This window comes from Phyllobates terribilis, unplaced genomic scaffold, assembly GCF_046119375.1.
Source record: "Phyllobates terribilis strain yellow unplaced genomic scaffold, ASM4611937v1 Scaffold_8__6_contigs__length_399053987, whole genome shotgun sequence".
Classification (NCBI taxonomy): Eukaryota; Metazoa; Chordata; class Amphibia; order Anura; family Dendrobatidae; genus Phyllobates; species Phyllobates terribilis.
Window position 1 is genome coordinate 70,709,789 of NW_027362768.1, and position 144,179 is coordinate 70,853,967.

A 144,179-nucleotide genomic window follows, 5' to 3' on the forward strand; every position below is an offset into this window, starting at 1 on the left:
CGATCTTCTGTAAAAAAAAATAAAAATAAAAAACAACCATATCCTTCACCTGTCCGCCGTCCCGACGTAATCCAGATGGTCCCTCGCCGATCCGGGTCACTTCTACAGCAGTGACATCAGCATTCACTGATGTCACTGCTGTAGAAGACAGCAACGTACACTGAATCACTCCTGTCAATGTACATTGCTCTGCTACAGGAGTTAGGTCACTTGGGTTCATCAGCTGAAGATCAGCTGATCAGCCCCGCTGACCTCAGCATCAGTGGTACATGGGAACATTCTTGAGAATGTTCCCACGCAGCACCGGTGCCTTAAAGTGAGGTCCTGGAGCTCTCAGCTGATCTTCAGCTGAGAGCTCACATGACCTCAGGTCCTGGCAGCGCAGCGATGTACACTGCCGGGCTGATCACATCGCTGGGAACATCGCGAGGACCAGGAGAACACTGGGGGGTGCTGGATAGGTGAGCATAGGTGTTCTTTTTATTTTTTTACACAGCACGCAGCCCAGGCTCGGCTGAGGACACTATTACTCCCCTCAGCCGCGCCGCTCTCGCTGTCATCAGCGTGAGCGGCGGTCAGATGATGGGAGTAGTAGTTTTCCCCAGCCGACCCGGGTACCACCCTATGTGCGTTTCTGCAGCGTTTCCCGCCCATTGACTTTAACTGAACCGAAGCAAATCGGCAGGTATAAATATTATACCTGCGGATTTGCTGCGGTTCAATTAACAGAAACGCTGAATAGAAAGGACATGCTGCGTTTTTAAACGCAATGACAATCCTGAGCGGAAATTTCCTCATCATGTGCACAGATTGCCATTGCATTAGCTGGCAGACCAATTACCAAGCATTTTTGATGCATTTCTGCATGGAAAAACAGCTGCGAAAATGCATCAAAAACGCTACATATGCACTTAACCTAAACCAGTCTTCCTGTCTGAACTAGTACCTGTGATCCTGAACCCGTCCACTCTAAACCAGCCGTCCTGTCTGAAACAGTACCTGTGATTCTGAACCCGCAGAACCCATCTAGTCTGAACCAGCACCAGTATCTTTTCGGCCAGTGATTCTGCTCCTGTCCTGCCTGACTGTCACGGGTGTGTTAGCGGTGACAGTCGCCCTGCAGTATGTTGCAGGAGATCTCTACAATTGGCATTACAGACATCTTCTTAGAGGCTGGCTTCTCTAGGACCCAGCGGTTACCTCCCTCTGGCTAATTAGTTCCCTGGCCTGGGTGTATAAATACCTGGTGTGTCTGAGAGGCACGTGCCGGCGATATTCATTACTACTTGTGAGGCTTTAGCAAGAGCAGTACTTCATCCTCTCTGGAGCTTGAGGCTGGGTACGCATTTGTCTGGAGTCGTCTAAAGCTAAGCAATTCCCCCTGTTTGTCTACCCTTGTTGTCTATAGAGTTTAGTGGAGATCGACTAGTGCTCATCTCCTTCCTTCCCTAGCCTTAGCCATACGCCAGGGAAAGTCAGGGCGAGGTACGCGTGAGGCGATTGATGAAGAGCCAATATAGGGACGGTAGTTGAGACAGGGTGACACTAGGCCAGACTAGGAGGTCTCCACTCCCCCCTTTCCCTAGTGTCTGGGCTCCCTTTCCCTCTTCCCTCTGTGTTGCACTAAGTCTTTCCCACACCTTGCGTGACACTGACACTACAAGTCTGTACCTGCATTCCTGATCCTTGGGGTCAGCTGCTGCAGTACCGGGGGTTTCCTTGGAGTGGTAACTTGTGGCTACCTGCAACTCAAGCCTAACCTCACCATCAGAGGCTCTAGTAAAGACCAGGTAGCCACTTAGGGTAAGCCTGGTCTGTGGTGCAGTGGGTCCACACCCACCAGTGTTACACATATTGTGTATAGTGGGATATGGGGACTGAAAATCGGGACAGACTGGCGGGGCAGTGTCAGGGGCAGTGTGAAGATAGGGAAAGCATGAGGGGAAACAGTGGAGAGGTATGCACAAAGTATGGAAAGTCTGCTATGTTATAATTCATAAAGGCAGACAGTGTGGAGGTTGTAATTTATAAGGATTGATGGGGGCCCGGCATCGCACTTTCAACTGTATCGGCATCCTGGTTGCTGATACAGTTGAAAGCAAGGATGGAAGAAGGAGCCGTCAGCTTCCTCCTGTATCATTTTGCCCGCTCTGCAGAGCTGTGCAAAGCGTTCTCAACACACACTGTGGAAACTGGAGTAGCGGAGGAACAAGGAGAGGTGAATATATGTATATTTTTATATCAATGGGGGCCATTATACTGTTTGGGGAACTGTGTGGGGGACGTAAAACAGTTTGCGGAGCTATCTGGAGGCCGATATACAGTTTGCACGGATATGTGGGGGACCATTATACAGTTTGCAGGGTTATGTGGGGGCCATTATGCAGTTTGCAGGTCTATGTGAGGTCCAATATACTGTTTGGACGGCTATGTGGAGGCCATTATACAGTTTTCAGGACTTTGTGGGGGACATTATACTATTTGAAGGGCTATCGAGGGCCATTATACAGTTTGGAGGGCTATGGCCATTATACAGTCTGGAAGTCTGTGTGGGGGCCATTATATAGTTTACAGGGCTGTGTGGGGGTATTATACTGGTTGCAGGGGTATTTGAGGGCCATTATACAGTTTTCAGGACAATGTGGTGGCCATTATACTACTTTGAGGACTATCTGGGGGGCCATTATACAGTTTGGAGGACTGTGTGGGGGCCATTATACAATCTGGAGGACTGTGTGGGGGCCATTATACTATTTTAAGGGCTATGTGAGGGCCATTAGTCAGTTTGCAGGGCTATTTTGGGGCCATTATACAGTCTGCAGGACTATGTGGTGGCTATTATACAGTTTATAGGGCTGTGTGGGGGTATAATACTGTTTTCAGGTTTATTTGAGGGCCATTATACAGTTTGCAGGACAATGTGGTAGCCATTATACTATTTGGAGGGCTATCTGGAGGGCCATTATACAGTTTTCAGGGCTATGTGGGGGGCCATTATACAGTTTGCAGAGCTGTGTAGGGTTCATTATACAGTTTGGATGGCTATTTGAGGGTCATTATACAGTTTGCAGGACTATGTGGGGGCCATAGGTGCCTTCGGGATAGACGGGTGCGACCTCCTTCTCCGGGGTCTTCTTGGTGGGGTTGTGTACCTTTGCCAAGGGAGCGGTCTGAGAGTGAACCAGTACTGGGGGAGGTGGAGGAAACTATGCAGTTAGAGGATGTCTCTACATCATACATCTCCCCGGAGATTCGCAAGAAAAAAGGCGTATGTTTTTTTTGTGGGAAAAAGGGACACTTTGTTGGGACCTGTCCTTCAATTCCTAAACAAAAAGAGACTCGATTAACTCTCGGTACTCTGGAGTTGGATAAACAAGGGGTGCATTTGTGGCCAAACTGCAGTTCCCGCTTTGTCCTGATTGCAGAGGTGGTGCTAGAGAGCAAAATCGAAAAAAAATTCTGTGTTTGTTGACAGTGGAGCCGGGGTCAGCATGGTTGATGCTGAGTTTGGGAAAACTCATGGTCTCGCTTGCTGTACTTTAGCTGAACCTGTTTCCATCTTTGCCATTGACTCGGCGCCACTTGCACAGAAAGCATTTACTTAGATTGTACATAATGTGAAACTGAAGGTGGGGTCAGTTCATTGTGAAATCATTCCTTGCTATGTTTTTGGAGAATCTCCCTACTCCAATTGTTTTAGGTATCCTCTGGCTTGTTAAACATAATCCATTGGTGGATTGGCAAACCGGGGATTATTGATTGGGGAGATTACTGCCATGAGAACTGTCTGAATGTTTCCATTGCTGCTGTCTCTGCGGAGATACTGCCTGCTTTTCTGTCTGGTTTTGAGGACGTTTTTTCTGAGAAGGGGTGTCAGGATTTGTCTCCTCATCATGCTTATGACTGTCCTATTAACCTGACCCCTGGAGCTAAACTACCCAAATCCAGACTGTATAATCTTTCTGGCCCTAAGAGACAAGCCATGAGGGATTTCATTGCGGAAAGTCTGGAGAAGGGACATATCAGACCCTCATCTTCGCCCGTGGCGGCAGGGTTCTTCTTTGTGAAAAAAAAAGATGGCGGTCTACGTCCCTAAAGTCTTCTCCAAGTTGGATTTAAGAAGAGCCTACAATCTGGTTAGAATCAGAGAAGGGGACAAATGGAAGACAGCGTTCAATACCCCAGAAGGTCATTTCGATAGTCTGGTTATGCCTTTTGGCTTGACCAATGCACCTGCGGTATTCCAGCATTTCATAAATTATATTTTTCATCATTTGGTGGGGAGGTTTGTGGTGGTCTATCAGGAAGATATTTTGGTTTATTCACCTGATTTTGTTAAGCAGGTGTTCCAGATATTAAGGTATAACAAACTCTATGCCAAACTAGAGAAATGTGTTTTCGCTGTTCAGCAGGTGAAGTTTTTGGAGTACTTGTGGTCATCTTCAGGTTTTCGGATAGATCCGGAGAAGATCCGTGCAGTCCTTGACTGGGAACGTCCCGAGAACCTGAAGGCCCTACAACGTTTTCTGGGCTTTACTAATTTTTACAGGAAATTCATCCAAAATTACTCTGTGTAGTGAAACCCCTTACTGACATGACTAAGAAGGGGTCTGATTTTTCCAAATGGTCGGAGGCTTCCCTACAGGCTTTTTCTTCCTTAAAGAATCAATTTGCCACTGCACTTATACTCAGTCAACCCGATGTTTCTCAACCCTTTATTGTTGATGTCGATGATTCGGATGTCGGGGTTGTGGCTGTGCTGTCTCAGAGTTCGTCCCCTGGTAAATGGCGTCCATGCGCCTTCTTTTCTAAAAAATTGTCTTCGGCTGAGAGAAATTATGACGGGGTAATAGGGAACTTTTGGCGATCAAATTGGCGTTCGAGGAATAGCGACACTGGTTGGAAGGGGCTGTCCATTCTATTACTGTTATTACTGACCATAAGAACCTGTCATATCTCCAGTCAGCTAAACGTCTCAACCCTAGGCAAGCCAGATGGTCCCTGTTTTTTACTAGGTTAAATTTTGTTGTCACTTTTCGTCCAGGGGTTAAAAACATCAAGGCTGATGCTTGGTCCCGGAGCTTCCCTGGTGGTGGTGACCATGAGAACCTTGCCCCGATATTACAGAAAGGGGTAGTTATTTCGTCTCTTTTTCCTGAACTGGAGGGGGAGGTGCTGGAGGCTCAGGGGGACCTGAAGGCCCTACAACGTTTTCTGGGCTTTACTAATTTTTACAGGAAATTCATCCAAAATTACTCTGTTGTAGGGAAACCCCTTACTGACATGACTAAGAAGGGGTCTGATTTTTCCAAATGGTCGGAGGCTTCCCTCCAAGCTTTTTCTTCCTTAAAGAATCACTTTGCCACTGCACTTATACTCAGTCAACCCGATGTTTTTCAACCCTTTATTGTTGAGGTTGATGCTTCGGATGTCGGGGTTGTGGCTGTGTTGCCTCAGAGTTCGTCCCCTGGTAAATGGCGTCCATGCGCCTTCTTTTCTAAAAAATAGTTTTCGGCTGAGAGAAATTATGACGGGGTAATAGGGAACTTTTGGCGATCAAATTGGCGTTCGAGGAATAGCGACACTGGTTGGAGGGGGCTGTCCATCCTATTACTGTTATTACTGACCATAAGAACCTGTCATATCTCCAGTCAGCTAAAAGTCTCAACCATAGGCAAACCAGATGTTCCCTGTTTTTTACTAGGTTCAATTTTGTTGTCACTTTTCGTCCAGGGGTCAAAAACGTCAAGGCTGATGTTTTGTCCCAGAACTTCCCTGGTGGTGGTGACCATGAGAACCCTGCCCCGATATTATAGAAAGGGGTAGTTATTTCGGCTCTTGTTCCTGAACTGGAGGGGGAGGTGCTGCAGGCTCAGGGGGACTCCCCTGCCTCCTGCCCTTCAGGAAAGTTATTTGTACCACCTGATCTGCGCCGTAAAGTAATCAAGGAACATCGTAACTCTGTGCTTGCTGGGCATCCAGGTGGTAAGGCAACCGTGGACCTCCTCTCTCGTCGTTTTTGGTGGCCGGGGTTGCATTGGGATGTAATTGAACACATAGCTGCTTGTAGTATTTGCGCACGTTCTAAGGTTTTGCACATCCATCTGGTACTCTTCTTCCGCTACCTATCCCTAGCAGGCCATGGACACACTTGTCCATGGATTTTATTACTGACCTACCGATTTCTGCAGGCAAAACAGTGGTTTTGGTAGTAGTAGATAGGTTCAATAAAATGGTTCACTTTGTCGCTTTACCTGCACTTCCCAATGCTAAAACACTTGCCCAGGTGTTCATAAATGAGATTGTGAAGCTTCATGGGGTTCCCTCCGATGTGGTGTCTGATTGGGGACCCAGTTTGTTTCCAAATTCTGGAAGGTATTCTGTTGTCGACTGGGGGTGCAGCTGTCCTTTTCCCCTGCCTTCCACCCTCAGTCGAATGGTCAGAACAAGCGTGTCAATCAGAACTTGGAGACATACCTCAGGTGTTTCGTCTCCGAAAATCAGGATTGGGCATCCTACTTACCGCTGGCAGAATTTTTCATCAATAATCATCGTCAAGAATCCACTGGCAGGTCATCATTCTTCGGTCCATATGGTTATCATCCACAGTTTGGTACCTTCAGTGGGGGTGGAGCTTCAGGAGTTCCTGAGGAGGAATGGTTTGCTTTGTCGCTCTCCTCTGTATGGCAGGGTGTTCTGTGTAATTTAAAGACCATGGGTGACAGGTATAAACGTATGGCTGACAGAAAACGCTTGCCAGGTCCGGACCTGAATGTGAATGACTTTATGTGGTTATCTACCAAGAATATATGATTGAAAGTTCCTTCATGGAAGCTGGGACCTAGGTTTATTGGTCCCTACAAAATAACTGCCGCCATTAACCCAGCAGCGTTTCGTCTTGAACTTCCTCAGGCCCTTAAGGTCCATAATGTGTTTCACAGGTCCTTACTCAAAAGGTACGTAGAACCTCTTGAGCCCTCACCTCTACCACCGCCCCCAGTAATGTTTGATGGCAACCTGGAGTTCGAGATTTTGAGGATTGTAGATTCTTGTCTCCAACGTCGTTCTCTACAATACTTGGTGCACTGGAAAGGCTATGGTCCAGAAGAGAGGATGTGGGTTTCAGCGTCAGAGGTAAACGCTCCCAGATTGGTTCGCTCTTTTCACACTTTTCCTGAGAAACCCGGTCCTGAGGCCACTCGTAGAGGTGGGGGGGGTACTGTCACGGGTGTGTCAGAGGTGGCAGACAGTCGTCCTGCAGTGGTTGGCAGGAGATCTCCACGTTTGGCAATGCAGACAGCTGCCTAGATAGGAGGCTGTCTTTAGGATCCAGCAACTACCTCTCTCTGGCCTGGGTGTATATATACCTGATCTCTCCAGGTGGGCGTCGCCGGTTATACTCATTTCTACTTGGAACTTGGCTGAAGCAGCATTATGTCCTCTCTGGAGTCTTGAAGCCGTGTGCCCTGTTGGAGTTTCTTCTAAAGCCAAGTTCTTATTCCCCTGTGCTGTCTTCCCCTTTTGTCTTTAGAGTGCTAGCGGAGGTTGGCTAGTGCTCATCTCCTTCCACCCCCAGCTACAGCCTTATGCCAGGGATAGTAGGGTGAGGCACATGATCGGTGACAGCTGCGGAGGCTGTATAGGGACATTAGAGAGAGACAGGGTGACGCTAGTCCAGATTAGGAGGTCACCTCTTCCCCCTTTCCCTAGTGTCTGGGCTCCCTTTCCCCTCTGTGTTGCACTCACACCTGGCGTGACTCTCTGTGTTGCACTCACTATGTGGGGGACATTATACTATTTGAAAGGCTATTGGGGGGCATTGTACAGTTTGGGGGGCTATGTGGGGGCCATTATACAGTCTGGAGGGCTGTGTGGAGGCTATTATATAGTTTGCAGGGCTGTATGGGGGTATAATACTGTTTGCAGGGGTATTTGAGGGCCATTATACAGTTTGCAGGACAATGTGCTGGCCATTATACTATTTGGAGGGCTATGTGGGGGGTCATTATACAGTTTGCAGGGCTGTGTAGTGTCCATTGCACAGTTTGGGTGGCTATTTGAGGGCCATTATACAGTTTGCAGGACTATGTGAGTGCCATTATACTGTTTGCAGGGCTATCTGAGGGGTCATTATACTGTTTGGAGGGCTAGTAGGGCCCATTATACTGTGTGATGGCCATTACATAATGTGGAGGATTGTGTTGGGGGCATCATACTATGTGGAGGAGTGTAAGGGCCTTAATACTGTATGGAGGGCCTTTATACTATATGGAGGGCTGTGTCTGGGCCATCGTACAGTGTTGAGGTCACTGTGGGGGTATCATACTTTGTGGTAGGGGGGTAATGTAGGATCATCAAACTGTGTGTGGAGGGTACTGTGTAGGAATTCACTGTAGTTACATTATACTGTGCTTGAGGGGCACTTTTGTTGGCATCATACTGTATGGTGGCCGTGAAATAGGTATCTTAATGAGTGGGAAGAACACTAAGGGGCTTCAGTAGGCGGAAAATTAGTTTATAAGGGCTTCAAACTTGTGGTATGCTCTTCTGTGACCCCGCCAAATATTAATTTTTTTGTAGGGGCCCAGTTAGGACGCCTGCTAAGGAGTCCAATGATTTCTATGTACACTACTGTTCAAAAGTTTGGAGTCACCCAGACAATTTTGTGTTTTCCATGAAAACTCATACTTTTATTTATCAAATGAGTTGCAAAATGATTAGAAAATATAGTCCAGACATTGACAAGGTTAGAAATAATGATTTTTATTAGAAAGAATAATTTTCTCCTTCAAACTTTGCTGCAAAGGGAGCATTCTTTGATGAAAGCAATTACAGCATTGCAGACCTTTGGCATTCTAGCTGTTAATTTGCTGAGGCAATCTTGAGAAATTTCACCCCATGCTTCCTGAAGCCTCTCCCACAAGTTGGATTGGCTTGATGGACACTTTTTGTACCATACGGTCAAGCTGCTCCCACAACAGCTCAATGGGTTTGAGATCTGGTGACTGCGCTGGCCACTCCGTTACAGATAGAATACCAGCTGCCTGCTTCTTCCCTAAATAGTTCATGCATAATTTGGAGGTGTGCTTTGGGTCATTGTCCTGTTGTAGGATGAAATTGGCTCCAATCAAGCGCTGTCCACAGGGTATGGCATGGCGTTGCAAAATGGAGTGATAGCTTTCCTTATTCCAAATTCCATTTACCTTGTACTTTACTAGCACCAAAGCAACCCCAGACCATCACATTACCTACACCATGCTTGACAGATGGCGTCAGGCACTCTTCCAGCATCTTTTCAGTTGTTCTGCGTCTCACAAATGTTCTTCTGTGTGATCCAAACACCTCAAACTTTGAATCGTCTGTCCATCAAACTTTTTTACAATCTTCCTCTGTCCAATGTCTGTGTTCTTTTGCCCATATTAATCTGTTCCTTTTATTAGCCAGCCTCAGATATGGCTTTTTCTTTGCCACTTTGCCCTGAAGGCCAGCATCCAGGAGTCGTCTCTTCACTGTAGACGTTGACACTGGCGTTTTGCGTGTACTATTTAATGAAGCTGCCAGTTGAGGAGCTGTGAGGCATCGATTTCTCAAACCAGAGACTCTAATGTCCTTGTCTTGCTGCTCAGTTGTGCAGCGGGGCCTCCCACTTCTCTTTCTACTCTGGTTAGAGCCTGTTTGTGCTCTCCTCTGAAGGGAGTAGTACACACCGTTGTAGGAAATCTTCAGTTTCTTGGCAACTTCTCGCATGGAATAGCCTTCATTTCTAAGATCAAGAATAGGCTGTCGAGTCTCACATGAAAGTTCTCTTTTTCTCGCCATTTTGAGAGTTTCATAGAACAAACAAATGTAATGCTCCAGATTCTCAACTAGCTCAAAGGAAGGTCAATTTTATATCTTCTTAAATCAGCCAAACCATTTTCAGCTGGGCTAACATACTTGTGCAAGGGTTTTCTATACATCCATTAGCCTTCTTACACAGTTAGCAAACACAATGTACCATTAAAACACTGGAGTGGTGGTTGTTGGAAATAGGCCTCTATACACCTATGTAGATATTGCAATACAAACAAGACGTTTGCATCTAGAATAGTCATTTACCACATGAACAATGTATAGAGTGTATTTCTGATTCGTTTAATGTTAGCTTCATTGAAAAAAAAAAATGTGCTTTTCTTTAAAAAATAATGACATTTCTAAATGTCCCCAAACTTTTGAACGGTAGTGTGTGTCACTAACTGAATGTACACTTGTGCCTGCGTCTGATCAGCACTGTGGTTCCTGATTGGTCGCAGTCTGATGATGGCTGGTGACTCTCTGGATCTCTGTACTGGGAGCTGTAGATCTATGTGACACCAATGTCCAGTGTTGGTCGCTGTGCTAAGCTTGGTGCTGTATTCCTGTACTGATGGTGCTGGAATGTAGTCACAGCCATGTGTTTTTCCACTTCGATCACCGACATATGACCTCTGAATCGCCGTTCTATCCAGTTTAATATTTGCACCTTTAAGCAGGAGCCCCGTCACTGACGTGTAGAAAGTAGCAGTAGCTTCAGATTGTGGCTATCGGGGCGAGACGTCAGACACCTGATCCCCAGACACCAGGCGCAGCCAGTCACCTGCCTCCACTGCACTGAAACGGCTTCCGGCCCCCACAGCAGCACGTAGCGCGCAGACCTGGATGGGGCGTGACCGAGTCTCTGCCACCTAATATATCTCCTCCTCCTGACCGCTTAGGCATAACGCAGGGCTCGCAGGCAGAGTGGTGGTCGTAGTGAGGGCTGAAGTGGAAGGTAAGGGGCGGACTGCGGACTCTGCGCCGCTCCGCAGTCTGTGGCCGCATCGCCGGCATTGGCGCCGAGCTGCTGCTTCTCGCCTCTATTTCCTGCTCCCTGTGACCTTCACTTCACTGGAAAAGTCATGTGCGCTCGCACTACTGGGCCTGGCAGGGCTGGTACAGGGCCCTCGCACTTCGGGGGGTCTGGCAGGGCTGGTACAGGGTCCTCGCACTTTGGGGGGTCTGGCAGGGCTGGTACAGGGTCCTCGCACTTCGGGGGGTCTGGCAGGGCTGGTACAGGGCCCTCGCTATAGCAGTCACCGGCAGATCATGGGTTCAGGATTCCCCTTGTGCAATGCTATGGAAACCCAGTGAAAACATGATCTGTTGGGGGCTCCTGCGGACTAGAGGTGGGGAACACTGCTTATAGGATGGGACTAGGCAGGACTTACTATAGGGATCTGCAGAGGTCACCATAGTCTTAAAGTGGTTTTTTTTTTCCCAAGGGCTTGAGTGTGATCTAAAAAACAGTCCTTCCCAATGGTCCAACTTCCAATTTTGAACTAGTTTCCTAACATATATACGTATGTTATCTGACTAGTATTTACCTACTTGTCGCTTTGATTAGATTTTAAATGGAATCTGTCAGCCCCTGGGAGATATCAGACCTCTACTATGGGCATACAGGTGACAGAAAAGTAAATCTATACATACCTGTATGGCCCATGGTAGAGGTCTGATTGCAGAGAAATGTAGTTTTATCTTTTTGGTTTTCAACAAGCTTGGCGTCCAGGGGACAACAAGTAATGCCAGCCTATCTGATTATTATTCCCCTAAATCGCCGCCTATCAGCCTAGTTGCCATCATACAAACCTGGCCAGGAGGAAAGAAAGTGCGGTTTATAAGAGCCACGCTTTGCGCATGTGCCGGGAGGTGAGGAAGGAAAGCGGACGTCACAGTGCCCTGTGATGTGCGGGGGAGGGAAAATGGTAACTAGGCTGATAGGCAGAGATTTAGGGGAATAATAATCAGATAGGCTGGCATTGCTTGGCGTCCCCTGGACGCCAAGCTTGTTGAAAACCAAAAAGATAAAACTACATTTCTCTGCAATCAGACCTCTACCATGGGCCAAACAGGTATGTATACATTTACTTTTCTACACCTGTATGCCCAGAGTAGCGTCTGATATCTCCCATGGGGTGACAGCTTTCCTTTAAGTCTGGGGTAGCCTCTAGGTTTGCACTTACTTAATCTGATTGCTGTTCGGTTAGGTGGGGACATTGTACAATGGAATACTGATTCATGAAATTTATATTTATCTGTTTTCATCCCAGACTACAACTTCTCTATATTGATTTACCAGTGACTTGTCTTTTGCAGTAGATCCCCTTTTTTTTTTCTTGCTTTTTATGCATTTTTTTTTTTTTTTTTTTTTTTTTTTTTTTTTTTTTTTTTTTAGTTTGAATACCTGTTGAGTAAAAATGTCTTATTTTAAAGATAATATCTATTATGCATTATGGGTGTATTCCTTGACTTTGCTTTATTGATACCCCCATAGCCTAGATAGATTTGTAGGACCTATCAGACTTGTGCATGACTGCGATTTACATGCATGTAGTCATGTGCTGACTAGACAATTGCGGCCTCAGGAGGCCGAACACTTCTCTTTGGAATGTGGCCGGAAGTATGCAAATCCCATACGTGAAGTCACATGACCACCTGGCACCGGTATATCCTCACAGTACTGGTGCGGGTGTTGTGAGGATTCACAAGTCTGCAGTCGTGTAGAGTGATTTTAACCCTTAAGTCATGGCCCCACCGTCGGTATTCCCCACTATCAGTATTCGGTCAGTATTTTTTTTTTTTTCTCAGGAGTGGGAGCCAAAAGGTATAATAGAAACAAGTCACCCATTCTGCCCTTATCACTTACTCCTGGTTTTGGCTCCCACTCCTGAGAAAAAATACTGATAGTGGGGCTGTGTCCTAAAGCTGGACAACCCCTTTATCTAACCATAGAACCTAAAGAGATTATGTGGGATGCTTATTTAAAAAAACATAAGAGCAGGTAGCGCTTTCAAACGAAATGGATCGTCCATTACATGACTGTTAAATCATGTACATTATTCAAGTGACAGCTGCAGACAATCACTTAGCAGTCAGGTATCATGCATTTAACCTCGTCACTAAAGCTAATGATTGGCTGCAGCCAATGCAGTTAATATTTATTACTGCAGGACTATCGGGGACCTTTTGGATTGATGGAGGATTTAACGGTTAAATGTTATAAAGCAGATGGGCCATCAATATCAGATCGATGGGGGATGACTTCATCTGCCGCTGGAAGTACAATGTATAGAGCTGCAACACGGCTCCATACTGTGTGGTGGCTGTTCTAGGGTACTGCAGCTTGAGAACAGCCACAGCAAAGGCTTATCACCTATGGAAACAAAGGGATAAGGAAGTAAAAATGTCTACTCTTTGCAGAAGAGAAATTGTCCTTGGTGCCACCTTCTGGTGACTTCCTTAGATGTCAAAGTTCAACCACTAGGTAACTAGAAGGAATATAGAACGCACATAGGGTCTTATCCGAGATAAAAGGAATATATGTGAAAGATAAATCAAATTCACTCACCTATTAGGGTTGTGTAAGACACAACCACTGTACTTAGCATTGGCTGCTGCAAACCCCAAAGCAATGATCCTTTGTTGGGTGAAGAGAATGGGGCATCACACTGCGCTGCTCGCCTGTCAGAATTATGTACCAGAGGAATCCAAGTCGATGTAATGATAAAATAGACTTTGTTTCTATGCGTTTCGTGGTGATCACACCACTTCGTCAGGACAGTCTATAGGACTGAGGAAGTGGTGTGATCACCACGAAACGCGTAGAAACAAAGTCTATTTTATCATTACATCGACTTGGATTCCTCTGGTACATAATTCTGACAGGCGAGCAGCGCAGTCTGATGCCCCATTCTCTTCACTCAACAAAGGATCAAAGTTCAACCACTAAAACATGACTTTGGTTTTCAGGCAAGTGTTATCTTATACTTTTAACCATAATAAAAATGTGACTGCATCTGAACCATTAATATGGAAAATGAGTGCACAATCCTTGTACGCTCAGTCAGTTGTGCCCCACAATTAACATGTTAATCACCCAGTGTATCCTGCCCCTAACGCTCTGATCTCCCTAGCAGCTCTCCGCTGGGAGAAGCCTCCTATCATCACTGTTCAGATAGTTTGTGCTTTGTTACTGATGATGTACATACAGTCCTGCTCATTGTTACTGGCACCCATGAAGTTTTAAATACATAATGTGGAATATCTCCTGAAAAAAAAAATGAATTAAGTGAAAGTTTTTTTTGTATACAGCACTCGTGTTAAATACAAAAGAGCAAATGCTAAACAATAATTTTAAAACCAAAAACAATGGGAGGGAAAAATATGAAAACCTAAAACTTGCTTTGACACCCTTTACACTAATTTTAGTTTGGAAACATTTTGACTCGCCTGTGGTAAGTCACAAGAGATTCACCTGTGTTTAATTGTTGGTGCCCACGTGACATGAATTGGCCAATAAATAGACTTCAGTGGTTTAAAAAGCTACATGGTATGCCTTGTTCCTTTGTCACAATAGTTAAGGCAAATGAGCTGTCAGCTAGTGGCAGTTCTGATGCCTCAAACACAAGACTTCCAAAGGGTATAAGGTACCAAAGTGTTTGGAGATGACCCCAGATTCAACAGTGCACACAATGTTAAGAAGTTTGAGAGGCATGGAACCTTCAAGAACCTCCCTGGACATGAGGAGGAGGGGGGGGGGGGGGGATCGACAAGATGCCTCTCTTCGAAGGTTGGTGTGAGGGTGTAAACACCACATCAAACATCCAAAGATTTGAAGGCCAACCTGGAACCATCTGGGGTCATGGTTTCAACAAGTACCGTATACTGCACACTAAACTAAGCAGAACTTTTTGGGCGAGGGCCAAGGAAGAAACCATTGCTGAAGAAAAGACCTAAAAAGGAATGACTAATCTTTGCAGATGAAACAAAAGTATAGCTTTTTGACAATGCAAAGCAACAGTTTGTTTACAAATGGTGCAATGAAGCTTGTAAGGAAAAGAACACCTTACCAACAGTTAAGCATGGTGGAGGATCCGGAATGCTGTGGGGTTACTTAGCTGCATCTGGTACTGGAGGCCTTGACCGTTTCACAGGAATCATGAAATCAGAGAACTATCAAGAGATTTTAGAGCAACATGTTCTATCCAGTGTAAGGAAACTTGGAAACATGGGTCCTCCAGCAAGACAATGACCCAAAGCACACAGGAATGGTTGAAAAAGAAAATTGGACTGTTTTAAAATGGCCAGCAATGATTTCTGACCTCAATCTTTTGGGGTGAGCTGAAATCTGCCATTTGGGAAAGAACCCTGCAAACATTCAAGAGCTTGAACAAACTCCAAGGGAAGAGTGGGAGAAAATTCCAGCTGAAAACTGCAAAAAGCTCATGGATGGCTACAAGAAACATCTGGACGCTGTTAGCAATACCGAAGGGTGTGCAACCAAGTACTAACCTCTTCATGACCTGGCGATTTTAAATTTATTGCTCCCCTTTCTTCCCATAGCCATATACTTAAACCCTCTACCCCCGAGGGTGGTTGCATGTTAATGACCAGTCCAATTTTTACAATTCTGACCACTGTCACTTTGAGGTAATAACTCTGGAACGCTTCAACGGATCCCCTTGATTCTGAGATTGTGTGTGGGGGTTTTTTTTTTTTTTTTTTTTTTTTTTTTTTGTGACAATTGTACTTCATGAAAGTGGTAAAATTTCTTCGATATCACTTGTGTTTATTTGTGGTTTAAAAAAATAAAAAAAAGTTTTGCAATTTTCATGGCCTTAAATCAGAAAGATGTCACATAAAATAGTTAATAAATAACACTTCCCACATGTGTACTTTAAATCAGCACAATTTTGGAATGAAAATAAATTTTATATATATGTTTAGGAAGTTTAAAAGTTGACCAGCGATTACTCAATTTACAAAACTTTTTTTTTTTTTTTTTAAGGGACCACATCACATTTCAAGTGACTAAGGGGTCTTTATGACAGAATATACCCAAAAGTGACACCATTCTTAAAACTGCACCCCCTCAAGGTGCTCAACCACATTCAAGAAGTTTATTCACTCTTCAGGTGCTTCACAGGAATTTTTGGAAAGTGGAAGAAAAAAATAAACATTTTAACTTTTTTCACAACACTGTTACTTTAGACCCCAATTTTCTTATTTTTGCAGGGGTAACAGGAAAAAATGGACCCCAAAATTTGTTGTGCAATTTCTCCTGAGCACGTCGATATCCCATATGTGGGGGGGGAAACCACTGTTTGGGCGCACGGCAGGGTTTGGAAGGGAAAGGGCGCCAATTGACTTTTTGAGTGTAAGGCTATGTGCCCACAATGCAGAAATGCTCAGGATTTTTACCTGAGCGTTTCTGCATCTCCCTGGCAGAAAAAAACGCATGCGGATTGTACATGCCAGGGACATGCGGAAATGGAGCGTTATTCTCTGACATTTTAAGCATGCGGATTGACAAGTGCTTTCCAAGGAATTAGCATCACTTGGAAACTGCTTGTGACAACTAGGTCACACTATATAAATCCATGCAAACTGCATGGATTTATGTAGTGTGACCCGAGAGAGTGGTGTAAAAAAAAAAAAAAAAAAAAAACGTATTCATAACTGTAAGAGGAGAAAATGGACCCCAAAAACTATTGTTCAATTTCTTGAGTACGCTGATACCACATGTATATGTAGGGAAAATACACTATTTGGGTGCACAACAGGGTTCAGAAGTGAAGCAGCACTGTGGCTTTTTGATCGTAAAATTGGCTGGAATTGAGAGTGGACACCATGTTGCGTTTAGAGAGCCCCCGATGCGCCTCCCCCTTTCTTCCCCCTACAAGTGACACCATTTTGGGAACTAGACTCCTTAAAGGATTTTATCAAGGGGTAGAGTGAACATTTTGAACCCGGAAGTACATCACAGAATTTGATAAGATTAGGTCATCATCATATTGAATAAGTTGTCATTAGTCTTGAGCGCAAGTGCTCGCTACTTGAGTTTGCATTGGGTACTCAGGTATGCATCATATATCGCAGGTGCTCAAGTGACCTGCTCGAGACCCCCACCCCGCATGTTTCACGGTTGTTGGACACCCAAAACAAAACATGCGTGGATCGCTTGCGTATGGCAGGCAAACCATATTTGGTGGAGAATCGAGCATGTCTCTCGAGCACCCGCGATACTCGCTGCATACCTAAGTGCCCAATGCAAACTCAAGTAGCTTGCACTCAACACTAGTCCCCATATCGTCATTGTTTTTTTTTTTTTCTTTACTTTTGAAAAAAAACCAACCATAACCCTAGCACGATCCTAACCCTAGAGTTTATTTACGCCTTTCCTCGTGCGGTATAGGTGATTAGATGACTTAATTCTTCGGGTCGGTGCGATTACAGCGATACTAGATTTATATCGGGTTTTTATGATTGACAGCTGTCCCACACTAAGACACTTTTTTTGTAAAGACCAGTTTTTGCATCGCCATATTTTGAGCTATACCCCCCCCCCCCCTTTACACTTTGTCCTATGTGACTTTCACTTTTTACATTATGATCTCCTGTATAGCAAATGCAACAGCATCCCTGTGCTATCCAGGCTGTCAGAGCTGCACAGGGAGAAGATACTTTGATCGTGCACTGTGCATGATCAAAGTATCTTCCTGCTGTCTGGAGCGCCGACATCCGGGTCACATGACAACCGTGCGACGCTGGAGAGGAGGTGAGTATTGGCGCTTACCACCTCTTGCCACCAGAATGCTGCGATCGACTTCAGTTGCAGCATTTTGGGATTTAATGTGCGGGACCGCTCTCAGCACATAGCACTGGGTGTCACCTGTGACAATCAGCTGACACCTGGTGGCGATTGCTCCCGCACAGCCTGTGTGCGGACGAAATCGCGAGGGCATACTAATGCTTATCTGGCCCAGGGCACAGATACGTCTTGGGCCAGAAAAGAGTTTAAAAAAAAAAAAATCCTGAGGATGTAACTTGTACATTTCCATTTATTTCTGAAGCTATTGAACAGTCGAAGAAGAGGGGAGGGGGATGAAGGGGTGCCAATAATGTCGAGCAGTACTGTAGACCATTTGTCTTCATCGAAGTTTTCCTTTGAAAGCGAATTGAAAATAAGAGAAGTGTCAAGCATTTTACATGCCCTGCGATGCATATCTATATAGCCACATGGCTTAAATACTACTTACCCTATTTTTTGGACTATAAGACGCACTTTTTTCCACAATTTTGAAGGTGTGTGTGTGTTTTGGGGGGGCGGTGCATCTTATAGTCCGATGCACATAAATACTGTGGGGGTTGTGGTAAGCGGCGGGGCACAAGATGCAGCAGCCGCCTGCTGCAGCCTACACTTAATAGGCGGCACACTGCCTGCAGCGTAGCTCCTGGTATGTATGGCACCCCTCTTCCTGGTATGTATGGCACCCCCTAATCCCTGTCACGCTGCACAGAAGGAAAAAACAAAGCAATTCAGTCCCGGCGTGGGTAGCAGTGACTATTCCGGCACAGAGTGAGACACCATGCTGGAGGGGAGTATAAATTGTTTTATTTTTTTTTTCTGTGCAACGCGACAGGGAGCAGGGGGTGCCATACATACCAGGAAGATGGATGAGAGGGGCCATACATACAGGCATGAGAGGAGCCATACATACGTATGTGTGTGTTGGGTGGGGGGGGGGTGATACATACCAGGTAGAGGGATAAGGGCCACGTATAAGAGGAAGGAGGGGGGCCATGTATACCAGGATGGGGGATATTAACAGAATTGGGGGACAATAGCCCTATAACAGTGTCAGCAGCGGACCCCCCCCCCCCCTCCCCCTTTAATAGGGTATCATGACCACATTTTTGGCTTATGGTCTGTTGCATCTTACAGTCCGAAAAATACGGTAATCCCTTTTTGACCAGTAACAGTTTTCAGAAAGGATGATGTGCATTGTGTAATTTCACAACCCCAGAAAGCTTCTTTTTCAGCTCTATTCTGATATTTGGGGGTTGCTATATCGTTGCACCCATGACTATATATTTATTAGGTAAACATGACTGTTCTTCTTTGAAAGAAAGCAGTTGTTGAAATCTGGTTTAACATGTTATATTCCATTGTTTGTTTTGTCTTACAGACTCAGAATGGTTGTCCTTTCCAAAGAACATGGCTATGTGCTCCTGACCGGTGCAGCCAGTTTTGTAATGGTTGCTCACCTTGCAATAAATGTTTCTAAAGCCCGCAAGAAGTATAAAGTAGAGGTGAGAGCAAGCTTCACATCATGAATTAACTTTTTTTTTTTTTTTTTCACGCATGGCAGCACCACATGAGAGGGGATCCCAGCTTCAAGGACAGGAAACCTACAGAATGAAGGGGTGGCGCTTCTCAACCACCTCAGTTGGTTTCCTGTCCTTGCGGGGGGAACCTTATTAAAACGGCGGCAGAAGAAAGAAGAGAAGATTATTTCTAGACCTGGGCCAGTTGGTTTCAAACAGGGCACAGTCTCTACTGTGGATGGCGCCAGGGACCTGGAAGTGCCACGGTGGGTCCAAGGGGACTTGTTCAGTCGGACGTGCGTGAGCAGCAGCCATGCCATTGCCTTATGGTGGCCGTGCATCCCGGTTGCGCAGGACGCTATCCAGGAAGATGCTCCCTAAGATGCATACCGGTGAAAAAGAAGTAGCGGAGACCCATGTCTTCTAGCAGGTTTCTGGCTACTGTCTTGTACCAGGCTGCGCATATGCAGGGTGCGCTGGAACTGGTGCGCCCTGATGAGCATGCCAGAGGTCCGGAGGAGGCGTCCATGAACTATAGCTGGTCCCCCGTTTTAAATGGGGGTCTAACCACAGTAAGAGCTCTTTTGCTCCAGCTCTCCTTCCCGTGTATGAGGGAGGAACAGTAGTGGGCAGTCGCTTAAGCCTCCAGAGAGGAGCAGTCTTTTTTGACTTGGTCCAGTCTCTGAATCCAGTACCCTTAAGTAAACAGCTGGTGGGGAGTGAACTTCGTGAATGTTCACCTTGTTTATGGGGGCCCTTTACTTGTTACTAGGAAATGCCTAAGGAAGTTGGCACAGAACTTAAAAAAAAAATGGGTGAATGTGAGCTCTGCAAGACCTCATCTGGGCCAAGGGCCTTGTGCTTAAATTTGGCTTCAGGACAGATGCTGGACCTCTAGGCTAAGGTTAAAAACACGTCTGGGCCGCACAGAGCCTCCTCATCGGGCTTCAGAGTTTAACATTTGCTGAGCAGGTAGATGCTCATTTTTGTGGTAAAGTAACACCCAGAGGTTTTTACTGTTGTCCTCCAGTCTGTATACTCCATCCATGGGACAGCACATGGTATTAATACAGCATATGGTCTCTGTGAAGGTCTGCTATCCAGCTGCGTCTCATCAGTTTGCTCCTTCGGGTGCTGCTAGTCTGGCAATTGAGATTTGCCACTCAAAGTGAAGATTTATCCTTAAAGCGCACCTGTCAGCAGGATTGTGCTCAGTAGACAACATACACTTTCAGGTGGGCAACATTACACTGATTAAAATGATACCTTTGTTGATTAGATCTGTCCTGTGGGTCTTGTGTAATATTTACTTTCAGTTTGGAGATGATATGCTTGTGCTTTGTGGGGTGGGCTCTGCTTACATATTCATCTTATATGCTCTTATGACAGCTTATTGTGCCTTCACTGACCTGCCTCCTATTTTACCCAGCCCCGCACTACTAGATGCATTATGTGAAACAGGAGGCAGGTCAGTGAACGATCAGTGAGCTGTCTTAAGAGCATACAGATGAATATGTAAGCAGAGCAACAGAGGCCGTCCCGGAGCACGAGCATATCATTATCTCCAAACAAAGTAAAGATTACACAACAACCACAGAACTGATTTTGTCAACTAAGGTATCATTTTAATCAGTGTAATGTCACCCACCTGAAAGTGTATGTAGTTTACTGAGCACAATCCTGCTGACTGGCGCTTTAAGGGTTCTATCACACGTCAGTATCTCTGGTACGAGTGGTGAAGGTTTCCACATGTACCGGAGACATTGACCCACACAGACTCATTAAAATCAATGGGTCGGTGTGTTTTCATGGACCATGTGTCCGTGTGCTCCACACGATGACATGTCTGTTGTTTTTTTTTTTTTACGGACACATGGTCTGCAAAACGTACCACACGGATGACATCCGTGTGTCACGTACCAGCGCCTGGGAATCAGTGTACAGTTAGCACTGTTTTCAAGCGCTGGGGCTGAACGCTGCCCTCATTATGATTTCTGCTGGGTCTGCAATCAGCACCAGCAGGGATGATTATGAGGGTAGCAGTAGTTTGCTCCATCAGTGTTCACCTGTGAAGGGAAAAAAAAAAAATCCATATACTCACCTACCCGGAGATGTCCCCCGCTGATGCCGAGGAACAGGAGAGAATGGGCCGCTCCGGAGCTGCGTTCAGTGAGTGACAGGACACCACTCCTGAGCAGAGCTCCGGGGCCGCTTGCGAGCGGCTCATTCTCCCCGGCTCCTCTGTGTCAGCGGTCATATGGATTACAGTGGGGAACATCTCTGGACAGGTGAGTGTTTTTTTATATTTATATACTGGGGGACACTACGGGAGCAGACTACCACTACCTTCACCATTGTCCCTGTTAGTGCTGATTGCAGAGAACCATGATGAGTGCAGTGTTCAGCACCGGCGCTTGGGAAGAGTGTTAACTGTAGCGCTGATTCCCAGGCGCCGGTACGTGCGATCCTGATTCGGCACATGGGTGCAACACTTAAAACACACTGGACACTGTCTCCAGTACTGTTTTTTCCAGTACCAGAAATATACAGATGTGTGAAACCAGCCTAATTCAGATTGATTACTCTTTTAAATGAAAATCTGAGTTTGGTGTCCTTGCCTCATGGCGTCTCATAGTGACTCATTGCACTTCAGTGCCTGTTAGTACCTCATAGGGCTTCATAATTCCTCATTGTAAAGGTACCGGTTGCACAACTAGTCTGTCTGACAGAACAAAGCTCAGGGACTGTTAACTGTGCAGGGGAAAAATATCCTAGCCGCTATTTGAGACAGAGGGTGGCAGTATTCCTGGCTGATGCTGAACTGACTCGATGGAATGCATGTTGGATGATATCTTGGGAAAGGCAGGTGACAATAAGAGAACTTCCTTAGTTTTGCAGGTTAATAATAAACCTTGTAGGGTTTCACTCTCAAAGGTAGGAGGCGTCGCGTAGTCCTCATACAGCAATTGCGATTTTGGTCCAAACAAATGCAGGTTTATTGCTTTCTACAGGTTGCACAGAAGTCATAAACATAGTATTTCTGGCCTTGTCCAAGCGCTGACTAAATGGGACGGACCCGGGCTACTCGTATACAGCTGAGCTAACCCAGCTTGATCAAACAAAACAGCATTTTATCCAGGGCAACCACTGGTTACTTGCAGACTCATCTCAAGTGGAGTCTGGCCTGACTCGGTTTAGCTTTAAGACAGTCTGCTCTTCTTCCCAGCAGTCTTACTAACGTGAATGCCTAGCCTGCTCTGGAGCATAGGTCTCCAGGTGCCCTAATCAAGACCTTATCAACTATTTAACACAGCCCTACCTGGGTTTGCTACAACCCAAATGGGTCTGTACAGATTCCTGAGTTAGATCATTTAAAATTGACTCTATAAGATCTGCTATTAAATCTTCAGTTCCAGATTGCTATATAGTAGTCCAGGAGTTAAAGGAGGTATACAATCTGATTCCAATTCACATGAAACATCAAATTTTCTGAGGATAGTTCTTGGCATAAAATGAGACTTTAGGCTTTCAGTTCGTGTCCTTCCCTTCAAATGTTAATGGGCCTTAAGGCTTTAGGGAGACTTGTACAACTCCTGGCAAAAATTATGGAATCACCGGGGTCGGAGGATGTTCATTCAGTTGAAGAAAAAAAAAAAAAAAAAAAAAAAGCAGATCACGGACATGGCACCAAACTAAAGTCATTTCAAATGGCCATTCTATGGCATTAAGAAACACTAAAAGAAATCAAGAAAAAAAAAGTGGTACTCTGTAAGGGTAATTTTTTTTTTTTTTTTTTTTTAAAAAGACCAAGCAGAGGGAAAAATTATGGAATCATGAAAAACAAACACACAAAAGAACACTCCAATACATCACTAGTATTTCGTTGCAGTCTCTGAGGCATGGACTTAATGAGTGACAAACAGTACTCTTCATCAATCTGGCTCCAACTTTCTCTGATTGCTGTTGCCAGATCAGCTTTGCATGTTGGAGCCTTGTCATGGACCATTTTCTTCAACTTCCACCAAAGATTTTCAATTGGATTGAGATCTGGACTATTTGCAGGCCATGACATTGACCTTATGTGTCTTCTTTCAAGGAATGTTTTCAGTGTTTGCTCTATGGCAGGATGCATTATCATCTCGAAAAATGTCATCCCCAAATGTCCTTTCAATTGATGGGATAAGAAAACTGTCCAAAATATCAATGTAAATTTGGGCATTTATTGAAGATGTAATGACAGCCATCTCCCCAGTGCCTTTACCTGACATGCAGCCCCATATCATCAATGAATGTGAAAATTTGCATGTTCTCCTCATGCAGTCATCTTTATAAATCTCATTGGAAAGGCACCAAGCAAAAGTTCCAGCATCATCAACTTGCCCAATGCAGATTCACGATTCATCACTGAATATGACTTTCATCCAGTCATCCACAGTCCACGATTGCTTTTCCTTAGCCCATTGTAACCTTCTTTTCTGTAGGTGTTAATGATGGCTTTTTTTTAGCTTTTCTGTATGTAAATCCCATTTCCTTTAGGCGGTTTCTTACAGTTTGGTCACAGACATTGACTCCAGTTTCCTCCCATTCGTTCCTCATTTGTTTTGTTGTGCATTTCCTGTTTTGGAGACCTATTGCTTTAAGTTTCTGGTCGTGACGCTTTGATGTCTTCCTTGGTCTACCAGTATGTTTGCCTTTAACAACCTTCCCATGTTGTTTGTATTTGGTCCAGATTTTAGACACAGCTGACTGTGAACAACCAACATCTTTTGCAACACTGCGTGATGATTTACCTTCTTTTAAAAGTTTGATAATCCTCTCCTTTGTTTCAATTGACATCTCTCGTGTTGGAGCCATGATTCATGTCAGTCCACTTGGTGCAACAGCTCTCCAAGGTGTGATCACTCCTTTTTAGATGCAGACTAACGAGCAGATCTAATTTGATGCAGGTGTTAGTTTTGGAAATGAAAATTTACAGGGTGATTCCATAATTTTTTCCCTCTGCTTGGTCTGAAAAAAAATACCCTTACTGAGTACCACATTTTTAATCTTGATTTCTTTTAGTGTTTCTTAAAGCCATAAAGTTGCCATTTGAAATGACTTTAGTTTTGTGCCATGTCTGTGATCTGCTTTTTTTTTCAACATTAAACAACTGAATGAACATCCTCTGAGCCCGGTGATTACAGAATTTTTGCCAGGGGTTGTAGTAGTTAGGACTAGTGTTGAGCGATACCTTCCGAGATCGGATTGGATCGGACCGATACCCAAAAAGTATCGGATACAGCCAATTCCGATACCGGAAACCAATGCAAGTCAATGGGACAGAAATATCGGAATGAAAATAAACTTTGTTTCCTTGTAGGTTAATTCTACATGAAGGAAAACTACTAAGCATAATGTAGAATGTGTTGGGGGAGGTGGGGGAGACAATAAAGGCATAGAGGTTTAGCCCAATCAAATGGAATAGCAGGAATTAATAATTTTTTTAAGACTTTCTGAGTTACGGAAATATTGACTATGTTAAGTATTTTTATATTTTGTCAGATTTGTTTCACTACTTCCATGCTCTTCATCTTCTTTTTTACTTCTCCCACACTTTCTCCTTCATCGTCCTCAGCATCAGCATCTTTTTCAGAAACTTCTTCACCCACCTTCTTCTTCTTCTTCACCTTCGTATTCTGTTTTTTACATTCTTCATATTCTTCTTCATCATATTCTTATTTATGACAGGCATTCCTGTAGTTATCTATAAAAGTTTGAACATTACACCTTTTCGTTCTACCTGTCACAAAAGATTTACAACAGGATTTGTCCGCGTTCAGTTTGGCCTGCAGCAGCAGGTCTTTTCCAGGGGCACCACAAGGAGGAACGGACTCACCCCCATACACTGCTTAGTCATCTTCTGCTTATAATTTAGATATTCTCTTTTGCTCTGATTTTTAGTCTTATGCTTAATGTTCTTCTGCTTTTTGTTCTGCAGCTTCTTGTACTTCTGCTTCTTGGTTTTCTGTCTCTTGTTCTTCTGTATCTTGGTGCTTGTCTTCTCTTCTTTGTCCTCTGGGTCATCTTCTTCGGGGCCTCGTCAGGGAGATCCAGAGATTACCAAGAACCATTTCAAAAAGCTTGAACTTGGAAATGTAGCAGAAGGTACAAGAAGGCTGAGGAACTGACGAGAACCAGCTGATGGTACTGGAACCCGGATGGGTAGCAGACGGTACAAGAGCCAATGGAACTACCGAGGACCAGCTGACAGTACTGGAACTCGGTTACTAAGCAGCAGGTACCTGTGCCAGAAAGCACTACCAAGGACCAGCAGACGTTGGTGGAACTTGGATACCGAGAAGGAGGCACCTAATCCAAAGGCACTGCCGAGAACCAGCTGATGGTACTGGAACTCGGATGGGTAGCAGAAGGTACCCATGAAAAAAAAAGTTGCAAGGCCGCGAGCTGGCCGCAGTTACCAAAACCCACAGTCCTACAGGGGGTGCTTGTCCTATTGGCACTATGGAACCAGCCTTCATTGCCAGATCCCACATAGGAGTCACCTAAAATGCAGGCACCATAGAGTCAGCTAACCCGACCGCAACACGACAGGACAATGCATTGGAGGCAAAGTGACGTTGACACTACCCGGAAACAGCTGGCGTGCTGGAACCAGGCTGGGCAGGAGGGAGTACCCGTGCCAAAGACACTGCTGGGAAACAGCTGGCGGTGCTGGAACCCAGGGTAAATACTGAAAAAAGAGTGGAGCCAGAGGCGTAATTGGAGCAACTTTAAAATCTGTAGTACAGTGGATGTGGACAAAGCAGGAGAATTTGCCGGACACACAGCTGGGGATCAGCTGATGTTACTGAACCCCCAATAACACGGCAGCAAGTGTTGACTGTGCAGACAGCACTTCTGAGCAGCAACTGGCGGTGTTGGAGCTCAGGGATTACAGTTCAGGTGGTAGAAACATGAACACAACAGGAGACCTGGATACTGTTGCCAACCAATTACTTATTCTGGAAGAGGACTGGCAAATTCATGCGAGATCCAGGCCTTGTTCATTTTCAGAAAAGTAAGCCGGTCAACATTATCTGAGGATAGTCGCATGCGACAGTCTGTTAGTTCACCACCTGCGGCACTAAAGACGCGTTCCGATAATACACTAGCAGCAGGGCAAGCTAGCACCTCCAATGCATACTGGCTAAGCTCTGGCCATGTATCCAGCTTACAGACCCAAAACTTGAAGGGAGAAGAGCCATCTGGGAGTACACTGAGAGGGCAAGACATGTAGTCTGTCACCATCTGACAGAAACGTTGCCTCCTGCTAACTGGAGCCGTCTGTGATGGTGTAGACATTTGTGGCGGCGGGGACACAAAACTTTGCCACATTTGGGCCATACTGGTCTTGCCTTGTGCTGAGGCGCTGCTTCTGCTCCCTCTTTGTGCAGAGCTTCCTCCACTGCCTCGACGCACTGAGCTGCTTTGTAAAGCACTAGCAGCACTGCTCTCGGTTGGAATGCAGAACATGATGGAATGCACCAGTGCGTCTTGGTACTCCCGCATTTTACGCTCCTGGTTCAACGGTGTTATGAGGCTTTGTAAGTTGTCCCGGTAGCGAGGATCTAGGAGGGTGGACACCCAATAATCAGCCGTGTTGAGAATGTGGGCGATGCGGCGGTCGTTTCTCAGGCACTGCAGCATGAAATCAACCATGTGCTGCAGACTGCCAACTGGCCAAGAAACGCTGTCCCCTGCTTGAGGTGTGATCTCTGCCTGCTCTGCATCACCCCACCCTCGCTCTAGATACTGACTACTAGAGCATTGTGTTCCTCCCTCCTCTGGACAGATGTCTTCCTCATCCATTGACTCCTCCTCATCCTCCTCACAAAGTGTCCCGTGCCTAGGCCTTTGTGAGGAACCACGTTGCGCAGACTGTAGAGAAGCAGATGGCATTTGTGACTCCTCATCCTCCACCTCTTCCAAAACCTCATCCCTTAGTGCTTGCAGTGTTTTTTCAAGCAGGCCGATAAGGGGGATAGTCATGCTGACTAGTGCATCATCTGCACTCGCCATCCACGTGGAATAATCGAAGGCATGCAAAACGTGGCAAATGTCCTTCATAGAGGCCCACTCAGTGGTGGTAAAGTGTGAACGGCGCGCACTGCTACTTGTTTGCGCCTGCTGCAGCTGGTACTCCATTACTGTTGCCTGCTGCTCACACAACATCTCCAGCATATGTAACGTTGAATTCCACCTGGTGGGTAGGTCGCATATGATGCGATGTTCCGGAAGACGTAATCGGCGCTGCAATGCGCGATCTTGCGTTGCTAGAACGCTGCAAGTGAGCGCACTCTATGCAGACCTTGTGAAGCAGTGCATCAAGATCCGGATAGTCCCTCAAAAAACTCTGCACGACCAAGTTGAGCACATGTGCCAGACATGGGATGTGAGTGAGGTTGCCTAGGCCCAGAGCTGCCACCAGATTTCGGCCATTGTCACACACTACCATGCCTGGCTGGAGATTCGCTGGCACAAACCACACGTCGCTCTGCTGCTTGATGGCATTCCAGAGCTCCTGCGCTGTGTGGCTTCGATTCCCCAAAGAAATTAATTTTAATACGGCCTGTTGACGTTTGGCCACGACTGTGCTCATATTGGTCATCATAACAGGTAACCGTTCACGGGTCGATGTGGAGGTAGACCGTGACGGCTCCTGCAGCGCTGATTCAGAGGAATGAGGAGGAGTCAGTGTACAGACTGGATTCCTGCAATCCTTGGAGTTGGCAGAACACGTACAGCGCCACTCTCAAGATCTGTACCCGGCTCCACAATATTTACCCAATGGGCAGTGAGGGAAAGGTATCGTCCCTGTCCATTCTTACTGGTCCACGCATCGGTGGTCAGGTGGACCTTGCTACTGACGGCGTTTTTTTTAGCGCATGTTTAATTTTTCCCTCCACATGCTGTTGCAGGGCAGGGACAGCTTGCCTGCTGAAATAAAAGCGGCTGGGCACGTTGTATTGTGGGACTGCCAATGCCATAAAGTTACGGAAGGTGTCAGTCTCCACCAGCCTGAATGATAGCATTTCAAGGGCCAGTAGTTTAGCAATGCCAGCATTCAGAGCCTGTGCTCGGGGGTGGTTTGCTGAGTATGGGCGCCTTTTCTCCCATGCCTGTGCTAACAATGGCTGTAGACTGGCCTGGGAGTGTGAGGATGACTGGGAAAGTGGTGCTGTGGGTGGAATTACACTGTCTCTGTACAACAGTGCCAGAGGTTCTTCCATGGCGATCCAGTGAGGAAGCCAAACCAGCTGTGTGTGAGCTGGAGGAAGAGGCTACAACACGAGCTGAAGAGGTGGTAGGTGGCGCTGTAGGTTGGCCTAGGTCTTCAGTGTGTTTTTGTAACTCCACCATGTGCTTGGTCCGCACATGTTTCCACATATTTGTGGTATTGAGGTTGCTGACACTTTTCCCTCTTTTCACCTTCTGATTACACAGCTTGCATTTGACAAAGCAAATGTCATCTGCACTGTGTCAAAAAAGGACCAGGCACTGCAAGTCTTGGGAGCGCCCGCTTTGGGTTTTGGAAGAGCCATGCTCCTAATGGGTGCCGAAGTGGAGGCTACAGGCAACCAAGTCTGCCCCCTCCCTCTCCCTCCTTTTTGGGCCATTCGGGGAATCTCTTCCTCAGAGCTGCTCCCACCACCTTCCTGTCCCTCACGCCATGATGGGTCAAGGACCTCATCATCTACACCACCCTCTTCAAACAACTGCTTCTCCTGGGTAGTCTCGACAGCACAGTACGCACCAGAAAGTGGCACCTGAGTCTCATCATCAGATGCGTACTGAGGTGTGCTGCTGACCATAGGCACTGGCCCACCCGCCTCTTCAGATTCAGAGAGACAAAACGGTTGCGCATCACTGCATACTACCTCTTCTTCAAATTCTCGAATTCTGCTTGGCTGGCCCCCTCTTTCCAAGCCAAGAGATTCAGAGAACAGAAGTAGAGATGGCTCCTGTCCAGGGCTCTCTGACTGCCTGGGCAATTTGGCAGGTGGTGAAGAGACAGATGGGTGCTCTTCAGTGCTCAGGACCTGAGAGGATCTGGAACTAATTGAAGTCGATGCATTAGCCATCCATCCGACAACGGCTTCAATTTGGTCCTCCCGCAGCAGTGGGGTACTGCTAGATCCTACAAAGCTGCGCATAAAGGACTGTTCCCTGGTAAAAGTGGGGGATGCTGAGTCACTGGTGCACGCAGCAGGCACAGAATCCCCACGTCCTCTCCCTGCAGGCACAGAATCCTCACGTCCTCTCCCTGCAGAAACTCCACGCCCACGACCACATGCCTTACTCCCTGCCTTCTTCATCTTGGTAGACTGATAAAGATAGGCAGAAAAGTACTAAAGGCTTAGTGTGCTTATTCCTGAACAGCTGCTAACAGGTATAAGAAACACTAATTTTATAAAGTGTGGACTAGACTTTAATATGAGCTAATGTGGCCTACACAACTGTAAAGTGGAGTGTTTGGTGAACTTTGTTTTTTTTTTTGTCACAAAAAGACACTGGATGTGCCCAAAGATGTAATACCGATAGTACCACAAACTTTTGGTAGCTATTACAATGTAGGAAGGTAACCTACAATGCAATAGATGAGGCTACAAAAAATAGGCTAATACTAATCTGGCTGGGGCTGCAGGGCACAAGGCTGCAGAAAGGCTCCTCTAACTACTCCTATATAGTGCGTTTGGAACCAATGTAGCTGAATACGGATGGAACCACCACACTAATAGGAGAAATCAGGAAAAATTATGAATTGGCAAAAAAGGACAATGTATGAGGCAGTGACGCACGCTGAGCGCACTACAACCAGACGTGGCTGAAGCACACACTACAGGGTGAGCTGCACTCACACACAAAGAACTTGCAGACAGCGTTGAACAGCACAGAGAACTGTGCACTAGCGCTGCAAGGCACAGCGATTTATAAAGTAGCTTGGGTAAAGCAGAATAGACCAAATAGGTAGCTAAAACTGTCCCTCAGAACAACAGCGTCCTATCCCTAACTGAATTCACAGCAGAGTGAGCTCAAAATGGCGGCGGCTTTTATAGTGCATCATGACATCATTTCAGCAGTCAATCACAGCCATGCCATTAGTTAACATGCCTAACAGGATGTGCCCACACTTCTTAGGATCCTCATTAGCTGAATAAAATGAAAATGGCTCATTGCATTATGGGAACTTCCGATTCCGGTATACGATATTGTAAAAGTATCGGAATTCTGATACTGCGAATATCGGCCGATACCCGATATTTCAGTATCGGAATGCTCAACACTAGTTAGGACAATTCTCATATTGAAGGAAGAGGCATTGGCAGTAGCTTACTTCAACTATTTCGGGATTATGGGCAGATCCATCAAGCACTGCAGAACTCGCTGGCCAGTGAGTCCAAGGTGTAGTCTCCCAAGGTAGAATAAGGATTCCTGCTACATGTCAAAATTAATTAGCAGTCTGGCCACAACTCTAAAGAAGGCAATATTGCTGTTAATTACTCTAATCTCCAACATTCCAGTAGTAGCATGGTCACACACACACACACACACACACACACGCACACACGCGCAAACACATGGGGGTGTGTGTAAGTAAAGATCCGGTGAAGCTTTAGGCAATATTTAAAGAATCTCCATCTATACATGGTCACCATGTAAAGCGTTTTGTCATACAACAGAGTATATTTAGCTTACATAAACAATTATGGGGGAACTCTGCCAAGATCCCTAATGACACTGTCTAATCATTTCAGATGGCAGAGTTTCACCTTTTATCTTAACGCACCTCATAAAGAGAATTGCAAGTGGACCTTTTGAACTGTGTTCAACCTGCATGGAATTTGAAAGTGAGCTTTGGATCTTGGCGCATTTCTAGTCCAAAGATGGCACACTGGGATCGGAATCCAGTTCTTGCAGCTCTAATAAGTCTTCACCTGAACCCATGGATTCAAGGTCTTCACATTGAAAACTATTATCCCGGTGGCCCTAACTTCAGCATGGTAAGTTAGTGACATTCAAGCTTTGTCAGTTAATCCTCTGTTTACACAGATCCTAGAAGATAGGGTAGTTCCAGAACTACCCTATCTTTCCAAGATGGCTTCCAACTTCCATAGAAGTCAGGAGATTGTGCACTCTTCTTTCTTTGCTAATCTGGGGAATCCAAGGCAGAACAATAAGAAAGCAGATGTCCCCTTCAAGCAATATGTAAGGTTGCAATTCAATCTTCACCTTGCACCTTCTATAGACACTATAGGCTTGATCTGGGATATTTTGCTGTCCTTTCCTTTAGGAAAAGGGTTCTACAGGATGTGGTCCCATCCTAACTCTAAAGTTTCTCTGTAAATCTATCTTGTGGTGTTGTCATGGGTGATGGGAAAACACTAAATTACTTACCGGTAATGTGATTTTCCTGAGCCCGTGACAGCACCCTTATATTCCCTCCCGTCTCTGGTAAAAGCACATCACTTCATTTCCTTCATGGTGTTTGATTCACGTGGTATGTAGAAGGAAAAATCATGGGTTATATAACTATTAAGTAGTGTCCTCTCATGCTCTGTAAACAGCTGAGGTGGTGGAGAGGCGCTGCCCTCTTTATTCTGTAGGTTTCCTGTCCTTGAAGGGCGGATCCCCTCTCTCATGTGCTGTCATGGGCTCAGGAAAATCACCTTACCGGTAAGTAATTTAGTGTATTTCAGGCTGCGCATGTATGTGTTTTAAAGAGATTCAAAGACCCTTTTAAAAGTATTTGTAAGAAAGTGACCGAAGTATTCCAGTGGATAGGTGGTAATTTATGTAGATTAATCTGTCACCAGAATTTTTTTTTTTTTTTTTTTTCTACTACTTTGAGAGCAGCATAATGAAGGAAAAGGGACCCTAATTCCAATGATGTATCACAATTGCTGCAACCAGTAAACTATCAGAGTTCTTAGATGTAGCAGAACTCCAAACACTAACCCTGTTCGCACCAGGCTCTCTATGTAAATAGTCTATTGACCGTGAGCTGCTTATCATAGGACACTGAATGATTGCACTAGCAGGCGCATGAGCTCCAGGTCACTCAGATTAAAATCCTAGTTAAAAAAAAAAAAAAAAACAAAAAAACACATTCTAAGTAAACGGCACACATCTTGATAAGTGATACATTGATGAATTCTGTGTCTTAAGCCACGATCGCACATTCAGTATTTGTAAATCAAAATCAAGAGTGGTACACTCAGAGGAAAGAATAATAGAAACAAGTGCACCACTTCTGTATTTCTCCCTCCCTCCTTGTTTTGGCTTGCAAATGCTATTGTAAAATACGGAATGTGGGAACTTGTGGGCCTAAGCCTCTATCTCCTGCTGTCCTTTGGATTTCATGTGAATAACCTTCTGGCAGTATTCCTTTTAAGGGAAAGTTCTTGGCACTGGAGGCGCTTAATAGCTGATGCTGGGCCCAGTGTTGCATTCAAGATGCATTTTAATGTGTACTAAAAAAAAAAAAACCCCTTTTGACTTTTGTGACCGGTGTCTTTATCACTTCAAAGGCACTCGGGGTCATCCTGATTAGAAACTGTTTGGACACCACTAACTTTATACTCCGCTAGCCCCTACATCAGTGGGTATGCCTTTAGTGCTCATGAAAACTTTTCCTCATCCTGTGATTCATTATCATCTAACCGGCAAAAGCTAATTGGAACACATGGCGGCATCCCCCAATCTGCACGTTACTGACATCCAGATTTTTCCGGAACCAGAAATGTCCTTGTTGCAAATTGTGCCGCATAAGGATCACGCGTATCGGAGCCTGTGAAACAGCGGTACAGTTAGCTTTGTTCCCAAGCACCGTGTGCTGAACACTGCCCTCATTGTCCCCTGCTTGCGCTGTGATCAGCGTGAGCAAGGGACAATGATGAGAGTAGTATTCTGCTCCCACTGTGTCCTGGTGTAAGAATAAAATCAAATCCTTATCACCTGTCCAAAGATTCCCCCTGCTGAAACCCATCTGACCGCTCACGCAGGGGAGAATGACTCGCCACAGCGAGAGGTTTCCTGTTACTCACTTAGCTCAGCGTAGGTCCCGGGCCCACTCCCTGCAGCGAGTCCTGCTCCTCAGCATGAGCAGTCAGATGGGTTACAGTTGGGGACATCTTTGGGCAGAAGGATTTTATTTTTACACCAGGACACGGTGGGAGCAGACTACTCTCAACATTGTCCTTTGCTCACACTGATCACAGCGCAAGCAGGGGACAATGATGTGGGCAGCACCCAGCGCTAATTACCGCTGTGTCCCAGGCGCTGGTACTTGTCACACTGACACACAGATGTCATCCGTATGCCATCACTGTGCATATGTGCAGAATGTTTTGCAGCCTGTGCTGCGAAGGAAGGGGGGGCCGACATGTCAGCATGTTTTGCTCATGGAGACAGTGACATATGCACAGACCCATTCATGTGTGTGTCATTGTCTCCCGTATGTGTGAAAACGGACACCACACATACTCAAAACACTGTCTGAAAGGTGCCTTAGGACTCTTTGCAAATTGTCTCTTCAAAGAGGAAGAGTACTAGAACTCTAGTGCCACCTACAGGAAGTAGCAATCCTAAAAGTCAATAGTGAGCCTTACCACATGACTCAGGATGAAATGCTAATACCCGAAACTCAAATTGCAGACACTGTTTCGGGATACTGCCCCTCATTAGTGCAAAGTGTGAGTTCAGGTTTGGCTGGATGAGAGGCGTCAGACCAGTATCTAGGGGTAATATTTCTCCTTCTGGAGAGTGATATGTAAAGCACGTCAGATGGCTTTCACACGTCAGTATCTCAGGTACCAGTGGTGACCATTTCCACACGTACCGGAGACACTGACAAATGAATGGGTCTGTGCACATCTCAGTGTGACACGTACCGGCGCCTGTGAATCAGCGCTACAGTTAGCGCTGTTCCCAATCGCCGGTGCTGAACGCTGCCCTCATCATGCGATCAGCACCAGCAGGGGCATCAGCCGCCACTGGGAGAATGAGCAGTGTCCTGTCACTCACTGCACATACTGTAAAATACTTAAACTACTTAGTTCATTTTTATTTTATTTTTTTCTCTTTAAAGTACACTCTGCACCCCATCTTGACTGAAAGGAACAGAAATGTAGAAGTGTTTGCAAATTAAAAAAGAAACTGAATTATCACATGGTCAAAAGTATTCAGACACTCATATTTAAGTCACATGCTGAATCTTTTCTAACAAAACTGTCACTCTGCTCAGCTCACCCCACCCCCTCCCTGCTCAAACATGATGGCTTGCAGATTGACTTCATTTTATGGTGCAAGGTTCTATTTAACCCCTTAGCAACATATGATGTACAATTACATAATTTATCATGTCCCTGACTCCGATGTGGGCTTGCTCTGAGCCTGCATCTTGCCCCGCTCATGATGGCTGATTTAATCAGCTATCATGTACCATTAACAGCTGCAGGTGGAGCAGAGATCTACCTGTGGCTGTTAACCTGAGAAGTCTCGCAATGAATCTCTGACTGCACCACTTTAATATATGCTGGTGTGACGCCTTTTCTCGGAAGCCCTTTTCTTTACCCTGGGAGATGGGGGGACTCTGAGTCGGGTCCTGTGATGGAGAGATGGGGTGCAGCCGTGGCCCGGACCCGACCCGTGCTCAGTGCCGTCACAATTAAAAGGATGGTGTGGGCTTATCCGGGGTTGAGTGGCTGGTTACAACTACGCCACCTGTGGCACCTGGTGAATGCCACAAGCGCTGCTGCAGTCCGCTGAGGCCTGGTGTTAGGGCAGCCATTGTTACTACTCCCCACAGGCGGAGCAGGGCCTCAGGGCAGAGAGACGGGATGGAGGGGGTAGTAGTAGAGGAGAACGGGCGTCGTGCAGTGTAGCGCAGAATAAAGAGTCTGGAGGCCATAGGGGTGAACTTCCAAGGCTTTACTCACATTAGAGATGGCAGAAGGAAGACTACTCCCTGCTCCCCGCAGAGTTCTGCGGCCACCAGGGACGGGTGTCCGACAACCTCCGTGTAAGTCCAGCGTTCAATCAGGACCCCGCACCAGAGTGTTCCTTTACTACAGACTGTGTGTGTGGACCGGGTCTCCGCTCCTTCCGATACCCGATGGGATCCTCAGGGCCTACCGGGCTTTCCCAACCAGGACATGGAGTAGCAGTGTCGGGGGCCCGTACCCCTCTTGCAGCTGGACTCCCTCTGAATATATCAGGTGGTGAGGACAGGTGCCTTACGCTGCTCCGTCTGCATCCTCCCCCGGGATCCATTTGCTGTGGAGCTACACTCCTAAGCTCCGGGCCTTCTTGGTCGTGGTCCTTGACCGGGTTGAGACATTCCTTGTCTACAGCCTGACCCAAGGCCAAGGTTCGAGGGCTGTGTCCCCATCCGCTGCCGGTCCACACAGGATTCACGTTCAGGGAGGGAGATCACAGTACTTCACAGCTCCAAAGACAGTCAAAGAACCCAGAACCAAAATGGCTTTTTATCAAATAGGAAATTTAAAGTGTCACTAAAATGTGAGTCCTCCACCCTCACCCACTAACTGGTTCCCCTAATTCTTGGTTCCCCAGTCTCCCTGTAACCAGGGTGGTGGCACCTAGTGCATTCTAGCCCCTTCTGGTGGAGAAATGTGGTGTTGGATGTAAAGGTTGGGACCCAACCATCACACTGTTCTTACCTCAGAGGAGGAACACTACACTCCATTGAAGTGCAGCATCCCTGTAGCGGTCGAACCCTCAGGGGCGCCACACCGGCAAGGAGGCGTGCCATTCCAATCCCCCACTGGGGCTTCTGTGATGTGATCAGAGTGCCATTGGGTTTAAATGACAGCCAGGGGTCTGTTGGAGACCCCCATCCACCTGTGCCTGTCATTATGATCTTCCTGTGAAAGCCAGCAGGTGGCTGACTTTCATAGGAGATCGTGATTTACTGCTATGTATAGCACAAACAGACTATTGCATCTTCAAATCTCCTAAGGAGACTGCAATTTCAATGCACTTGGAATTGTTTGTTTTTTTTTTTTTTTTTTTTTTTTTTTTTTTTTCCCCCTGCTTACCAGTGCATCACATGGTAAAATGATAAAATTAATGTTATTCAAAAGTATATTCACAAGCACTCGTGACTATGGGGACAGAAAAATAAGTTATGGCTCTTGGAAGAAAGGGTGGGGGTGGGGTGGCCATGGCGTGAAAGGGTTAACACATCATGCGCTTGTACTATACGTGTGGATGGTTTGAAGTGATTGACACCACATTCAAGACCATTACCATTTTGACTTCTTAGAATTATAATGTAAAGAGGTTTGTTAGTCAGCACCTGCTTATGTTATTATAAATGATCTGGTACACAGCTACAGTACAGACCAAAAGTTTAAATGGGAAGGTGTGTCCAAACTTTTGGTCTGTACTGTACATAAACTACTTAAAATCTGGTGATCTTCTCTAATAATAAATGAATAACTGTCACTCTTGTGGTTCATTCTTTTTTACATTTGTTCTTCCCCCAGTATCCCAGCCTCTATAGTGATGACCCTGAAAATGGAAAACTTTTCAACTGCATTCAGCGGGCTCATCAAAACACGTAAGTAACTTTTTAATTATCCCATAATTTACCAGAGGGAGACATTCTTCGAAGATGGGGCCTGAGAGGAGCACATGTTTTAAAAACAGTGCCGGGTTACTACCTGTGCATGCACGGGGCCGGCTGCTTCCTGGGCAGAGTTGTTAAAAGTGCAGTAATAATAAAAACACCCCAGGCAGCCATGGCTTCCTCCCACACCTAACATAAAGGGAGCAGAAGGTGTGGGTCCCTGGGCAGGTGAAGGTGTGCAATGGAGAATCCAAGCGTACTTGGTGAAGGAGATGATCCGAAACCTGCTCCTGGTGCTGTATTACCAGGGCCTAGGATGGGGTGAGTGTTTTCTGCACACATACCTACTGATTGGTGTTATTGCCTATTTTAGGCTAGACCCAGGAAAGCAGTGACCAACACAAAGAATGTGACTTGTGCAGGGAAGCATTGGCAAAATTTTGCACTAAAAAACGTTACCATTCCTGTATAGATAAAACGGTGATGGAGGAACTGCTGTCAATATTTCAGGAACTGTAAACCTTAATCTAAGACTAGGTTATAAGCACATTAAAAAGGGAAATTCGGTACACCGTCTGAGATTAGCTCAGATGAGGAGGAATCGGGAGAATTAATTGACTGGCAGTTCAGAACTGTCATCGTCTGGTGGGGAATATGGCCAACCATGTTTTCCGGTGGAAGAAACAGCAGAAGTACTAAAAATCATCAGGTCCACTATGGGGGTAGAGACCCCTAAAGAGCGTAGATCTGTGCAAGATTCCATGTTTAGTAACCTAGAGGAGTGCAAACAGTTATTTCCGGTCCATAAAAATGTTCTTTCTTAGATTAAAAAAACAAAATGGTAAAAGCTGGTTAAAAAGGTGCAGTTCCTAATACTCTTAACCCCTTAAGGACGGAGCCAAATATGTCCTTAATGACCGGGACAAACTTGACAGTAGTCAGAATTGTAACTTTATGAGGTAATAACTCTGGAACTCTTCAACGGATCGCCCTGATTCTGAGGTTGTTTTTTTTAGTGACATATTGTACTTCATGATAGTGGTAAAATTTTCTTTGATATGACTTGCATTTACTTAAGAAGAAGGAAAAAAAAAAGTGGAAATTTAGCATACATTTTTCAATTTTCATGCCCTTAAATAAGAGCTATATCACACAACATAGTTAATAAATAACATTTCCCACATGTCTACTTTACATCAGCACAGTTTTGGAACCAAATTTTTTTTTAGGAAGTTATAAGGGTTAAAAGTTGACCATTTTTTCCAAGAAAATGTACAAAACTTTTTTATTTTTAGGGATCTCTTTTGAAGTGACTTTGAGGGGCCTTTATGACAGGAAATACCCAAAAGTGACACCATTCTAAAAGCTACACCCCCTCAAGGTGCTCAAAACCACATTCAAGAACTTTAACCCTTCAGGTGCTTCACAGGAACTGAAGCAACTTAGAAGGAAAAAAAAATGAACATTTAACTTTTTTTTCTCAATGTTTACTTCAGACAAAAAATTTTTATTTTCACAAGGGTAACGAGAGAAAATGGACCCTAAAATTTGTTGTGCAATTTCTCTTGAGCACGCAGATACACCCCGTATGTGGGGGAAAACCACTGTGTGTGTGTGTGTGTGTGTGTGTGTGTGTGTGTGTGTGTACGGCAGGGTTCGGAAGGGAAGGAGCACCATTTGAGTTTTTCCTTTTTTTTTAATGTAATATTTGCTTTAATAATTAGCGGACGTCATGTCGCGTTTTGGGAGCCCCTGACGTGCCTAAGCAGTGGAAACCCCCCCCCCCCCCCCCCCTACAAGTGACACCATTTTGGAAACTTGACCCCTCAGGGAACTTATCTAGATGTGTGGTGAGCACTCTGAACCCCCAGGTGCTTCATAGAAGTTTATAACCTAGAGCCGTGAAATTGAGAAATAAATTTTTACTTTTTCCTCACAAAAATGTACTTTTAGCCCCAAATTTTTTTTATTTTCACAAGAGTAACAGGAGAAAATGGACCCCAAAATCTGTTGTGCAAATGCTAGAGAGTACAGACATGCCCTATATGTAGGGGAAAACTATTGTTTGGGCGCAGGGATTGGAAAGGAATGAGTGACTTTTGGAACACAGATTTTGATGGAATGGTCTGCGGGTGTCATGTCGCGTTTAGAGTGCCTAAAGTGGAAAACCCCGACAAGTGACCCCATTTTTGGAAACTACACCCCCTCAAGGATTTTATCCAGGGGTATAGTGAGCATTTTGAACCCACAGGTACTACACAGAATTTAATAACATTAGGTCATCATACTGAGAATTTTTTTTTTTTTTTTTTTTTTCTCAAATGTAGTTTTAGCTTCAAATTTGTAACTTGCCATGGATAGTAGAAAAAAACAGACCCCTTAATTTGTTATGCTATTTCTCTCGAATGCGATGATGCCCCATATGTCATCAAAAATTACTGTTAGGCCACACATCAGGACTTATAAGGAAGGAGCATTATTTGGCTTTTGGAGCATAGATTTTGGTAGGATAGTTTTTTGGGTGAGGGGTGCCAGAACATCAGAAAAACCTCAGAAGTGACCCCCCCCCCCCCTATTGTATAAATTGCACATCTCAATGAATTGATCTACTGCTGCAGTGACTATGTAACATGCACACCATACTTTATTCTGGAGCACTTCAAATATGCCAGTTTAGTGCCCATACATTCTACTCCCATAAAGTGTAGTGCCCCCATATATTTCTCCTGGTGACACACGCCTCATAATTAAGTTCTCTCCCCGCTACAATAATGCCAAACATGTGGCCGCTTACTGCTGGTTAGGCACAGTGTAGCTCAGAAGGAGGGGGCATTTGGATTTGGGAGTGCAGAATTCACTGGATTTTATTTGAGGGGGCGGGAACAATGTCACTTTTCCAGAGTCTTTGTTTTACCAGTAATGTGGGACCCCCTATAGTCCCAGTGACAGGGGGCTGGTTTTGTGCAATAAATTAGGGGTTTATTCGTAACATTTTGGGGTACATAATTTTTTCTTGATTCCAGAATAAGACTGGATCCGCAGTCTACGCTGAGCACTTTTGTCTGAATAGCATTTTTGTGGGATTTACACGGAAACCCAGACGCAACACCCAACGGAACCACCCACCAAAGAGGGAGATGGAGACACTTTGGAGTCCGTTTGAAATCTGCTTCGGTGGTCTCCATCTTTTTGGGCGCACATGGATCTGTGGTCGTCCACACTTGTGCGCTAAAAAACAACAACCCTAAAATGATGGGACACCGCCAGAACAGAGACCAGTCCAAAGGGACTCCATTGGCCTCAAGTGAGTGGCTCAATCTGGGTTTTTTGTCTGAATTGCGTTTCCAGTGAATTTACACGGAAACTCCCAACGTGAGCACTCAGCGGAGAGTGCAGGATAAATGTGAGCTGAGCCTAAGGCTATGTGCCCACGATGCTGAATTTCTGCATCTCCCTGGCAGAAAAAAAAGCATGCAGATTGTGCATGCGTTTTTCCTGCCAAATACATGCTTACTTGAAGCGTTATTCACATGCGTTTACGCATGCGGATTGACAAGCGCTTTCCAGGCGATTTTTAGCATCACTTGGAAAGTGCTTGACAACTAGGTTCACACTATATAAATCCATGCAAACATGACCAAAAGAATGTTTAAAAAAAAAAAAAAAAAAAAAAAAAACCCTATGCTTGCCTTCCGATGGCCCAGGGTGTGTAGCTGCGCTCGTTCCTGGCTGCCGGGATATCGCGTGACACTGCACTGAAGGGCCTGCGGTCACATGACTGTGACGTCACCGAAGGTCCTTCAGTCCTGCCCGCAAGCACAGGGAAGGATACCGGGGGCCATCGGAAGGTGAATATAATCTTTATTTTTTTTTTATTTATTTTTTTTTTTTACAGTGGTACGCAGATCTGGAGGAGTCTCCTCTCCTCCAGACTTGGGTACCATCCGCACATTGAAACGCATATAATCCGTGAGTACAAATGTACTGACATGGATTATATGCGTCTCAATGCAAGTCAATGGCGGCGATTACGCTGCGCTTCCGCAAACTTAATGAACATGCTGCGGATTTTTGAGCACGGCATAAACGCTGCGGAAAAAAACGCAGCATGGGCATTGACAGTGCGGCTTGTCATTGGGGACCATGGGGGGCGGATTACCAAGCGTTTTTGAAGCGTTTACGCTGCGAAAATTCCGCAGCATAAACGCTTGAAAAACGCATAGTGGGCACACAGCCTTATTCCAATTATTTCTTCATTCTGCCTCCCAAAAAAAAGACAGCAGTACCAGAATAGTTCTTATTTTTATTTTTTCACGGTATAAGTGATAAGGCAGATTTATTATTCGGGTCGGTGTGATTACAGCGATACCAGATTTATATGGTGTGGTTTTTTTTTTTAGGTTTTGCTGCCATCACAGTAAAAAAAATTTATAGAAATTTAGCTACAACTTTTTTTTTGGGGGGGGGGCATATAGTAATCACTTTTTATTCAGATTTTCAGACACAGAATGAACAAAAAACAGCAATTCAGTTATTGTTTCTATTTTATGTTCCGTTCACCATGCGGTAAAAGTGAGATTGATCTTGTTTGTCGGGTCTGTACAATTACAGCGATACCAGACTGTGTATTACACAGGGTTTGGCCATTTATATGGATACACCTAAATAAAATGGGAATGGTTGGTGATAATGGGAGAGGGGAAACTTTTCCAGATGGGTTGAGACCATGGCGGCCATTTTGGATTCAACTTTATTTTTTTCAATGGGAAGAGGGTCATGTGACACATCATACTTATTGAGAATTTCATAAGAAAAACAATGGTGTGCTTGGTTTTAACGTAGCTTTCTTTCAAGAGTTATTTACAAGTTTATGACCACTTATAAAATGTGTTCAAAGTGCTGCCCATTGTGTTGGATTGTCAATGCAACCCTCTTCTCCCACTCTTGACACACTGATGGCAACACCGCAGAAGAAATGCTAGCACAGGCTTCCAGTATCCGTTATTTCAGATGCTGCACATCTCGTATCTTCAAAGTAAAGACAATTGCCTTCAGATGACCCAGAAAGATAAAAGCCTAAGGGGATCAGATCGGGAGACCTTGGTGGCCATGAAATTGCTACATGATGATGTGTTGCCGGCATGGATTTATGACTTGGTCACAATATAATGGTTTAAAAAAAAAAAAAAATTATACTCGCTCACCTTCTGTTGGCCCCCGGTCTCCTGTGCGGTGCGTCCTGGCTCGCGATGGTGTAAAAGGACCTTCCATGACTTCATTTAGTCATGTGACAGGTCACACGACCGTTGAGTATAATTTTTTTTTTTTAAACAGGTACTATGGTACCCGGGTCTGGATGAGTCTCCTAGTCGCCAGACCCGGGTACCATCCGCACATTGAATCTCTTAATATCCGCAAGTGCATATGTAGTCATGCGGATATTATGAGATTCAATGACCGCAATTACGCCGCGTATCAGCAAAAATAATGGACATGCTGCAGATTTTTCCCGCAGCGGAAATTTCTGCAGCATGTGCACAGCACATGCGGATTATCATTGGGGACCATGGGGCAGATATTACCAAGCGTTTAAGTGTTTTTGCTGCGGAAATTCCGCAGCAAAAATGCTTAACCGTATAGTGGGCACGCTGCCTTGTGCACTGAAGATGGCACATTCCCTGAGTTTTTCCAAGAAGATGGTGTACCACCACATTATGGGTGTCAGGTCCGAGCATATTGCTCAAAAAAATAAAGGGAACACTTTAACAACACAATGTGACTCCAAGCCAATAACACTACCTGTCCAGTTATGAAGCAACACTGATTGTGAATCAATTTCTCCTGCTGTTGTGCAAATGGAACAGACAACGGGTAGAAATGATAGGCAATTAGCAAGATACCCCCTATAAAGGAGTGGTTCTGCAGGTGGTGACCACAGACCATTTCTCTGTTCTCATCCTTTTTGGCTGTTTTGTTACCTTTTCATTTTGCCATTGCTCTCACCCCTAGAGGTACAGTAGCATGAGGCGGTGTCTACAGTACAACCCACAGAAGTTGCTCCGGTAGTGAGGTTCATCCAGGATGGCACATCAGCACGAGCTGTGGCAAGAAGGGTAGCGGTGTCTGTCAGCTGAGTGTCCAGAGAACCAGAGAATGGGGCAAATAGCAGGAGATGTGGAGGGAGCCATAGGAGGGCAACAACCCAGCAGCAGGACCATTATCTCTTCCTTTGTGCAAGGAGGAACAGGAGGAGCACTGCCAGAGCCCTGCAAAATGACCTCCAGCAGGCCACAAATGTGCATGTCTTCACAAACTGTTAGAAACCGACTCCATGAGGGTGTTATGAGGGCCAGACGTCCACAGATGGGGGTTGTGCTCACAGCCCAACACTGTGCAGGACGCTTGGCATCTGCCACAGAACACCAGGATTGACAAAGTCTCCACTGGCGCCCTGTGCTGTTCACAGATGAAAGCAGGTTCACACTGAGCTCATGTGACAGTCTGGAGACGCCGTGGAGAGCGATCTGCTGCCTGCAACATCCTTCAGTATGACAGGTTTGGCAGTGGGTCAGTAATGGTGTGGGGTGGCATTTCTTTGGAGGGCCGCAGAGCCCTCCATGTGCTCGCCAGAGGTAGCCTGACTGCCATTAGGTACCGAGAGGAGATCCTCAGACCCCTTGAGACCATATGCTGGTGCGTTTGGCCCTGGGTTCCTCCTAATGCAAGACAATGCCAGACCTCATGTGGCTGGAGAGTCAGCAGTTCCTGTAAGATGAAGGCATTGAAGCTATGGACTGGCCCGTCCGTTCTCCAGACCTGAATCCGATTGAGCACATCTGGGACATCATGTCTCGCTCCATCCACCAACATCACGTTGCACCACAGACTGTCCAGGAGTTGGCGGATGCTTTAGTCCAGGTCTGGTCGGAGATCCCACAGGAGACCATCTGTAACTTCATCAGCAGCATGCCCAGGCGTTGTAGGGAGGTCATACAGGCACGTGGAGGCCACACGCAATACTGAGCCTCATTTTGACTTGTTTTAAGGACATTACATCAAAGTTGGATCAGCCTGTAGTGGGTTTTTCCACTTTAATTTTGAGGGTGACTCCAAATCCAGGCCTGCATTGGTTAATTAATAAATTTGATTTCCATTGACTATTTTTGTGTGATTTTATAATTATTTATATTAGAATATAAATTTTTTTTTTACATACGACTTTTTGATCAGCCTTTTGTGAGTCAGTATGATAGTGTAATTTTGGGCGTTTTTATTTTTACAGCATTCGCCAAATGGCCTAAACGTGGCAGTTTTATAGAGCGGGTTGTTCCGGATGCGGTGATACCAATTGTGTACGTTTTTTTTCGCTTTATCAGAAATGCAGTGAAAGTTTAGTGATGTGTTCAGTTCTTATGTGGGGTTTTTTTTTGTTTTTTTTTACCAAGTCCCACTGTGGAAAAAAGTTTTTATTTTGATTGCTGGTCTCATACTCTGCAGTACTCGTGTACTGCAGTGTATGAGACCTGTCAGTGAGTCACTGACTCTGCCTGTGAGATCCAGCTTATTGGTGCATCTCACAGGCCACCGTACCCTAGGATCATCACATGATCTCAGGGTACCATGGTAACTATCGGGACTTGCGATTCTCATCGCGAGGGTCCGTGGCTACTAAGGGGGTCTTTGAGACCCCCTGGTAAGCACTTGCATACCACTGTCACGATTGACAGCGGTACTTAAGAGGTTAATCTGCCCCGATTGGCATCGAGACCAGCTGGGGCCAATACTGCAGAGTGTCAACTGTCACACATAGCTGACACCCACAGGAATCGCGGCCGGGCAGCGCTATTCTCTTATTCCACAGCGACGCATTTTCACGGTGATGTGGAAGAAGTACCCTTAAAGAGTGGTGGTGGGACTAGTAGTAGTAAACCATGGATACAGGTTCTTGGGAGTCAGTGTACAGTTAGCGCTGTTCCCAAGCGCCAGGTGCTGAATGCTGTCCTTATCATAGTCCCTTGCTGGAGCTGCAATCAGCACCAGCAGGGACATTGGTGAGAGTAGTGTTTGCTCTCGCAGTGTTCACCTGTAAAAATAAGAATAACACTGCGGTCAATTGTTAGACAAACAGGTATTAGTCAGAGTGCCGGAGCTAGAGAAGGTTTTTATCAGCAATTTATTTCTAATTAAAAAAACAGACTATTTCTACAGAACCATAATAAATCTAAAATCCATGTGTTAGAAAAGAGACTAAGACCGACAGTGAAGCTTCTGTACCCCTTCTGTTCCATGGCAGTAATAGACTTTAATACGCGCCTTTTTTTTTTTTTCACATCCCAATCCACCAAAAAATGTCTCAGGGTGGCAGGGGTAGCACTGCTGCAGCAAGGCATGTTCTCTGAAAGCCGGAGGAGTGTCAGCTCCAGTAAGGGGGGAAATAGGAGAGCAGGGCAGGCCAGGCAGGTGCTGGTAGTGGGGGACTCAATTATTAGGGGAACAGATAGGGCAATCTGTCACAAAGACGGGGATCGTCGAACAGTGTGCTGACTACCTGGCACTCGAGTCCAGCACATCGCTGATCGGGTTGACAGATTACTGGGAGGGGCTTGTACTGCCTGTGCCACGCCAGAGAGGCAACGGGAGATTAGGGAGATAAATAAGTGGCTCGGGAATTGGTGTAGGAAGGAGGGGTTTGGGTTCCTGGATAACTGGGCCGACTTCTCAATTGGCTACAGGTTCTACACTAGGGATGGGCTGCACCTCAATGGGGAGGGTGCAGCTTTTCTGGGGGAGAAAATGGCTAGAAGGTTGAAGGAGTGTTTTTAAACTAGGGATTGGGGGAGGGGGGGTATTAGGGCAGATAGTGACCTGGGTACAAATAAAGAAATAGGGGGTGGGGTTAGAACAGTCAATATAGTAATAAGGAATAGAGGTACAGAGAGATACATAAAATGCATGTACACAAATGCTAGAAGCCTCACCAACAAAATGGAGGAATTTAGAATTAATTTTGTTGGAATTTAATTATGACATGGTGGGGATATCTGAAACATGGCTGGACGAGAGCCATGACTGGGCAGTTAATTTACAGGGATATAGTCTGTTCAGAAATGACCATACTAACAAGCGAGGGGGGGGGGGGGTGTTTATGTAAAATCATCCTTAAAACCCATCTTGTGGGAGAATATATGTGAATCTAATGAAAATGTAGAGTCCCTGTGGGTGGAGATAAGGGGAGGGGGAAAAAATAATAAATTACTGATAGGGGTTTGTTATAAGTCTCCAAAAGTAATGGAAGCAGTAGAGAATATCTTCATGAAGCAGCGACTCCAGGAGAAGTCATTATTATGGGGGACTTCAACTACCCTGAAATTGGGGAACAGGAACTTGTAGTTCAAGCAAAGGTAATAGGTTTTTGACAACTGAGAGACTATTACCTTTCACAACTGGTTCAGGACCCAACAATAAGAGGGGCACTGCTAGACCTAATATTAACCAACAGGCCCGACCGCATATCAAATATACGAGTTGGGGGTCACTTGGGTAATAGTGATCACAAAATAATAAGCTTTCATGTATCATATCCTTTAATAAGATGTGTAGTAGAGGGGTTACAAGGACACTAAACTTCAGGAAGGCAAGTTTCCAACAGTTGAGAGATGATCTTAGTGCAATAAACTGGTACGATATCCTGAGACCTAAAACTACACAAAGCAAATGGGAGACATTTTATTAGCATTCTGAATAGGATCTGTGCACAATATATACCCTATGGGAATAAACATGCTAGAAATAGGAGGAAACCACTATGGCTGAATAGAGCTGTAAGGGGCGCAATAAGTGATGAAAAAGCATTTAGAGAACTAAAGCAAGAAGGTAGTGATGAGGCCTTAAATGCAGAAAATTTAAATAAATTCTGTAAAAACCAAATCAAGGCAGCAAAGATTGAGACAGACTCCTTGCCAGATAACGTAAAAAAATAATCCCAAAATATTCTTTAACTACATAAATGGTAAGAAACTAAAAAATGATAGTGTTGGCACCCTTAAAAATAGTATGGGTGAAATGGAGGATGAGGAAAAAGCCAATATGCTAAGTGGTGGTTTTTTTTTTTTTTCAACAGTATTTACACAATCGCATGACAGAAAACATGATCAGTAATAACAAAAATTCTCCATTAAATGTCACTTGCTTAACCCAGCAGGAAGTACGGTGGAGTCTAAAAATCATTTAAAGTTGACAAATCCCCGGGCCCTGATGGGATACACCCGCGAGTACTGCAGGAATTAAGTAAACTAATAGATAGACCATGATTTGTAATCTTTAAAGATTCCATAATAACAGGGTCTGTACCACAGGACTGGCGTATAGCAAATGTGGTGCCAATATTCAAAAAGGGGACAAAAACCGAACTTGGAAATTTATAGGCCAGTAAGCTTAACCTCTACTGTGGGTAAAATCCTGGAGGGTTTCCTAAGAGATGCTATACTAGAGTATCTGAAGAAGAATAACCTCATGACCAAATATCAACATGGGTTTACGAGGGACCGTTCCTGTCAAACTAATTTGATCAGCTTTTATGAGGAGGCAAGTTCCGGACTGGACCAAGGAAATGCAGTGGATGTTGTGTATATGGACTTTTCAAAAGCTTTTGATACGGTTCCACACAAAAGGTTGGTGCATAAAATGAGAACAATGGGGATAGGGGAAAATATATGTATGTGGGTTAAGAACTGGCTCAATGATAGGAAACAAAGGGTGATTATTAATGGAAAACACTAAGACTGGGTCTCGGTTAACAGTGGGGTACCACAGGGGTCAGTATTGGGCCCCCTTCTTTTTAACATATTTATTAATGACCTTGTAGGGGGCATACAGAGTAATATTTCAATATTTGCAGATGACCCTAAACTCTGCAGGGTAATCAATACAGAGGAAGACCATTTTATATTACAGGAGGATCTATGTAAACTAGAAGCTTGGGCTGATAAATGGCAAATGAGCTTTAATGGGGATACATGTAAGGTAATGCACTTGGGCAGAGGAAATAAAATGAATAATTATATGCTTAATTGTAAAACACTAGGCAAAACTGTAACTGAAAAAGACCTGGGTGTATTGGTGGACAGCGAGCTCTCGTTTAGTGGCCAGTGTCAGGCAGCTACTGTAAAGGCAAATAAAATAATGGGATGCATTAAAAGAGGCATAGATGCTCATGAGGAGAACATAATTTTACCTCTATACAAGTCATTAGTGCGACCACACTTAGAATACTGTGTACAGTTCTGCTCTCCGGTGTATAAAAGACATGGCTGAACTATAGCGGGTACAGAGAAGAGCGACCAAGGTTATTACACTTGGGGTTATTTACTGTGGAAAAACGAAGGCTTAGGGCTGATCTTATTACTATGTACAAGTATATGAGGGGACAGTACAAAGACCTTTCTACTGATCTTTTTACTCTGAGGCCTGAGACGGGGACAAGGGGGCATCTTCTACGTCTGGAGGAAAGAAGGTTTAATCATAATCACAGAAGGGGATTCTTTACTGTAAGAGCAGTAAGACTATGGAACTCTCTGCCGCATGATGTTGTAATGAGTGATTCACTACTAAAATTTAAGAAGGGCATGGATGCTTTTCTTAAAGTATAATATTACAGGTTATAAATACTAGATTCCTTGATGGGGCGTTGATCCAGGGAACTAGTCTGATTGTCGTATGGAGTCAGGAAGGAATCCCCCCTCCCAATGTGGAGCTTAGTGTTTGCCACATCATTTTTTTTTTTTTTTTTTTTTTTTTTTTTTTTTTTTTTTTTTTTTTTGCCGTCCTCTGGATCAACGTGTTAGGCTATGGGTTGAGCTAGATGGACTTCGTTTTTAAGGTTGAAGGAAGACTGTTATTATGTTTGCATCGCCATATTTAGAGGGCTATAATTTTTCCATATTTCAGCCGACAGCTATGTGACTGCTTTTTTGAGTGACTATTTGATGTTTTTATTGGTACTGTTTTCGGGAAATTACATTTTTTTGATCGCTTTCTATTCAGATTTTTGGGAGACAGAATGAACAAAAACCAACAATTCTAGGTTTTGTTTTGTTTTTTTTTTTGTTACTTGTGTGGTAAAATTGATAAGGCAGCTTTATTCTTCGGGTCAGTACGTTTACAGCGGTACCACATTTATGTAATTTTTGTTATTGTGCTTTTACAATTTTTTTTTTTCTGTAAAAGTTTATCATTGCATTACTTTATTCTGAGTGCTGTAACTTTTTAATTTTTTAGCTGATGGGGCTGTATTGCGGCTTGATTTTTGCGGGATAAGATGACTTTTTCAGCGGTACCATTTTTATTTACATCCGTCTTTGATCGCGTTTTTTCCAGCGGTACGATAAGTCAGTTTCGTGTGGTGTGTGTGTGTTTTTTTTTTTTTTTTTTTTTTTTTTTTTTTTTTTTTTTTTTTTACTCTTCACTGAAAGGGTTAAATAGTGACACGTTTATAGATTGGGTTGTTCCGGACGCGGCGATACCAAATATGTGTACTTTTTTTGTTTTATTTAATATTTTGTTTTATTTTTTACCAAATAAAATCTGTATTTATTAGTGTAATATATATATATTTTTTTAGATTTTTACTTTTTTTTTTTTTTTTCTTTTCTCCCTTTGTCCCACTATGGGACTTTCACTTTTTTCATAGGTATAATGTACTGCAATGCACTAGCATTCCAGTACATTATACCTATAGTGAAAGCTCCTGAGACCATGCTGTGCATTGGTCTCAGGGAGCTTTCCGTAGCTTGGTGACCCGGGGGTTGTCATTACTACCCCAGGCCACCATGGCAATGGTCGGGCCCCGTGATGACGTCACGGGGGCGCCGACCTGAAGGCAGAAGGAGCTCCCAGCCCTCTGCCTGTCTCCTGAATGCTGCGATCGCACTGGCAAAAAATGCTGCAGAAACGCTTAAACGCATGGTAGAAGGCCTGCCATGTTCCCCAATGATGATCCGCATGTGCTGTGCAAATGCTGCAGAAATTTCCGCTGCGGATTATCATTGCGAAAAAAAACGCAGCACTACCAATTATTTTTGTGGAAGTGCTGCGTTTTCGCCACCATTGACTTGCATTAGATCGCATGGATTACGCATCACTGTATATGTACATGCGCATTCCATGCGTGCTAATGTGCGGATGGTAGCAAGGTCTAGAGGAGAGGAGACTCTCCTCCGGACCTGGGTACCATAGAAAACTGAAAAAAAAAAAAAGAATAAAAAATAAATATATACTTACCTTCTGGCGGCCCCCGCTGCACTCATCCTTTCATGCTAGCAGTTCGCGATGTACTGAAGGACCTGAGCTGACGTCAGTCATGTGACGGGTCACGCGACGCTCACGTTGGCAGGTCCTTCAGTGTACCGCTGCTGGCAAGGGAGAACGGAGGGACACAAGACAGCGCGGGCCATCGGAAGGTATGTATATATATATTATTTTTTTTTTTTTTTTTTACATTCTCTCGAGTCACACTATATAAATCCATGCCGGTTGCATGGATTTATATAGTGTGACCAAGTTGACAAGCTCTTTCCAAATGATGCTAAAATCGCTTGGAAAGCGCTTGACAACCCGCATGCGGAAATGCATGTGAAGAACGCTTCACATCCGCATGTCCCTGGCAGGAAAAACGCATGTACAATCCGCATGTACAATCCGCATGCGTTTTTTTCTGCCTGGGAGATGCAGAAACGCTCAGGAAAAAATCCTGAGCATTTCTGCATCGTGGGCACATGGCCTTAAGGCGTGAAGTACGACCTCCTGATGGTGCTATCATGATAGACTTCTGGAATACCTATTACCGGTAGGACTACTGCCTACTTTTTTGCAGTTTCTCCCCATTTGGAATATTTTTCTAGTACACTATATCATAAAATGAATGGTGTCATTTCAAAAGTACAACTCTTCCTGCAAAAAAGCTAGCCCTCATACTACTATATTGACGGAAAAATCAAAGGGTTATTGCTTGTGGAAGAAGAGGAGGAAAAAACAAAAGTATGTAAAATTGGAAAGTCATGAAGGGGTTAAAGTGACACTGGTCAGAATTGTAACGTTTTGCCTGGTCAGGAAGGTGAAAAAAGGCTTGGTGGTGAAGGGGTTAAGGATATTTGGCACCATAGTCCTAGTTGTTGTTTTGCGTAACTCAGAAGCTGCCCAAAATTTTGTGACTTAAGGTGTTTTGCCAGCTTTGCCAAAATGTATGGTGCATGGATCAGCACCCCCCCCCCCCCATCTAATTCCTGATGAAAATTTGCACTAATTTTATAGTGTACATTTTTGCCAGAACTGTACTCTAGTCACTGAAAGAGGCACACTGGACCACTTGTAGGATGTGCCTAATTTGTGAATAGTGGCATATACAACATCGGTTTTAATGAATCTGCTTCATTGTTTGCCATAGGCTTTCCATTTGACGATGAATTAATGGCTGCTGTGGGTAAGGCACATAATCTTAGAAGGGAGGGATGTTTAGAGCGGATCTTCATCTTTATTTCCCTCCAGAATATTACTGTTCTTTCATTCTTGCGTGCTGAATATCCGACTATCATCTAAAGCTTATATTCATTTATGCCAACACAACTTGAAGGAAACCTACCACCAGAAATAACGCTGTTAATAGTGTTATGCTGCCCAGCACCTGCACGTAGCTGAATGCAGCGGTGAGGAAATGAACTTTATTCTTCCTGGCAGAATTTGGCTTGCTGTGGAGGGGGGGGGGGGGTGGTCAGTAACAGGTCTTCATATTGACTCAATTTCTCAAAGACTAAAATGTATCTTGTATGTAATTCTGACTATTTTTGTTCTGTAGTCTGGAATCATATCCCCCTTTTCTGTTTTTCCTTGCTGCTGGAGGACTTACACATCCGGTAAGTGAATATTGTGTATATTTTATCTGGTGACTACTGAATAAGCCTGGGTGCAGAGCGTCAATGACCTCGCGTAATAGTTTTGGTTTATAGGATTGTAATCCTCATTGTTTGTCTGTTTACACATTGTACACTAGGAAGTATGTAACCTAGATATAAAACCTATATGCAGGGTTTACAAAAAATTGACACTTGACACTTAACAATAACAATTAACACTTGACATTTGGAGCAAACACTCCAAACGTCTTGGGAGAAAATGAAGTATGAGAATTGTCACCACTAGGGTGCCCATATCTACTGATATTTTGGCTTCTATATCAACCCTAAACAATAGATTCTTGTTGGTGGCTGCACATTTACCGAATTAGATCATGGCAGCGCTGGAACTCTTTTGAAAACCGCTGAGTTCTGAACGATGTAGAATAAATAAAATTTAAATAAATAACCAGTCTTTTTTTACTTGCTTATATAGCGCCAGTAATTCCACATCACTGTGATAGTCTAAATTCCCTAGGAGTTTGAAAGAAAACTAGGGTGAACATGGGGAGAACATACAAACTCCTTGCAGATGTTCTCCTTGGTGGGATTGGATCCCAAGACCATAGTGCCCGTCGCCTTGACTAGACCTCCACCATTAACCCTGTATACAAAGAGAAACTACCGTATATACTAGAGTATAAGCCGAGGCACCTGATTTTGCCGCAAAAAAATGGGAAAACTTACTGAGTGGAGTATAAGCCCAGGGTGGGAATGCAGCAGCTACTGGTAAATTTTCCCAATCCTGGTATGCATGGACCCCCTTCTACTCGCCTTCCTTCCCTCTGCTCCAGCGCTGCATCCTGTGCTGCCAGCAGCTGATCTCCGCATCTGAGCAGCGCATAACATCACTGCCATGCGCCCTCAGACGCTCAGGTGAGCTGCGGGGATATTCACTCCTCTCCACGCTGGGACTATAGGCGTGGAGAGGAGTGAATATTAATTTTCTTTAATAGCACGCAGTGTCAACAGCTCCTGCTGCGGCTCAGCGATTCTGTGTCCCTGCTACTAAAGTGAAAGAATATTCACTTTTCACCATGCCCATAGAGGCATTCTCTTTAGCAGTGGGCACACATGGTAGCTGCCAGCAGCTGTCTACTGGCTGTGCACCGCACCTCCATAACCCCCTTCCCCCACAACCTTAAACAATCAGAATGTAAGTATAAGCCGAGGGGGGCTTTCAGCATAAAAGAAATGTGCTGAGAGTCTGCTTATATACGGCATTTAAGTGTTCAATTTAGGATAACTTGATCACTATTTAGTAACCCCTCAAGCACCTCAAACCACTAGAGATATTAGGCATTTATCACTAAAACACTCTAGACTGGGGATATTGCAAACTTTTAAGTGTTAAACTAAACCTCCATAGATGGATCTACACTTCCACTGAAAGGGTGCCCTTTTTGGTCTTGTCAGGTTAATGAGGAGCCGATTAATTTTTGATGGATCACACCAAGTTTGCAGTCTACGTCTGTTGTGTTCACAGGATAAACCAAAAACATTAAACACAAAACATGAACAATGAAGTACACAGTTTTGTTTGTGTGTATGTATAATATATTATATAAAATTACTGTAATTTCTTGTATTAGCTTTTCACACTTCATATATTTTCTTTCTACATCTATGTAGCGTGCTGCTAGTTTGCTTGGCGTTGCTTGGATTGTTGGCCGAGAGCTGTATGCTGCAGGATACTCAACAGGAGGTAAGAACAAAATGCTTTATTCAATCACCTTACCTTCTGATTTGTTGAGTGTGAATACAATCCTAAACCTTTTATAAAAAAATACTCCTTATTGATAGGGGTTTATGGTGAAAGATACAATATAACATGTAGTTTACTCATCAAAACTGCTGCTCATTCTGGTTTAGCTGCTGAGTGGTCCTAATGTGACTGCTTTCTTTGTATGGACATGCGAGACTGTCAAAACAGAACATGCAGATTTGTGGGAAGAGATTCATTATACCTTGCATTTTAAAGAACGCAACAACGAAAAGGACGATCACTGGCAACAATGTATTTTTTCTCAAACAGATTATTCTTTATCAATTAATAGGAAAACAGAGCGCAAGTAGTTATGCATACATAGGATGCACTAAAATGGAGCAGCAGATTCTTAAAATGTCCATAATATAGATTTATTTTTTTATATTATGCATGTTTTTCTCCAATACTTAAGAAAATGTCTTTTTATATAGTGTATGTAAACTTCTGGTTTCAACTACACAGCTCAAAAAAAATAAAGGGAACACTTAAACAGAATATAACTCCAAGTAAATCAAACTTCTGTGAAATCAAACTATCCACTTAGGAAGCAACACTGACAATCAATTTCACATGCTGTTGTGCAAATGGAATAGACATAGATGGAAATTATTGGCAATTATCAAGACATCCTCAAAGGAGTGGTTCTGCTGGTGGGAACCACAGACCACATCTCAGTACCAATGCTTTCTGGCTGATGTTTTGGTCCCTTTTGAATGTTGGTTGTGCTTTCACACTTGTGGTAGCATGAGACGGAATCTACAACCCACAGAAGTTGCTCAGGTAGTGCAGCTCATCCAGGATGGCACATCAATGCGAGCTGTGGCAAGAAGGTTTGCTGTGTCTGTCAGCGTAGTGTCCAGAGGCTGGAGGTGCTACCAGGAGACAGGCCAGTACACCAGAAGACGTGGAGGGGGCCGTAGGAGGGCAACAACCCAGCAGCAGGACCGCTACCTCCGCCTTTGTGCAAGGAGAAACAGGAGGAGCACTGCTAGAGCCCTGCAAAATGACCTCCAGCAGGCCACAAATGTGCATGTGTCTGCACAAACCGTTAGAAACCGACTGAGGGTGGTATGAGGGCCCGACGTCCACAGATGGGGGTTGTGCTCACAACCCAACACCATGCAGGACGCTTGGCAATTTTCCACAGAACACCAGGATTGGCAAAGTTGCCACTGGTGCGCTGTACTCTTAACAGATAAAGGTTCACACTGAGCACATGTGACAGTCTGGAGACGCCGTGGAGAGCGATCTGCTGCCTGCAATATCCTTCAGCATGACCGGTTTGGCAGTGGGTCAGTAATGGTGTGGGGTGGCGTTTCTTTGGAGGGCCGCACAGCCCTCCATGTGCTCGCCAGAGGTAGCCTGACTAACATTAGGTACCGAGATGAGATCCTCAGACCATATGCTGGTGCGGTTGGCCCTGGGTTCCTCCTAATGCAGGACAATGCCAGACCTCATGTGGCTGGAGTGTTAGCAGTTCCTGCAAGATGAAGGCATTGAAGCTATGGACTGGCCCGCCCGTCCCCCAGACCTGAATCCGATTGAGCACATCTGGGACATCATGTCTCGCTCCATCCACCAACGTCGCGTTGCAGCACAGACTGTCCAGGAGTTGACGGATGCTTTAGTCCAGGTCTCGGAGGAGATCCCACAGGAGACCATCCGCAACCTCATCAGGAGCATGCCCAGGCGTTGTAGGGAGGTCATATAGGCACGTGGAGGCCACACACAATACTGAGCCTTATTTTGACTTGTTTTAAGGACATTACATCAAAGTTGGATCAGCCTGTAGTGTGTTTTTCCACTTTAATTTTGGGGGTGACTCCAAATCCAGGCTTCCATTGGTTAATAAATTTGATTTCCATTCATTTTTGTGTGATTTTGTTGTCAGCACATTCAACTTTGTACAGAACAAAGTATTCAATGAGAATATTTCATTCAGATCTAGGATGTGTTATTTGAGTGTTTCCTTTATTTATTTGATATATATCAGGCAGAAGGCCGGTAAAACCTAGGATTTACTGGTCAATCTGGACATTTACCGAGGCCGTCTGTAAAAGCTCAAAATGAAAAGTAAAATTGGATTTTTACCTGTGAAGTCTTGGTAAATCTTAACATTTCTCAACAGCGTTGGTAAGTCAGATGTATTCCATATAAGCGAACGATTTTGGACTTTTACCTGGGCGAATTGGTAAATCTTTACATTTACCAGCATGTGTTGGTAAAAGTAACTTTGAGTCACAGAATTCTGACTCTTACCAGCAGATGATGGTGGTAAAAGTTAACTAAACGCAATTTCCGACTCTGATGAAGACCTTAATCGTTAGAAATATTTTTATTCTTCAAAATGCAAATGAACAAATACGAATAGGAAAATGCAAATAGAAAACATTTATGTAGGAAAATACTTCTCAAAAAATGTCAAATTAACGCAACTTCTAAACTATGTAATTCTGTAATTGTGACTAGGGATAAGCGGATAGATCCGTCCAGACCCGTTATCCGAGCGGATAACGGGCTGTACGGATACGGATAATCCTGATATCTGTCGGATATATCCGTGCCTTCCGATAATGCATGTTTCATGCGTCATCGGAAGGCATGGATGGTGCGAGTGTGCAGGCCAGACAGGTATAAAGCTAAATTGCTACTTACCGGAGGTTTCCCAGGTCTCGTCGTCCGCGTTCTCCTTCCGGGTCACATGACTGCATACGTCACCACGCATGCATAAGTCATGTGACACAACTCGTGTCACATGACTTATGCACCTGTCACTTTCATGGTGACGTATGCAGTCATGTGACCTGGAAGAAGGAGGATGCGGCCGGCCGACGAGACCTGGGAAGCCTCTGGTAGCTTGCGGTAAGTAGTGATCTTTAAGTGGCGGAGAAGGGGGGGGTCCGGCCAGAGGGCGGGATGACCCTAGTGGGCAGGGAGTTCCTACTGCAGTGACGCAGCGAGGATCTCCTCGCTCAGGTATGCCCCGGCCGAATCCCCACCATCACTGGTGACGGCAGGGATGCCCGTCGGATCACTAGATTCCTCTTGCAAACCAACAAACATTTTTTCAAGATCTTCTTCTGAAGAGAGATTTCTGATCCCATCACTAGGAATTTTGGAGGTAGCTAGACCCATCTGCATTGGTACTCCAAACATGGCTTCATAGGGCGAGCATTTTATTCCCTCATGGTATGCTCTATTTTTCATTGCTTGTACAAAGCGAAGGCCCTCAGACCACTTGGGTGTCTTATTTGTTTCCATCCACGTTGACAACATGTTTTCAATGTCTTGATTTGCTCTTTCCACGGAGCCTTGGGACTGGCTGTGTCTTGGTTTACCATGCAATATTTTCATATCGGGCCACATCGCGCACACACTCTGTATGTATGACCTTGTTACAAAATTCCCTCCCATTATCAGAATGCAGAATACACGGGACACCAAAAGTGGAAAAAATGTCTAGGAGGTGGTACACAACCTCTTCTGCTCTTTTAGTGCATGTAGAAGAACAAATTTAGTGACTTGGTCTTGATAGAAGAATATGAACTTGAAATCATTATCACAATTGGATTGCATGTCAATGAGATTGACTTGAGCACGAGAATTCATTTCACGGTGTAGGATGGGTTTCACAACAAGGATTTTTTTGGTAATCTTCTGTTTTTTCTGGCATGGCTGGCAGAGTCACAGATAAATAACTATTGACTCCATTGTGACATTTTTGAACTTACGGTTCACCTCCTTTGGGATCCTGGTCCGCCTTCCGTGGCCGGTACTGATGTGGGCATTATGAATGACACTAAAGAGTTCGGCACACCGAACGTAATGCAACACGTTGTCTTTTTCACACGAGATTGGTGCAATTAACTTTTCATCACTTCCGACGGTCATGATGTCGTACCTCTCCAAACACCTGTAGTGAATACTCTGTTTAGGTACCGCCACCTTAGCCTCCTTCACTTCTTTCAATATATTCTTGTATTTATCGTCCGTGAGATAAAAATTATTCTCGCTTTTTCTCCACCACTTCATGCTAGTGCCTGTGCAGCTTTGACAGGCAGTCGGCTATGCAGCTTTGAGCAGTATGTGCAGCTTGCAAAACACTCAGGCAGTCGTCCAGCATGAGGACACAAACAGGAAGTACGCCCATTTACCCACACTGCTTGGCAAGAATCCCATGTTCTTTTGTAATAGGGTTACTCAGCATTGTGTGAAAGACTGTACAACAGCATCATCTACTGGTCTAACACTGCCATTGATGAGTTAGTGATTTTCTTCAGGCAGTGATTGGGCAGCAATCTTAAGAAGAGAACCCCAGGAAACTGGGACTTGAGGCAGGAGCTATTTTAGGGAGAGTGAGAGGACTGGTGCTGTGCTGACTAGACTAGCCCAGACAGGGCTGTTGCGCTGTTTCCTTCCAGCCTTTTCTCGGAATGCGCTGTCTTCCGATTCCCCTGATCAGAGACTACGGTGCTCGGGTGGAACAGAGTTCATGGCACCCAGCAACTCCGGCTTAGAGCTTATCTGCATAGCTTCTGGTTCTACCACATTGGCGCGGCAAAGGTAAATCGTGTGAGCGGTGTTGGCATCCACCTTGCAAGGGGCCCTTGGAAAGACTTTGGACTCTGCGCTCTACAGGAAGCTAAGTACAGGACAATTAACACTAGAACTACTGATGGAGTCATTTTGACTCCTTTCGTTTTTTATTTCTCTTCTGTGACTACATTTTTCAGAATTCCGGCTTGAAACTCTGTGACTTTTCCTCAAATATGATGTGAAAAAAGATTTTGTGAGAATAAATAATTTTGGTGAAAAATTTGCGCTTTTTTTCAAAATTTACCAAGAACTACTGAAGGGAGTCATTTTGACTCCCTACTATATTTTGAGGTCCTTTTGTCACTAAATGTTGCTATAAAGTTTTGTGCATAATTTTTTCACTCTGTCTTATTTACCCTGATGTTCATATAGATGTAGTTCAATTTACATGTCAACTTTTCACATTTTCCTTGTGTTTTACCTGCTTGTATTACTGTGTAATGCTGAACAAACTCTATCTGATGAGGAGCTAGATGCATTCATTGCGATATTCTATGCTCGTGGAATATCTGGCACGAACCGTCACTCAATTAGCAGTATTTGGTGTAATGACTGGGGAATACCGTTTTGCAAAGCGACAATGTCTAGGGACCGCTTTGTTGAAATTATGAGGTTTCTCAGATTTGATGAGAAATCTACTCGATCGGAGAGACTGCAAACGGACAAGTTTGCTCTATTTTCTACTGTGTGGGACAGGTTTATTGAAAATTGTATTGCGTGTTACAAACCTGGCCCATACATAATGGTGGATGAGCAACTTTTCCCAAGCAAAACTAGGTGTCCATTCACACAGTACATGCCTTCCAAACCAGATAAATATGGCCACAAATATTGGCTAGCTGTTGATAAGAGGAGCAAATATCTGGCAAATGGCTTCCCTTATCTAGGCAAAGATGACACACGCCGTGCTGAGGACCGTTTAGCTGACCATGTGGTAATGAAGTTATTGGACCCGTTTTTGAAAAAAGGTCGCAATGTTACAACCGATAATTATTTTACTTCAGTAAAATTAGCTAAACAGCTAAAAAGCAAAGGAACAACCATCGTGGGAACACTGAACAAAATAAGGCGAGAAGTGCCTAAAGAAATAAAATCCATGAAAGAGGAATTGTACAACACTAAAGTGTTTAGAAATTAAGACAATTTTACACTTACAGTATATCAAGGAAAGCCCAACAAAAATGTTGTCATTTTGAGTTCCGTCCATCCAGATGTTGTTGCGTCTGATTCCGCTAAAAAAACTCCAGAAACGGTAAAGTTTTACAATGAAACAAAATATGGAGTAGATGTAGTGGATCAGATGGCACGAAAATATACCACACGAACATGCACAAGGAGATGGCCTGTTCATGCATTTGAAAATGCCTTAGACTTTGCGGGTATAAATGCATGGATAATATTCAAGGAGATTACCCACCAAAAAATGTCACGCAAGGCATTTTTGCAAACGCTTGTGAGAGAGTTGAGTGGTCCTTATGTCACAGATAGGGAAAAGGGTTCCACGTCCCAAGTTTCTACATGCTCAGGAGTGATGGTTCAAACAAAATTTTGCCAGATCAAAGAAAAGTGCAAGAAAAATAGATCTGTCGGAAATTGTAAGACTTGTGGTAAGTCTTTGTGTGGGCAATGTACTGCCATAAATCAAAGGCAATGCCTAAAATGCGAAACACCAAATGTTTAGAAGGTGAATTCTGCGCCATATTTTCATTTTTATGCTCCTCCACCTACATTTTCTCTGCTTTTTGTTCTTCAGTTGTTGTTTATATGTGTGCACTTGAATAAAAAAAAATGTTTGAAAAACGTCTATTATAATTATTATTTTCTGTAGAAAAACAAGAAAAGCAGAAAAAAAAAATCAAAAGCATTACTGTTGGATCTCACAATAATAATACATTACAAAAAAATATAATTATTAATAAATAACCACAAATGAAACTCTAAAAATAAACGAAAACAAACAAGGAGTCAAAATGACTCCTTTCAGTAGTTCTAGGCGGGGTCACGAGTCCAGTAGTCCTAGTGTTAATACACTACTACACCGGCAGCGTGTGTACTTGTAACTTTTTGTGAGGGTGCTGCGGAACACTGATGCCCTAAGATTCATAGGACGTTCTCTTTTGCATATTTTAGTGTGGGGTTAGTGGTTGTATGTTAGCGGGAAGTGGGCACTTTTTGTATGATCGGAACAATAATCATAGGATAGTCAGGATTGACATCTTTGTATATATAGAACGTACATACGTTACAGGGTAGCAGATTTTGTTCATTGTTATTACCATATTTTCCCCATTTACTCTTATTACATTTATAAAAACTTTGAACACTGTCCTCCATTTCCTCGCCGTATCTGCCTAATCCGACACCTTTCCCGCGGTGGCTTACACTTTTTATTATACCCTTCTCAGCTACATTTACCAACTGCGCTTGGTTGAAGTCAGATGTTCCATCTTCACACCTGATATTTCTGACTTTTACCACGCTCGACGGTAAATGTTAACATTTACCAAGACTTCACAGGTAAAAGTCCAATTTTACTTTTTCATTTTGAGCTTTTACCGACGGCCTCGGTAAATGTCCAAATTGACCGGTAAATCCTAGGTTTTACCGGCCTTCTGACTTTTACAGTAATGTGTGTGTGTGTGTGTGTGTGTGTGTGTGTGAAACCAGAAGTATACATACACTATATAAAGACACATTTCATGTCAAATATTGAGAAAAACATGTATATCAGAATAAACCTTTCCTGTTTTAGGTTGATTAGGATTACCATAATTTTAAATATTTTCCAAATGCCAGAATAATATGAGAGAGACTATGTTTTAAGGCATTTTCATTACTTTCTGCAAAGTCAAAAGTTTACATACACTAAGATTGCTATGCTTTTAAACAGTTCTGGACTGCCCATATGATGATGATCATGTCATGTGTTTGGAAGCTTCTGATCTTTTTTTTTTTTTTTTTTGCTAACCGCTGAGTTAATTAGAGACGCCTGTGGATCTATTTAAATGCACACCTGACACACTGCTTCTTTGTGTAGCATCCTGGGAAAGTCTAAAGAAATCAGCCAAGATATCAGAAAGAGAATTGTGGCCTTGGGCAAGTCTGGCTCATTTTTGGGTACAATTTCAAGATACCTGAAGGTGCTTCATTAATCTGTACAAATAATTATACGCAAGTACAAACAAGATTGGAATGTCCAGCCATCCTATCGCTCAGGAAGGAGACTGGTTCTGTGTTCCAGAGATAAACGTGCTTTGGTCAAATATGTGCAGATCAACCTAAGGACAAAAGCAAAAGACCTTGTGAAAATGATGGCGGAAGCTGGTAATATTGTCAATATCCATAGTGAAACTGTTTCAACATGGGCTGAAGACGCCATTACTCCAAAGGAAACCAAGCCAGATTAATGTTTTGAAATGCACAGAGGAGCAAAGATCTTAATTTTTGGAGACATGTCCTGTGGTCTGATGCCACTAAAATTTAACTTTTGGGGCATAATGACCATGGTTACGTTTGGAGGAAAAAGGGAGAAGCTTGAAAGCCTAAGAACACCATCCCAACTGTGAATCACGGGGGTGGCAGCATCATGTTGGGTTGTTTTGCTGCAGGAGGGGCTGGTGCACTTTCCAAAATAGATGGCATCATGAGAAAATAAGATTGTGGCAATACTGGAGCAACATCTCAAGACATCAGCCAGGAAGTTAAAGCTTGGGTGGAAATTGGTCTTCCAAATGGACAATGACCTGAAGCATACTGCCAAAATGGTAACAAAGCGTCTTAAGGATAACAAAGTCAGTATTTTGGAGTGGCCATCGCAAAGCCCTGATTTCAACCCTATTGAAAATTTATGGGCAAAGCTGAAAAGGCATGTTCGAGCAAGGTGACCTACAAACCTGGATCAGTTGCACCAGTTTTGTCAGGAGGAATGGGCCCAAATTTCGACCAACTATTGTGAGAACATATAAAATATCACACTAAAAATTATGTTAATCCTAATTGACCTAAAACAGGAGAGGTTTATTCTGATTTCATGTCAGGTATTGAGAAAAAGATGCATTTGTGTCTTTTTATATAGTGTATGTAAACTTCTGGTTTCAACTGTGTATATGTCTGTCATGTCTCGTCATGTCTGTCATGTCTATCCACATCACCCCTGTCCAATAGTTTATGACATTCCCCAAAAGTAGTCATGGCCCAGTAGGCATAATAATATGGGATAATATCATACACTAGTAGAGTCACATTAACATATGTAACACAACAGTGTCATGTCTTGCCAACAAAATGAATGCCAGGAGTGTAAGGGGGAGAGTGAAGCTCCACTGGTAGCGCGTCCGCTCTGACGTGTTTCGGGTCCACCTTCATCACTGGGCATACAAGGAGAATGGTGCTGGGGTTTAAAAAGGGCACCAGATGACACCATAGCTCAGAAATGATGCATGCCTCACCAGGGCAGCCGCGATGCCGCCGGCGTCCACGTGTGATGAATGACGTCTGGAACACGTGAAACCCATGTGACCTGACGTAAGACGCCACATTGAGATACCGAAAGCAGGCAGGGACATAGCACGCATGCGTACAGGGCCACAATGGAAGTAACCAAAGTTCCACTAAAGTGTGTGTGATATATAATATATAAATATTATATTATATTATTATATTATATTATATACTTTTTAATCCTATCCCCAATAAACACTATGGTAGAAAATGCATATCAAATTATTTTATAATACGGACATTGTATGATCGTTACATGACAACAAGCACATAACTACAATATGAAAATACACAATATTTCAGATGTATACATATAGCACACATATTCAAACCATGAATGTCAATATATAAATGACTAGCTATTGAACCTGTTCTACGCCCGGGTGTTGAGAATTTTTATTGGCATATGGTCTCCCATGCTGGTATTTGTGCTGCGCGCCCCCCCCCAATCCTGTACTGGTATGCATGGCACCCCTCATCCCCCAATCCTGGTATGTATGGTACACCTCATCCTAGTATGCATGGTACCCCTCATCCCTATTCGGGTATGTATGGTACCCCTCATCCTGGTATACATGGCATCCAAATTCTGGTATGTATGGCACCCAATCCCTTATCCTGTTATGCATGGCCCCCTCATCCCTATCTTGGTGTGCATGGCACTCCTCATCCCCCAATCCCAGTATGCATGGCACCCCATCCCTCATCCTGGTATGCATGGTACCCCTCATACCAATTCTGGTATGTATGGCCGCCTCATCCCCCAAATCCTGGTATGCATGGCACCCCATCCCTCATCCTGGTATGCATGGCACCCGTCATCACTATTATGGTATGTATGGTATTTCTCATCCTGGTATGCATGGCACCCCATCTCATCCCTATTCTGGTATGCATGGCACCCTTCACCCCCAATCCTTGTATTCATTGAGTAGAACCCCCCCCCCTTTTGAGCTAGTACAGCCATGAGTATTTTGGGGAATGACGCAACAAGTTTTCCACACCTGGATTTGGGGATCCTCTGTCATTCTTACTTGCAAATCCTCTCCAGTTCCGTCAGGTTGGATGGTGAACGTTGGTGGACAGCCATTTTCAGGTCTCTATAGAGATGCTCAATTGGGTTTAGGTCAGGGCTCTGGCTGGGCCAGTCAAGAATGGTCACAGAGTTGTTCTGAAGCCACTCCTTTGTTATTTTAGCTGTGTGCTTAGGGTCATTGTCTTGTTGGAAGGTGAACCTTTGGCCAAGTCTGAGGTCCAGAGCACTCTGGAAAGGTTTTCATCCAGGATATCTCTGTACTTGGCCGCATTCATGTTTCCTTCGATTGCAACCAGTCGTCCTGTCCCTGCAGCTGAAAAACACCCCCATAGCATGATGCTGCCAGCACCATGTTTCACTGTTGGGATTGTATTGGGCAGGTGATGAGCAGTGCCTGGTTTTCTCCACACACACTGCTTACAATTATCACCAAAAAGTTCTATCTTCATCTCATTAGACCAGAGAATCTTACTTCTCATAGTCTGGGAGTCCTTCATGTGTTTTTGAGCAAACTCAATGCGGCTTTCATATGTCTTGCACTGAGGAGGGCTGCATCTCTGGAGCTCAGTCACAGTGATCTCGGGGTTCTTTACCTCTCACCAAGGCTCTTCTCCCACAATTGCTCAGTTTGGCTGGACGGCCAGGTCTAGGAAGACTTCTGGTGGTCCAAAACGTCTTCCATTTAAGGATTATGGAGGACACTGTGCTCTTAAACCTTGAGTAATGCAGAAATTCTTTTATAACCTTGACCAGATCTGTGCCTTTCCACAAGTCTCTGAGCTCCTTGGGCAGTTCCTTTTTGAGCTCATGATTCTCAATTGGTCTGACATGCACTGTGAGCTGTGAGGTCTTGTATAGACAGGTGTGTGCCTTTCCAAATCAAGTTTCAGTATCAGTTTAATTAAACACAGCTGTGCCTCCCTCAACTGGGGTAACTGTGAAAGTTAGTAACGCATCTCACTTGTTCGTTCATGCTCCCATTACTCCTAGACCCATATAAGAAATTAGGTCGAGATTAATGTTTCGCTTGATTCTATGCTCTTATATGGTACATCGATGATATACACCTGATCTGGCAGGGATAAGTATCATTAGGAGGGACAGTGCAAATTGCATACAGACGGATATATTCTGTAAACCAACTTCTACCAACATTCTGCTGCATGCCTCTTCGTCACATCCCAAACATATGATTCAATCAGTACCACGGTACAATTCTTACGATGTGGAGAATTTGTTCCACAGATCGGGGATTTGAAGGAGAGATTTTATGATCGTGGCTAGTCGCCAGATGGTGAAGAGCATATAATCAAGTGAAACATTCATCTCAACCTAATTTCTTAAATGGATTTGGGGGTAATGGGAACATAAATGAACAAGTCAGATACATTACTAACTTTTAAAGTTTCCCCAGTTGAAGGCATTGGCCAAATCTTGGCATATTTTGAAAGACTATCTCGTTATCTCTAGATTCATATCTGATGAGTCCTCTATTACCATCCGGAGATTGAAAATTTTACGTGACCATTTGGTACATTGGTGTACCTGTGGCTACATTCTTGGATGTAGTAACTAGGAAGTGTGTATGTGTTCCGTGTGGTTAAAGCATAGCATGTCCCAATGTGGATCATAGTGATACGTTTCAAAATTCTAATGGGTCTAGGACCTACAGCATTGGGAAGTCTATCACTTGTACCACAAAAAAGTAATCTCTTACGCCACTTGCCCATGCCGACTTATTTGTGGGCTTATCCACTCGCCAACTTAAGGTGCGAATTTGTGAACATGTGCTTGGCATCAATGCAGCATCTGCCCACATGGACACATCCACACTTAAGACCATACTACATCACTTTAAATTACACCATAATTGTGACAGCTCTCTCCTTAGAGTTGGGGGCATAACTATCGCTACTAACATTCAGGGTGGTAGAATAAGCCATAAATTGGCACAGTTGGAATCCCGTTGCATACCTAATACCCTACATCCGAATGGATTAAACAAAAGTATAAGAATACCAAGCTTTTTGTGATCACCCACCGCTGCCATGTTGGGTCTTATCTGCTTGCATATGTGCTGATGGTTGTGGCATGGTTTCTAGTGATGTTTATATACATTTTTAACTCCCTTTTTTTACCTTTAGGCTTCCAGTATTAACATTATATTCCAATGGATTAATTGAAGCAACCATAGTCCATTCTTGATTGCTAGTGATGCAGCAGCCCTATATATATATATATATATTATAATATATATGTGGTCACAGCCTATTTCTAATTTTATTATGTAAATTAACACTATTTGTGTTGATCTATTTGGAATCTGGGATTTGGATATTTGTCAATATAGGTAAATGTGGGGGAATCTATAATATAACGCTACAAGCTTCTTTCTGTCTGAAGCCTTTATCAACTGCGCAAGCGTGACACGCCTGCGCAGTCTGGCTCCAGACAGAAGAACGCATGGAACAGTTACAGGTAAGAGGAGTGTGTATGGCTCCGGAGATAGCGGTATGCGTAGACACTGAACGCATACCATGATCTCCGGCGCCCTACTTGCATACTTAACTGACCAGGAGGAGCATTGCCGTGGCGCCTCTCTTCTCGCCGGAGTGAAGGCATCGGAATCGGCGCATGCGCATAGCACTATCCGGCGCCATTTTACCGAAGACACATTTGCAGTGCTTCTTCAGCAAAATGGCGCCGACAGCGCGGTATGGGCATGCGCGTACTTGGGGCGGCTCACTGCTCCCCCCGGCCTCCAGCAGAATAGGACACAGCGGTGCTGGAGCACAGAAGAAAGGTGAGTTGAAGTGTGTGTGTGTGTGTGTGTGTGTGTGTGTGTGTGGTGTGTGTTGTGTTTTTTTTTTTTTTTTTTTTGTGTGTGCAGCATGAAAGGGATGAGGAGGGGGCACACATACCAGGTTTGAGGGGTGCCATGCTTACCCGGATTGGGGGGTGAGGGGCTCTCCATACTGTCGCGTTTGGAGAGCCCCGGAGGTGCCTAAACAGTGTAAACTGCCCACAAATGACCCCATTTTTGGAAACTACCGTATTTTTGGACAATAAGACCCTGGGGGTCCTGAGCGCACAGACTGCCGACCGTTAATATATCGCCGGTGCTGCACAAAGCCCTGCAGGCGCCAACCTCAATCTGCGGTCGTGAAGCGGTTAAAATAAACATTTTTATAAGTGGTCTGTGGCATAGCTTTTTCTAATGGAATATGTAGCTATTGGATTCAGCAGTAGTTAGAAAATAAGCAGTGTTTTGTGGTATGGATTTTTATGAATAAGTCGGCACTTTGAGCAACTTTGTTTTTATAGATTGGAAAACATGGCAATGTTCATCAGACAATTAGTTTAGCAACCAAATATCTGCTATTTATGGTTTATTGCCTCCTGTATGGGCAGGTGCCTGAACTGAATATTGTCCCTGTAGTGGTGTTAGGTGACTTTGTACAATATTGTATACTTTTTTTTTTTATTATTATTATTATTATTATTATTATTATTATTATTATTATTATTATTATTATTATTATTATTATTATTATTAAAGTATTCTAAACAAACTTTGAATTATTTTTTTCCTTTTTCTCTTAGATCCAAGAAAACGTTCCAGAGGAGCCCTCGGTTCTTTTGCTCTTTTAGGTCTCTTTGGCACTACTGTTTGCTCTGCATTCAAGCTGCTCGGCTGGTCCCTTCACCCAAAAACCTGGTGCTGAACTGCTGACAAAAGGTTAAACAGAGGACCTGTAAAACGTGTATCAAACCCTGGTTCACCCCAATTGGACCATGAGTGGTGGATTGGGCCTATGTGTATTTTTTGAATTATAGACATTGTATAAATAAAAATATGAATATAAATTTCTGAGTTTTGGCGTTTCTTGTTTGAAAATCACTCCATTAATAAAAAAATAAATAAGGTGTGCTTGGTCAAACTTTGTTCAGTGTTTTGGTTATCAGGATTTCTTGTATGGCCATGAAAATTAAAATTTGCAAAGCTTCTCTTGCCTATTACACTGATAAACACATAGATGCTATGTGTGCACTGTGACCCTTGCAGCCCCCAAAAAATCACCCCATATAAGTCTGTTTGTGAGTTAGATCAAAACTGACGTCTAAGGCTGGAGTCACACTAGCGTATAAAAATCAGTCCAATGTTGATTCAGAAAAAGACAAGTGTCATACGAGTACAATGTGTGTTTTTGTTTGTTTTTTTTTACTTTAAGAAGGGTAACAGGAGAAAATGGACCCCAAAGTTTGTTGTGCAACTACTCCTGAGCACGCTGACACCCCATATGTGGGGGGGAAAACCACTGTTTTTGTGCACGGCAGGGCTCGAAAGGGAAGGAGCGCCATTTGACTTTTTGAATGCAGAATTTGCTGGAATAATTGGCGGGCTTCATGTCACATTAGCAGAGCCCCTTATGTACCTAAACAATGAAAAAAAACACGACACCATTCTTCAAACTAGACCCCTGAGGCTACTTACATAGATGTGTTGTGAGTACTTTGAACCCCCAGGTGTTTAACAAATATTTTTTTTTTATTTTCACTAGGGTAGCAAAGAAAAAGTGGGGTTAGAAGAAGCTTTAAACAAAGGAAAAATTCTGACCCCCAAATCATGGTTAAATATGAAAACAAATTAAGACAAATGGTGGCCAGTTTTCCTCTAGTAATACACAGGCATACTTGAATATGAGACCTTTGACCATTCGAAATACAATGGGTATAACAACAAATGGTGTCATCAATATGCAGAAGACGCAAACGGAATTAATGCCCCTCATTTGACAACAAACCCACAAACTATATCATTGGGTGGTATGACTTCATAAGCGGTCTCGACTTCACAATTGAATGCTCCAATTCACTACACAGTCTGTAACACCAACCATAATGACTCATTTTCTGATATGCACAGGTGTGATGCAACCTTCTTTTTTAGGACCTCCATGTCTGAACCAGTAGAGCCTAAGATAACTGACATGGATGTAAGTTTGATTGGACAGAATAGATAGAGCTGTTGTAAAAGATGATAGATTAGAAATTTTCTAATCTTCAATTTGTCTGGATGATAGTCAAATCTCCCTCCTAACATGAGGTCTCTCCTTTACACCCACTCCTTCCTATGATCCATTTATTTGGACCACGGATGTAAATTTGCTATAAAGCTAGCCTGAGGCTGTGCCCACAATTTCATGCGTTTCCACTGCGAAAATGCATTAACGCTTGTTACGTTGTCTGCCATGTTTCCCAATGATGATCCACATGTGCTGTGCACATGCTGTGGAAATTTCCGCTGCGGATTATCATTGCGGAAAAATCCGCAGCACAACCATTTATTGTGCATAAACGCGGCAAAATTGCTGCCATTGACTGGCATTCAACAGCATAACATCCGCGGTCAGGAGAAGAGGAGACTCTCATCCGACCTGGGTACCATTAGTAAAAAGAATAAAATGTAAAAAATCAAAAAAACATACTTACCTCTCGGGTGGCCCCTGTTCTCCTCTCCGATGGCGTCCCCCAGTGTTCTGAAAGGACCTGTGCTGACGTCATTTAGTCATCTGATGGTCACGCGACCGCTGACGTCGACAGTTGCGTGACCTGTCAGCTGACTAAATGATGTCAGCGCAGGTCCTTTCAGGACCACTGGAGAAAGAGACCGGGGGCCACTGGAGAGGTAAGTGTTTTTTTTTTTTTAAGTTTTAATTATTTATTTTTTACTATTGATGCTGCATTTAAAGCAGCATAAGTTGGTCACACAATATAAATCCATGCCAGTTGCATAGATTTATATTGATATTTATATTGGAAAAACTCTTGAAAAAATGCATAAAATACGCTTCTCCCTGGCAGAAAAACGCAAGTAAAATCTGCATGTGTTTTTTCTGCCAAGGAGATGCAGAAATGTTCAGGAAAATTTATGCTTCATTTCTGCATCGTGGGCACATAGCCTTACACAAATCTCATTTGCAAATGGACAGAGATCCTATGATGATGAGGAAGAGAGAAGCGATTGCAATCCAGACTTTAGAGGCATTACAAAAAGATGAATCTTTACATCAGTCTTTCCATCCACCCTTCTCATCCCTGAAACCTGAGCGTAAGAACACTCCTCCCTTCTTGGATACCATAATATTGAGACTTTTGTCAGTTTGGCGGAAAATGACCTTTAAAAAATAAAATCCAATAAGAATTAAATTAATAACCTCAGCAAGACAGAACAGAAGGCCCTAAGAGACTTAACATCTATGGATGTGTTAACAAACCATCTGACAAGGGAGGCAATATAGTCCTTATAGATATGAAGGACTATATACGACTGGTGAAGGATCTACTTGGTGACACAAGAATATATACTATAATGAGGGAAAATCCTATAGAGGCTTACCTTAGGGAATTAAAGATCATCCTGAAAAAAAGCTATAAATTACTTGAACTTGAATGATGAATATAAGATTCTGTTCAATTTCAATCCCCAACCTACCATAACATTTTACACCCAACCTAAGGTTTATAAAATTGTGACTCATATCAGGATGAGCGATAGAGTCCAGAAATGACAAACTAATGGAGGGAGCCAGTAGATATCTGCAAGAAATTCTGTCACCATCTGTACATACCTTCCCCTCATTCATACGTGACACCAAAGATGTCTAAATTGAGAGGGATTACTGTTTCGGATACTACTATTTTGGCCAGTTTAGATGTGCAGGCCCTATATCAATCAATGAATTGGGTATTACAGCCTCGGCACATTTTTTGAATATTAAGAGTAGACTGTACTTTACACAATTCTTTTGTTTTAGCACTTTTAAGATTTGTTCTAACACATTTTTTTCACATTTGATAATTTTTCTTTTTAAAAGAAGGGCACTGCAATAGATTGGTGGGAGAATCAGCATGTTTTAATGAAGATCTAGCTTTTTGTACAAGTCAATAAAGAAAAAAAAGGGGAAGCGCCCCTAGTGCAAATCATACAAGGTGCATGGAACACTAAGGTGATAATTACCCTGTCAGGTTGTGCTCGCAGACACAACTCTGCACACATAGGAAATAAGATGCTCGCTGAGGGCTGCAGCTTCACCCACTGGGTTCCAACAGGAGTCCAGGAATTCGGATGATGGGAATGGGTGATCGATAGAGCTGTCCAGCAACCGATGCCAGAAAGGAGTGATCTTGAAAACATATTTATTTGCTACGCGTTTCGAGGCTGTTCTAGCCTTTTCTGCAGGCAAAAATATATATAAAAAGACATCTTAAAGGCTATTATATACACCCACCAGGGTGTTCCCTGACAAATCAGTTGCTCACATTCATTAATTGGCAGCTGTTCTGTTTGTCTCTATACAAACCAGAGACTCTTAAAATGCCAAATGTATAAAATACACATATGAAATACAAATATATACAGTACAGACCAAAAGTTTGGACACACCTCATTTAAGGATTTTTCTGTATTTTCACGACTATGAAAATTGTACATTCACACGGAAGACATCAAAACTATGAATTAACACATGTGCAATTATATACTTAACAAAAAAGGGTGAAACAACTGAAAATATGTCTTATATTCTAGGTTCTTCAAAGTAGCCACCTTTTGCTTTGATGACTGCTTTGCACACTCTTGGCATTCTCTTGATGAGCTTCAAGAGGTAGTCACCGGAAATAGTCTTCCAACAATCTTGAAGGAGTTCCCAGAAATGCTTAGCACTTATTGGCACTTTTGCCTTCACTCTGCAGTCCAGCTTACCCCAAACCATCTCGATTGGGTTCAGGTCTGGTGACTGTGGAGGCCAGGTCATCTGGCGTAGCACCCCATCACTCTGCTTCTTGGTCAAATAGCCCTTACACAGCCTGGAGGTGTGTTTGGGGTCATTGTCCTGTTGAAATATAAATGATGGTCCAACTAAACGCAAACCGGATGGAATAGCATGGCGCTGCATGATGCTGTGGTAGCAATGCTGGTTCAGTATGCCTTCAATTTTGAATAAATCCCCAACAGTGTCACCAGCAAAGCACCCCCACACCATCACACCTCCTCCATGCTTCACGGTGGGAACCAGGCATGTAGAGTCCATCCGTTCACCTTTTCTGCGTCGCACAAAGACACGGTGGTTGGAACCAAAGATCTCAAATTTGGACTCATCAGACCAAAGCACAGATTTCCACTGGTCTAATGTCCATTCCTTGTGTTCTTTAGCCCAAACAAGTCTCTTCTGCTTGTTGCCTGTCCTTAGCAGTGGTTTCCTAGCAGCTATTTTACCATGAAGGCCTGCTGCACAAAGTCTCCTCTTAACAGTTGTTGTAGAGATGTGTCTGCTGCTAGAACTCTGTGTGGCATTGACCTGGTCTCTAATCTGAGCTGCTGTTAACCTGCGATTTCTGAGGCTGGTGACTTGGATAAACTTATCCTCAGAAGCAGAGGTGACTCTTGGTCTTCCTTTCCTGGGGTGGTCCTCATGTGAGCCAGTTTCTTTGTAGCGCTTGATGGTTTTTGCAAATGCACTTGGGGACACTTTCAAAGTTTTCCAAATTTTTCGCACTGACTGACCTTCATTTCTTAAAGTAATGATGGCCACTCGTTTTTCTTTACTTAGCTGCTTTTTTCTTGCCATAATACAAATTCTAACAGTCTATTTAGTAGGACTATCATCTGTGTATCCACCTGTCTTCTGCACAACACAACTGATGGTCCCAACCCCATTTATAAGGCAAGAAATCCCACTTATTAAACCTGACAGGGCACACCTGTGAAGTGAAAACGATTTCCGGTGACTACCTCTTGAAACTCATCAAGAGAATGCCAAGAGTGTGCGAAGCAGTCATCAAAGCAAAAGGTGGCTACTTTGAAGAACCTAGAATATAAGACATATTTTCAGTTGTTTCACACTTTTTTGTTAAGTATATAATTCCACATGTGTTAATTCATAGTTTTGATGCCTTCAGTGTGAATGTACAATTTTCATAGTCATGAAAATACAGAAAAATCTTTAAATGAGAAGGTGTGTCCAAACTTTTGGTCTGTACTGTATATACAGTGGGTACGGAAAGTATTCAGACCCCTTTAAATTTTTCACTCTTTTTTTCATTGCAGCCATTTGGTAAATTCTAAAAAGTTTATTTTTTTTCTCATTAATGTACACTCTGCACCCCATCTTGACTGAAAAAAAAACAAATGTAGAAATTTTTGCAAATTTATTAAAAAAGAAAAACTGAAATATCACATGGTCATAAGTATTCAGACCCTTTGCTCAGACACTCATATTTAACCCCTTAAGCCCCGGAGCATTTTCCTTTTTTGCATTTTCATTTTTTGCTCCCCTTGTTCCCAGAGCCATAGCGTTTTTATTTTTTGATCAATATGGCCATGTGAGGGCTTATTTTTTGCGGGACGAGTTGTACTTTTCAACGCCATTACTAGTTTTACCATATCGTGTACGGGAAAAAAATTCCAAGTGCGGTAAAATTGCAAAAAAAGTGCAATACCACAGTTATTTTTTATTTATTTTTTTACCACGTTTACTGAATGCTAAAACTGACCTGCCCTTCTTATTCTATAGGTCATTACGAGTTCATAGACACCAAATATGTATAGGTTCTTTTATATTTAAGTGGTGAAAAAAAATTCCAAAATGTAAAAAAAAAAAAATAGCGCCATTTTCCGAGACCTGTAGCGTCTCCATTTTTCGTGATCTGGGGCTGGGTGAGGGCTTATTTTTTGCGCGCCAGCCTTACATTTTTATTGATAACATTTTGGGGTAGATCCGATGTTTTGATCGCCCTTTATTGCATTTTATTGCAATTTTGCGGCGACAAAAAAACGTAATTCTGGCGTTTAGAATTTTTTTCTCGTTACGCCGTTTACCGATCGGATTAATTCTTTTTTTATATTGATAGATCGGGCGATTCTGAACGCGGCGATACCAAATATGTCTATGTAGTATTTTTTTTTATATATTTTATTTTGAATGGGGCGAAATAGGGGTGATTTAAACTTTTATATATATATTTTTTTTTTTGTATTTTTAAAAACTTTTTTTTTTTTTTTTTTTTTACTTTTTGCATGCTTCTATAGTCTCCATAGGAGACTAGAAGCAGCAACTGTCCGATCGGCTCTGTTACATACAGGGGACGAGCAGGTCCCCTGCATGCAGCAGAAATGGTCCTGTGCTATGAGCGCCGACCACTAGGTGGCGCTCATAGCGACCAGATCATGACAACCACAGGCGTCTGCTGCAGACCTTGGGTTGTCATGCCCACCCATCGGCGACCCGCGATCACGTGACGGGGTCGCCGATGGGCGGGGCTTATGACGCACTACCCGGAAGCGCGCGTTAAATGCCGCTGTCGGAGATTGACAGCGGCATTTAACATGTTAACAGCCGCGGGTGGATCGCGATTCCACCCGCGGCTGTTGCGGGCACATGTCAGCTGTAATAATCAGCTGACATGTGCTCGGTTCAGTGAGGGCTCAGCGCAGCAGCCCTCACTGAACAGGAGGTACGCAAATGTGCGTACTAATACGGCAAGGGTAGTTAAGGGGTTAAGTCTCATGCTGTCCATTTCCTTGTGATCCTCCTTGAGAACGGCCAAATCGGAGTGCTCTCCTCCGGCTAAACTGAATTTTCTCTGCGATCAGTATAGTAAGTTCTTCTGTTAATCCCTTTTATTATATGTAACTGTATATGCTGTATTGTTTTGTCCCTTTGTAATATCTTTTGTATATTATGTGACAAAGTCCCTGGCAAAGTACTAGAGGGGAGATGTGTAGCACTGAGATTTATAGCTACAGTAATTGTGCATATGAAAAAGGTTCCAGCACTAGAGTGGGTTAAGCAGCCATCTTGGAGCTGATTGAACACCTGTAGAGAGGGAGGAGGTCAGAGGAGAAAATACACAGCCTTTCAGAGCATTTAGTGTGTGGTGGGCTGGAGGTGAAAGCTCTGAGCTGTTTGTGGCTCACATGCTGGATATATGGAGATTGCAGATGTCCTGGTGTGAATTCCTTTGTTAAAGGACATGGACACTGGACTCTGAGCCAGGTGGGCTAAACAGCACTATTGTGTAGAATTGTTATTTTATGTTTTACCTTTTATCAGACAAAGGCTGTATTTACATTTTCTGGTGACTTGATTTATGAGGACTGCAATAAATCAGCCGCACTTCAAATAGAAACAGTTCCTGTGTCTGCCTCTTTAAGAAGCAGAGCGAGTCGATCTACCACAATTTTTTTTCATAAACACTGCCTCCCTTTGAATTAAATATAAAATGTAATAGTTCTGTTTCTTCTGTTCTGTAATCGTGCCTCAACCTGAAGCCACACACTAACTATAAGGCGTCCAATCGGCCTGTATTGTATTTTAATAGTTAAAAGTGAAACTGATTGGTGGTGGCAGCTAATAATCTTTCTTGGGTTATCGTGAAGCTAGCAGTGATCGTACGAGGGTACATATTCCATTTGCTGGAAGGTGGTGTGAATGCCATTAACTCACTGTTAGATTTCCAATATCTAAAAAGTGAGAACAGCCTGCGGTCCCCTCTGCCAATCATGTAATTGTCCTCACGATAGGAGGCAGCAGAGAGCTGTTTGCTCCAGAGATCACAGTGGGTGGTCTCTGTGAGTAATCGGGATCGTGTGAATCCCTGTCAATGTCTCATTCCCACAGACATTCTAAACCCTGGGAGTCATTATGTTTCTAACCTCTGAGGGGAAAAAAACACAGCTAACCAGTGTTCTCTATGTATTCATTTCATTTAACACATCTGATTTCAGTGTGGAAAGTTTAAAAATCCAAATCCAATAGTACTCTATTGATGAGCCCTTGTAATCTATTTGGTGTGTTCTAAGATATCTGTTCTAGTACAGTTAATTTGGCAGGATGCCTGTTGTGTTCATTTAAAAAGTGTCTCGAAAGACTGTGATATGATTCCATCTTTAATATTGTACCTATGCCCATTCATTCTGTTATGTAGGGCCTGAGTTGTACGACTCGCATATTGTAATCCACATCCACATTCTAACAAATAAATTACAAAACTAGTATTACAATGGAGAAAATCTTTTATAGGAAATGATTCCCCAGTGGACCTACAGGAAAACCTTTTCACTTCGAGTTGCAGCAGAGACAGTTTTTTTTTCATTACAACGGTAACAACCCACAGTCTTAGAGGGTGTAAATGGGTTTGTTGAACATAAACTTTTAGAGCTGTTCAATCTTATTCTACTAAGGGCAACATGATTTTTTTTAATTCCTATTTTGACAGAATATAATACTGGGATGATCGGGGATGTTCCCCGAAAATATCGGATAGTTGATGAGAAGTCCCCAATATTTTGAAAAAACATTCCTTATTCTCTTATGAGGTTGGTTATACGTAGTTACAAGGCTGTATTTGATTTTCCTGTCAAATTCCATCCCACTGGCATCCACAGATTTTTTTTTTGTTCCCCCTTGATTTACGTATACAGTCATCTTGTAGTAAAATAACAATACGTTGATGAGCATCGTTGATTATTTCTTCGGGAAAATGTTTTTCCTTAAATCTCCTTTCAAGGATTTGGGCCTCCTTTAGGAAATCCGCATGACTAATGCAATTTTTGTTGTACTCTTCTGTACTGACCGTATGGAATATTGGTGATCCATTTGGGGTGGTGACCACTAGTGAATTCAAGATAACTGTTGACATCAATGCTCTTGAAGTGTGTTGAAGAGTAAATATTTTTCTTTGTATATATTCAAATCCAAAAATTCTATGTTTTTAGGAGAAAAATTATGCGAGAATCTCAAACCCCAAGAATTGGAGTTGAGATCCCTGACAAATGTTTCAGCTTCCTCAGAGGTACTGGTCCAAATGATGAAAAAGTCATCAATATATATTTTGCAGATGTGGATGTGGCCCACCGGCAGGGGGTGCTGAGCAATGTGCACGGACTCGAATAGACCAGACCCATGAACAGGTTCACATAACTGAACCGTGAACCGCATGCCCATCGCACAGCCTCTCAGTTGCCGGTAGGCCAGACCCTCAAAATAGAACACATTGTGTTCAAGTACAAATTTGATGCTGTCAACTAAATAGGATTACTGAAGGTCAGACAAGGAGGAGTCCTGATGAAGATAGTGCTCTATGGCTTTTAAGCCTAACTAATGTTAGTTGAGAATAGGGCCGAAACATCCAATGTCATGAAGGAAAATTGGTTTGGCACCCTCAAACTTTTGAGCTCCGTTATCAAATGAGTGGAATCTCTCAAATAAGAGGGTAGTTGCAACACAACACTGTAGAAAAAGATCAACATAATGGGACAAATTGGCCGTGAGTGAATCCCTGAAATTATAGGGCGACCGGGGGTTTAATCAAACTTTTGTGTATTTTATGAAAATTCTTAATGTTTAACCCCTTTACCCCCAAATGTGGTTTGCACGTTAATAACCAGGCCAATTTTTAAAGTTCTGACCACTGTCACTTTGAGTTAATAACTCTGTAACGCTTCAACGGATCCCACTTATTCTGATAATGTTTTTTCTTGACATATTGTACTTCATGATGGTGGCAAAATTTATTCGATATGACTTTCATTTATTTGTGAAAAAATTGGAAATTTGGCAAAAATTTAGAAAAATTCGCAATTTTCAAAATTTGAAATTCCATGTCCTTAAATCAGAGAGAGATGTCACACAATATAGTTAATAAATAACATTTCCCACATGTCTACTTTACATCAGCACAATTTTGGAACAAAAATTTTTTTTGGTAGGAAGTTATAAGGGTTAAAATTTGACCAGGGATTTCTCATTTTTCCAACAAAATTTACAAAACCATCACATTTGAAGTAACTTTGACAGGCCTTTATGAAAGAAAATACCCCAAAGTGACACCATGCTTAAAAACTGCACCCCTCAAGGTGCTCAAAACCACAATCAAGAAGTTTATTAACCTTTCAGGTGCTTCACATGAATTTTTGTAATGTGGAATAAAACCATAAATAGTGTAGCAGACCTATGTTATGTCAAATTCAATTTGACAGGTGCCACGCCCCTATCAAAGTGTATCAGTGTGTAGCCACACCCCTCCTCCCCCTCCCCTATCAGGCCATGTGTTGTATCTTGTTCAGCATTTTATATGAATTTTATGAGTTTGATGTTGCTATCAGATTATTTACTTTTATTTGTTAGTATAATTCTCATTTTATGAGTTTTATAGCCTCAACATTTTATTCTCATTTTATATGGGCATATTATCTATATGGTCAAGTTACAACTCCCAAGTATAAAGTGTGTGTTTTCTGAGTTTGTAAAAAGCAGCGCTGATGATTCAGAGCTGGAATGTTGATGTTGCTATCAGATTATACTACCCCAAGTATAAACAAGACATTACAGAAATGGTCAGACACTTTACTGATGAATTGTGATTTTTAGGTCATATGTTATATGTTTGCAAAGACACAGTAAAAGTTTTAAAAGAATTTATTATTCTAAAGATAAATATATGAAAATATAACACACTTTTACCCTCTACTGCTAATCACCAAGTAATGGTCACATTTCACTGATGAAGACATGTAATGCAGTCTAAAATGAGATGGCTACACATGCATGCAGTTTCTGAGCACACGTGTTGTTCAGAAGAATCTGGCTCCATGTGTTTCACAGAGTGCCTCAAACAAGGTAGGGGGAGGGGTTGGGGGGCATAAAAGTCTTAATTTATTGTTCTTAAGATGATTACAGTCACAAAGCGCCTCAGACACAGGAGTGTAAAAGTCTTAATTTATTGTTCTTCAGCCAGCAGCTGCTCTGTCAGATACCCAGAAGAATCTCAGAATATAAACTGATGGTGACCTTTTAACACTTTCAGAGCAGGAATGAATGTGTCGCATGGATTTATGTCATTCTACATCAACTAAGGAATGTGCCCCTCAGACCTGTGAGGTCATCACAACACCGGACCTAGTCACAGGACAATAAAACCTTCACACTCCTTATCTATTAACTGCTAAAATATTTATAGCCAGAACTGTTTAACTCTTCCATAATAACTCTGCTTTTCATCACCTGTCTTACCTATTGCATTTTTTGTGTCTTATTGTATATAAATATGTGACTCTTCAGATTTTGTGTTATACTAGCCTGATGAAGAGACCTGAGTAGTCTCGAAAGCTTGCAATTTGTTACCATCTTTTCAGTTAGCCATTTAAAAGGTATCAACCACTGAGGACTCTCAAATCTAAATATTTTTTAGATACCCAGACAAAATGCGTCAATGGTCAGGCAATTACCTGTGGTCACAAAGCCGCACACATCTCTGCTTATAAAGACTTCTATTATACCTTGAATGTGTAGATAAGCGTGATGTTCAAGATGCGAGACCAATGCATCGTTTTTTTATTTATTACCACCAAAGCACTTTAAAACCTTATTGAAGGGCAAACCACGGGCTAGATGATACAAAACAAAAATACTGTAATGGCCACATACAGAACTGTATATATCATGGAATTGAGAGTTTTGATAACAAGAGGACTCACAATTCCCAAATGTCCCAAAATCGCAAGGAAAGATAATACTATCCGGACAAAAGCCATAGCTATCAAAAAAATATGGCTTTCTTATCATTGCAGAGTATGATCAACACCCAGTGCCGACCGGGCTGGCCGGCTAAGTCGGTGTTCACAATATATGCAGCTGGTCTTTGATCCACACGGAAACACACCAGCGAATATGCGTTCTGTATAGCGATTGGCCTTCAGCAGTGTTGTGAGTTGTAGATTATCCATCATCAGTTAAAATCGTACAAGATCTCTCGCCTATTATTAATTTCCAGAATGCTGGGATTGATTGCAAAAACAAGCATATTTATTGTGTGGGGGGTCGGCATAGCAAACCGAACTTCAGCGTGTAGGTTACCTGTTTTAATAAGCGAGAAAAGCCCTCCCAGTTCTTGATCAGGCGATAAATCAAACGCAAACAAAGTGAAACCATCCATAAATTCTTCACGATCTATTGCCATGGCATAATCAGCCTTTTGCTTCCCGGATATATGGGCAAGTGCCATATACTCTCTGGCTAAATCAATATTAAAATTAGGTTGAAAGGGTCTTGCAGGGATCTGCTGACCATCCAGGTATAGAGCCGCGTGATTCACATTGTAGTGGCTGAAACGAAGTGGGTTTTTAGCAAAAGAGCCGCTAAATGCTTCATTATCTACAAAGCACAATATGACAGCTTTAGGGATCTGTCCTAGGAAGAGGTTCTCGTGGTTCGTGATCCTTGTACCGGCAGATGCTGTACTCCTTCATGCAGGTTCGGTCAATAGCATACTTGGCTGTTGCGGCCTGCACTCTCTTACATAGAGAGACGCTTGTAAGATTTGCACTTTCAGAGGATCGACTTCTGATGACATCAAACAGAAAGTATCCTTATTTCTTGTTAACTTGACCTTAAGGTCAAGACCGTTCAGTATTATCTTTGGTTGATTAAATATATCTCCAAAAATGGGGCCCAAGAGATCGACAGGCTTGGAGTGGGAAGTTGCCAGGGATCTTTTGATAAACCCGACATTTGCGCCATCCAAGCTCCGATCATTATGATGGCCTGCAGTGTCTTTATAGAACAATCCTGCAGTAAATTGTGACAGTCTGTGAGCTGTAACTTAAAAGGGCCTCTATGCATCCTTTATAGCTGTAGAGATTGTCTGATTGTGAGTGTAAAGATCTGAGGTTGTGGGTTGTAGGTAATCACCTAGGCAGGTTAACAATGCAGCAATATTTTATTTTGGTCACATCCATGGTAATAAGCAATTCCAGGTAAATGTCCAAGAGGCAATACTTAGTCCTCAAATTTCCAATGTGGGTTCAGTAGTTCCACTGGCTTTGTATAAGGCCATACTCACGGTCTCCATCCTCATCCTTCCACCCAACTCTCCTAAAACATGTCTGTCCTTTCTTCCACTCGGCTCAGTCCCCTCCCAGTTCAGAAGTGATCACACCCTCCCCCTTAAACATTCACTGTTCACTCAACAATGAAGAATATTCTAGAAGCCTTCACCTGAGACTGCCTGTAAGACCCCCTGTGATGACGGCTCCACTGTGTCTCAATTCAAACTCAAACTCGCCTAATGAGACCATTGGCTGCTGAAACAATGGACTCCTGAGATACAGATTAGTGGAATGCTGGACATTTTACAATTGAATCCAATGTGCCTTCTGACAAGTCAGCAGAACTACACAAAACATGACAAGCAAATCACCAATAAAACACAACAATAACACCAACAAAAATGGTGGTCCGTTGCTAGAAAAGTATCATAGTCTTTAGAAAATGGGCAGCTCCTCACAGAGAGATAAGGCGATCTCCCAGAGTAATATCTACCTGATTAAAAAGAGTGGCTAGAGGGTAGTTTATAAGCGCCACACGTGCTCCATCACCGATAGGCGTATTATCCTGTTTGACGATGTGACAATTTATGTATAGCAGCATGTTATTCAGGTCATAATAATAATCTCCACTCGCCGATATGAAAAATTCCAGTGGAGCATTGTCTGACAGAGCTACCATAGGCTGTACTTCTACAAAAAGAGATTTCTCTATAGTCGTTTGTGTCGGGGGTATGTCAAAAATATCCAGTTCAGATTTTGGCACTCTATAGAAGCATCATGCAGGAAGGCCATGATAATTGGTTAGAAGATGTCATCCGCAGAGCGTCCTACTCTTTTCTGACAGGCTCGTTTCTTGGTTGTATTTTGATTCATGAGCATTGGTGGTACTGGATCGTTCGCGCGTCTTTCTTTTTTTTTTTTTTTTTTTTTTTATCAACATTAAACTATCCCTCCTGCAGCGGTGTGTTTATCCTATTCATAATATCTCATCAGTGTATGTTTGTTCTTATCCCTTAGCAAAAGTTCCTTTATATTGCGACACTCTCACATGATTGTTGATTTTTAAAGAGGACTTAATAGGTTTAACAGGGATACTAGAATTGTAAATATTTCGCCAGATTTGTAGCGTGTTATGTTTTGTCACATCAACCGGCCTGCAGCGAATTGTAGTGTGATAAGTATGATTGTAGCTATGCACCAGATCAGCTAAAATATCAAGATAACTAAAGGTATTATGCTTTGTAAGATAGCGCCACATCCGGGTTTTCAGTGTGCCGTTATAGAAAATATATATATATATATATATATATATATATATATATATATATATATATATATATATATATATATATATATATATATATATATATATATATATATATATATATATATATATATATATATATATATATATATATGTATATGTGTGTGTGTGTGTTGTTCAAGCACTAAAATGCTCGGGCCGAGCTCGCCGTGATACTCGGGTGCTCAACCAGAGCAACGAGTCCAATGTTAGTCTATGGGAGACCCGAGCATTTTGCACCACCGGCAGTTTTTTAAAAGCCTAACAAGTGCCCAAAACGATAGTGACAGTGCTCAAATGACATGGGGATCGCCCCAGGAAGCATTTCTGACCCCCAGGTCACTGCTGTCAACAACGTGGTCAGAGGTATTAAGCCACTTTTACGGGCTCACAATAAAACGTTCAAAAACGAAACAAACTTTTTTCCTGTGAAATATGTTAAGGAATTTCTTTTCCAGGGTAAAGACTTGTGTATAAGGTAAAGTAAAATAAATAACCAAAAACAAAAATACTCCTTCACACCTTGGGCTATGTTCACAAGTAGCATTTTTTTTATGCGTTTTTGCACTTTTGTATTGCTTTCAACTATGACAAATGCATTCACCGGGAAATGTCATTTTAACATTTTACAACCTTATCTGGCCATGTGCTGTGTGACACATGCATAAAGTGCTGAAAAGACATGGGAACAGCATTGGGAAGACCCCTGGAAGCATCTCTGACTCCCAGGTCACTGCCTAAAGGTGTGCCCATCATAAGTGATCCTTGCCGCATCAGAAGATGCAGACTTGCAACTATCCCCGTGCAAGTTGTAGTCCCAGGGCAGTGTTCAATTGTACCTCCCCCATTCCTTGCAATACAAGCGCAAGTATGCAGCCTGCCACCCACCCACCCCCAGGCTGCAATACTATACTGCTTGCTTGCACTTTAAATTGGGCCTTTTAGGCATGTGGAGGCGGAAACTGGCCACCACGCCATGGCTGCGTCGGCGGCCTGGTATCCATACTCAGTCCCCAGGGGGCGGCCGGGTGTCCATAAACGGTCCCCAGCCGCCCCTATTTCTCCTGTCACCTTCCCACACACTTTTCTTTGCCTGGCCTGCTTTAGGGCAGCATTGGACGAGCCCACCAGAGAACCAGACTCCTCCGGTGGGCCCTGGCTTCTCCATCAGGGGAGTTGAGAGTGCCAAGGTGAGGAGCATGATGAGGATGATAGAAGTTAGCATCTGCTTTGTTTTGTTGGAATGCAAGTGCATGTATGTAGTAGCGGCTAGGCCTGAGGTGGTCAGCGTTTTGGCGCATATCCTACCTCCTCCGAGGATTGCTGGATGTTTTCCTGCTACTATCCCAGTTCTATGACTCCCGTTAAAACAAAGCTTCAGGTGATAAATGATGGATGAGGTGGTGGCAAAGGAGAAAGAGCAGGAGGAACAGGGACCATTCACATCAATATCAGGCCAGTCAACCAGATATGTCTTGTAGGATATGTTTCTGTAACAAAAGGAGCGGTTCGGCTACACAGTTATAGGGCATACAGTGAGTGCAATGCCTACCAAAAATTTTGAGGCACTCCAATGCCCCTTGGAAATGACATGGAGGTCAGAGGGCCTTAATTAAACCTTTTTTTTCCATTTATAGCAACTGGGTCTCCTGTGCACTGTTGGCCTTAGCAGTGAATGGAAGGCTTTCCAAAAATTGAGGAACTGCAATGCCCCTTACAAGAGCCATGCAGTACAGCATATTACAAACATTATTCCCATTATTGGGGAGTGGGTCTCCCATAGGATTTGCTTATGCCTTCCAAGCAAAAGGTGACAAAAATAAGGATGGAGGAACTTGCAATGCTGGCACCCTGGTGGTATAGTGGTGGTGGAGGCTGAGGATAAGGAGAACATAAAACAGCTGAAATGAGGAAGCGTATACCCATGTGTGGGTGTGAAGCAGTGCATGTGAATACACCTCCCGAAATAAGACAGTGGATTTGACTTTGTTACTCTGCTGTCATTTGGTGGTGATAAGTCTGGCCCAATCCAGCCCTTGTTCATTTTGATAAGGGTCAGCTTGTCAGCATTGTCAGTTGACAGGCGAGTGCGCTTATCAGTTATAATTCCCCCAGCGGCACTAAAAACACGCTCCGATAACACGCTAGCGGCAGGGCAGGCCAGGACCTCCAAGGCGTACAGAGCGAGTTCATTCCAAGTGTCCAGCTTGGATACCCAATAATTAAAAGGCACAGAGGAATCACGGAGGACGCTGGTACGGTCGGCAAGGTACTCCCTCACCATCTTTTGAAACTTTCCACTCCTTCTGAGAGTACCCCGCTCCTCAGGGCCTGTAAGCTGGGCGGGTGTCAGAAAACTGTCCCAGAACATTGACAGTGTTCCCCTGCCTCTGCTGGATTGGAGTTGCATCTCTCTCGCCTGTACGCCTTGGTTGGGCAACAAACTGTGACCTCTGCCGCTAGCGTGTTCAGATGGGAATTTTTTTAAGAGTTCTGCAGCAAGGGCCTTCTGGTACTGCCCCATTTTTGTAGACCTCTCCACCTCAGGAATAAGAGAGTGAAAGTTCTCCTTGTAGCGGGGGTCTACAAGTGTCACCAACCAGTAATGACTGTCACCCAACATTTTGACAACGCGAGGGTCACAGTTAAGGCAGCGTAACATAAAGTCAGCCATGCGTGCCAGACTGGTAACGGGCAAGATTTCCGTGTCATCACCGAGATGATGACTGACCATGTCGTCGTCCCTCTTCGTCCCTCGTCGTCCCTCTTCGTCCCTCGTCATCCCTCGTCGTCCCTCTTCGTCCCTCGTCGTCCCTCATTGTCCCCCAATGCACGTTGGGATGAGATGAGGCTGGGCTGTGTGTAATCGCCCGCTACGGCTTCTTGATCCATCTCATCATACTCTGGCTGCAATGCCTCCTCTTTAATTCTCTGCAGAGAGCGTTGCAAAAGACAGACAAGTGGGATGCTGACACTAATGATGGCGTCATCGCCACTCACCATCTTGGTGGCCTCCTCAAAGTTTGTCAGTATGGTACATATGTCAGACATCCAGGTCCACTCCTGAGGTCTTATGTGTGGAGTCTGACTTGAATATCGACGGCCTTGTTGCATCTGGTACTCCACAACTGCTCACAAATCCTTTGCAACATGTGGAGGGTAGAGTTCCAACGTGTGGGGACATCACACACCAGTCGGTGTGCCGGAAGCTGCAAACGCTGCTGCAACACAGCAAGGGCGGCGGAAGCTGTAGCCGACTTGCGAAAATGAGCTGACAGGCGGCGTACTTTCACAAGCAGATCTGGCAACTCGGGGTATGATTTAAGAAACCGCTGAACCACGAGGTTAAGCACATGAGCCAGGCATGGTACGTGTGTGATCTCACCTCGCCTCAGAGCCGCCACCAGGTTACGGCCATTGTCACACACGACCATGCCGGGATGTAGGTTCAGCGGTCTCAGCCACAGATCTGCCTGCACTTTCACAGCTGTCCACAACTCACAAGCAGTGTGAGGTTTATCACCTAAGCTTATGAGTTTCAGCACAGCCTGTTGCCGCTTGGCGGAGGCAGTACTGCAATGCTTCCAGCTTGTAACTGATGTGGTGATATCTGAGATGGAGGCTGAACATGAGGAGGAGGAGGAGGATGTGCAGGAGCTGTACACTGTGGGGGCAACTCTGACTGACATAGGGCCCGCAATCCTCGGTGTGGGGAGGATGTGTTCCATCCCAAGGTCCGACTGGGTCCCGGCTTCCACTATGTTTACCCAGTGTGCCGTCGGAGAGATGTACCATCCCTGGCCACAAGCACTTGTCCACGTGTCCGTTGTCAGGTGGACTCTCCCAGTAACTGCGTTGTTGAGGGCACGGCAGATGCTCTGGGACACGTGCTTGTGTAGTGCGGGGATGGCACACCGGGCAAAATAGTGTCGGCTGGGGACCGAGTACCGAGGGACGGCCACCGCCATAAGATTGCGGAAGGATTCCGTCTCCACCAGCCTAAAAGGCAGCATTTCCAACGCAAGCAGTCGTGAAATGTGCGAATTTAGGACTGTGGCCTGTGGGGCGTTGGCTGTGAATTTCCGCTTTCGTTCAAAGGTCTGGGATATGGACAATTGAACGCTGCGGTGGGACGTGGACGTTGATGCTGTTTCTTGAGAAACTGCCATAACAAGTGAAGACTGAGAGGAGGGGGCATCTTTACATGCAGTATGGACAGGGGATTTCCTTGCACACACAACAGGGGGTTCTATTGCACGCACAACAGCGGAAGAAGCAGTGGTGACACCCGCTGACACTGGTCGTGGACCCTGGGTTTCGCCCCACAAAGTCGGGTGCTTTGCTGCCATGTGCCTGATCATGCTGGTGGTGGTCAGGCTGGTAGTTTTGTCACCCCTGCTGATGCTGGCATGGCAGGTGGAACATATGGCCTTTTTGGGGTTATCAGCAGAGTCTTTAAAAAATTTCCAGACTCTGGAAGACCTACCGCTTGTACTGCAACGTCCCTCTTGTTGGTGTTACGGCTAACGGTTGCCGGCATTCTGTCTGCGGCCACCACACTGCTTCTTCCTGCCTGTTGGGGTACTCTGCCTCCCTCCCCCTGTGTGCTGCTGGCCTCACTCTGCATGTCCTCCTGCCACGTTGGGTCAGTTACTAGATCATCCACCACCTCCTCCTCTTCCACTTGTGCACCACGATCCTCCTCCTCACTTGCTGGCAATTGTGTCTCGTCATCGTCCACCTCTTGTGACAAATTGCCAGCATCGACTTCCTGTGGCCGTGGCTGTTCAAATATTTGGGCATCGCTACATGGGATCTCCTCTTCCACCACTTCAGGCGGAGCAGGCGAGGGGCACAAATCTGGAAATGGACCAGTGAACAACTCTTCAGAGTGTCCAAGTGTGGGATGAGTTGCTGTCTGACGACATTCGGCATGGTGGGAGGAAGGAGCATCAGGGTGAGGAGGAGTATGCGGTCGAGACTCACGGCTACTAAGAGTTGACCGTGTGGAAGACAGACCTGAGGTGGTGGTGCCCAGGTAACTGGAAGTATTATCTGCTATCCAATTAATAACCTGTTCACACTGATCAGTTCTCAATACTGGTGTTGTTCTGTGCTTCCCTAGTAATTCGGTCAAGAAGTGGGAGCGAGAAGATGTGGCTGTTGGTTGTGGCACATTTTCACCTTGGCTACGGCCCCGTCCTCTGCACGAACCAATCCCAGAATGTCCACTTCCACGTCCCTTGCCACGCGCCTTGCCCATTGTAAAGGAAGTAAAATAGCTTACACTCGCACTATCAATGGAAAAAGGGTAATAAAAAGTAGATTAGAACCATGGAAGAGGAAAACCACAGTTCTATTTCTCTGGCCTACACCCGACTCTTTTAAACAATCAGGGAGAAACTATTACTGTTTTTCTTTACGGAAAAAATACCAAAAGCTGAATAATAGAAATTTTTTACCGTGGGATGGCAAAACCACAGTTATTGTTTACTGGGGTATACCAGACTTTTTTAAATAGAGATATTTGCGGCTGAACAGTAAGCGACACACTCAAACTGTGTTTTTTTTTTTTTTTTTTTTTTTTTTTAGATACCAAATGGCCCAAAAGTGGATAATACAGAGGTTTGAACCGTGGAAGTGCAAAACAACACTTCTATTTCTCTAGCCCACACCTGACTATTTTCAACAGATATATTTCTGTCTGAAAAATCAGAGACACGCTTTTTTTTTTTTTGGGGGGGGGGGGACACACCAAAAGGTTAACAAGACGGATATTTGTACAGTGTGAAGGAGGGAAAAAAAAGAGGATTTAGATGAAGAAAGAGGGGGGGGGGGGGGCAGGATTTTTCCTGTCTCATGAGACCTGGAGCTAAGTCCAGCAATTTCAGGAACAGGAGCAGCACACAGGACTGTAATGCAGCGTTTGCTGGTATAACCACTGCGTCTCCTATACAGCCTGCCTGCCTGCCTGATATCTGGGATGGATATTAATCCTGAGAAGGACTGTTTGTTTGTTCTGGCAGCCTTTACAGACCCTACACTAACTATTTCGCAGTTTATATCTCTCCCTAAATCGGCAGCGCTGTCCCTACACTGTCTGATCCGGAGTGACTGTGTCCAAGATGGCGGCGCCCGGTTTTAAATACTCGAGGTGACGGTGTGCGGTCAGCCAATCACTGTAATGCCCACAACCAACATGGCTGCGGCATTACAGTGACTGGCTGGCAATCCCTGCATGTTCATTGGCTCTGTAAAGTGCGCCAAACATGCAGGGCGGAGACCCGAGCTCCTGCACGAGTAACCCGGAAATGCTCGGTGCTCGCCGAACATCCCACCGAACATCCCGAGTAGCGTGATGCTCGGGCGAGTACCGAGCAGTGTCGAGCATGTTCGCTCAACACGTATGTATGTATCATAGTTTTTAAGGTTGAAGGAAGACTAAGTCCATCTAGTTCAACCCATAGCCTAACATGTTGATCCAGAGGAAGGCAAAAAAAAAACATGTGGGAAACACTAAGCTCCACCCTGACTCCACATACGACAATCAGACTAGTTCCCTGGATCAACGCCCTATCAAGGAATCTAGTATATATATAACCTGTAATATTGTACTTTTCAAGAAAGGCATCCAGGCCCTTCTTAAATTTTAGTAGTGAATCACTCATTACATCATGCGGCAGAGAGTTCCAGAGTCTCACTGCTCTTACAGTAAAGAATCTGCATCTGTGATTATGATTAAACCTTCTTTCCTCCAGACGTAGAGGATGCCCCCTTGTCCCCGTCACAGGCCTCCGAGTAAAAAGATCAATGGAAAGGTCTTTGTACTGTCCCCTCATATACTTGTACATAGTAATAAGATCACCCCTAAGCCTTTGTTTTTCCAAAGTAAATAACCCCATGTGTAATAACCTGTCTTGGTATTGCAGACCCCCCCCCCTCCCCACTCTTCTAATAACCTTGGTCGCTCTTCTCTGTACCCGCTCCAGTTCAGCTATGTCTTTCTTATACACCAGAGACCAGAACTGTACACAGTATTCTAAGTGTGGTCGCACTAGTGACTTGTATAGAGGTAAAATTATGTTCTCCCCATGAGCATCTATGCCTCTTTTAATGCATCCCATTATTTTATTTGCCTTTGCAGCAGCTGCCTGACACTGGCCACCAAATGTGAGCTTGTCGTCCACAAATACACCCAGGTCTTTTTCAGTTACAGTTTTGCCCAGTGTTTTACAATTAAGCATATAATTATTCATTTCATTTCATTTCCTCTGCCCAAGTGCATTACCTTACATTGATCCCCATTAAAGCTCATTTGCCATTTATCAGGCCAAGCTTCTAGTTTACATAGATCCTCCTGTAATATAAAATGGTCTTCCTCTGTATTGATTACCCTGCAGAGTTTAGGGTCATCTGCAAATATTGAAATATTACTCTGTATGCCCCCTACAAGGTCATTAATAAATATGTTAAAAAGAAGGGGGCCCAATACTGACCCCTGTGGTACCCCACTGTTAACCGAGACCCAGTCTTAGTGTTTTCCATTAATAATCACCCTTTGTTTCCTATCATTGAGCCAGTTCTTAACCCACATACATATATTTTCCCCTATCCCCATTGTTCTCATTTTATGCACCAACCTTTTGTGTGGAACCGTATCAAAAGCTTTTGAAAAGTCCATATACACAACATCCACTGCATTTCCTTGGTCCAGTCCGGAACTTGCCTCCTCATAAAAGCTGATCAAATTAGTTTGACAGGAACGGTCCCTCGTAAACCCATGTTGATATTTGGTCATGAGGTTATTCTTCTTCAGATACTCTAGTATAGCATCTCTTAGGAAACCCTCCAGGATTTTACCCACAGTAGAGGTTAAGCTTACTGGCCTATAAATTTCCAAGTTCGGTTTTTGTCCCCTTTTTGAATATTGGCACCACATTTGCTATACGCCAGTCCTGTGGTACAGACCCTGTTATTATGGAATCTTTAAAGATTACAAATAATGGTCTATCTATTAGTTTACTTAATTCCTGCAGTTCTCACGGGTGTATCCCATCAGGGCCCGGGGATTTGTCAACTTTAGTGATTTTTAGACGCCGCCGTACTTCCTGTTGGGTTAAGCAAGTGACATTTAATGGAGAATTTTTGTCATCACTAATCATGTTTTCTGTCATGAGATTTTCTTGTGTAAATACGGTTGAAAAAAAATCATTTAGCATATTGGCTTTTTCCTCATCCTCATCCACCATTTCACCCAGGCTATTTTTAAGGGGGCCCACACTATCCTTTTTTAGTTTTTTACTATTTATGTAGTTAAAGAATATTTTGGGTTTTTTTTTACTTTCTCTGGCAATGATTCTCTCTGCCTCAATCTTTGCTGCCTTGGTTTGTTTTTTTACATGATTTATTTAATTTTCTATATTTAATGCCTCATCACTACCTAGTTGCTTTAGTTCTCTAAATGCTTTCTTTTTGTCACTTATTGCGCCCCTTACAGCTCTATTTAGCCATAGTGGTTTCCTCCTATTTCTAGCATGTTTATTCCCATAGGGTATATATTGTGCACAGATCCTATTCAGAACGCTAATAAAATGTCTCCCATTTGCTTTGTGTAGTTTTATGGCTCAGGATATCGTCCCAGTTTATTGCACTAAGATCATCTCTCAACCGTTGGAAACTTGCCTTCCTGAAGTTTAGTGTCCTTGTAACCCCTCTACTACACATCTTATTAAAGGATACATGAAAACGTATTTTGTGATCACCATTACCCAAGTGACCCCCAACTCGTATATTTGATATGCGGTCTGGCCTGTTTGTTAATATTAGGTTTAGCTGTGCCCCCCTTCTTGTTGGGTCCTGAGCCAGTTGTGAAAGGTAATTGTCTCTCATAGTTGTCAAAAACCTATTAATTTTGCTTGAACTACAGGTTTCTGTTCCCCAGTGTATTTCAGGGTAGTTGAAGTCCCCCATAATAATGACTTCTCCTTGAGTCACTGCTTCATCTATTTGTTTTACGAGGATATTCTCCGCTGCTTCCATTATTTTTGGAGACTTATAACAAACCCCTATCAGTAATTTATTATTTTCTCCCCCTCCCCTTATCTCCACCCACAGGAACTCTACATTTTCATTAGATTCACATATATTCTCCTGCAAGATGGGTTTTAAGGATGATTTTACATAAACACCCCCCCCCCCTCACTTTTTTGTACGTTCATTTCTGAACAGACTATATCCCTGTAAATTAACTGCCCAGTCATGGCTCTCGTCCAGCCATGTCTCAGATATCCCCACCATGTCATAATTATTTTCCAACAAAATTAATTCTAATTCCTCCATTTTGTTGGTGAGGCTTCTGGCATTAGTGTACATGCATTTTATGTACAGTTATATGAAAAAGTTTGGGCACCCCTATTATTCTTAAGCTTAATGTTTTATAAAAATTGGTGTTTTTGCAACAGCTATTTCAGTTTGATATATGTAATAACTGTTGGACACAGTAATGTTTCTGCCTTGAAATGAGGTTTATTGTACTAACAGAAAATGTGCAATCTGCATTCAAACAAAATTTGACAGGTGCAGAAGTATGGGCACCTCACCAGAAAAGTGACATTAATATTTAGTAGATCCTCCTTTTGCAAAAATAACAGCCTCTAGTCGCTTCCTGTAGCTTTTAATGATTTCCTGGATGAAGGTATTTTTGACCATTCCTCTTTTCAAAACAATTCCAGTTCAGTTAAGTTTGATCGTTGCCGAGCATGGACAGCTCTCTTCAAATGATCTCACAGATGTTCAATGATATTCGGGTCTGGGGACTGTGATGGCCATTCCAGAACGTTGTAATTGTTCCTCTGCATGAATTCCTGAGTAGATTTGGAGCGGTGTTTTGGATCATTGTCTTGCTGAAAGATCCATCCCCTGCGTAACTTCAACTTTGTCACTGATTCTTGAACATTATTGTCAAGAATCTGCTGATACTGAGTGGAATCCATGCGTCCCTCAACTTTAACAAGATTCCCGGTGCCGGCATTGGCCACACAGCCCCAAAGCATGATGGAACCTCCACCAAATTTTACTGTGGGTAGCAAGTGTTTTTCTTGGAATGCTGTTTTTTTGCCGCCATGCATAACGCCTTTTTGTATAACCAAACAACTCAATCTTGGTTTCATCAGTCCACAGGACCTTCTTCCAAAAAGAAATTGGCTTCTCCAAATGTGCTTTTGCATACCTCGGCCTACTCTGTTTGTGGCGTGCTTGCAGAAACTGCTTCTTTCGCATCACTCTCCCATACAGCTTCTCCTTGTGCAAAGTGCGTTGTATAGTTGACCTATGCACAGTGACACCATCTGCAGCAAGTTGATGCTGCAGCTCTCTGGAGGTGGTCTGAGGATTGTCCTTGACTGATCTCACCATTCTTCTTCTCTGCCTTTCTGATGTTTTTCTTGGCCTGCCACTTCTGGCCTTAACAAGAACTGTCCCTGTGTTCTTCCATTTCCTTACTATGTTCCTCACAGTGGAAACTGACAGGTTAAATCGCTGAGACAGCTTTTTGTATCCTTCCCCTGAACAACTATGTTGAATAATCTGTTTTCAGATCATTTGACAGTTGTTTTTAGGAGCCCATGATGCCACTCTTCAGAGGAGATTCAAACAGGAGAACAATTTGCAAGTGGCCACTTTAAGTAGCTTTTCTCATGATTGCATACACCTGGCTATGAAGTTCAAAGCTCAATGAGGTTACAAAACCAAAAAAAGTGCTTTAGTAAGTCAGTAAAAAGTAGGTAGGAGTATTTAAAACAAGAAAATGATAAGGGTGCCCATACTTATGCACCTGTCAAATTTTGTTTGAATGCAGATTGCACATTTTCTGTTAGTACAATAAACCTCATTTCAAGGCAGAAACATTACTGTGTCCAACAGTTATTACATATATCAAACTGAAATAGCTGTTGCAAAAACACCAATTTTAAGAAAACATTAAGCTTAAGAATAATAGGGGTGCCCAAACTTTTTCATATAACTATCTCTCTGTACCTCTATTCCTTATTACTATATTGACTGTTCTAACTCCACCCCCAATTTCTTTATTTGCACCCAGGTCACTATCTGCCCTATCTTCCCCACCTATAAATTTAAAACACTCCTCCAACCTTCTAGCCATTTTCTCACCCAGCACAGCTGCTCCCTCCCCAATGAGGTGCAACCCGTCCCTAGCGTAGAATCTGTAGCCAACTTAGAAGTCGGCCCAGTTCTCCAGGAACCCAAACCCCTCCTTCCTACACCAGTTCTTGAGCCACTTATTTATCTCCCTAATCTCCCATTGCCTCTCTGGAGTGGTACGTGGTAGAGATAGTATTTCAGAGAATAGCACCTTGGAGGTCCTTGCTTTAAGCTTGCAGCCTAATTCCCTGAAATCATCTTTAAGGACCTTCCACCTACCTCTAACTTTGTCATTTGTGCCAATGTGCACCATGACTGCTGGGTCCTCACCAGCCCCTCCCAGTAATCTGTCAACCCGATCAGCGATGTGCCAGACTTGAGCGCCAGGTAGGCAGCACACTGTTCGACGATCCCTATCTGTTCCCCTAATAATTGAGTCCCCCACTACCAGCACCTGCCTGGCCTACCCTGCTCTCCTATTCCCCCCCCCCCCCCCTTAATGGAGCTGACACTGCTCCGGCTTTCAGAGGACTTGCCTTGCTGCAGCAGTGCTACCCCTGTACCGATACCCCCCTCATCTGCCAACTTTGCAAACTTATTGGGGTGTGCCAGATCAGGACTAGCCTCCCTGGCACTCTTCCCTCTACCCCCCCCCCCTTCTGTCACCCAGCTAGCTGCCTCACTGTCCTGCAGCCCCCTACTACCACCCTCCCCTACATCTACCCCAGTGAGCAGCTGCTCAGTGAGCAACAGACTCCTTTCCATATTGTCAATGGATCTCAGTGTTGCCAGCTGCTCATTTAGATCCAGTATCTGGGCTTCCAAATGCACAACGTGCACACATCTCGCACAGCAGTATGCAACCACGACCGGCTGTTCAAGGATTGCATACATGTGGCAAGATGTAAACTGGATAGCATTGCCAATAATGGAGCTCATTTCCTAATGGGGATTGCACTAGACAGAAATGTTAGGTAAAAAGAAATGTCTGTGTTTTATTAATTCTTTACAGCAATTCAGTCCAAATCCCTCCCTTCCAAACTCCGTGAATCCAAAGGCCCTGAACAACAAGTCACACACTTACTTCCGTTTGCACTTACGCTTCGGTCACACTCAGCTTGTTCACACTTGCTAAGGAAGAAGATTAAAAGATGGGGGTTTTTTGTCTTATTTTTCCCTTTTAGCAGCAATACACCCTACAGCTCAATGCACTTCCAAAGGACTGGATGCTCCAACCAGCTGCCCCTTATAAAACTCTCACCTCGGGATTTAAGTGCAATGTAGTTAACCCTTAAATACACAGGTAGTAAAATAAGAGACTGTAGAGAGAAAATAGGTTTTAAAAAGCCCAGTAAAACTAAATGGGTACAACCCCTGGAAAAAATTATGGAATCACCGGGCTCGGAGGATGTTCATTCAGTTATTTTAATGTTGTTGAAAAAAAGCAGATCACAGACATGGCACCAAACTATAGTCATTTCAAATGGCAACTTTATGGCTTTAAGAAACACTAAAAGAAATCAAGAAAAAAAAATTGGCACTCAGTAAGGGTAATTTTTTCAGACAAAGCAGAGGGAAAAAATTATGGAATCACTCAATTCTGAGGAAAAAATTATGGAATCATGAAAAACAAACACACAAAAGAACACTCCAATACATCACTAGTATTTCGTTGCAGTCTCTGAGGCATGGACTTAATGAGTGACAAACAGTACTCTTCATCAATCTGGCTCCAACTTTCTCTGATTGCTGTTGCCAGATCAGCTTTGCAGGTTGGAGCCTTGTCATGGACCATTTTCTTCAACTTCCACCAAAGATTTTCAATTGGATTGAGATCCGGACTATTTGCAGGCCATGACATTGACCTTATGTGTATTCTTTCAAGGAATGTTTTCAGTTTTTGCTCTATGGCAGGTGTGATGAAAGCCGGCCGGTGGGTGCAGCTCTCTGGCGCCCCCTTACCTCTCAGGTCAGTCAAGGTACTGCACCTAGAGAAAGTAGTGCCAGGTAGCTGCAACCAGCGCAGGGAACACGGTAGTGTGTTATCCCTTCAACGTCACTAAACCGTAACGTCACTACACAGCACAACTCGCTAGCGCCCTCTTAGCCTCAGGTCAGTCAAGGAACTGCACCTAGGATAAGCGGTCGCCAGGGAGACTGTCCTGTAACCTACTGGGTATCGGGGCCCTCTGTAGTGAGGGCGGTATATATATCTTCCTTGGCCGCGCCAGGAATATATATATCTGAACCTCCGACCGTCACTACCAGCCTTCCCCAATCCCCAGTTGGTATGCTGCCACCAGTCCCTATTTTAGATATACGCCCAGTCCGTGAATGGGCCTATATCGGGTCAGGAACCAACCCTGGGTAGCGTTTTGGCTTGAGCCGAGCTCACACGGACGTGCGTTCGTTATGCAGAATAAAAGGCAGGCCCACAATTACTTGAGGTAATTGATTATAATAATACACTAGATACACGATATACAACTAAATATACACAGGTATAAGGTCAGGCTAAACTATACAACAATGGAATACAACACACAGAATCACCACAGCATATCAGTTACCGGTTTCTTGATTTTCTTGTGACGCAGGGAGAGGATTCTGCGGTCGCAGGCACGGTTCTTTGTTACAGGCTGAGGCCTACCACCGCATGGTCAAACTGCTCCTCCCCTTGGTGGCCTCAGCTGGTGCTCAGATGTTCAGCACCCCACTCTTGGGTCAAGACTGACTTATCTCTTGTCTGTCCTGCTATCTTACCTGCCCCGTCCCGCCCACTGCTGGTGAGGTCAGCTGGCTCAGTCTCCACCCTCAGGTCTAACTTCGATCAGAAGCCCAAATTCTATGGAACCCAATAACTTCTTCTGGGATGGTCTCATGATACCCCCAGGGGTTCCCATGGATTCGGGCCGCCGTAACCGACCTTTTGATATCAATTATGATACCATACGGTCCTCAGGAATGGCTCCGCGCTATATCTTTGCTTCCAGAGCACGTACAAACGTCTACCGCGGAGGCTTGTGTGCGCAATGGCTCCGGGACGCCGTGATATTTTTTTATTGGCCCATCCCATGCAACATGCGTGTACTTTTCATGTTTCTATATCTTATGCCTCCATGCTTGTGACAGACAAAGAAACTAGTCCTATGGGACAAATGGTCAGGTACAGATAGACGAAGCACCCCCCCCTGCTGGCTGTGTTTCCTCTCGAAGTCTTTGAAGCTCCTAGCATTCAAGTGTTAAGTAGGCCCCGGGGCTTCTTATCTTACAGGAGCCTGGATGGGGGGAAACTATCTAGTTGACGTTTTAACAGAAGGTCCCAAGGGTGGGGGCTGCTGAAGTGTGGCCATCCCTGGATATGATTTATCATTACCAAGATGGCGGCTACAGGTTCATCACACCTCCCCCTATACGAGGGCGCGAGGGGGTAGCACATTCCTGTGTTCCCCCGTGCGTCCTTCTGCACCCTCCCCTTGCCGGGATAACCCGTCAGCGTTACCGTGGTCACGGCCTCTTCTGTGGCGAATGGAGAAGTGGTACTGCTGGAGAGCGAGGCTCCAGCGTAGCAACCTGCCATTCGACCCAGAGACCGTGTGTAACCAGCTGAGGGGGTTGTGGTCCGTCTCCACGGTGAAATGGCTCCCGTACAAGTAGGGCTGCAGACGCTGCAGGGCCCATACAATTGCCAGGCATTCTTTTTCCACCGTGGAGTAAGCCACCTCCCGGGGCAGTAGCTTCCTGCTCAGGTACAAGACAGGATGTTCCTGGCCTGTCGTGTTGACCTGACTTAGCACAGCACCGAGGCCAAAGTCACTGGCGTCGGTCTGTACCACAAACGGCCGGTCGAAGTCGGCAGCTTGCAGTACAGGGGAGCTACTTAGGGCGGCCTTGAGTGCCCCGAAAGCTGTCTCGCAGGCGACTGTCCAGTCGACTGCGACGGGCAGCTTCTTCTTGGTGAGGTCCGTCAGGGGCTTGGCCAGGGTGCTATAGTGTGGGACGAACCTCCTATAGTACCCGGCGGTCCCCAAGAAGGACATCACCTGCTTTTTGGTCCTAGGAGTGGGCCAGGATGCGATGGCATCCACTTTCCCCGGTTCTGGCTTCAGAACCCCCCCGCCTACCCGGTGACCCAGGTAGAGGACCTCACTCATGCCCAGCTGGCACTTTTCCGGCTTGATGGTCAAGCCTGCCCGGTGGATCCGACCGAGCACCTGCCGCAGGTGCTCTAGGTGATCCTCCCAAGTGGGACTGAAGACTGCAATATCGTCCAAGTACGCAGCCGCGTACCCTTCAAGTCCCTCAAGCAGCGTATTGACCATCCGCTGAAAAGTGGCAGGGGCATTCTTCATGCCGAATGGCATCACTGTGGACTCGTACAGTCCAAAAGGGGTGATAAAGGCAGAGCGTTCCCTTGCCGCGGGGGTCAGAGGAATCTGCCAGTACCCCCGGCTCAGATCCATGATGGTCAGGTACTTAGCCCCGGCCATCCGATCGAGCAGGTCATCGATGCGTGGTATGGGGAACGCATCGGTGGCCGTTACAGCGTTGAGCCCCCGGTAGTCCATGCAGAACCGTGTAGTTCGGTCCTTCTTTGGTACGAGGACTACAGGCGAGGCCCACGCGCTGCTGGATGCCTGGATCACCCCCAGCTTCAGCATCTCGTCTATCTCTTGGCGCATGTTTCCCTGCACCTCGAAAGAGACCCGATATGCTGAACGCCGGATCGGCGGGTGATCGCCAGTGTCCACGTCGTGGACAGCCATCTCAGTCCTTCCGGGCAGGCTGCTGAACAGCCCCCGGAAGGGGTGCAGGGTGGTCCCCAGCTGGGACCGTTGGTCCTCCGTGAGCTGGTGGCCAACCCCCACATCCTCGATGGACCCACCCGCCTTGGCTTGGGTGAGCAGATCCAGGAGGGTTTCTACCTCTCCTTCCTCGGGAAGGTTGCACACTGGGTGGGCAGTCGCTTCCCGATAATGATGAGCCTTCATCATGTTCACGTGGAAGGCCTTCCTCCTTCCACGGGCGTGATCCAGGGTGACCAGATAGGTGACGGCATTGAGTTTCTGGTGCACGAAGTAGGGACCTTCCCAGGCTGCCTGAAGCTTGTTCTGTGGTACGGGGACCAGTACCCACACCTTTTGACCCACCTGGTAGGTCCTCTCACAAGCATTCTGGTCGTACCACCGCTTCTGGTCGGCCTGGGCCTGGGCCATATTGTCCTGCACCAGCTTTGCCAAGGCCATCATCCTGTCCCGGTGGCGCACGACATACTCGATGACCGACACCTCGGGGGTGGCCAAATCCCCTTCCCATGCTTCCTTCACCAGAGCCAGGGGGCCCCGTACCCGTCGCCCGTACAGGAGCTCAAAGGGGGAGAACCCCGTTGAGGCCTGCGGAACCTCCCGGTAAGCAAATAGGAGGTGTGGGAGGTAACGCTCCCAGTCTCTCCCGTGGGAGTCGACCAACATCTTAAGCATCTGCTTTAAGGTGCCATTGAACCGCTCACACAGGCCATTAGTCTGTGGGTGATACGGGCTGGCCACCAGATGTTGCACCTGCATTTGCTTACAGAGGGACTCCATCAGCCGCGACATGAACTGGGTCCCTCGGTCGGTGAGCATTTCTTGGGGGAAACCCACTCTGGAGAAGATCTCCAGTAAGGCGGTAGCCACCTTGTCGGCCCGAATGGACGACAAAGCTACCGCTTCCGGGTACCGGGTGGCATAGTCCACTACCGTGAGTATGAAGCATTTCCCGGAGTGGCTGGGAGTGGACAGAGGTCCAATAAGATCCACAGCGACCCTCGAGAAAGGCTCTTCGATGATTGGCAGAGTTACCAGTGGGGCTTTGGGGCGCGGCCCCGCCTTCCCCACCCTCTGACAGGTGTCACACGAACGGCAGTAGGCACCCACCGCGGCTCCCATCCCAGGCCAGTAGAAATGCTGAGCTATCCTGGCCTTGGTTTTAGCGATCCCTAGGTGTCCGGCCATCGGAATCTCGTGTGCGATCCGCAACAATTCCGCCCTGAACGGATAGGGTACCACTAACTGTCGGTCCCTGGGCCACGCCTCCGGTGAACCCTGCTGGACCGTTACCCGGTACAGCCGTCCCTGGTCCCAGACCACACGCTCGCAGTCTGACTCCATGGGAGGCTGTGCCGCCTGTTCCTTGAGAGCTTTCAGGCTGTCGTCTGCTTCCAACGCAGCCTGAAATTCCTGACTTGATGTGGCCAGAATCGACGAAACTGCCACATCCTCCGTCAGCCCCTCCGGGCATGTCACCTGGCCGCTGTCTGACCCGGCAGACACTTGGTCAGAAGTGGGGAAGCCGTCGGACCTCTGCAAGGCTCCTTGGGCTCCGGCGCTCCCACTCCTGGTGACAGCGGCTATGACCGCTGTGACCGTGGGTAGTGCCTGCTTCCCCTCTGTTTCTGACCAAGCCGCCCGATCAGGCAGGCTTCCTAGGCCTTTGGACATCTCGGATGTGGGGAACTCCTGCCCTGGGGTCTTACCTGGCGGCTCCTCTCTTGGGACACCCCCACCTCCCATGGCCTGTTCCTCCCCCTGCAGTGGGCCTATACTCAGCAGCCTGGATACCCCTGGGAGCCCTACACTGCCGGTAGCTGCCCCCCTCTCCATCCCTGAGCTTCCCTCTACAGAATCCTGCCCGCCCCCTCCCTCACCGGAGGACAAGAGGTCACGGCACGCCGGCTGAGCACCTCTGCGGGCATCCCCACACTCCCCACCTGCTTTCACTAACCCTGTTTGTGTTGTGTCTGTGCAGGTGTTACCCTCAGGTTTCACTCCCTCCTCCTCAGCAGGACACACACTACATACAACATGGTTGGCATTAGCAGCAGACAAATCAATACACTCTTGGGGGGCCGAACTTGGGGGTTCAGAGGGTACATACTGCGATACTAGACGCCCCAAGTCGGTCCCTAATAAAACATTTGCGGGAATATTTGGCGTTACTCCCACCTCCCGCATCCCCCTTCCGGCACCCCAGTCCAAATACACCATGGCAACGGGAAGTGCCGGCTCCACGCCTCCAACCCCGGAGACGGAAAGAGTCTTTCCTGGTACCAAGTCCTGGGGGGACACCACCTCAGGCCGTACCAGTGTTCGTTCAGCGCCCGTGTCCCGCAGTCCCATGACCGCAGAACGGCCTATGGTGACGGGTTGGATGTTGTCCAGGGACCTACCACCACCCCCTCCCACACACAAAACATTGGGCGCTCTCTGGGACTGGGATGGGGTCTTTTGGCGCTGGGGACACTCAGCCCTAAAGTGTCCTGGTTTGTTGCATAGATGACAACGTCTTACGTCTGGTCCTTGCCTGGAGAGGGCAACAGGGGGATACACCCCTTGTGTTCTAGGGGCCGGGGAAACAGGGGCATGACTGGGCTTACCCCCTCTCCAGGTGCTGCTGGCAGACTTCTTCAGCTCAGGCGCCCTGTTATTGGCATACTCGTCTGCCAGGGCGGCTGTGGCAGAAGCCCCTGTTGGTTTTCGGTCACGGAGGAACTGTCGGAGGTCCTCTGGGCAGTTCCACAAGAACTGCTCCGTGACGAACAGTTCCTGGACCTCCTGGCGGGTAGTAAGCGCTAGACCCGAGGTCCAGTGCTCTGCGGCTCTCAACAGCACCCGCATATGATCGGTCCAGGTGTCCTTGGGGCCACGCAGCAGGCTCCGGAACTTCTGGCGGTACGACTCGGGAGTGAGGTTGTACTGCCGGATCAGGGCCCGCTTGATGCAGTCGTAGTTCTGTACCTCCCCGGCAGGTAAGTCCCCCAAGGCATCCAGGGACTTACCCCTCAAACGGGGGGTCAGGTATCTGGCCCACTGATCCCGGGCCAGATGGTGCTGAAGACAGGTCCGTTCAAATGCCACCAGAAAGGAGTCCAGGTCCCCATCCTTCTCCAGTAGAGGGAAGTCCTCAGCTCGGACTTTGGACGACTTGGTCTCCTGATGGGTTGGTTGCTCTAGCGGAAGCCCCCGCTGGGCCAGGTCCAGTTGGTGCTGGCGCTCCGCAGCTCGCTCTGCACGCTCCGCAGCCTCCCGGCGCTCTGCAGCTTCACGCTCCGCAGCCTCCCGGCGCTCTGCAGCCCGCTCTGCACGCTCCGCAGCCTCCCGGCGCTCCGCAGCTTCGCGCTCCTCCTCCGCTGCCTTCTCTGATGCTGCCAGGAGGGTTTTGTAGACGGCATCGCCATGAGACTGGAGACTTGCCATAGCCGCTTGTAAAAGGGCTTGTGATCTGGACAGGCAGGGCTGGGTAGGTGGTGGGCAGCCCACTGCGGGACCGTATACTGGGGACTGGCTCCCTGAGGTGCCCGGGCTGGACTCCTCCTCGCCATGAGTAACAATGTCCTCCCCTCCTGCCACACGGACCGTAGCATTAGCCTCCTGCAGGGTCTTGCTCCTGGTGCCGTCTGCCATCTTGGTAACCGACACCGCTGCAACCCTGAGTTTGCACACACCTTGTTATACTTTTAGCCTGACCGTCTAACGTTGGGCTGACCTTAAGACTCCAGCAGTGGAAGTTACCACTGGCAGTCTTTAGTGCCTGGGAGTAGGGGTCCCACAACACTATTATTCTGCAATCCCACCGCTCTGCCACCAATGTGATGAAAGCCGGCCGGTGGGTGCAGCTCTCTGGCGCCCCCTTACCTCTCAGGTCAGTCAAGGTACTGCACCTAGAGAAAGTAGTGCCAGGTAGCTGCAACCAGCGCAGGGAACACGGTAGTGTGTTATCCCTTCAACGTCACTAAACCGTAACGTCACTACACAGCACAACTCGCTAGCGCCCTCTTAGCCTCAGGTCAGTCAAGGAACTGCACCTAGGATAAGCGGTCGCCAGGGAGACTGTCCTGTAACCTACTGGGTATCGGGGCCCTCTGTAGTGAGGGCGGTATATATATCTTCCTTGGCCGCGCCAGGAATATATATATCTGAACCTCCGACCGTCACTACCAGCCTTCCCCAATCCCCAGTTGGTATGCTGCCACCAGTCCCTATTTTAGATATACGCCCAGTCCGTGAATGGGCCTATATCGGGTCAGGAACCAACCCTGGGTAGCGTTTTGGCTTGAGCCGAGCTCACACGGACGTGCGTTCGTTATGCAGAATAAAAGGCAGGCCCACAATTACTTGAGGTAATTGATTATAATAATACACTAGATACACGATATACAACTAAATATACACAGGTATAAGGTCAGGCTAAACTATACAACAATGGAATACAACACACAGAATCACCACAGCATATCAGTTACCGGTTTCTTGATTTTCTTGTGACGCAGGGAGAGGATTCTGCGGTCGCAGGCACGGTTCTTTGTTACAGGCTGAGGCCTACCACCGCATGGTCAAACTGCTCCTCCCCTTGGTGGCCTCAGCTGGTGCTCAGATGTTCAGCACCCCACTCTTGGGTCAAGACTGACTTATCTCTTGTCTGTCCTGCTATCTTACCTGCCCCGTCCCGCCCACTGCTGGTGAGGTCAGCTGGCTCAGTCTCCACCCTCAGGTCTAACTTCGATCAGAAGCCCAAATTCTATGGAACCCAATAACTTCTTCTGGGATGGTCTCATGATACCCCCAGGGGTTCCCATGGATTCGGGCCGCCGTAACCGACCTTTTGATATCAATTATGATACCATACGGTCCTCAGGAATGGCTCCGCGCTATATCTTTGCTTCCAGAGCACGTACAAACGTCTACCGCGGAGGCTTGTGTGCGCAATGGCTCCGGGACGCCGTGATATTTTTTTATTGGCCCATCCCATGCAACATGCGTGTACTTTTCATGTTTCTATATCTTATGCCTCCATGCTTGTGACAGACAAAGAAACTAGTCCTATGGGACAAATGGTCAGGTACAGATAGACGAAGCACCCCCCCCTGCTGGCTGTGTTTCCTCTCGAAGTCTTTGAAGCTCCTAGCATTCAAGTGTTAAGTAGGCCCCGGGGCTTCTTATCTTACAGGAGCCTGGATGGGGGGAAACTATCTAGTTGACGTTTTAACAGAAGGTCCCAAGGGTGGGGGCTGCTGAAGTGTGGCCATCCCTGGATATGATTTATCATTACCAAGATGGCGGCTACAGGTTCATCACAGCAGGATGCATTATCATCTTGAAAAATGATGTCATCATCCCCAAACATCCTTTCAATTGATGGAATAAGAAAACTGTCCAAAATATCAATGTAAACTTGGGCATTTATTGAAGATGTAATGGCAGCCATCTCCCCAGTGCCTTTACCTGACATGCAGCCCCATATCATCAATGACTGTGGAAATTTGCATGTTCTCTTCATGCAGTCATCTTTATAAATCTCATTGGAACGGCACCAAACAAAAGTTCCAGCATCATCACCTTGCCCAATGCAGATTCGCGATTTATCACTGAATATGACTTTCGTCCAGTCATCCACAGTCCGCGATTGCTTTTCCTTAGCCCATTGTAACCTTGTTTTTTTTCTGTTTAGGTGTTAATGATGGCTTATGTTTAGCTTTTCTCTATGTAAATCCCATTTCCTTTAGGCGTTTCTTACAGTTTGGTCACAGACATTGACTCCTCCAGTTTCCTCCCATTCGTTCCTCATTTGTTTTGTTGTGCATTTCCTGTTTTGGAGACATATTGCTTTAAGTTTCCGGTCTTGACGCTTTGATGTCTTCCTTGGTCTACCAGTATGTTTGCCTTTAACAACCTTCCCATGTTGTTTGTATTTGGTCCAGATTTTAGACACAGCTGACTGTGAACAACCAACATCTTTTGCAACACTGCGTGATGATTTACCTTCTTTTAAAAGTTTGATAATCCTCTCCTTTGTTTCAATTGACATCTCTCGTGTTGGAGCCATGATTCATGTCAGTCCACTTGGTGCAACAGCTCTCCAAGGTGTGATCATTCCTTTTTAGATGCAGACTAACGAGCAGATCTAATTTGATGCAGGTGTTAGTTTTGGAAATGAAAATTTACAGGGTGATTCCATAATTTTTTCCCTCTGCTTGGTCTGAAAAAAAATACCCTTACTGAGTACCACATTTGTTTTTTTTTTATTTCTTTTAGTGTTTCTTAAAGCCATAAAGTTGCCATTTGAAATTACTTTAGTTTTGTGCCATGTCTGTGATCTGCTCTTTTTCAACAACATTAAACAACTGAATGAACATCCTCCGAGCCCAGTGATTCCATAATTTTTGCCAGGGGTTGTAGAAAAGTACTCAGCAGTTCACAAGTCAACAACTCAAAGCAATTCACACAGGTATTTTCTGCAAGATTCCCAAATACCTCTTCACTGAACAACAAGTCACTCAATGCACTTCCAAAAGGCAAATCGTTCAATAATGGAGGCTTTTACTGTATTGTGCATAAAAAATGATGTATTTTACGAACACCCTTCACAGCGCTATTCATAAATTGTTTGCCCTGGTCCGTCTGTAATTTCTGCTGTATGCGCTGATCATTTTCAAATATTAATTTGAATGCATGAGTGACAGATGATCCGGTCTTGGCCCTCACTGAAACCTGGATCCAGGATCCTGACACTGTCTCCCCTGCCGCCCTTTCTCATGGTAGCTTGCATTTTTCCCATTCCCCAAGACCTGCGAACAGACTTGGTGGTGGGGTCGGCATACTCCTGTCCCCACATTGCACCTATCAGGTCATCCCCCCCCCCCCCCAATACCATCACTCTCATTCCCTTCTTTTGAGGTCCACGCCATCAGGCTCTTCCATCCCCTCTCCCTCAGAGTAGCAGTCATATACCGTCTCCCAGGCTCACCCACCCAGTTCCTTAACCATTTTTCTGCCTGGCTGCCGCACTTCATGTCCTCAGATTTACCAACCCTTATCCTGGGAGACTTCAACATCCCCATAAACAGCCCCACCTCCTCATCCGCATTCCAGCTTCTATCTTTAACCACTTCTCTTGGCCTCTCACAGCTTTCAACCTCTGAGACACACAAAGATGGAAACACCCTTGATCTGGTCTTTGTCCGGCTTAGTCCAATCCCCCACCTAAATAACTCCCCTCTTCCCTTCTCTGATCATAACATTCTCTCCTTCACGCTCACAAATCCTCGCCCGCCCCAGCACACTCCTATCTATCACACATTCAGAAATCTACAATCCATTAACCCTCATACACTTACAGACTCCCTTCACTCATCACTGTCCCCAATCTCCTATTTTTCCTGTCCTGTAAACCATTGTAAACCACTACAATGAAACTCTCAGAAGCATGCTGGACCAAGTAGCGCCCCTCACCCTCAGAACCTCTAAACACAGAGTAAAACAGCCCTGGCTCACACCGCAAACCCGATTTCTCCAGCGTTGCTCTACAAGTGCCGAACGCCTATGGAGAAAAACTCGCACACTAGAAAACTTTATCCACTACAAATTTATGTTAAAAACCTATAACTCTGCCCTTCACCTCACCAAACAGACCTACTTCACCACCCTGATCTCCTCACTATCAAACAACCCCAAAAAACTCTTCGATACCTTTCACTCCCTCCTCAGTCCTAAAGCGCAGGCCCCCATCACGGACATTTGTGCTGAGGACTTGGCCTCCTACTTCACAGAGAAAATAGACACCATCCATCAGGAAATCAGCTCCCAGCCACCAAATGCGGTGACTCTCACCCCCACATCCCCTCTGGATCACTCTCTACATTTGACACAGTCACAGAAGACGAAGTCTCCAGGCTCCTCTCTTCTTCTCATCCCACCACATGCGCCACTGACCCCATCCCCTCACATCTACTCCAGTCTTTCTTCAGTCGTCACTACTTACTTAACCAAAATCTTCAACCTCTCCCTCTCTTCTGGTATCTTCCCCTCCTACTTCAAACACTCCATCATTACTCCATTATTGAAAAAGCCCTCTCTTGACCCTTCCTGCACAAACCACTACAGACCAGTCTCCAATCTTCCCTTCATCTCTAAACTCTTGGAGCGCCTGGTGTACTCCCGCCTTACCAGTTACCTCTCCTCTCACTCTCTTCTAGACCATCACAGTCCGGCTTCCATCCCCTACATTCTACAGAAACTGCACTCATCAAAGTAACCAATGACGTTCTGACAGCAAAACGTAATGGTGACCACTCTCTGCTCATTCTAATTGACCTCTCTGCAGCCTTTGACACCATTGACCACCACCTCCTACTCTCAATGCTCCACTCAATCGGCATAAAGCACACTGCTCTCTCCTGGTTCTCCTCCTACCTATCTGACCGCTCTTTCAGTGTATCGTTCGCTGGCTCCACTTCTTCCCCTCTGCCTCTCACTATTGGGGTTCCTCAGGGTTCAATCCTTGGCCCTCTTCTCTTCTCTCTCTACACAGCCCCAATTGGACAGACCATCAGCAAATTTGGTTTGCAGTATCATCTTTATGCTGATGACACACAACTATACACCTCATCCCCTGACCTTACCCAAGCTGTGCTACAGAACACCAACTGTCTGGCCGCAGTTTCTAACATCATGTCCGCTCTCTACCTGAAACTCAACCTTTCCAAGACTGAACTTCTTCTGCTCCCGCCGTCTACTCACCTCTCTAAATCTGACATCTCTCTCTCTCCGTATGTGGCACCACAATAATGCCGAGCCAGCAGGAGTGTTGTCTGGGCGTTGTGTTTGACACCAATCTCTCCTTCACCTTCCACATACAATCTCTTGCCCGCTCTTGTCGCTTGCACCTGAAGAACATCTCTAGAATCCGCCCCTTTCTCTCCTTGGAAACAACAAAAACCCTCACTGTTGCCCTGATCCATTCCCGCCTTGACTACTGTAACTCTCTATTAATTGGCCTCCCCCTCACTTGACTTTCCCCCCTCCAGTCCATCCTCAATGCTGCAGCCAGGGTCATCCATTTGGCTAACCGTTACTCAGATTCCTCCGCTCTGTGCCAGTCATTGCAATGGCTGCCCATGAATTATAAGATCCAATTTTAAATTGCTTGTTCTCACCCACAAAGCTCTCCACAGTGTGGCACCCCCCCCTACATCTCTTACCTCATTTCTGTTTATCGGCCTACCCGTTCTCTACGCTCCGCAAGCGACTTTCGACTAACATCCGCACTAATCCCACTCCCGGCTTCAAGACTTCTCCCGAGCTGCACCTATTCTTTGGCATGCTCTACCCCAAGAAATTAGGATGAACCACAACTTTATACAGTTTTAGGCGCTCCCTAAAAACACACCTGTTTAGAGCAGCCTATCACCTTCACTAATCAAAGTCCTTTTATCTTCTTATAGCCTATCCCTTATTTCTCTAAACATAACTCTCCACCGAACCAAAAAGCACCACAGATACTGGCTATTGATGAGCTCATGCAGCCTTTATCTATCCCTCATCCCCTCAAGATGGCTGTACAATCATTGTAAATAAGCCCCTTTACTTTGTCACCCCCACCTCATTGTAGATTGTAAGCTCTTACGAGCAGGGTCGTCATTATTTTTGCTGTAATTATTGTATTATCTGGTGAATATTTTGGCGCTATATAAATAAAGATTATTAATAATATGCCACACACCACGCAAATTTTGACAGCACATCAATTACCGTCAGGATGTATTTGATAGCTTGATTGAAATTTCACGTCAAAATGATAACTAAATCTGCCTGCCATTGCGAATCAATGTCTGAGACAAAAATTTTATTTGTCAAAAAGCGTTTTCTAACAGGCTTGTGTAGTGTGTACGCATCTTGTTTATTCAGTCAATCAACCACTTCAGGCTTTTTAATACTGTGCTTTCTAGTTTCTCTATATAAATTTTCAATACTGCCCAATGAGGCAGCTGCTTTAGGTGTAAAATATTGTTTCTGTAATATTTTTTCATTGCGTTTAGTCGTCATGATTGAATAAATGAGTGAGTGGAGCTGATCAACACTCACTTCCCTCTATCCGAAATACAGCTATATAAAATGTTACACTGGTTTTAATCCAACTATATCATGATTGTGTTAATACACCACTCCACAATGATTATTGATTGTAACTGTTCTGTGTTTGTGGGTGTTAACAGAAGGTGTGTTTTTCTGGTAGACTCCTTTATATTCATGTATTCTTCCAGCCTGTCAGTATGACACCCAGCTAAGAGACAGACAGCCTTGACCCCCAGCAATTCTCACAGCTCAGATGGACTCTAAAAGGTAAGGCCCTGTCACACATAACGAGATCGCTAGCGAGATCGTTACGAAGTCACGGTTTTGAGATCGTTGGGGAGCCGTCAAACATGCAGAACTTGCCAACGATTTCGGCCACCCCAGCGATCTAACTAACGATCTCGCTGGTCGTTGGGGCGCTTTCACACAGCAGCTATTTCAACGATCCACACCTCGATAGGGACTGTACTGTGTCACAAAGGCGTGCATAAAATTACTTTTCCGCGCCCCCTCATCTCCGATTGGTGGACGCTACTGCGTTCTGATTGGCGGCAGGTTTAAAATAAGGCGACGTTGCAGCAATTTCGTTCCTTTGTTCCTATCTGCGCTCTGCTTTCGGATCATAGCAGTGTTCTCCGGGCAAGATTCGTCCATCTGGGATTTGTTGAAGCCTTGTCAGTGTCCTGATTTTTGGATCCTAATAGCGTTCTACAGCTGTGATTCCATTTATTTGTGGATTTTCTTCAGCTGTGACTCAAAAAAAAAAAGATTTTTTTTTTTTTTTTTTTTTGGGTTCTTCAGGCAGCTATATTGCTTTGTTTACACGGTAAGTTATTTTAGTGGGTCTTTGCCACACCCAACAAGTTTACATTTGCTTGTGCATTGGAGGCCATTTTTAAGGGGGTCAACAAATGGTGTGCAGTATTTTTACTATGTTTTAAAATGTTTCATGTATGCTATCCTTTTTCAGATTGCTTTCAAAAGTGAAGAGTTTGTGAGGGAAATGATTGACCTCTACCGCTCCCAGCCGTGCCTTTGGCAAATAAACTCAGCAGACTACTGCAATAGAGAGAAAAAGAGGGAGGCATACCAGCAATTGATTGCCCTCTTTAAAAGGCATGGCCCCAACGAGAAGGTGGATGAAGAGCTGGTGAAGAGAAAGATCCAGGGTCTACGCACCGTATATAAGAAAGAACTCAACCGCGTGGAGAAGTCATGTAAGTACCTTCTTTGCTTCACTGTAAATAGCATTTATACTTTCAATGTACATGCCATAGTTTAGCCGCCCCTCATATTTGTTTTTTAGTGCACGTGTATCCATGCTGGTCATAACATACCTGCTGGATGTTGTAACCAAATCTTAACTTTAATTTTGTGTTCCCACAGCACCATCGGCAAGATGATGACATCCCGGCTACGGAACGTGGTATGGAGGAGGCGAGTGTGCTGTCAAGGAATGAGGAACCTATGGCATCGGCGAATGAAGACCCTATGGCCTCTACAAGTGAAGACCTTGTGCCTCGGCGACAAAGAAAATCAAGGAAAAGAAAGGCCAGCTTGCTGCCATCGCCAGATCTAATATCTCTGGCGAACAAGATTCTACTGCTGCAGACCCAGGCCAAGCGGGACAGCTTTGCAACATTTGCTGGTGAGGAGGCTGGATGACCGACAGAGGGCGCCCGCAGAAAGGGTCATGTTTGAGACTTTAAGTTCACCGGCTGCCGCTTTATTTAATGAAACTTCTACTGTACATACTCATATCGACCCTGGCCCTTTTCAACAACATTCTTAGACCCATACGCCAGACCCACTTCGCAGCACACCAGTGCAGAGGATCCGGCATCCACAAAGCCTGCCCCCCCCCCCCCCCCCCCCCCCCTCCCCGCAGTATCCCATGTGTTTGGATTCTTTTGTTTCACCCAGGCATGGATACACAAATACAGGCAATCGATATGAAGAACTGTAGTGATGTTTCATTTCAATTTTTGTTATCATTTTGTAAATATTGTTAATTTAATACTTATTTAAATTGTTCACATTTTTGTTTGTTTATAAAAAAAATGTCTTATTGTCCTCTTTTTCAACTTTACCCCTGCCCTCTGATCTCACCCTGATTGAAATAAAAATGTTTTTTTGTTGTTTTATTTTCTGCTTTACCTCTTCCCGAGGGTGGGACCTCTCACCCCTGCCCTCCCCTCTATTCCGATCCCTGCTCTCCGCTGGTGATCACCTCCTCCCCTTCTCTTCCGGCTCCAGGCTTTATCACCTGTCTTCTGTCTCCACAGCGTCTGCTGGTCTTCACCACAGCTGGTCTTCACCACAGCTGGTCTTCACCACAGCTGGTCTTCACCACAGCTGGTCTTCACCACAGCTGGTCTTCACCACAGCTGGTCTTCACCACAGCTGGTCTTCACCACAGCTGGTCTTCACCCTTCCCTTGTTTTAGTCTTTGGGGTCATAGTCATGGTGCACTGTATGGCAATGATCTGCCATACCATGCACCATCAGTCTGACTCTGATTATAGGTTGTATATACTAGATTCTTGATAGGGAGTTGATCCAGGGAACTAGTCTGATTGCCGTATGTGGAGTCAGGAAGGAATTTTTTTTCCCCGAAACGGAGCATGGGTTTTTTTTTTTTGCCTTCCTCTGGATCAACATGTTCGGTCTTCCTTCAACTTTTCATACTATGTTCCTATTCTTTCCTCTTCTCTCTTCTTCTTAATTAGCTGGCATCTGTGAAAGCTGACTTCAGATGGCTTGCCTGCCCCCACACCACTTCAGCTGATAACATCAATTAGCAGGAGCGTGTGAAAGCCGACTTTGGAGTCGGCTTTCCTGCCCCCGCACTGCTCGTCAGGCAGTATCACACAGGATAGGATTAGATACACAACTCTTCAGACACTATCACACAGGATAGGATTAGATACACAACTCTTCAGACACTATCACACAGGATAGGATTAGATACACAACTCTTCAGACACTATCACACAGGATAGGATTAGATACACAACTCTTCAGACACTATCACACAGGATAGGATTAGATACACAACTCTTCAGACACTATCACACAGGATAGGATTAGATACACAACTCTTCAGACACTATCATGAGTTGGCTTTCCTGCCCCTGCACAACATCAGCTGATAACCTAAATTAGCCCGCAGGCACAGACCCCATAAGTATCGCGGCTCTCTCCAGCAGCCGCCGACATCAGCGCTGTAGTGCAGAGTATGGCCGGGCGGAGACCGGCTCTCTGCACAGCAACACCAGTGCCAGCCTATCAGAGGCCAGCAGCTGACATCTGCGCATGGCAGTGACGTCATACGCCGCTGCGCTGGGATGCAGATGTCATACATATAATGGGTGTGAGTGATGAAACATCTTGTTTGTTTGTAACAAAGTGTAGACAACAGTGGATATAAACTTTAACTTTTTTTTTTATAAAAATAGAAAAAAAATATAACAACAAACCAAAAAATATCAACAACATAAAAAAAAAAAAATTATTGGCTGCCGTGACGCTCTTGGGCTGCCACAAATCTTGCCAGCATCACTCCGTGCTGGTGGATCTCTTCACTCAGTCTCCGTTGTGACGCCAGGAGATCTTGTAATGTTGGGATTTCTACGGAGGTAATTGTTAAACATAAGTCCAATAATTCTGTACATTCATCAAATTAATGCTATGTGCCCACGATGCACCACACCCGGGTACCATCCGCACATTAGAACTCGCTAATTATGCAAGTACAGATGCAGTATTGCGGAATTGGCGCATTATAATGCAAGTCAATGGCGGCGCAAAAAAACACCCCTTCTGCAAAATAATTGGTAGTGGTTTGTTTTTTTCCGCAATGATAATCTGCAGCGGAAATTTCCGTAGCATGTGCACAGCACATACGGATTATCATTGGGGGACATGGCAGACCTTCTACCATGCGCTTTTAATGCATTTCCACAGCTGCAAAAACGCTGCAGAAACGCCTTAAAAAAACGCATCGTGGGCACACAGCCTATTAGGTACATGTTTGTTATTTAACACTTACGGTTTTCGGTTTGCTCAGATGATGATGTGCTGAGTGACCACCCGGATCCCCTGGCATCACCGGCTAGGGAAAGACTCAACACTTCATAGTACATGACAGCCCTATACTTTCCAAGTTGTATGGGCCGTATTTTATGTGAAAGCATTACCGTAAGACGAAGCTGCACCTATATCACGGAGCGATGCTGGCGAGCCTGAGGATGAGTGCTGCTGGGGCTCCAGGGCTGGAGGTGCTGGAAAACAAATAACATTAGATACCTAAGGTAATTGCAGTTGTAACTAATGTGCTGCCATATATTTGTGCTAACATATTTTAAAACCACTCACCACGATGGGGCAAAGTCTGTGACCGGATGCTGACGATACGGTCGGCAGACCTATACTTCAGGTCCGCCAGCTTTTTTCTGATTTGGGTAGCAGAGCGCTGCACCCCAAATCTCCGGACCAGGCCCCGACCGATCCTCTGCAGCACCGCCCGTTTATGGAGCACTGGATGTTCAGAGTGCACATGGCACTCATAATCCAGTGCATCCAGCTGCTCCACAAGGAAGCGCACCTCCGCATCACCCCAAGGAGATGCTCTCACCCTGGATGCCATATTGCTATTAATGAGCTAGGCCGCAACTACGTCGTTAGACCCGCCCACGACGCATCAACGTCGGTAACCACGCCCACGACGCATCAACGTCGCCCATATAAGAGCGCGAGTTATTAGAGAGCGCTACTGCGACCTGAATTATTAGCATCTGTCAGACTGGAGACGCTGTATTGATGATGCGTCATCTGTAGAACGCAGCAGTGTCTCCAGTCTGACGGTCACACAGGAACACTGGTGTCTAGGTGGTTTTAAGTAGAAATATGTATCTATATTTTTATATAGGTATGCATACTTTTGTGTCTGTGAGTATGTGTGTGTATATCTAGTTATCTGTATGTAAGTGTGGGTATGGGTGTAGATTTTTATGTATCTGAATATGTATGTGTATATGGATGTGTATATGGATGTATACATACGAGTACAACAGTGGCGTACCGCCATTGGTGGCAGGCCACATAACTGCTATGGGGCCCGTGGCCGTAGGGGGCCCGGGAGCCAGCGGACCCCATAGCAGTCTCCCCCATTCTGTACCCCACGCTCCGCTGTTTGATTGCCGCCGCCGCCCACTGCCACTGTGTTCAGACATGGCCGCGCCTTTAATTGTGCTTGTGTCGGCCCTGCTGCGGCATTACTAAAAGACACAGCCGCACAGCACACTACACGCAGCCATTACTGAGTACAGTGCCGGTGGGTGGCGGTTAATCAAACAGCGGCAACGCTGCTACGATGCACCACACTGTGTCAGACAGTGGAGCTGCCAGCTGCTGTTGTGATGAGAGAGACAGGCTGCAGAGACTGAAGCAGCGGGGAATAAGGAGTGGTAAGTATGTATTTATATATTTTTGTAAATCAGTCAGTACTGATAATACTGGAGGACTGGGGCTGCCTTTTACCCTATGGGGGGCTGCATTATACTGTGTGGAGGACCACAGCGAGTGCATTATGTATATGTATGCATATGTATATGCTCTCCCATCCTGTTATACAGGGCTGTGGAGTCGGTAAACAAAACCGACTCCTCAATTTCCATGACTCCGACTCCACGACTCCACCTCCCTCATACATGGCTCATGTGATACATTAGGGTCATTACACTGTGCATGTGGAGGCTAAAAAGGAGGAATTCACCATCGGGGTATCATACTGTGTTAAGGGGGACACTTTTGTTGGCAACACATTTTTATGGGGCTATGAAAGAGGAATCTAGGAGTTCAGAAAGGAAGAAAGTTGCTATGCAAAGGCTGGAAGGTTGTGAGATCTGCTCTTCTGTGTCCCCAACAATTATTTACTTTTTTTTTTTTTTTTTGTGGGGGGGTCCCAATTATAACTTCTGCTATGGGCTGCCATGATTCCTATGTACGCCCCTGGAGTAGTACACGTATGTATATACGGGCCCTTACTACTGAAACAATGAGAAACAAAGCTTTTGCAAAGTAAAACACAGTTTATTACACAAATCAATACAAAACTGAAAGTAGTGTATAATTGTCAGTAGTTGCCCACTATAAGTTCTGATGCTGCCAAGTAACAGCACCAGGACCGTTAAAATACTGGCAGTAGTTGTCGCAGCTGGTCTTCGCATCATGGGTGTTTCTGCCATATCCCACTGGTTGAAGGCCTACAATTGCAGGATCGTTTGAACGCCATTCTCCGAGCTCCACTTCCCCATTGGCTAGGTCCACAGAGTCCACGAAGCCAGGCGGACAGTATGTAATTGCATCACGTCGACGAAGAAAGTTGTGAAGCATGCAACAGGCCAAAACAACAGAGTCTATTGATGTAAGCTTCATGTTAATTGGCGTGTGAAAAACTCTGAAGCGGCTGGACATGATACCGAAGGCATTTTCGACAACACGACGTGCCCTCGACAAGCGATAATTGAAAATTCTTCTTTGCTGGGTAAGACTTTTTTGGGGGAACGGTTTAATAAGATTGGGATGAAGTGGGAAGGCTTCATCGCCGACAAAAACAAAATTAAGGTTACCTGTAGTCTCTCAGTTGGGAGGCAAGTGTAGGTCACAGTTGTCCAATCGCTCTCCAAAAAGTGTGTGCTCTAAAACACCACCATCAGAAACCCTGCCATTCATGCCAACATCTACATTTATAAATTCGTAATTGGCGTTAACAAGGGCCATCATGATGATGCTGAAATAGCCCTTATAATTATAAAAATAGGATCCGCTATTTGGTGGCTGAGTGATTCGGACATGTTTCCCGTCCAAAGCCCCACCACAGTTCGGGAACTGCCACAGCTGCTCAAAATCAGAGGCAATCTTTTTCCATTCCTCCTCCGTGTTGGGAAACTGTATGTAACTACGTAGACTGTGGTAAATTGCATTACATGTCTCCGGGATTAGAACACTGAGCATGGGCCTTGAAATGGCTGCAGAAAAATGCAAGTCTTGGAGTGAGCGTCCGGTGGCCAGGAATCTCAGTGTGACTGCCAATCTTTCATCTGCCGGAATGGCAGCACGCATCGCTGTATCCTTCCGTTGAATACGTGGCGTAACTCGTTCCAGTAACTCTTTAAATGATTCCTCTGACATCCTCAGATAGTTGTGGAAATCATGAGGATTCTTCTCGTGAAGCTCTCTTACAAGTTGCATGTGGGACTATTCAGACCTCTTCTGCAGCCACTCTCTGGTCCACATGCAACGCTTTCGTTTGGAACGCCTCTGTAGCTCTCATGCCTCATCTTGACGCCGAGCTTCCTCAACCAGCAATGCAGCAACCATAATAGCACACTGCCCGTCGTCTATGATGTGCAAACTGCAAGCATAACATGAAAAGATGAGAACACTTTCAACAAAACAATTAACACAAGTATTGAAACTGTACATAAAAAATATCATGGAAAACCATGTTCCATTATGTTAGTGAGCATGACAGAAAACGTGCTATGTGGGTGCGTGTGCATGAGACCCCTAAAATATCTGTCCATGCAAAAGCATACATATACAGATAGAAGCCAAGCCCTCCCTCCCTGAAGAGCAAAGATAGCAGATAATTGGTAAATGTGCAATAAATGGATCAAAAATAGAAACGCATTTGAGACCTCAAACAATACCTACCTCACTAAAGATGCCTGATATGTTCAAAGCAGAGTCACAGCTGGAGAACGCTACAATGATCCGCAAAAATCAGCACTAGTCCAATGAACGGATATTAACAGCCCGGAGAACTCTGCTAGGATCTGCAATCAAGCACGAGGTCAGAAACAAAGGACGGAATCGCTATTCTGTTGCCTTCTGTATGCGCGGCCGGAAATGAGAACGCTGTAGCGACCACCAATCGTGGACGAGGGGCGCAGAAAAGTACAATTTATGCACGCCTACATGTCTCTGCTCTGAATCGCTGACGAGGTCGTTGGCTAGGTGTCAAATGCAGCGATGCACACTGCCCAGCGGGAGTGCAACGACCCAGGAATGGTCCAGGAAGCTTTGTAACGATCAATGATCTCACAGCATGGGCCTGATCGTTGCTACCTGTCAAACGTAACGAGATCGCTAGCGATGTCGCTATTGCGTCACAAAACCCGTGACGTATCAACGATCTCGCTAGCGATCTCGTTATGTGTGACAGGGCCTTAAGTATAATCAGCCCATTATGCATTATTCTAGTTATTTTGTCTTATCATTGTACCAAGTTTTTTAATTATGTTTAACCATGCATAGTTAAATGCATTATTTGTTTTAATAATTTAGCCATATATTCAATATGCTACAATTGATATAATATATTAGTTACTAGATGTTAATGATCACTAAATAGAGTATTCACTGCACGCTGTGTTTAATCATGTACAAAGAGTTTACCCTGTATTAGTTTTGTAGTTTGTCTTGCTTAATATAGTAGTATTTATGCAATTGTTGTTAATTTACTTGATGTGTAACATAATCTAGATCTTTTATAGATTTATTAATTGTATAAAATGTAGAAAATTTGCTAGTTTCAGTATTGTACTGTACTTGAATGTAGGCAGTCGTCATTCAAATCACTATTGTATTGCTATAGATTATACTAAAATGTATTATATTTATATCCGCCATATAAACTGTATTTGTCTGTGGTATAGATTTAGTACAGATAGCGCAGAAAATTCACACATACTTAATTTTATTTTAGATGGAAGGGCAAAATTTTGTGGAACCATACATTGACATGCTTACGGATACAGAATTAGGTATGCATTATATCGAATATAGCTAGAATTATCTTATTTCAATTATATGTAGATGTTTTATGTATTTTTATATTTCATTCTTTCTTGTTAAAGCGGCCTATATGGATTTCGGGTTTCACGACGATTTTCTAGCAGATACAGTACAGACCAAAAGTTTGGACACACCTTCTCATTTAAAGATTTTTCTGTATTTTCATGACTATGAAAATTATACATTCACACTGAAGGCATCAAAACTATGAATTAACACATGTGGAATTATATACCTAACAAAAAAGTGTGAAACAACTGAAAATATGTCTTATATTCTAGGTTCTTCAAAGTAGCCACCTTTTGCTTTGATGACTACTTTGCACACTCTTGGCATTCTCTTGATGAGCTTCAAGAGGTAGGCACTGGAAATGATCTTCCAACAATCTTGAAGGAGTTCCCAGAGATGCTTAGCACTTATTGGCCCTTTTGCCTTTACTCTGCGGTCCAGCTCACCCCAAACCATCTCGATTGGGTTCAGGTCTGGTGACTGTGGAGGCCAGGTCATCTGGTATAGCACCCCATCACTCTCCTTCTTGGTCAAATAGCCCTTACACAGCCTGGAGGGCTTTTCCTGTTGAAAAATAAATGATGGTCCACGTAAATGCAAACCGGATGGAATAGCATGCTGCTGCAAGATGCTGTGGTAGCCATGCTGGTTCAGTATGCTTTCAGTTTTGAATAAATCCCCAACAGTGTCACCAGCAAAGCACCCCCACACCATCACACCTCCTGCTCCATGCTTCACGGTGGGAACCAGGCATGTAGAATCCATCCGTTCACCTTTTCTGCGTCGCACAAAGACACGGTGGTTGGAACCAAAGATCTCAAATTTGGACTCATCAGACCAAAGCACAGATTTCCACTGGTCTAATGTCCATTCCTTGTGTTCTTTAGCCCAAACAAGTCTCTTCTGCTTGTTGCCTGTCCTTAGCAGTGGTTTCCTAGCAGCTATTTTACCATGAAGGCCTGCTTCACAAAGTCTCCTCTTAACAGTTGTTGAAGAGATGTGTCTGCTGCTAGAACTCTGTGTGACATTGACCTGGTCTCTAATCTGAGCTGCTGTTAACCTGCGATTTCTGAGGCTGGTGACTCGGATAAACGTATCCTCAGAAGCAGAGGTTACTCTTGGTCTTCCTTTCATGGGGTGGTCCTCATGAGCCAGTTTCTTTGTAGCGCTTGATGGTTTTTGCAACTGCACTTGGGGACACTTTCAAAGTTTGCCCAATTTTTCGGACTGACTGACCTTCATTTCTTAAAGTAATGATGGCCACTTGCTTTTCTTTACTTTGCTTTTTTCTTGCCATAATACAAATTCTAACAGTCTATTCAGTAGGACTATCAGCTGTGTATCCACCAGACTTCTGCACAACACAACTGATGGTCCCAACCTCATTTATAAGGCAAGAAATCCCACTTATTAAACCTGACAGGGCACACCTGTGAAGTGAAAACCATTTCCAGTGACTACCTCTTGAAGCTGATCAAGAAAATGCCAAGAGTGTGCAAAGCAGTCATCAAAGCAAAAGGTGGCTACTTTGAAGAACCTAGAATATAAGACATATTTTCAGTTGTTTCACACTTTTTTGTTAAGTATATAATTCCACATGTGTTAATTCATAGTTTTGATGCCTTCAGTGTGAATGTACAATTTTCATATTCATGAAAATACAGAAAAATCTTTAAATGAGAAGTTGTGTCCAAACTTTTGGTCTGTACTGTATGAATATTGGTGCTACTGGTGTCGTAGCTGCGGAAACTATGGCCTGTACCAGCGCTGCAGAAGAGACAAGTGAAACTAATTTACGATGCACCGATCAATGGTAAGTAATCTCTAATCATTCTAAAGCAGCTAAAAGACCGGGAAAATCACTATGCGTGCTGGCCATAAATAGTAAAGGTAAGACTAATATGAAAAAAACATGTGGAGCACGGGTTCAAAAAGAAAAGCATTTCTTCAACAGGCTAATGGTTATATTTTATTCGCAGGCCATAAATTGAAGCCCAGGAAAATCAGCTTTTCAACAGAGAATAGACCTATATCACCAAGTGCAGACCAGAGGGACTCTAGCAGCCACAACACGACAGCCTGTGAGACGCCAGCTAATACAGAGCAACCAGCAGACAAAACGACCTTTCATACTTGTAAGTAGCTATCTAGATATTTCTGTTCAATTTTTATTCATACAGCGTTACACAGATTTCACATGTAACTGACACATGTATAACACTTTTCTTTTAGCTACACACTATAACCAAAATGAAGCATCTACATTTGCTCTACAGCCGTCATTGGAGCCTCAGAACACCACAATGGCGCAGATCCTGCTACAACCAGCTAATGGGGCTGTGAGAAGACTACCTCTATCTCCAATCTGTGTGATTCAGCATGGAGGAAGTGCTGTGACAGCAATACAACCTGGATAAAGCTGGCTGTATTCTCCACGCCAAAAATATAAGAAGCGTTCAAGTGAGAACACTACAGCGCCTTTACCAACCACAACACCCCAGATCATTTCCACGAATGTCTCGACACAACAGAGTCGTGAAGCTCTCGACAGAGAAATTGATCAGCTCATTGATGGAAATCATCCTATCACAAATCCGAATATACGGGTGTGTCATACTGTAGAGAGCATAAATACAGGTCTCACTCACACATCTAACAATTTTACTGCTGTAAGAGCTCCAAAGAGACAAGCACGTTCAGCTCCTACTAGAAGTAAAAGGCAGAAAACACACGACACGGCACCATTCCCTACCTATATTGGGTGGGTTGAAGCTGAATTAAAAGTGTTTCACTACTTGAGTTGGCGCTACACAGAGTACAGAAACTTGCACAACCAGATTCATTTTTTTCTGTGATACTTATGAAAGATTATTTTCAGTACTTCCAACACATAGAAATATTGATGAGCTGCACACATTCAGACGCTTGTATACAGATACAGCATCAACATCTGTGGATTCAAATAACGTGTGACTGAGACAGATTGATTGTGGCCTGCAGAAAATGGATAAAACCCCAATACATCTGTATAACAGACCTAGAGTTATAAAACGAGCTTTAGAACTATTGATGAGCGCTAAGCGGTCACTAGCGGCTAGAAGGCGACGAGAGGCCTCTCTTGTCACAATAACTAATCAGGAGCCACAGATGCTGATACAACAACCCCAACACCCCAACAACATTTACACAGTCAAGATGCCCCCTGCAAATGTTAGCAGCAGCGTGTTTCAAAATTCACAAAACATCTCTCCCAATGAACCCCCCATGCTGAAAATGTAGAGGATTATGTTACTGATGTTGTTGCAGGTATTGGTGCTGATGATAACATACCGGGTACAGATCATTCAGTATTTTTACAGCATTTTCACCGCCATGAAAGACATCTTCGCAATTTTAATGCAACGCATGTATACTGATCATTTCAGATTTGAAAATGTAGACCGAATACATTCATTTGTAGATGCCATGAATGCTGTGCATGCCGCCATCCAGTCATTGCTGGACAGAATCATCCAATAGATCAATCCTGGTGATTTTGTAGTTAAGACTCGAAGGGGGTGACACCTTAGACCCCATTTTTGCTGCAAAACAAAGTTTGGAGGATTTTAGTTCGGAATCATTTTTAAACGCTGTTGGTCGCACATTGCATAGTAATGCTGAATGTTTAGCATCCAATTCCCTGAAATTAGTTGTTACAATCATTAAAAATAGGAGAGGTGGTGTAAAAAGATGACTTAAATCTATAGCGAGCAGTCAAATCATCAAACAAAAGAGGCAGTGGCTGTATGACTTTAACAATTACAGCATACTGTGCCTGATGAAGAAACCTGAGTAGTCTCGAAAGCTTGCAATTTGTTACCTTTTAATGGCTAACTGAAAAGATGGTATCAACCACTGAGGACTCTCAAATCTAAATAATTCACAATTACAGCACAAATCTGTGTTTTGCTGCTAGTGTGTACGCCTTGTTGTCAGACACTGATGTTGGGGATGAAGCTTTACTGAGCCGCTCTAACAGCCTACACACAGACTTGTTTATACCTGATAGGCAGCCAGTAAACTTCAGCGATATTGCAGCTTTTGAGAAGCATCTGGACATCAACATTAAAGTGCTGTACTACAGTCAGGGTGATTGGCGTTACTTTCAAACAGCCAACACAGCTAATGGTAAAAAAATTTTTCCTATTGCATCATGATGACTACTATGGTATCAAAAATATGAAGGGTTTTATCGGTGAGTTTCACTTTTGTGAGCACTGCAATTTGGTGTTTCATCACAAATACAACCATTCTTGCCAGTATTTTTATAGAACTTGTCAAAGAGAGGGTTGTGTGGAAAGCACTGGCGCACAACATTCCCGATGTCCTACCTGTCGGGTGTATTGTCGCTCGAGCGAGAGCTTAGATTATCATATACAATTTGCCGCAGAAAATTCAACATTCTGTAGGTTTAAAACATTCTGTGAAGAATGTCACCGTTTTGTGGCCCGAAATAGTGAGACTGAACATAAATGTAATGGTCTGCACTGCACTGTTTGTCGCATTCGTCTAAATAAATTCGATGACCATTTTTGTTACATGCAGAGGTATGTACCAAAGGAAGAGTCAGATCTCTATATCTTTTACAACTTTGAATGCATGCAGGAGACAGGCACGCACATTCCGAATTACATTTAAGCTACAAAGCTGTATGGTAGCCTTTCCTTGGAGTTTGAAGGTAAAACTTGCACTCATGACTTTGTTCAGTTTATGAACCTCATTTCTATGAACCTCATTTCCAAATCAGGCAGCGTCACGCATAAGAGACGACCACCTTGGGTTATCAGCTGCACTTTTAGTTTTTCAGAAATCAGCTCCTTAACAATAAAGTAAGCGTTGTATCGGCCGGCATTGTGGGCTATAAACGTATAGTATGAAAAATACTATATGTTTATAGCCCACAACGCCGGCCGATACAACGCTTACTTTATTGTCAAGGAGCTCATTTCTGAAAAACTAAAAGTGCAGCTGATAACCCAAGGTGCTTGTTTCTTGTGCGTGACGCTGCCTGATTTGGAAATGAGGTTCATAGACTCTCTAAATTTCATTCCCATGAAGCTTAGTAAGCTACCACAAGCTATAGGTTTTTCAGGCTCAAAGCTTCACTTCCCACACTTTTTTAACACCCAAGAAAATCAAAACTATATTGGGCCAATACTGTTAGAACCCTCCTGTTTGTTTTTTCCATCTTGTGTTTTGCGGTCGTTCGTCTTTTGGTTCGTTCTCCAAATTGGGGTCGGCGGTGCCGGAGGAGGAGAATTTTTCCGGTGATTTGGAGAGAGTTTGGACTAATGTACGTTGCAACCTTCAGGAGGCTAACAAGAAGTCCAAGAAGTATTTTGACAGGAAACGTAAGGAGGTTTTGTTTACTGTGGGTGACATGGTTTGGTTGTCCTCAAGGAACCTGCGGTTGAGGATTCCCTCTAAATAACTGGGTCCTAAGTTTGTGGGTCCATTTAAAGTGCTTCAGGTTGTTAACCCGTCTGCGGTTAGGTTGAATGTCCCTACTTCCTGGAAGATTAATCCTGTGTTTCATGTTTCCTTGTTGAAAAAGGCGGATGTATCTGATAGGGATGCCACTGTCACAGTTCCTCCTGTGGTGGAAGACGGCGAATATGAAATTTCTCGTATCTTGAATTCTAGATGGCATAGAGGGAGATTACAGTATCTCGTCTCCTGGAAGTGTTTCGGTCTCGAAGATAACTCCTGGGTAAGGGCGGATGATGTCTCTGCTCCTAGGCTTGTTAGAGCTTTCCACAAGAGGTTTCCGAATAGGCCTGGGCCTGGAGGATCCGGAGGATCCTCTTAAAAGAGGGGGTACTGTTAGAACCCTCCTGTTTGTTTTTTCCATCTTGTGTTTTGCGGTCACGTGACCATCTGCCTTTATATTTCAGCTCCTCCTTTTTGGCTGTGCTGGACTTCAGTGTTGTTTGACTGTTTTGCTAGCCAGGTGCTTCTGTGCCTATCTCTGTCAGTTCGCTTGGTCCTTTTGGGACCTCTAGTACCTTTTTGTCAGTTTATCTTTTTGTGTTCTGCAACAACTTTCTCTGTTCAGGAGGTGTCCCATTTTTGTTCCAGTCCTTAGTTCTTTTAGGGACCCCTTCCCTTAATTCTATAGGTCTTCGTTCAGACTAGCCTAGGACTAAGGCGGGTCCGTTCGCTAGGAACAAGCAGTCCGCTACATCGTAGCAATTCAGCTTAGTCTTATTGTAGGGAAAGCTTTCCCCTTCTTTCCTTAGTACTTGTTGCAGATCATAACAAATACCTGTTGTACAATATTACGGTGCGGAGTACATGCCAGCTAGTGAGAAAGGCGATTTCATGGAATGGTATGACAGCCAGACAGATTCAACTTTTGCCTTTGAGGTCGAGCTAAAATCTTGTCAGCAAGATGTTGAGATTTTGAGACGCTCATGTGAACTTTATAGAGAGCGTATTATGGAAATGACGAGGAAAAATGTTAAAATATACTGTAAGCTGCAGAGGAAAAAAATTCTAGTGTCCCAATGTGTTGAACCTTTTCAACTCATCACCCTGGCCTCTGTATGTATGGCAATGTACAGATTCAAATTTCTACCAAAAAACACCATCACCATTTTACCCAGTGATAATTATCACAAGACAAAAAAGCGCTACTCGTCACCCGCTATACAGTGGCTCATACAGAGAACATTACCATTCAGCATGCTTTGAGGGGCAGCAAAAAACAAGTTGGGAGATATTTTTTAGATGGTTACGCCTATGTTAACAATTTGAATTTCAGGGTTGTTTTTACCACAGCTGTCCTGTATGTTACAATGAAAATGACACAAATGAGGTCACAAATACATCCTATGGCCAGTTATATTATGCGTTTTTAGCTAAAAAGCGTTACTTGCAGTGCTGCGGATACAGCGTAAGAGTGATATGGGAGCATGACTGGAGTGAATTGGTTGAAAAAGATTCTAACCTTCAAACATTTCTTGCCCAAATGGAATTTCCCATACCTTTAGACCCACGCGATGCTCTTTATGGTGGGCGAACTAACGCCATTAAACTCTATCACAGTTTGAGAGATGGGGAGACTTTACGTTACTATGATTTCAGCAGTCTGTATCCCTTTGTAAACAAAACTAAAACATACCCTGTAGGCGACACAGACATCATCTATAATGATTTTGGTTTCATTAAAAAATACTTTGGCATTGCTAAAGTCAAGGTCTACCCTCCGAGAGATTTATTCTTTCCAGTTCTCACTGTAAAACTCAACAAAAAATTAATGTTTCCCCTTTGCTACACATGCGCTGTAAATTCACAGATGGATTTTTGTGCGCATAGTGATGAAGAGCACTCCCTGACAGGTACATGGTGCACTATAGAGCTTGAGCTGGCCGTAGAAAAAGGGTATAGGATTGCGCACATCTACAAAATATGGCATTTTCCTAACACCACTGATGATCTTTTTGCCCCCTACATTAAATTACATCTTCGGGATAAGCAGGAGGCTTCGGGTTATCCGAGCTGGTGCACTGACGTCAAGAAAAAACAGTACATTAACTCCTTTCTTGAAAAAGAAGGTGTACAATTACGGCCTGAAAATATAGGCGTGAATCCTGCTAAGAGACAGAACTTCAAACTTTTCTTAAATTCTTTATGGGGAAAGTTTGCTCAGAGATCTAATTTACCATGTACCAGCATTGTTAGCAACCCAGATGAGCTTTTTCAGACCGGCGGGTTTATAGGTCCTCTTTTAGGTTTTACAATACCGATAATAACAAGTCTGCTCACAGGCAAATAATGGAGCATACAGAGAGAATGTATCTAGTTCCCAAACAGGATCTAGTCAAACTAAGATCCCCTAATACAGACAACATACGTGAGAGTGTTATTCGTCGCCTTGATGATGAAATTAGCGCAGTTTTACAACGTCGTGACATACCCGATGATGTGAAAAGTAACATGTATAGTTCCGTGCTACAACAATACTTGGTACATGCTAGGCACAGTTCAAAAGAAGTAACAGGGGGGCGTGGCCAAGGCACAGGACAGCATGGCAGCTTAATCCTGAGCTCCTGAAGGCTGTACTTTAAAAAGCAACTTCTAAGCAAAAGAAGAAGATTCTTTACAGACATATTTATATGGATTGATGCCCTATCATCCAGAGAATATTATGAATCTACTGAGACTCCTCCAGCTTTTATGATCAAGGAGATAGTCCGTGGAGAAAATACTGGGAGAGGCCCTGATCCCAGCTCACACCGGAGCTGCAGCATGGCCCTGCAGGCCTGCGGGCCTGTGTTTATCACCGTGGGTGGTCCAAGCTCCTGCCTGCCTCCGGACTCTAGTAATTCCTAGACCGGGGCTACTGACTGCCATCAAGCCTCTCACTGAAGGGGTAGTGAGGCCCGGGACATTTTATAGACTTGGAGGAGGTCTGGTGGGCCTGTAGGCCTTTGCTGCACTGTGAGGCCCTCCACCTTCAGACCGCAAAGTAAAGCTCCCGTTACCGAGTCCCCCTGAAATACAAGCAGATCTTACCTGTATCGGTGGCGCAGCCTCTCCGGTCCCGGACCCGGCTCCCCTGTGCTGACAGGCACCTCTCCCTGCTGACAAGACACGCGGTCCCGCTGCTGAGGGGACTAGGATCACGGGACAACCCTGTCCTCCTCTCCGGTCCTGCAATCAAGCAAGAGGACACTGAGACCGGAGCCTTAAGAGGACCGACGGGGACCCGCTCCCGGAGGATCGATCCCCTACAATCAAGTTAAAGGTCTCATCCTGTCCTAAGACGCCGGCGGCAGCCCGAAAACCCGGCCCTGCACCCAGCTGACGCGGCTCCACGGAGGACCAGACCGGACCTGCAGGACCCCACTCCATAGAGAAGCGGCGCTGCCCCCCCGGACCAAGTATCCACACCTCCATCGGACCCCGAGGACAAGACCCCTGTTACCGACTGAGGACCGGGACCCCAAGCCTGAACGACACGGAGATCAGGAGACGGAGCGGGACTGCACACACCAAGCCATCAAGGTTAGACAAGCCCAGGCTGTCGCCAGGGCTCTTACCGTGTTACTGTGGGTCCGTTGTCCGCGATTCCGGGGCTGCTCTGGTGGCAGCGGTGTCCCCTCTTCCCGTTGGAGAGCCGCTCTGTCCCTCTCTCCCTCCAGCTGACAGGCACCGCCGGTGTCTGTGGCCCGGCTCTCTTCTCTTCTGTGCGGCTGTCTCCGGGGCTGTTCCCGTGGTAGCGGTGCCCCCTCCTCTGTCCCGGAGCCGCTCTGCTCTTCCCTCACTCCTACTGTCGGGCACTGCCGGTATCCACGGCCCATTTCTCCGCGATCCCGGGGTTGTCATAGCGGCGGCGGTATCCCCCTCCTTTGCTGAGGGGCCGCTCCGCTCCTCTTTGCTCCCAGCTGACAGGAGCCGACGGTGTCCGCGGTCCGCATAGTTCATCTTCCCGCTGTGCCGCTCTGCTGACTTGGTGCCTACGGTAGCTGGCCCCTGCAGACCCCCGTGGACTGCCTCCCCCTCGCTGCAGCGCCGCTGAGATTTTGTTTGCCCCCGGTATTTGAGCCCTGCAGGCTCCAATAAACTGCTTCTACACTCCTGCAGCAGCGCCGCTGTGATCCATCTGCCCCGGTAGCTAAACTCCGCCGGCACATTCAAATCACTCCCGCCTCCTACTACAGCGCCGTTCTGCTCTGCTGTCCATGGTACTGATTTATATCAATACATATAAAACGGCCCATCAAACACCAAATGGTGTATTACTATCTGTAGCACGGAGCCTGATTTTGGGGGGGAGGGGAGGATAAGGTGGAACTGCTGCTGCCCCATATTTACATATAGTGACCACACTATCCAATTTATATATATAAAAGTGGCTGCTCATAGAACTCTACAGCTCCCCATAATAATTGGCTTCATACAAAGCCCTATATGAGCCTTTTAATAGCTACTTGGAAACCTTATCTTCTTTATTAAGAGACACAGGGGACAGGAATTAGCTGTCCTCCTTCGCTTTCAGCACAAGAGGGACTGTCTTATAAACTTGCCTACCGGAAGCTCTATTCTCCTTAAAGGGACAGTACCTGTAAATTGACTGCCTGTTGTTTTGAATACATTAGTAACCTGATCATTGTAACAACCTTTTGATCTATTGTCTCTGCATTGGTTAATATATACCCTAATATCAGTACACCTTTTTTTTTTTCTCTTTTTTCTCATTGTGAACTTCCCCTGATGCTTTGGTACATTTGATTGCATGTATCTCTGAAAATATTCGCTCGGCGACGTTTAATTATTGATAGCATTTGTTCTTGTCCTGTACGTATATTATATACTGATCACTCGTTCATAACCTATTAATACTTAATTTTCCCAGGTAATCCACAATCTAGACAATTACTTGTACTTCTGAGAGGTGCCACCCTCTAAAATTTGAATATTTAAATTTACTCGCCTCTAAAGATATTAGTCTCATTTAGGCACCCTTTGAAAATCTCAATACTGGTTGGCGATAATTTTAGCTCCAATCTAAATTCATTCATCTCTGTCATATTAGATCATATTGAACAAGGTTAACTTACAATGGCCTCTAAACCCAAAAGTACACAGAGGTCTTTGGAATCTTCTTCCAGACCCAGATCCGCCACTGGGAAAAAAACCCAAAACCTTACTTGTTCCAATCCATCGGAGGATTCCCCTAATCTTATCAGCCCTATAAAATCTAGATCTCCCATTAAAAGATCCGAAGACTACTCAGAATCTAAAATCTGAAAAAGACATCTTCTCTTAATAACCCTCAAAAAATCGAAACCTCTCCTAAACTTCAGAGATCCGCTCATCAAAAAATAGTGGTTGGCAACAAGGAGGAGGAGATGGATCTTACCGTCTCTCTTAAAAGAAGGGACCCGGGGGATTGGAGCAACAAATACTCACTTCTTACAGAAGTCTCTGAGGATGACTCCTCAGACACATCCCCCAATCCAAGCCCTGATAAAAGACTCCCTAAAAAAGATTCATCTCCTCCTCCCCAGGACCTTGATTTCAACAAATTACCAAACCCATCTATATCTCAGAACCTACATAACAGTGACCTAGGGTCATACCTGGATAAATTAACAAAAATGATAGACACCAATATGAAAATCGGCTTCGAAAAACAGGTAGACACTATCAAGTCTACTTTAGACTCTTTTGGCGCAAAATTGGAGGATAATGCTAAGAGACTCAGTGTATTAGAGGAGAAAAATGAGACTCTCTCCTCTGAAAACGCAGAAATAAAATCTGAATTTAGAAGACTTAGGTTAAAAATGGCGGATTTGGAGGATAGGAGTCGTAGGAATAATCTCAAAATTAGGGGTATTCCTGAAAGTGTCCCTACTTCCAGTCTTTCTGGGTATGTTAAGGATTTGTTCCGTAGAGCCATTCCATCACTATCCGATCAAGATCTCATTGTGGATAGAGTACATCGCTTGTTTCGCCCTACCTCTATATCCCCAGATCTACCTAGAGATACTATTCTAAGACTTCATTTTTTTTCCACCAAGGAGAAAATTTTAAACTACATCAAAGAGGAAAGAAGGTTCCCCGACCCCTTCTCGCATCTAAAAGTCTTTGCGGATTTTTCTAAGGAGACTATGGATGCGAGAAGAGCATTCAAAATGATGACAGACAAACTAAGAAACTTAGGTATCCCATACAGATGGGGTTTTCCGGTAAAATTATTGGTGTTTTTCAAAGGGAAAACATTTACCCTACTTGATCCGGAGGAGGGCCCTAAATTTTTCAATCATATAAAAGAAGTTCCTCATAAAGAAACAAAATCACCTAACCCTTAAGACTAGTGGAATTCTCCACGAGTCTCCCACTTATCTACCCATATGCTCCATGATAATAACTCCCCACATATCTTTAAATTGATACTCATCATATTTTAATAGACAATAATGGTCTGGCAGGAGTCTCATGTTTGCTTTCAGCCACCATTTTTTATCTTCTTTAATATAGTGCCTTCATGGTCTTGTGTCACACTTTATTTTTTCCCCCCCAATCAGAAGGAGAACCTTACTGGAGAAGGTTCCTTCTGGAAGTTTCGTTTCGTTCTAATTCAAAATTTGTGTTCTAGGATTATTACATAGTGAATTCACTGTATATTGAGTCTTAATTGTGATATACGGTGAACTGGTAGAGATTGTATACATATTTCACTTATTATTGACTTTTTTACTCTGTGCTTTGTTGAGTCGGCCAGCTCCTTCCCCCGGGGTCTCAGCGTCCTTTCTCCTCTCATTTTAACTGTCTATGTCAATTAAGGTCCTTACCTATAATGTTAGAGGCTTGAATAACCCCAGTAAAAGATTTTCCCTTTGGAAGGAGTTGAACCTCCTCGGAGCAGATGTCGCTTGTCTCCAAGAAACTAGGTTTGCCGAGGGAAAACACCCCAAATTCAGTCATAATAATTTCCCCCACACCTTTGAGTCCACTAGTGACCGCAAAAAAGCGGGAGTGGCAACACTGATAAAAAATTCCATCCCATTTGAACTAATAGATCAACATAAAGATTCGAAAGGTAGATACCATATTTTGATCTGTAAATTAAACAACCACGAATGCACTGTTGCAAATTTATATGCCCCAAATAAAAGACAAATTTCATTCCTAAATAAAGTTTTGGCAAAGGTCGAAAAGGTCAGAAGAGGTGAACTAATTCTCCTAGGAGATTTCAATATGGTCCCGGATGGTCACATTGACTCCTCATCCCCTAATCGTCACCTATATTCTACGCTGAACAGCTGGCTTTCCAGAAATGAGTTATTTGATATCTTCAGATGTCTAAACACCACATCTAAGGAGTTCTCTCATTTCTCGGACGCTCATCAGACAGCCTCTAGAATAGATCTAATACTTTCAGATATTTTTTCCCTTCCTAAATTCTCTGATATTTCTATCGGCTACAGATCCCTTTCAGATCACGCTCCCGTTATAAGCGAAATTCTTCTGGGCCCCCGTTTGAAAAATGGATTTTTGTGGAAATGTAAATCATCTATTATTCATAACCCCAAAAATAAAATAGTAATAGAGAAGGCTATCTCTAACTACTTTAAAGAAAATGATACTCCAGAGCTGTCCAACCCATTCTCAATCTGGTGTGCTCATAAAGCCGTCCTCCGAGGCATTCTAATGCAGATTTCTTCCTCTGAAAAAAAAGAGAACAGACAAAAAATAATCTCTCTTCACAAATTAATTAAAGAAAAAGAACTAGCCCAAATCAACCTCCCCTCTCCCTCCCCAACAATTCAAAAAGATCTTCTAAATTTAAGAATAGAATTAAAATCTGAAATTTTGGCCCCTTACGATTCAATTATCAAGAAATCCAAATTTAACTATTATGCCGCTTTAAACAAACCTACACGTTTCATGGCCCGTATCGTCAAACAGAAAAGAGCCTCCAATAGAATCGATAAAATTAGAAATGAAAACGGTACAATATTTTCCCACCCAAAAGATATTGCAGACCAATTTGCAGAATTTTACAAAAAATTATACAACATCAACTTAGACCCGTCGACACCCCAACCAAACCCAGATTTAATTAACCATTTCTTGTCCTCAATCAATCTTCCCAAATTGAACCCTCTGGACCTCGGGTCTTTGGACCAACCCTTTTCCGACCTTGAAATTACAAATACGATTAAGCAACTAAAGTCTTTCAAGGCCCCGGGCCCAGATGGGTTTATCAACGAGTACTACAAAGCTTTCCATAATCATCTTACCCCCTATCTCACTAAAATTTTTAACCATGCATCATCCAAGGGCTCTTTCCCTCCAGAAATGCTGGAGGCTACCATTACATTAATACCTAAATCGAAAGAAGAGAGAGAGGACGTAAAAAACTACAGGCCTATTTCATTGATAAACTCAGACATTAAGATATATTCAAAGATTCTGGCCAACCGACTATCAAATCTCTTACCGAATCTCATCAACCATGACCAGATTGGTTTCGTTGGTGGGAGACAAGCAACTGATGGTACCAGAAGACTGCTGAATATAATTAAATTAGTAAACGCCTCAAAACTACCAGTTACACTATTAGCCTTAGATGCTGAAAAAGCATTTGACAGATTAAATTGGTTGTATCTGAAACATACCCTCATTAAATTTGGCTTCAACAATTGTTTTCTTTCTTCAGTCATGGCCTTATACTCCAACCCTCAAGCAAAAATATATATAAATAATTATCTTTCAAAACCTATCCCCATCACAAATGGTACCAGACAAGGCTGTCCCCTTTCCCCCCTTCTCTTTGCCCTGGCCATGGAACCTCTTGCCCAAAAAATCAGGGAGAACCCAAACATTAAAGGTATCTCGACCCCCTCTCGCCAGTTTAAAATTAGTTTATTTGCAGATGACATCATACTTTCCCTGTCAGAACCATCGAATTCAATCATAGAAGTCTTAAATATTTTGAAATCATTCTCCTTGGTATCTTACTTTAAGATTAACAATGGGAAATCAAAACTCCTAAACATCAACCTAGATCAACAATCCAAGAAAAAATTACATTTAAACACATCTTTTGTGTGGGCTAAGAGAAATTTGACTTATCTTGGGATTATCATAGGAAAAAACATTGATTCTATAATCTCCGCCAACTTAAATTTAATTAACGATATTGTCCAGAGGGATGTATCGGATTTTGCGGGAAGAGATCTTTCATGGTGGGGTAAAATTCTTACAATCAAAATGTTCACTTTACCTAAAATTTTATATATCTTTCGCAATATGCCCCTAACCATTCCCTACATTGCTATTAAAAACATCCAATCTCAGCTAAATTCTTTCATTTGGAATAAAAAGAGAGCGAGAATTTCTGCCAATATCCTATATAGGAACAAATGCAATGGAGGCCTCGGCCATCCTAACATATTTGCCTACTATCAAGCAAATCTGATTAGACAGAGCGCAAATTGGTTCAACAACAATAATCCCCCGGCTTGGACAGCTCTGGAGACATTCCTAAACAATAATTCCCCCCCTCGCGATCTCTTATTCAGGCACCTGTTCAAAAAAACCTCACATGATCCAACTCATCCTATTTTTCAAGCGATTATAGGGGCCTGGAGGAGGATCGCAAAACGGAAAAAAAGAATTCCTCCTAAAGATATAGTTATGCACAACCTATCTCTTATAAAAAAATTTTCAATTTCTTTTGTCGCTGCCCTACACAACTCTTTCATACCAACTGATTGGGAAAGTAAAGGACTGAAGAAAATTAAAGACTTATGTGGAGATTCCACTATCTTACCCTTTCAAACCCTTAAAATAAAATTTGGTCTGCCATCTTCTGACTTTTTCCTCTACTCCCACTTAAAAGGAACCATCCTCAAATTTATCTAAAAAAAAATCTATATCTCTGAAACCTCGGCAAATCTACTATGTAATCCAACACATAAAATTTTCTGGAGCCTGCGGCATATATATAATAGTTTCAATGATGACTTATTATTTAAAAAGAATGTTTATATGCTCCGTTGGGAAAAGGACTTAAAACTTTCTTTCTCCTCTGACCAATGGGAAAACGCTATCTCTTATACTCAAGCCTCCAACATCTCCATGCCTCTATTGGAGGCCCACTTTAAAATCTTGACCAGATGGTATTATACCCCAATAAGATTACATCATATCAAACCTAGCAATTCTCCTCTATGCTGGCGTAATTGTGGGCTTAAGGGAGATATCTTCCATCTCTTTTGGAATTGCCCCAAAATCTGAAATTTCTGGGCTCAGATCTCAACTCTACTAAGTGATTTACTGTGTAGTCCTTTTATTCTGACCCCTCAATGAGCTCTGTTATCTCTGGATCTGGAATCTTACAAACCACATGAGAGGTCTATTATTATTCACCTACTCCTGGTTTGTAAGAACACACTGGCTTTTAATTGGAGAGGTCCGCATGTCCCTGCGGTGGAGGAGCTGGTTGACAAAATGAATCATCACAAAGTTTACGAACAAAGATTCGCAATCATCAACAATAACTTACATAGATTTTCAATGAAATGGGATATTTGGACCACTAAGTTTCCCTGTACTCCATAAGATTGATAACCATAAGATGCGTGTAGTTCTAACATTTACCTAGTGTGTACGATCTCTAGTCAAAAAGATGATGTAATTATCACTATTGTTATTAACTAGGTTGATTCAGATAACTATTGATTCTGGTTTACCCTCTATACTTTATACCTAAAAAAATACCCCATCATTTGACGACTCAATTCTTCCCATTTTCCTTGTTCACTCCATTGAGTGTTCCCACTCTTTCCCCATTCTTTCCCATTCCTTCCCTATTCCTTCCCAGTCCCCTTCCACCTCCTTCCGTTTACCCTTTTAATTATTTACGTATACTCAACTAGTGTTAACGTTGCATTCCCTGTTAAGTGTTTGTTTTTTCAAAATAAAAAATTATTGTAAAACAAAAGAAGTAACAACTTTAAATCTTGTTAGCCCTCCTGAATCTGATCAGCAACAATTGCCAAATTCAGGCCCTGATAAAAAGCAAGAGGTCACTGAAATTGTAAGCCATGTAAACCAACGATATAAAAAGAAAGCTGAATTTTTACTAAACAGCAGAATAAAAATGTTACATTCTGGAATGATAAAAGCGAATTTATTTTCAAAAGAACTGTAATACCAGGAACTAAATTGCTGGATTTGGTACATAGTACAACACAGAGTCATGCCCTGACCAGCAGGAATTTTCCTCGGGGTTGGGATTTATTTATGCAGGCAATGGCCGAGCTAAATATTCCATCTACAGTTGTGGGCAATCCCGCTACTAGACAGCTTTTAGATGGATTAAAAATCTCCATCAGTGAAAGAAGCGATGTATCTACACGCCGGACGCTATCCACACCGACCCGCACAATTCAATCTTTACACTCTCCATCATTAGGTATCACACAAGGAACTTTGCTGCCTAAAAAAAGGTGTCTACCAATACTGCAATCCATGTGGCTCACGATGTAAGTGATGTATTGGATAAATGATCTGACTGAATTGTAATGTCTTTGAGATGTATTTATTTTTAGAACAATAAAATCTTTTAATACTTTTACTGTGTCTTTGCTTTTTACATTCGTATAAAACACACACTTTATACTTGGGAGTAGTTGTAACTTGGCCATATAGATAATATGCCACATAAGCAATAAGATCCACACTATCAAACAAGAGTATTGGGATATAAAACTCATATAAAATGATAATTGTAACTTGGCCATATACATAATATGCCCAAGCAATAAGAATCAGCCTATCAAATAAGAACACTCTCAGATAAAATGAGAATAAAATGTTGAGGATATAAACTCATATAAAATGAGAATAAAATATTGAGGCTATAAAACTCATATAAAATGAGAATTATATTAACAATTAAGAGTAAATAACCTGATAGCAACATCAAACTCATATAAAATTCATATAAAATGCTGAACAAGATACAACACATGGCCTGATAGGGGAGGGGGAGGAGGGGTGTGGCTACACACTTTGATACACTTTGATAGGGATGTGGCACCTGTCAAATTGAGTTTGACATAACATATTCTGCTACACTACTACCATAAACATTTAACTTTTTTTTCACAAAAATGATACTTTAGACCCCATTTTTTTTATTTTTGCAAGGGTAACAGGAAAAAATGGACCCCAAAATTTGTTGTGCAATTTCTCCGGATCACGCCGATACCCAATAAATGGGGGAAAACCACTGTTTGGGTCCACGGCAGGGCTCGGAAGGGAAGGAGCACCATTTGATTTTTTGAATGTAAAATTTGCTTGAATAATTAGTGGATGCCATGTCGCGTTTGGGGAGCTCCTGATGTACCTAAACAGTGGAAATCCCCCCACAAATGACACCATTTTGGAAACTAGGCCCCTCAGGGAACTTATCTAGATGTGTGGTGAGCACCCTGAACCACCACATTATTTTCACAAGGGTGAAAAGGGAAAATGGACCCCAAAAACTGTTCTGCAATTTCTCCTGACTACACCGATACCCCATATGTGGGGAAAATACACTGTTTGGGCGCACAGCAGAGTTCAGAAGGGAAGGAGCACTGTGTGACTTTTTGAAAGCAAAATTGGCTGGAATCGAGAGCAGGCACCATGTCGCATTTGGAGAGCTCCTAATGAGCCCAAACAGTGGAAACCCCCCACAAGTGATCCCATTTTGGAAACTAGACCCCTCAAGGATTTTATCAAGGGGTATAGTGAACATGTTGAACCCAGAATTACAACACAGAATTTGATAACATTAGGTCATCATATTGAATAAGCTGTCATTAGTTTTGAGCGCAAGTGCTCGCAACTTGAGTTTGCATCGCGTACTCCGGTATGCACAATGTATTGCGGGTGCTCAAGTGACATGTTCGAGTCCCCGCCCCACATGTTTCACGGTTGTTAGACACCCAAAAAAAAATGTGGGGTTCGCTCGTGTATGGCAAGCAATCCTGAGGGTTTTTTTTGCTGTATAACAGCCGCGAACATAGGGGCGGAGACTCAAATATCTCACTCGAGCACCCGCGATACTTAGTGCATACCCGAGCACCCGATGCAAACTCAAGTAGCGAATACTTGCACTCAACACTAGTCGCCATATCGTCATCATTTTTTTCTTTACTTTCGAAAACATACCAATCCCAACGCAACCCTAACCCCAACCCTAATACAACTCCAACCCTAGCACAACCCTAACCATAACCCTAGCACAACCCTCACCCTAGCACAACCCTAACAGTAGCACAGCCCTAACCCTAGCCCCAACCCTAACCCTCACCCTAGAGTTTATTTTTTATGCCGTTCCTCATGCAGTATAAGTGGTTAGACGACTTTATTCTTCGGGTTGGTGCGATTACAGCGATACCAGATTCATATCGGGTTTTTATGATTGACAGCTGTCACACACTAAAAAACGCTTTTTTTTGCAAAGACTAGTTTTTGCATCGCCATATTTTTTTTAGAGCTACAATTTTTCCAGATTTTGGCCGCCAAAGTCATGTAAGGGCTTGTTTTTTGTGGGACAAGTTGACTTTTTTATTGGTACCATTTTTAGGCACGTGAGATTTTTTGATCGCTTTCTATTTCGATTTTTGGGAGCCAGAATAAACAAAAACCAACAATTCAGGATTTTTTTTTGTTTTTTTATTCAGTTTGGCATGTGGTAAAATTAATAAGAAAGCTTTATTCTTCAGGTCAGTGCGTTTAAAGCCATACCACATTTATATTTTTTTATGTTTTGGTGCTTTTACACTAAAAAACATTTTATAGAAAAAATATATTTTTTTTGCATCACTTTTTTCTGAGAGCTATAACTTTTTTATTTTTTGGCTGATGGAGCTGTATTATGGCTTCTTTTTTGCAGGACAAGATGACTTGTTCAGCGGTACCATTTTTATTTACATTTGTCTTTTTGATCGCGTTATTTTATTTATTTTCTTTTTTTTACCATGTTCACTAAAGGAGTTAACTAGTGGGACAATTTTATAAGTCAGGTCATTACAGACGTGGTGATACCAAATATGTGTACTATTTATTTATGGGTACAGTATATTTTAATTTTGTTTGGATTATTTTTTCTTTTTTTTATATTTTTACTTTTTTTTTTCACTTTCTGACACCTTCTTACACTATTATACTTTGTTCCACTATGGAACTTTCATTTTTTGCAGGCTGATCGTTTGCAAAGCATAAAGATGCAGTAGCATCTCTATGCTATGCAGGCTCTCAGCCATGCAGATACAAGTTACTTTGATCGCAGCTACTTTACTGCACATGATCAAAGTAACTTCCTGATGCCTGGTGACTCGGATGTCATCATGACGACATCGGGTCACCATGGCAACAATCTGAACCCCGCGCACACAGTGCAGGGTCTCGATTCAAGGTAAGATTTTAAGACGCACTTTTTTCCGCTAAAATTTTGGCAGAAAAAGTGGGTGCGTCTTATAATGCAAACGTACGGATTTTACCTGGGGGGCGGCATCGGATTGGGGTCCCAGATAAAGGAGGTTGGTGGCGGGGCGATGCTGCGGCCACGGCAGTGGCGGGGCGATGATGCAGCTGCCCCGTCCTCAGAAGTCAGCGGTGAGCGAAGGCGAGGTTCCCTAACCCGTCCATAGCCCTGCGCTGCTTCATCTCCCGAGATCTCGTCTCTCGAGATCTCAATCTGCACATGCTCCGGCAGCCATTTTGCCGAAGCACATCTTAGGGCTATGGACGGGTTAGGGAACCTCGCCTCCACTCACCGCCCGCTTCTAAGGATGGGGCCGCCGCAGCATCGCCTCGCCACCGCCGAGGCCTCAGCATCAACCCACTACTGATGCAACCACCAGTGACATCAGCAACACTTCTTCTGAGGACGGGGCCGCAGCATCGCCAATGTCCGGTATGTCTGACCCCCTCTCCACCACCGTTGCCCCCCAGGTAAAAAGGATTATTAGGCACACCATTTTATTTTAAAAAAACATTTTTTCCTATTTTGCAACCCAAAAGTTAGGGTGTGTCTTATAATCCGGTGCTTCTTATAATCCATAAAATACGGTAATATTCTTAGTTCCTGTTTCTTTTGGAACTTTTTTATTTCAGGTGGATTGTATCTAGTCCCTCCCCTAAACCTCTGCTTTTCTTTTTTGTGGATGATTGGAATTCGGGGTATTTATCAGCGGAAAAAAAGATGTAATCTTATTAAGATTCATCTTCGTTTTAGCATTGGGGATGTCCTTATTGGATGTTGCATCCTTCACAAGGATACCAATGAATGAAGTGGCCTCTTGGGGGGTCTCATCAACCCTATCGAGTTTGTGAATACCAGTGGGAGGATGAACTATTGTGGAGAGAGGAGAACAACCTCCAACGGCCCCTGATGAATCTTCCAAAAGTGGATTTGAAGATGAGGGACCAATAGGAGTCATTGAGATCATACTGTTTCACATCCCATGTGTGGGATCAAGATCCCCACTACTGTGAGTGATTGGTTGGGGCCAAGGGTGTTGGAATCAATTGCAGAACCCAATGTGTTGTGCCTACTGTTTGGATCAATGCCATCAACCAGAGTTTCCAGAGATAAGGTACAATCCAATGTCTCTAGATTACATTCTTGTATTGAGAGAAAAGATAAGTCAATATCAGTGTCTGTTGCTTCAGATATGGATACTTTGGATTGGTCAGTGAAACTGTGTGTAGTGTTGGACCCCTCACCTGATGAAGGGGTTACTGAAATATGTGTTCTCCTTCCAAGGGCTTTAGGAAGGATGATTTTACCATGAGTTTCTGTGTCACTTGAAGAACAATTGGGTGAAAAGAATACCAAACTAGGTCCCTTCTCATTTGAACATTTATGTGAAGCTTTTGTTGTGAATTGCTGCTTAATTGAATTGACAAAGGTGCGGGAAGAATAAGTAGCAGTCGATTTTGAATGTGAGGAAGACCCTCTCCTGTTGTGTGATTTATTACTGGGATCACTTTCCAGTGTGGATTGTGCCAAGGAACTAGATGTGTTGCCTGATAGATCAGATTGGGGAATTCCAAAACGGCCTTGGGAAATATTTTTGGTACAGAAGAAGGATTACGGGTTACATTGAACCTGGTGTTCTTATGGGATGGTCCCTCTCCTACAGGGTGGTAAAGATGTTTTTTGTATGGCAACAATTGATTTATAATCATCCTGATCCCTCGAAAAAAATAAAAAATATTTATTGATGGTTTCTTGTTCAAATTTGTTCAGTTTGAACCCAACATTACTGTTCAATTGTTTGAATTATTTAGTTTAAAAAAATGAGTCAAGGATTCCCTGACTCCTCAAATTTTCTTCGTGGTGTCTGAAGCTATAGATTCACGTTTGGAAATGAATATAGTAATCATACCATGGGACTGGACTTCACGGTTTACTTCTTGCAGCCGCAGGTCTGCCTTTTGATCAGGTGTTTGCGAGCAGCTATAGTCTGGACATCATATAATGCTCCACTCCCTTGGCTCCCTCCCATTCAATCAAGTAGCAATTCACATCTAAAGCTTCACATAAACGTTTAAATGAGAAGGGACCTAGTTTGGTATTCTTTTCACCCAATTGTCTTTCAACTGACACAGAAACGTACGGTAAAATCATCCTTCCTAATGCCCTTGGGAGGAGTACACATATTTCAGTTACCCCTTCATCAGGCGAGGGGTCCAACACTACACACAGTTCCACTACACCAATCTGAGGTAATAATATCTGAAGCAACAGACACTGATATTGATCTATATTTTCTCATGGTACATGAATGTAGTCAATAGACACTGGATCGCACCTTATCTCTGGAAACCCCGGTTGATGACATTGACCCAAACAGTAGGCACAACACATTGCGTTCTGCAATTGATTCCAACACCCTTGGCCCCAATCTTTTGATCACTCACAGTAGAGGGGATCTTGATTCCACACATGGGACGTTAAACAGTATGATCTCAATGACCCCCCATTGGTCCCTCATCTTCAAATCCACTTTTGGATGTTGTTTTCATCTCTCCACAATAGCCCATCCTCCCACTGGCATTCACAAATCCAATAGTGACCAAGGGTACCGTTGCATGGTCTCCTATTTTCAAACTACTTCATTCATCCGTTGCTACCCTAGTGAAGGATGCAACATCCAATAAGGGCATCCTCAATGCTAAACCGAAGACGAATCTTAATAAGATCACATCTTTTTTTCCGCCGATAAGTCCTCCGAACCCCAATCGTCCACAAAAAAGAAAAGCCGATACAGGGGGTGTAGAGGAGGGACTACAATTCCAGCTCAAAAAGAAAAAAGTCCCAGAAGAAACAGGAACTAAGAATATTTAATTTATCGGACCATGTCCTAGATGAAGAGGAGTCCTGTCCTTTTGCCACACAGCAAGAGCAGACCCCTTTGATTTATTCTTAGATTTAAACTCTTTTGTCAGGAACTTGACCATCAATCGTCATTTCTTTATAAAGGAGAAGCAACAAAATATTTCAGATTCTACTAGCTCCTTACAATTGGAGCCCAACAGTGACATTCCAGCTTTACATGTGGATGTTCATCCCAAGTGTCACTTTTACCCACATAATCACAAAGGCAGTCATATAGAAACATTCCACCATTTGCTACAAAGAAAACTTAGGTCTATGCCCAGTAAAATTTATAGAGACAACCTCACAAGAGGTGAACGTATTGCCATTGAGCGACTTAAGAACAATCCCCATATAATCATCTGGGCAGCTGATATGGGTGGAGGGGTGGTTATTCTCAACAGAGAATGCTACCTCAAAGAAGGCTATAGGATCCTCAGTGATGAGGATTATTATATCAAGCTCAAGGAAGATCCCTCTGATCAATACTACAGTGAATATATGCCATTAATTGGGATAGCCAATTCCAGGAACCTTTTGAATAAGAAACAAAAAGATTTTTTAAACATTAAGAATTTTCGGTTACCTTTTTATTATTTTTTGCCCAAAATACATAAAAGTTTGATTAAACCCCCTGGTCGCCGTATAATTTCAAGGATTCACTCACATACAGCTAATTTGTCCCATTACGATCATCTTTTTTTACAGTGTTATGTGTTGCAACTACCCTCTTATTTGAGAGATTACACTCATTTGATAAGGGAGCTCAAAAGTTTGAGAGCGCCACCCAATTTTCCTTTATGACATTGGATGTTTTGGCCCTATATTATTATTATTATTTATTAGTATAGCGCCATTTATTCCATGGCACTTTACATGTGAAAAAGGGGGTATACATAGCAAAAACAGATATAATAATCTTAACACAACGAGTCAGCGAATGGTACAAGAGGAGAGAGGACCCTGCCCGCGAGGGCTCACAATCTACGAGGAATGGGTGAGGATACATTAGGTGGGCATAGAGCTGGTCATGCAGTAATGTGGTGGAGCGATGGTTACTGCAGATTGTAGGCTTGTTGGAAGAGGTAAGTCTTCAGGTTTCTTTTGAAGGTTTCCGTGGTAGGTGAGAGTCTGATGTGTTGGAGTAGAGAGTTCCAGAGTAGGGGGGATATACGGGAGAAATCTTGTATGCGATTGTGGAAAGAGGAGATAAGAGGGGAGTAGAGAAGGAGATCTTGTGAGGATCGAAGCTTGCATGCAGGTAAGTACCGGGAGACTAGGTCACAGATGTATGGAGGAGACAGGTTGTGGATGGCTTTGTATGCCAGGGTTAGGGTTTTGAACTGAATTCTCTGGGCAATGTGGAGCCAGTGAAGTGATTGACAGAGGGGAGAGGCCGGGGAATAGCAGGGGGACAGGTGGATTAGTCAGGCAGCAGAGTTTAGAATAGATTGGAGGGGCAAAAGAGTGTTGGAAAGGAGGCCACAGAGCAGGAGGTTGCAGTAGTCGAGGCGGGAGATGATGAGGGCATGCACTAGTGTTTTTGCAGAGTCTATGCTGAGGAATGCGTGGATGCGAGAGATGTGTTTGAGTTGGAGTCGGCAGGAAGTGGAAAGGGCTTGTGTGGTTGGAAGGTGAGATCAGAGTCCAGGGTTACCCCGAGGCAGCGAGCTTGTGGGACTAGGGGGAGTGGGCAGCCATTGACATTGATGGATAGGTCAGATGGGGGGGATGAATGGTAAGGTGAAAAGATGATGAATTCTGTTGTATCCATGTTAAATTTTAGAAATCTGGCAGAGAAGAAGGATGAGATAGCGGACAGACATTGTGGGATTTTGGTTAGTAGTGAAGAGATATCAGGTCCAGAGAGATAGATCTGTGTGTCATCAGCATAGAGGTGATACTGAAAGCCGTGAGACTCTATGAGCTGTCCCAGGCCAAAGGTTTAGATGGAGAAGAGCAGAGGTCCTAGAACTGAACCTTGGGGGACACCAACAGATAGGGGACGAGATGAGGAAGTGGTGTGCAAGTGGGAGATGCTGAATGTCCTGTCTGTTAGGTATGAGGAGATCCAAGATAGGGCCAAGTCCATGATACCAAGAGATGATAGAGTCTGTAGTAAGAGGGAATGGTCAACTGTGTTGAAGGCAGATGACAGGTCCAGGAGGAGGAGGACGGAGTAGTATCGTTTGGATTCGGCGATTAGTAGGTTATTGGTGACTTTGGTCAGGGCAGTTTCAGTCGAGTGATGCAGTCGGAAGCCAGATTGTAAGCGGTCGAAGAAGGAACATGAGGAGAGGTGGGAGGACAGTTCAAGGTGGACGTGTTGCTCGAGTAGTTTTGAGGCATAGGGGAGAAGTGATATGGGGCGGTAGCTAGTCAGAGAGGATGGGTCAATGGAGGGCTTTTTGAGGATGGGTGTGATTGAGGCGTGTTTGAAACATGAGGGGAAGACACCAGTTGTTAGTTACAGGTTGAAGAGGTGGGTTAGGGTTGGGATGAAGACTGTGGTAAGATTAGGGATGAGGTGGGATGGGATTGGGTCAGGTTGGCAGGTGGTGAGGTGTGATTTGGAGAGTAAAGAGGAGACTTGATCTTCTGTAATGGTGGAGAAGTGGGGTTTAGAGGAGGAAGGTTGAGTAGATATGAGGAAGGGCTGTGGGGACTTCAGGGAAAAGCTTTGTCTGATGGTGTCAATCTTCTGCTTGAAGAATGAGGCAAAGGCTTCGGCTGAGATGAGAGGAGAGGGAGGAGGCGCTGGGCGAAGGAGGAGAGAATGGAAAGTGTTGAATAGCTGTTTAGGGTTGTGAGACAGGGAGGATATGAGAGATGAGAAGTAGGTTTGTTTTTCTGCAGTGAGTGTGGACTTGATAATAGTGAGGGATTGTTTGAATGCGATGAAGTGCTCCATGGAGTGGGACCTTTTCCATCTCCGCTCACCAACCCTGGAGGCCTGTCGCAGTTCTTTAGTAAGGTTTGTGTGCCAGGGTTGCCTGTTGATTGTGCCAGCTTTGGTATGTGTGAGAGGGGCAACTGAGTCGACAGCTGCAGCTGTTGTGGTGTTAGATAAAGCAACAGCAACATCTGCATGTAAGTAATTTATGTCTGTAAGAGGGAGGAGGGATTCAGAGAGTGAGTGTAGGTCAAGGTGTTTGCGGTTTCTGCGAGGGTGTGCAAGTTTTTGGAGTGGGGATAGTGGACCTGGAGAGGAGAGGGCGAGAATGTAAGTAGGTTGTGGACGGAGAGTGGGAGAGGAGAGTTAGAGAGGCTAGTTAGGGAACAGAGGCAGGTGAAGGGGGGTGCAGAAGACCTTTGAGCAAGGCCGATGGAGGAAGTGAGGGATAGGAGCTTAGAGACAGATGAGTGGGAAGCGTCGATGGAGATGTTGAAGTCACCCATTATGATAATGGGGATGTCAGCAGAAAGGAAGTGAAGCAATCGGGTGGTGAAGTGGTCTAAGAAGGTGGTTGCTTGCCCTGGGGGTCAGTAAATGATGGCCAGTTGGAGGTTGGAAGGGGAGTAGATGCGCACACAGTGCACCTCCAAAAATGGGAGTGTAATGGAGGGCGGCAGTGGAATTTCTGTGAAGGTGCAGGTATCTGACAGGAGAAAACCTAAGCCTCCACCATGTTTACCGTTGGGGCAGGGGGTGTGAGAAATGTGGAATCCGCCATACGAAAGTGTGGCTGGGAAGGTTGTGTCAGAGGGGGTGAGCCGGGTTTCGGTAATGGCGAGGAAGTAAAGTTTGTTAGTAATGAAAAGGTCGTGGATGTAGGAAAGTTTGTTGCAGACGGAGCTAGCATTCCATAGCGCTCATGTTAGTGCAACTGGGGAAGCGGGGATTAAGTGGATGGGTATGAGGTTAGAAAGGCTGCAAGATTTTGTGGTAGGTCATGGATAGGAGGTAGAGGTGACTCTGGGGATGTGGTGAGGAGGGCCAGGATTTGGAGAGATGTCGCCGGCAGTGAGGAGGAGCAGAGAAAGTGTTAGCAGGTGGGAGTAGGAAAGAGCATGGGGTGGCTGTCTGTGTTTGGAGATACAGGATTGAATGTTGAGAAATAGTTCTGAGGAGGAGGTGAGGTGAGTGGGGAGGATGGAGGGAGAGATGAAGAGTTCCTTACTAGGTGTAGGGGTTAGGGGGGGTTAGTAGAACGTGAAGGACTATAGGGGAAAATCTATACTCGAATATTCAACATTAGTTAGGCTTAAAAGCCATATAGCACTATCTTCATCAGGACTCATCCTTGTCTGATCTTCAGTCATCCTTTTTGGTTGACAGCATCACAATTGTACTTGAACACAATGTGTTCTCTTTTGAGGGTGTGGCCTACCGGCAGCTGAGGGGCTGCACGATGGGCATACGGTTGTTTCCCCAGTTATGCGAACATGTTCATGGGTCTATTCGAGTCCATGCACATTGCTCAGTCCCCCTGCTGGTGTGCCACATCTATTTCTACATAAGATATATTGACTTATTCATCATTTGGAC

General features: G+C 44.3%; 1 protein-coding gene across 1 annotated transcript; it reads left to right on the plus strand.

The window, feature by feature from the left end:
- Nucleotides 1–10,608: 10,608 nt before the first annotated feature.
- Nucleotides 10,609–67,508, plus strand: MGST3 (microsomal glutathione S-transferase 3). Its single transcript, XM_073643029.1, has 6 exons — nt 10,609–10,789; nt 19,026–19,149; nt 36,714–36,787; nt 51,645–51,702; nt 53,374–53,446; nt 67,245–67,508. Exons 2-6 carry the CDS (start codon nt 19,033–19,035, stop codon nt 67,364–67,366), a joined length of 444 nt encoding a protein of 147 aa, XP_073499130.1. The 5' UTR covers nt 10,609–10,789; nt 19,026–19,032; the 3' UTR covers nt 67,367–67,508.
- Nucleotides 67,509–144,179: the final 76,671 nt, after the last annotated feature.

What these genes read in the sequence shown, in the direction of transcription:
- MGST3 (XM_073643029.1), top strand. Translation starts at nt 19,033, where the DNA reads ATGGTTGTCCTTTCCAAAGAACATGGCTATGTGCTCCTGACCGGTGCA. An exon ending in CAGCGGGCTCATCAAAACAC is followed by an intron (nt 36,788 to 51,644) that starts GTAAGTAACTTT and finishes TTTGTTCTGTAG; the next exon opens with TCTGGAATCATATCCCCCTT. An exon ending in TGCAGGATACTCAACAGGAG is followed by an intron (nt 53,447 to 67,244) that starts GTAAGAACAAAA and finishes TTTTTCTCTTAG; the next exon opens with ATCCAAGAAAACGTTCCAGA.